Raw genomic sequence first — 144,179 nt, forward strand, 5'->3', positions numbered from 1 at the left:
TGACAGGTTGAGCATTTACCACTGAGGGGGTATTGTGGTAAATCGTATCGGTAATGACAATCTGACTTGAGAATGCTCTATGCTGTTGACACATATTTTCTATGTAGAGGGCTTCAATGCATAGCCTCATTGACTGCGTCCCCGCTTATACATTTCTGGAACACAGGAGGCTGCTGAGGGGAGGACGGCTCATAATAATGGCTGGTATGGCGCGAATGAAACGGCATTTAACACATGGAAACCAGGTGTTTGACGTATTTGACCATTCCACTCATTCCTCTCCAGCCATTACCATGAGCCCGTCCTCTGCAATTAAGGTGCCACCAACCTCCTGTGATCTGGATTGATTAAAAGCTATCTTTCAAAAAGCCTGATGAGTTAAGAAATGAAGAATTCAAATAGGCTTCTCCTATAGGAACAGGTTGTCTTGCGTTAAATATAGCAGAAAACGAATCATTCAGACAACATTCATTCTGGTTACTGACTATGGTGATCAAATCATTTCAAATGTTATTGATCACATACACATATCTAGCAGATGTTATTGCTGGTGTGGCAAAATTCTTGTGTTCCTTACTCCAACAGTGCATTAGTATCTAACAGTTCACAACAATACACACCAATTTCAAAGTAATAGAAAGGAATTAGGTAATATATAAATATTAGGATGAGCAATGTTGGAGTGGCATTGAGTAGAATACAGTATATACATGTGAAATGAGTAAAACAGTATGTAAACATTATTAAAGTGACCAGTGTTCCATTATTAAAGTGACCAGTGATTCCATGTCTATGTATATAGGGCAGCAGCCTTTAAGGTGCAGGTCGAGTAACTGGGTGGTAGTAGGCAAGTGATGGCTATTTAACAGTCTGATGGTCTTGAGATAGAAGCTGTTTTTCAGTCTCTCGGTCCCAGCTTTGATGCACCTGTACTGACCTCATCTTCTGGATGATAGTGGGGTGAACAGGCCATGGTTTGGGTGGTTGATGTCCATGATGATCTTTTTGGCCTTCCTGTGACATCGGGTGCTGTTGGTGTCCTGGAGGGCAGGCAGTGTGCCCCTGGTGATGTGTTGATCTCATCTATATGAATGCAGCTGTATTGAAGAAATTGACATTCAGTTTATCAAAGCGCATTGCGCTTTATTTCAGGTGATAGGTTCAGAACACATCATTGCATCTTGTATCTGAAAGTAGGCAGGCCCTCTTTGAAGTCTCATAGATAGATGCATTGCGCTCTTTTTGTCTATAAAGGCCTCTTGCATAAACTTTCGCCATAACTTACCTCATTGTTAACCTTCAGACGTATAGGTTACCAGACCCGGACTCAGGGATGGCTGACCCTGGAGATCCCTTCAATCACCACCCAGTTAGGTAAATCTGCGTTTTGTTTTTTTGCGCCTCATGTGGAATGATCTCCATAACTCATTAAAGATTGTGGAGTCGGTGCCTTTAGGGCAATTCAGGCAGATGCCTTTCTACTAATGAATGCGTTTGTTTCACATGATTTGGTTTTGCTTTCATGTTTCGCTGTTTGCTTTTCATGTATTGTGTAATTGATGTGTATTGTTAACCCTTGACAGGGAAGTAATGCTGAGACTAGGGTCTCTTTTTCAGATGAGCCCTGCATAAATACATCAAACACATATACAACATACAATATACAAAATTACAAAACATATTAAGACGAACAGACACATTTCTCAACATATTGGTCTCTGATCATTTCTCTGAATTTACCAAGGGGGACCAGATCATCTCCTTTCAGATATCTATGTGAGATCTTCCACATAAAGTCAGAGCAGCTTTATCCAACCATACTGAACAACTCAAAATGCAACAATTTCAAAGATTTTACTGAGTTACAGTTCATAAATCAGTCAATTGAAATAAATTAATTAGGCCCGAATCTATGAATTTCACATAACTGGGAATACAGATATGCATCAAATCAAAGCACATTTATCTATATAGCCCTTCGTACATCAGCTGATATCTCAAAGTGCTGTACAGAAACCCAGCCTAAAACCCCAAACAGCAAGCAATGCAGGTGTAGAAGCACGGTGGCTAGGAAAAACTCCCTAGAAAGGCCAAAACCTAGGAAGAAACCTAGAGAGGAACCAGGCTATGTGGGGTGGCCAGTCCTCTTCTGGCTGTGCTGGGTGGAGATTATAACAGAACATGGCCAAGATGTTCAAATGTTCATAAATGACCAGCATGGTCAAATAATAATAATCACAGGCAGAACAGTTGAAACTGGAGCAGCAGCACGGCCAGGTGGACTGGGGACAGCAAGGAGTCATCATGTCAGGTAGTCCTGAGGCATGGGCCTAGGGCTCAGGTCCTCCGAGAGAGAGAGAGAAAGAAAGAGAGAAAGAGAGAATTAGAGAGCGCATACTTAAATTCACACAGGACACCGGATAGGACAGGAAAAGTACTCCAGAGATAACAAACTGACCCTAGCCCCCCGACACAAACTACTGCAGCATAAATATGGGGCCATGGAGGCTGAGACAGGAGGGAATGATATATGCATCAGATATGCATCTGTTGGTCACAGATACAGTGGGGCAAAAAAGTATTTAGTCAGCCACCAATTGTGCAAGTTCTCCCACTTAAAAAGATGAGAGAGGCCTGTAATTTTCATCATAGGTACACTTCAACTATGACAGACAAAATGAGAAAAAAACATTGTAGGATTTTTAATGAATTTATTTGCAAATTATGGTGGAAAATAAGTATTCGGTCACCTACAAACAAGCAAGATTTCTGGCTCTCACAGACCTGTAACTTCTTCTTTAAGAGGCTCCTCTGTCCTCCACTCGTTACCTGTATTAATGGCACCTGTTTGAACTTGTTATCAGTATAAAAGACACCTGTCCACAACCTCAAACCGTCACACTCCAAACTCCACTATGGCCAAGACCAAAGAGCTGTCAAAGGACACCAGAAACAAAATTGTAGACCTTGTAGACCTGCACCAGGCTGGGAAGACTGAATCTGCAATAGGTAAGCAGCTTGGTTTGAAGAAATCAACTGTGGGAGCAATTATTAGGAAATGGAAATGTCTGGGGCTCCATGCAAGATCTCACCCCGTGGGGTCAAAATGATCACAAGAATGGTGAGCAAAAATCCCAGAACCACACGGGGGGACCAAGTGAATGACCTGCAGAGAGCTGGGACCAAAGTAACAAAGTCTACCATCAGTAACACACTACGCCGCCAGGGACTCAAATCCTGCAGTGCCAGACGTGTCCCCCTGCTTAAGCCAGTACATGTCCAGGCCCATCTGAAGTTGGCTAGAGAGCATTTGGATGATCCAGAAGAAGATTGGGAGAATGTCATAAGGTCAGATGAAACCAAAATAGAAGTTTTTGGTAAAAACTCAACTCATCGTGTTTGGAGGACAAAGAATGCTGAGTTGCATCCAAAGAACACCATACCTACTGTGAAGCATGGGGGTGGAAACATCATGCTTTGGGGCTGTTTTTCTGCCAAGGGAACAGGACGACTGATCCGTGTAAAGGAAAGAATGAATGGGGCCATGTATCGTGAGATTTTGAGTGAAAACCTCCTTCCATCAGCAAGGGCATTGAAGATGAAACGTGGCTGGGTCTTTCAGCATGACAATGATCCCAAACACACCGCCTGGGAAATGAAGAAGTGGCTTCGTAAGAAGCATTTCAAGGTCCTGGAGTGGCCTAGCCAGTCTCCAGATCTCAACCCTATAGATAATCTTTGGAGGGAGTTGAAAGTCCGTGTTGCCCAGCAAATGCCCCAAAACATCACTACTCTAGAGGAGATCTGCATGGAGGAATGGGCCAAGGTGAAAACCTTGTGAAGACTTACAGAAAACGTTTGACCTCTGTCATTGCCAACAAAGGGTATATAACAAAGTATTGAGATAAACTTTTGTTATTTACCAAATACTTATTTTCCACCATAATTTGCAAATAAATTCATTAAAAATCCTACAATGTGATTTTCTGGATTTTTTTTCTCATTTTGTCTGTCATTGTTGAAGTGTACCTATGATGAAAATTACAAGCCTCTCACCTTTTTAAGTGGGAGAACTTGCACAAATGGTGGCTGACTAAATACATTTTTGCCCCACTGTACCTTAAAAAAAAGGTATGGGGGTGGATCAGAAAACCAGTGAGTATCTGGTTGGACCACCATCCTCATACAGCACAACACATCTCCTTCGCATAAAGTTGATTGTGGTCTGTGAGAGGTTGCTGGATATTATCGGGAACTGGAACATGTTGTCGTATACGTCGATCCAGAGCATCCCAAACTTGCTCAATAGATGACATATCTGATGAGTATGCAGGCCATGAAAGAACAGGGACTTTTTCAGATTACAGGAATTGTGTACAGAGACTTGCGACATGGGGCTGTGCATTATCATTTTATTTTATTTTTTTGACCTTTATTTAACTAGGCAAGTCAGTTAAGAACAAATTCTTATTTTCAATGACGGCCTGGGAACAGTGGGTTAACTGCCTGTTCAGGGGCAGAACCACAGATTTTGTACCTTGTCAGCTCGGGGATTTGAACTTGCAACCTTTCAGTTACTAGTCCAATGCTCTAACCACTAGGCTACACTGCCGCCCCTGCTGAAACATGAGGTGATGGTGGTAGCTGAATGGCCTCAGGATCACATCACGTTATCTCTAGGCATTGAAATTGCCTTTGATAAAATGCAGTTGTGTTCATTGTCCGTAGCTTATGCCTGCCCGTACCATAACCCCACCGCCACCATGGGGCACTCTGTTTTCAACGTTGACATCAGCAAACTGCTCGCCCACACGACGCATACACATGGTCTGTGGTTGTGAAGCCAGTTAGATGTATAGCCAAATTCTCTAAAATGATATTGGAGGCGGCTTATGGTAGAAAAATTTACATTAAATTCTCTGGCAACAGCTCTGCTGGACATTCCTGCAGTCAGCATGCCAACTGCACGCTCCCTCAAAACTTAAGACATCTGTGGCATTGTATTGTGTGACAAAATTGCACATTTTAAAGTGGCCTTTTCTTGTTCCGAGCACAAGGTGCACCTGTGTAATAATAATGCTGTTTAATCAGCTTCTTCATATGCCACACCTGTCAGGTGGACGGATTATCTTGGCAAAGGAGAATTTCTCACTAACAGGGATTTAAACAAATGTGTGCACAACATTTTAGAGAAATAAACTTTTTGTGCATATGGAACATTTCTGGGATATTTTATTTCAGCTCATGAAACAAGGGACCAACCCTTTACATGTTGCGTGAATATTTTTGCTCAGTGTAAGGGGAGACCGAAGGGGCCTCCAGTGTTATCCAAACCTGTGACTGTGTTTGGTCATTTGTAAGTGTACATTTAATTAATTATGATTGATACTGTTTCTGCATGAGTGCATTGTAAATAAACATTCAACTGTTCTGCCTTATTATTATTCGACCATGCTGGTCATTTTTGAACATTTGAACATCTTGGCCATGTTCTGTTATAATCTCCACCCGGCACAGCCAGAAGAGGACTGGCCACCCCACATAGCCTGTTTCCTCTCTAGGTTTCTTCCTAGGTTTTGGCCTTTCTAGGGAGTTTTTCCTACACCTGCATTGCTTGCTGTTTGGGGTTTTAGGCTGGGTTTCTGTACAGCACTTTGAGATATCAGCTGATGTACGAAGGGCTATATAAATAAATTTGATTTGATAAAAGAATGCTGCTCTCTCCATACATACAAAGAGGCCCAACCCACTTTTTGATACGTAACACAATTGTGAGTTCTATAACCATCACCAGTAATAAACCTAAGGACACAATTGAAAACAGCATCTAGTTATGTGTAGATTCTGCTGCATCTATATAGATAAAATAGACCTAAATGTGGCCTGGACAATTTCCTTCCTATTAACAAAAGTCAGACACGCCTTGTTTCTGTAAACAAAACCAACCTTGAACTTCAACTTATTCACCAGCTCAGTGACATCAGTGACATGTTTTTTAAATGACAGTTTGTCATCAAGCCAGATACTAAGATATTTGTAGGAAGGAACTATTATTTGAGGCCATTTTTACACAAGGAACAATAACTTTTGTTTACAATTGTAATTTAGGAATTGTAACTTGCCATTGTTCACTGCCAACTTTGTAGTTTGGTCTCACTGAAGGGCCTGTCTTATCACTCACCTCACCCAATTCTATGGGGCAAGAGCGTCCCCAACTGGAGTTCCCTGGAAATGCGACAGTAGGTTATATTCGTCAAGCTGTCCACTCAAAAAAAAGCTTCAGACTGTAACCAGTGCCTGCAACTTGGTTCAGGTTATCAGTCAACCTACCATGGTACATACAAACAGAACAGGAACTAAATCATCCGCTTGTATTGACCCCATCATAACTAATGCTGCAGAAATCTGCTCTAAAGCAGTATCCACGCCCATCGGATGTAATGATCATAATATAATAGACATATCTAGGAAAATTCCAAAGTTCCAAAGACTGGACCTAAAATAGTATATAAGCAATCATACAAGAGGTTTTACAATCAAATCAAGCTTTATTTATACAGCACATTTTAGACATGGAATGCGATGCAATGTGCTTCACAAGAAAAAAACAAATAAAAAATTATTTCCATGTTGAAGATATTAAAAATGTGTTGGTCTGATATCTGTAGTGAGGAACATCCTGACACTGCACTTGAAGCATTTAGGAAATTGCTTCTTCCAGTTACTGACAAGCCTGCGATGGGCCCATAAAGAAACTGACTGTTAAAACCTCCAAATCCCCATGGAGAGATGATGAATTGAAAAACTTTGTCTTATTGGAATGACCAATAAGTCTGGCAACACAGTAAATTGGCAAACATACAGTCAATTGAGAAATCACATAACTAAACTAAACAAAAAGAAGAAGAAACTATACTATGGAACAAAGATAAATTATATAAAGAATTATAGTAAAAAGCTCTGCAGTACCTTAAATGAAATTCTAGGCAGAAAAGCTAACTCAGCTCCATCTTTCACTGAGGCGGATGGCTCATTCATAACAAAACCTTTTGATGATGCCAACCACTTTACTACTTTTTTGTTGACAAGATTAGCAAACTTAGGCATGACATGCAAACAACAAATGCTGAGCCTTCATATTCATGTATAACGGACCAAATAATGAAAGGCAAGCACTGCTTGGAATTCCGCAAAGTTTGTGTGGAAGAGGTGAACTGATTGCTATCTATAAATGAGGACAAACTACCTGAAACCGACAACCTGGATGGTCAATTACTGAGGTTGGTAGGGGAATACATTGCGACTCCTATTTGCCACATCTTCAATCCAAGTCTAGAAGACGGAGTGTGACCTGAGGTCTGGATGGAGGCAAATGGAATTCCACTGCCTAAGAATAGCAGAGCACCTTTTAATGGTTCAAACAGCAGATAAATCAGCCTGTTACCGGAGCTTAATAAACTTTTGGGAAAAATTGTGTTCGACCAAATAAATGTTATTTTACAGAAACATTTTTAACAACAGACTTTCAGCATGCTATAGGGAAGGGCACTCAACATGCTATGCATGCTCAACACTTACACAATGATTGGCAGAAATAAATTGATAATAAGAAGATTGTGGAAGCTGTTTTGGTAGTTTTGGTAGACTTCAGTGCAGCCTTTGATATCATTAATTATAACTTATTGCTGACAAAACGTAGGTCTTATGGATTAACACCCTCATGAATGTACAGTTACCTATCAAATAGAACACAGAGCATTTCCTTTAATGGAAGCCTCTGTAATGCAAATTCGGTTGAGTGTGGTGTACCACAGGGCAGCAGGCTTGGACCATTACTATTGTCTGTGTTTACGAATGACCTTCCACTGACCTTTAATAAAGCCTGTGTGCAACAGTCAAATAAATAACTGATACTCTTAACATAGATCTCTAGTCAGTTTTAGAATGGGAAATTAGCAATAGGTTGGTGCTAAATATCTCAAAAAATAAAAGCATCATTTTTGAAACAAATCACTCGCTGAACCCTAAACCTCATCTGGATCTATTTTTGAATAATGTGGCTATTGAGCAAGTTGAAGACTAAACTGTTGGGTGTCACCCTAGATAGCAAGCTATCATGATCAAAACATATAGACTCAATGGTTACTAAAATGGGAAGAGGTCTGTCAATGATAAGGTGTTGCTCTGCTTTCTTGATATCTCAGTCAGCCATATAGGTGCTACAGGCCATAGTTTTGTCGCAACTGGACTACTGTCCAGTTGTGTTGTCAGGTGCGGCAAAGAAGGACATAGTTGGTCCAAAACAGAGCAGCACGTATTGCATTTAGATGTACATGGAGGGCGAATGTCAATGACATGCATGTCAATGTCTCCGGGCTCAAAGTTGAGGTGCGAGGTGTTGAAGGTACCGAACTGTCTGTTCAAGCATTTAGCACACAGTTCGGACACTCATCGGTATCACACATGACATGCAACCAGAGATCTCTTCACAGTACCCAGGTCCAGAACAGAGGCTGGGAAACACACAGTATTAAATAGAGCCATGACCAAATGGAACTCTGCCACCCCACCCAAGTGGATGAAAAAAATCATACTTCAGTAACATATTGTACATTTAATGTATTTCTGTCAATTTTATTTGTATTTTATTAGCATGAAGTATATTAAATACATTTACAATTATTAAAATGATCTAAATTGGGACACTTTTTATTTACTTAAGTATATTCTTAGTATATATAAAATATATATTTTTATGTATATTTTTCATAAATTAGAAATACTGTATCCTAAAATGGTATTTGAATTAGAATTCCTGTATTTTCTTTACAAAAAAAGTGTATTTCTAATGTGTTTCAAGTATACTTTTAGCTATAAAACAAAGAGTTGCACACTCCATATACACTTATGTATAAACTCCCAGTTTTCACTGAGCAAAAATATAAACAACATGTAAAGTGTTGGTCCCATGTTTCATGAGCTGAAATAAAAGATTCCAGAAATGCTCTATACGCACAATGAGCTTATTTCTCTCCAATTTTGAGCACACATTTGTTTTTATCCCAGTTAGGGAGCATTTCTTCTTTGCCAAGATAATCCATCCACCTGATAAGTGTGGCATACCAAGAAGCTGATTAAACAGCATGATCATTACACAGGTGTACCTTGTGTTGGGGACAAAAAAAGGCTACTCTAAAATGTGCCATTTTGTCACACAACACAATGCCACAGATGTCTCAAGTTTCGAGGGACCGTGCAATTGGCATGCTGACTGCAGGAATGTCCACCAGCGCTGTTGTCAGATAATTGCATGTTAATTTCTCTACAATACGAGAAATGAACCAATGTCATTTTAGAGAATTTGGTAGTATGTCTAACCGGCCTCCCAACCGCAGACCACGTTCATGGCATCGTGTGGGCGAGCAGTTTGCTGATGTCAACGTTGTGAACAGAGTGCCCCAAGGTGGCGGTGAGCTACGGACAACGAACACAATTGCTTTTTATTAATGGCAATTTGAATAAACAGAGATACCGTGACAAGATCCTGAGGCCCATTTTTGTGCCATTCATCCGTCGCCTTCATCTCATGTTTCAGCATGATAGTGCACAGGCCCATGTTGCAAGGACACAATTCCTGGAAATTGAAAATGGCCCAGTTCTGCATACTCGTCAGACATGTCACCTATTGAGCACGTTCGGGGCGCCAGGTAGCCTAGTGGTTAGAGCGTTGTGCCAGTAACTGAAAGGTGGCTGGATTGAATCCCCGAGCTGACAAGGAAAAATGTGTCATTCTGCCCCTGAACAAGGCAGTTAACCCACTATTCCCTGGTAGGCTGTCCTTGTAAATAAGAATTCGTTCTTTAACTGACTTGCCTGCTTAAATAAAAACATTTGGGAATGCTCTGGATCGACGTATGTTCCAGTTCCCGTTAATATCCTTTAACTTCTCACAGCCATGAGTGGGACATGCCACAATCAACAACTCTATGCGAAGGAGATGCGTTGTGCTGCACGAGACAAAATGGTGGTCAAATCAGAGACCGACTGGTTTTCTGATCTATATCCCTACTTTTTATTTTTTAAATCTGTTATCAACAGATGCATATCTGTATTCCCAGTCATGCTAAATCCATTGGGGCCTAATTGATTAATTTCAATCGACTGATTAACTTGTATTTAACTGTAACTCGGTAAAATCTTTAAATTGTTGCATGTTGCATTTATATTATTGTTCAGTATACATTCATGACTAGACTAAGACGCTTCGTGCTTGTGCTCATGTAACGAAACGGAGGTGAATAACTGTATCGTTGGGGGTGTTGCCGTATAATAAATCCATAAAATGCAATGTAAGATAGAAAATAGGGAAGTAATGGTCATAATATGTACATTTACAACCGTCTATCATGTAAAATTATAACACTTCTCAGATTGGTTAAAAGTGGGGGAATAATATAACTCGACAATAAGCAAAAACCCCTCTACTGATCTCTTGTTCCCGACCGTTAGCCTTTGAACCCGTCACGTGGTGCGGATGCCCTTCCATTCCTCGCACTTTAGGTTAAACATGGCTGCGCTCTTGAGATCTGCACGACTTCTGAAATGTTCGCCATCGGGCTTTCTTCAAAGAACAGGGACGAACAGAAATGGACCGCAGCTCAGTCGACTGTACAGTGGAGCGATCGGTGGTAAAGGCTCCGGAGTCTGTTCAAGACAAATCGTCCCAAGCCCATACAGTGTACACAGGTAGCGTAATGCTGGCTAGCCGGTCCATGCTGGATTGGCATCCTACGGTTGTCATTGAGCTTCAATGACAGTCATAGTAATGTACCTAAACATTAATATGACCGGTTATCATGAGAGCAAACGTATTGATGTGTGTGTGTGTATGTATGTTATATACTGGTATTAGCCTGTATTATTTCGTCAACAATCTAGTATGTAATAAAAATATGGCCTCCTTGCATAAGTCCTAATGACGTTCAATTCACATAGCTAATTATAACAAAATCATTTAACGTTTGCTAGCTATCTATGTTGTATGGGACGACTATTAACTAATTGTATTTAAACTAGTAATCCTGATTCTGCTCAATGAATATACAAAGAACTGATGGCTACAATCTGAGGGCTTGACGCCATCTTCTGCTCCATTAAAATAGCGTTAGCTAGCCCGGGAGGGGTTCGATTATGTGATTTGAAGGAGTTGGTGACTACACTTAGGCCCACAGGCCTGTATAGGGTGATGAGTGCCTTTCGGATCAGGCAAGGAAGCAGGGGTGCTCAGGTCAAGGTCATTCTTGTGGCACCGTGGCCTTTAATGGGAGATCCAAAACTTTCTTTGCTGTAAACCTTATAGCCTATTGCAATAAGCCATATATAACCCATTGCCCGGTCTTCCCTCTGCTAGGTGTGTGTGGCCCTATGCAGGGGTACGTCACTACGCCATGGTTACAGAGCAGCGGGGGCTACCCACTGATGAGTCCAGTTTGGGTGTGCGATCTAAGCAGGCCCAGCAGTTTGACTGGGCCCTGGCAAAGCTTGACAGTTCAGTGAGGAGGACGGGACGCATCACCAAGACCTTGCTGCTGCGCATCTTCCACGACATCTGCCGGACAGGTAAATAGTTCTTCTTGATGCACCTATCCCGTTAGCGGGATCATTTTCGTCAACATTCGCTGAATTGCAGAGCGGCAAAATCGAATTAAATTACTAGCAAAACACAGCTGAGCTTAATGTTAATCTGGCTTGTCAGATTTCAAAAAAGCTTTTCGGCGAAAGCATACCAAGCGTTTACGTAAGGACATCTCTCAGTGCAGACAAAACATTACAAACAGCTAGCAGCCACGTAGATAGGTCACGAAAGTCAGAAAAGCAATCAAATTAATTGCTTACCTTTGATCTTCGGATGTTTGCACTCACGAGACTCCCAGTTACACAAATGTTCCTTTTGTTCCATAAAGATAATTTTTATATCCAAAATACCTCCATTTGGTTGCCGCATTATGTTCAGAAATCCGCAGGCTCGAGCTGTCACGACCTGGTAGACGAAAATTCCAAATAGCATCCGTAAAGTTCGTAGAAACATGTCAAACGTTTTTTATAATCAATCCTCAGCTTGTTTTTACAATAAATAATCTATAATATTTCAACAAGACTGTAGCTTTTTCAATAGGAGAGAGAGAGAAAATGTCTGCTCCAAGCTGTCGCGCATGCAAACCGCTGCTGGCACCCAGCCATACAATGACGCAATGTGATCTTTCTCGCTCATTTTTCAAAATAAAAGCCTGAAACTGTCTAAAGACTGTTCACAACATGTGGAAGCAATAGGAAAAGGAATCTGGTTGATATCCCTTTAAATGGAGCGAAGGCAGACAAAGGAACAGAAAGCTTTCAGGAAAAACATCACTTCCCGGTTGGATTTTCCTCACGTTTTCGCCTGCAATATTAGTTCTGTTATACTCACAGACAATATTTTGACCGTTTTGGAAACTTTAGAGTGTTTTCTATCCTAATCGGACAATTATATGCATATTCTAGATTCTGGGCTTGAGAAATAGGCAGTTTCATTTGGGTACCGTAATTGCTGGACTATTAAACTGAATATAAACCGTACCCAGTGAATTATTAAAAAATATGTATTTTGTACATAAATAAGCCGCACATGTCTATAAGCCTCAGGTGCCTACCGGTACATTGAAACAAATGAACTTGGTCACTATCTTCCTCCTCCTGTGGCACTGAAACCACTGAAGTCATCTCCTTCGGTGTCGGAGTTGAATAGCCTCAGAAATGCTTCATCCGATGTTGGATCGTTTTCATTGTCGCTCTCGTCACTTTCATCCGGAGGTAAATACCCCGCTGAGCTCATGCTGCCCCTTCAACACGCAGCAGTCCAGCCTTTCGAAACCCGTTGATGATAGTGGATTTTTTGACAATGCTCCACGCTGTCAGGACCCACTGGCAGACTTGAACATAAGTTGCTCTTCGCATGCGGCCCATTTTAGTGAAGGATTTCTCCCCACTTGTCATCCAAGCCTCCCACTGAACAAGGAGCGCCACCTTAAATGCACGATTTACACTGATGTCGAGTGGCTGCAAATACTTTGGGCCATCTGCTTTTCTTCCCTCTGAAAGCTTTTGTTGTCTTTTTGCACTGAGTCAGTTCCTCACGCTGCTGTTTCCAACGTCTTATCATCGACTCATTAAGGCCAAGCTCCCATGCAGCAGCTCTATTTCCTTTTCCAACAGCCAGATCGATCGCCTTCAACTTGAAAGCTGCATCATATGCATTTCTCCGTGTCTTTGCCATGATGAGGGTGACAAAATGACTACCGTAATCAGAATGATGGGAAGTTTGAGCGCGCTCGATTTACGTCACATTATGTGACGGTGCTCAGTTTTTTGGCGGCATGAATCTTGCGAAAGCGGGAAAAATCCATAAATTAGCCGCGTCATTGTATAAACCGCGAGGTTCAAAGCGTGGGAAAAAGTAGCGGTTTATAGTCCGGAAATTACGGTACGTTTTTCATCCAAACATCAAAATACTGCCCCTTACACTCAACAGGTTAAGCAACTTGGACAACTTTCCTCCATCCTTTGAGAACCTCAGACTAGCACCTCACTCCTTTTTTTTGTGTGATTTTTTTTTTTTCTTCTACGTCTTGACATGCTTACCCTCCAACTAACACATGGCTTGTACTTCTATATTTTTTTCTCTCTTTCTCAAGGCTACCCTAGTGGGAACCAGGCCCTGCTCCTCCTGCGGAGCTGTGGCTCTCTACTGCCTGAGATGCCCCTGGCGGAACGCACTGAGCTGGCGCACCGAATCTGGGACAAGCTACAAGAGCTGGGTATAAGGCTGCGGGCATAGAACCCAAACCCAGAGGGCATTATTGGGACAGGGCACTGGGAAAAAATTATCAGTGGATGTAGGAGGGTCAGAAGACAATGAAAATGGAGGGTGAATGGAGGTCCGACTGAAACTAACAGTGCTGTGGGAAGAAAAATAGGGTATTGAGATGACAAAATTGATTGGCTGACTAGTTTGTGGTCATGTTGGTGATTAGTAAATGTTCCTTTTTTACTGTCAAGGTGCCTCATACGATGCCAGTCATTACAACGCACTGCTCAAGGTATACCTGCAGAACGAGTTCAAGTTCTCCCCCACAGAGTTCCTGGCCAAGATGGAGGCAGCCGGCGTGCAGCCCAACAGAGTGAGTAGATTCACTGCATCTTATCTATCTTGATGTTCTTTATGACGGGGAAAAATGAACTGGAACTTTGTTCTTGCTTTTCTTTTTTAGCTGTCTTTCTTTATATATTGTAACTTAGCACTTACGTCGTGGTAAGATGGTCTTCGATGTAGATGAAAGCTTGAGATGACAGCTCTCCTCCTGTTTAGGTGACCTTTCAGAGACTGATTGCATCCTACTGCCATGATGGGGACATTGAGGGTGCCAGGTAAGACAGACTTTTACCAGTTTATTAAGACAGAGACTTGATTCCGGAGTAATGTGAAGTGAAGGACTGTTTATTGTGTCCTCATCACACTCCCTTTCAGTACAATCCTGGGTTTCATGAAGAGCAAGGACCTGCCAATCACAGAGGCTGTTTTCAACTCCTTAGTGACAGGTCATGCACGTGCAGGGTGAGTGTTACATTTGAATCCTTGCTTGTGTTGTAGGTTATGTATTTATAATGCATGTCAATGATAAGTATAAATGTGCCCCTACCGCCTAATTCTTAATGTGTTTTGGTCTTGTTAGGCTGTAAATATCAGAGTAAGAAGTTGACAGACACAGTTTGAAAGCTCCAACCAAGTTTATTCACCCATTGGGTCAATACAGCTGCATAAGACAAAGACACGGTTCCACCAGTGATAGTATGTATATACCCCAATTTGGGTAGTCTCTCCTCTAAACATTACATCTTTATTGCTAGGCAGGAAGTTAAGTGATACAGGCAGTAAACTGTTCCTTCTCCCTTCATGTGACCTTACCTCGAACCCCCTTCCTCACTAATCCACATCTCTCCACCCTTATCAGTGCCTGCCAACATGTGATCATCTTCCTACTACAGATAACCATTAACTTCTGGTGTAGACCCTAGACCAGGGATTCCCAACTGGTGGGTCGCAACCCCTCTCCATGGGGGTCGTAGGATGATTTTAAGGGGTCATGGGACTTTTGCAAGAATATAAAAATGTAATTCATATTTAGAAAGGTAACCGCCACACTGAAACTTTTATATTGAAAGGATATGGCCTCGCCGCATATTGTTGCTGACTTTCACAACGTTACCGTGACACACCGCTGCACCACTTATTGTTGCTGACTTTCACAACGTTACCGTGACACACCGCTGCACCACTTATTGTTGCTGACTTTACACCTACAGTGTGTCAGCAGTGTAGAAATGACTAGCCCCCCCCCCCCACTTGTGGATAGTTAGCTAGCCTACATGTGTTAAATGACAGCTGTCAGAGTAAAACATTTTAAAACATTCAGCTCCCTCTTCATCTACTTCTGCTTCCAATGTCAACAACAAGGCAGAAAATACGACCCCGACTTCATCAATTATGGTTTTAGAAGACAGACTGTCAGCTAATGAAACCCTCCAAAATGAAAAGGCATCTGGGCACCAAGCATCGAAGTCACGAAGATAAGACAACTGACTTAAAAAACAAGTAAATCTAGCAATGCAGAGGATCTCATACTCCCTGCTGCGATTGATTTGTTCACTGAAATCTTGGAAGAGTCAGCCGCCAACAAACTTAAAACTATACCCCTATCCAATGACACCATGAGGAGGAGAATCCAGGACATGTCTGAGGACATCAGAGCGCTTTAGTGAAAATGGCCATTACACACTGCAGCTTGATGAATCCACAGATGTAGCTAACCATGCAATTCTAATGGTCTATGTCAGACACGTGTGGGATAATAACCTTTGAGGAGCAGTTCCTTTTTAGTGCTGATTTGCATACCACTGCAAAGGCTGTCTTTAACACAATTGATATGCACCTGGGCTCCGAGGGACTGGTCTGGGATGGGTGTGTCGGTGTGACAACTGATAGGGCAGCTGCCATGACGGGATAGCACTTAGGAGTAGTAAAGCAGATCCTGGAGGAAGCACAGAGTGCAACGTGGAAACACTGCTTCCTACACAGGGAGGCATTGGCAGCGAAGGACATGGTGCCTGAGCTCCACGACACTATCCAAGATGTGTGTCAACTATATCAAAAAGAACAGGTGTTTCCAGGCCTTCTGTGGGGAGTGGGCGCCATGCAGAGGTCTGCTGGCTTTCCAGGAGTAAAGTGCCGGGTCGCTTTTATGAGCTTATTTTGGAAAATGCATTTGTTTTTATGCGTTTATTTTGGAAAATAAGTCATCTCTGCCCGAACATTTTGATTGTGAGGAATAGGTTGCCCACCTGGCAGATATTTTTGATCATTTGAATTTGCTCAATGTGTCAATGCAAGGGAGGGGGCACAATCGATTTGTACAGAGAGACAAAGTGGATGCCTTCAAGATGAAGCTTACCGTTTGGGCAAATCATATTTTTAATGGGAGTATTGACATGTTTCCCAACGCCCACAGTCTGATCAACAAAGCACACGGTGTCGCACTGGGGGGGGGGGTTGAACAGCATCTTGTCAGGCTGCAGGGAAAATTGTGTGACTACTTCCCGAAGGAGAACATGAGACGACGTCTGGATACGGGGACCCCTTTCGAGTAGAGATGGGAAGCGTCACATTGCCCAGCAATGAAGAGGATCTGCTGGTGGAGCTGTCATTTGATCGCGGACTGAGCATGTGCATCCCGGAAATGACACTGCCGCAGTTCTGGTGAGGCTTAGTGGGAGAGTATCCTGCTCTCGTCTGCCATGCAATCAGAATCATGCTACAGTTCAGTACTACCTATCTGTTTGAAAGTGTGTTCACTGCTATGGCCATGCTGAAAACTAAAAGCAGAAATAAACTGGACAGCCAGCATGACCTCCGAGCTGCCCTGTCAACCATCACCCCAGACTTCAATAAATGTATCAAACTGAATAAACACCCCCAGCTTTCCCCCTGATAGGCCACACACACACACACACACACACACACACAATAAATAAACTGGTTCATGAGTTATTGTTCACGAGGGTAATTATTATTAACTAATTCTGACATTCATATTACATGTTATTGAACTGGTTAAACTTACACCTTTAAAAAATTTAAAAAAAACTTTAAGGTTGTGAAACTATTCACATGGTAATTGATGATTAAGAATTCCTAATGATTGTTTTTTCTATTTGAACTGGTATGTGATACTCTTCATTAACATTATTGGACTGGTATGTGATACTCTTCATTAACATTATTGGACTGGTTTTAATGTCGTGTTCTGAGTCTGATAATGTATTACACCCCACTCCTGAACAGTTCTCCTAATTAAAATGTCTTATTCTCTTGAATGTATGTTTTCTCAGTTAATATGGCTGTGTAATTACTTTCTTTAATACCATAATAGTAGGCCATTGAGACAGTCTATTTTGCAAGTGAAGAATACAGCTGCAATACATTACAAAATGTAATATTGGGTCGCGACTCAATTGTCATTGTCAAATTTGGGTCCCCAGGCAAAACCTGTTGAGCACCACTGCTCTAGACTATGCCACCCCTCATGTCTCTAGTATAACTAGTGATTAACAAAATTGTCACGTTTACAAATCTGAACCCATCAGTCTTATTGTGTTGACTTGTGTGTCTCTCGTGCCCATACAGTGACATGGAGAGTTCAGAGAGCATCCTGCAAGTCATGAAGGGGGCAGGCATCGAGCCGGGCCCTGACACATATGTGGCACTGCTCAACGCCTATGCAGAGAGAGGGGATATGGACAAGATCAAACAGGTGAGTGGACCATTGGGTTTGTGTGAGTGGATAAGATCTAGTAGGTAAGTGACACCATGTAGTGTGCATGTCGGGGTTTCCATTAGCCAGTAATGGCCAGCTTTTTGTAACAAAAAACAAAACAACAACAAAAAATTGATAGAAAATTGTTGCCTGATAATTATCCAGGAGAAGAAAAAATCATTTTGTAAAATAATGCTTTTTAGCCTATTCATTGATGGAAATAGATTTGACTGATCATGCTTATCGGTCTATAGGTTAATTTTCATAATTTAGTGGAATGAAATTGGCGCGTGTGGAGTATTTTCATTATGTACAGTGCAGTAGGAAAGTATTCAGACCCCTTGACTCGTTTCCACATTTTGTGACGTTGCAGCCTTATTCTAAATTGATAGAAATCTTATTAATCCCATTATGACAAGGAAAAACCTCTTTCTGGTGTTTTTTTTGCAAATGTTTTAAAAATAAATAACAAATACCATATTTACATAATTACTTATCTGGGGAAGGGTACCAAAAACATTCTGCAGCATTGAAGGTCTCCAAGAACACCGTGTCCTCCATCATTCTTAAATGGAAGAAGTTGGGAACCATCAAGACTCATCCTAGAGCTGCCACCCGGCCAAACTGAGCAATCGGGGGAGAAGGGCCCGGTCAGGGAGGTGACTAAGAACCCGATGGTCACTCTGACAGCGCTCCAGAGTCCCTCTGTGGAGAAGGGAGAACCTTCCAGAAGGACAACCATCTCTGCAGCACTCCACCAATCCGGCCTTTATGTTTAGAGTTCCCAGACGGAAGCCGGAAGCCGGAGACTAGTCAGCATTGAGGAAAAGATGAACAGAGCAAAGTACAGAGACCCTTGATGAGAACCTGCTTCAGAGCGCTCATGACCTCAGATTGGGGTGAAGGTTCACCTTCCAACAGGACAATGACCCTAAGCACACAGCAAAGACAACAGAGTGGCTTGGGGACAAGTCTCTGAATGTCCTTGAGTGGGCCAGCTAGAGCCTGGACTTGAACCCGATCGAACAAATCTGGAGAGACCTGACAATAGCTGTGCAGCGACACTGTGCTGCGATACTATCCAACCTGACAGCTTGAGAGGATCTGCAGAAAAGAATGTGAGAACCTCCCCAAATACAGGTGTGCCAAGCTTGTAGCGTCATACCCAAGACGACTTGAGGCTGTAGTCGCTGCCAAAGGTGCTTCAACAAAGTACTGAGTAAAGGGTCTAAATTCTTATGTAAATGTGATATTTCAGTTTTTGCTTTGTCATTATGTGTGTAGATTGATTTGGGGGGGAGAAACGATTCAATCCAATTTAGAATGAGGCTTTCTAGACAACTGGGAACTCTGAAAAATATTAGGTCAATTCATGACGTCAGTGATCATTGTCGGAAAGTCCGAGCTATAGAAAGAGGCCTGAGATCCCGAGTTGGATGACCGTTCAAAATTATTTTCCCCAGGCTATTTCTTTCTTGACAAGCTGACCAATAGAATAATTACCTTTTAAACTTTTCTACTGTAGTAGATTGACAGGCTAGTGATTTTGCTGTTCATTACTCATCTTGTTGACTGAGGAAAAGTCCATGTGGACAGTCTAACATGTCTAAAGTGCACATAAGAATTTGTTTTCATCCTCGACTTGCATGTTCGGTTAATTACCATATTCTAACAGGGATTTGTCATTCTGAGAACCATGGGTCCGTTAATTAAAATGTTGTCGGTCAACAGAAACCCTAGTGTGTGAGTGCGAACTGACCCTCCCGTGTGTCCCATCCCCAGACTCTGGAGGCTGTGGAGAACACAGACACCAGTCTGATGGACAGAGACCTGATGCAGGTGGTATTCAGCCTGTCCAAGGCAGGCCATCAGCAGCACGTACCAGAGATAGTGGAGCGTATGAGACACGAGAGAGGATATGTTCCAGGTATGATCAGCACTTTTTACAGTGATATTTTTTATAAAAAAAAATATATAAAAAAAATTCAGGAACTTGCAATGCAAGTGAAGGTTTAACACTTTATTGTTGAGGAGTCCTGTACTAGACAGTGCAGGGACTGAAACTACCCCTGAACATTCTGGTTATGCATTGTTGAGATAACAAATATTGGATGAGTCAACCCATCTTTCTTGTCCTCTCCCCCCTGTAGATGCGATGAACTTGTGTCTGAGCCTGATCACCCAGGGCCAGGAAGACACAGCCTTCACTGTGCTGAAGACCTTCCCCACCCTGCAGCAAGAGACGCAGAGTGGAGACTCCCCCACCCTGGGCAACTTCTTCCTGCGTCACTGTGTCAACATGGACAAGGTAAGGCTTTAGTGTTTCCACGGCAGAAAATACAACAAAATGTTTTAAATCAATTTCATGATGGTATGACATTTTTAGTGTAAACTTAAACAATTTCAACCATATATGTGCAAAAGATAATGGAGCTATATACTTTGAGAACAATTACCTAAATGAAAACTAGACAGTCGGAGAATCTTTGTTATAATGCTTGAGTTACTCAGATAGCATAACGACAAGGCGTAAGCCATGGCCAAATGTGTAGAATTGTAGGAAATTAGCTTTCAAACTGCAATTTTTGTCTCTGCCCCATGGCTATATGTGTGGAATTGCAGGAAATTAGCTTTAACAACAAAATTGCCTCTGCAATCAAGAGGGGGGCCTCTAAAACCGCACCATTGGCCACGGCTGCCACCACGCCCCCCCGCTAACTCTGCCTGTTGAAAAAAAACCTAGGGGAAACAATGGTTCTAGACCAGGATTGCCCAAACTCACCTCCTGGAGAGCTACCCTTCTGCACACTTTAGTTCCAACCCTTATCTACTACACCACATTCTACAAATGAAATGTCCATCTGTCTGTGTTTTTAGCCAGTGGATAAGGTGGCGCGCTACTGCAAGGAGCTGCAGGACTCCAGCTACCACGCTACTCCCCTGCAGTTCACCCTCTACTGCTGCCTGGAGGCCAAGAAGACTGGTACGCTACATCCTTCTGAGAAATGCACAGGAAGGAGTAGGAGGCAACACAGCCCAGGGAGTTCTTCATCTCTCTAATATTCCCTCCTTTTCTCCAGCTACTGCAGTGGAGGTGATGAAGATGATGAAGGAACAGGGGCAACCCATCAGACCTCACTACTTCTGGCCCCTCCTCACACAACATGCCAAGGACCAGAACACAACAGGTATGGAAATGTGATTAAAACCTACAAACACGGAACCATTTGATATGAAATACTGATAAATAGGGATTGAAGGGGGTAATTTCAGCTCCAGTGTTCTCTCGATACCCTCCATCTCCATTTGTTTAGTCCATTCATGCTTTGTGATTGGAGATTCGGATATGAACCAGTACCACCCTCTGGGCTAGCCATTGTAGTAGATTGACGTTCCAAGTTGACCACCCATGTTCGCTTCACTTGCCAGGATGTCCCTGGGTCACTCTCCCCTCTTCACGGGGCTAACACAGAGAGTGACAGGGTTCAGAATGAGTGAGGAAGCTGTCCGTCACGGCTTTGTGGACGGTGACGCCTCCATGCCACTCCCTGGTGGGCGCCGGGTCTGATCCCTAACCCACCACAGGGCATGATGGGACCTGTCTGATGTCACTGTCTGAGAGGTCACTCACATGACCTACACCCACAGACTTCTCTCTCGCTCCAATACCATAAATATATTTTATGAGAGAGGCACTCCTGGAACTAGATGCTCTGATGCTTGAAATAGTTCTAAAATGTGTGCATTTTTAGAAGGGATTGAAGATAGTTAAGGTATTGGTTTTAAGTCACTATGGTAGAAAGGCATATGTGTATGTGAGAGCCTAATGTGATGCCCTGAGGGCCAATGCTGCTGTGTGTCTGTCTACTCTAGAGATATAGGCTTTATGTAGTACTCTCTGGATAGAGAGACTCTCTGAGCCCACAGCATACTCAAGCCTTGGCCAGGTTATGACTTCTCCAGACCACTCCTTTGTAAGGGGCTTTTAAAGTAGGAGGGCCTGTCAAATATTTATGGGCCAGAGTGGTCCACCCTGGAACGATTTCACTAGTTTGGGGGCAAGTGGGGGGAAAGAGGTCGGATCTGAGCCTGAGATGGAGAGAGGGCACTCCAGGCAGAACGGAATAGATGATGACCCCCCCCCCCCCCGTTTCTCTCAGGGGACCTCTCGGAATAGATCTTAGTGAAGGTCAAGGAAGGTCGCAGGATAACTACTGTACGTTCTTATTCTCCTAGACTAAAACAGGCCCAGGACTGGAAGTTGTTTTGGTTGTCTGACTGTCAAACTGTACTTTCCTTTCTTCCCCTCTTGTTGCTCTGCTGTTCTTCAGCTTTCGTGCTACCTCACTCCTTTTCAACGTCCCTCAGTGAATTAGCATAATGGCAGGTTTATCTAAGCGATGCTCTTCTCTCTCATATGAGGAGCAGGCTGATTTGACCTCTACCCTGCCCTGAGGGGGAAAGGATGGGGTCCCCCTTTTTGGTGGGGATTGGGGGACGGTAGCCTGAGAGGTTTAATCCCCCACCCCCTACCTTCTCCTGTGGGCGTAGGGGTCACAGGTCATTCTGCTACAGTGGCTGTGGAAGCCTGTAGTTTCCTATAGTCCAGTTTCAGCCCTGAAGAAACTACAGGGCCTCATGGGAGAAGGGGGTTTAGGAGCAGTTCATCCTTCCTGTTTTCATATTCTGATATAGAAAACGATTAATTGTGTTGCTACTTTATTTCAGAAAGATAAATGGTCCAAGGCGAGTTCATACTCGTGTCATAATGACCATATTTGGACATTATCATGTCACAAAATGTTCTGCCTTTGAGAAGCGATACATAGTCTTTTTGTTTTTGGAGTCTTAGTTATAGGTGAAAATGGCTGCTTCAGGAGGTTCAGAGTAGCGTGCTAGCAGACTCCACCCTGGTTTGAACATATCGGACATCCATTTAGTTGTCGGACCGCTTAGCGGAAACAAAGAAACTTCTCTTTCTTTTATACTCTGGTTGTCCCTGTGTTGTTAGCGTTAACCCTCATGAATGATGCAGCCGCTGTTTGGCTGCAGGAGGGGCGTGTTTGTGTCCATCCGTGTGTGTGTGTAAAAGCGTTCGGGGTCAGCGTGGTGGAGGTGATGTGACTGATGCGGAGTGACTTGATTTCATGTAAATGCGAGCGCTCTGAGGGAATTCACTTTGGATTACCCGCACCACTGTGCACCGGCATGAAATATTAAGCGCCATGTCACTTTCTGTCCACAGGTGTCACTGGCGGGCAGGAGCGGGGGCTAAAAAACTTAGCATTTTGATGAGGTGTGGATTTGGGCAGGCGAGTTTGAGGAAGCATATGCTCTGCTTTTGTTCCCACCAGCCGTGAGCCACGGCCGGCTTGTCACTCCCGAGCGGGGAGAGCTCGCTTATCACTTGTGACAACGGTGAGAGAGAGAGCGAGAAAGTGGTGCGGCGAGCCGCCTCTGCTTTACGAAGAGGCTTTTATGTTTTGTGAGGTGCAGATTAAAGCCCCCCTGTCTGCCACCAGGCATCCAGTCTACCCCCCCCCCTCCCCCCAACCAACTCTCCTCGACCTCTTCAACAAATGCCCCTTTCCCTCTAACCCAGCTCTCACCACTTCCTCTCCTGCCATCCCTCAGTCCACCCTGTGAGTGTTAGTGTGGTAATTAATGGAACAAGAAGTGATTCCATCTGACATCGTCACAGCCACCTGTACTCCTAGAGACAAAAACCGAGAGCGGAGGGAGGGAGGGAGGGGTAGAGCGAGGCAGAAGGTACAGGTACTCATTTCAAGGACAGAGGAGGAGTGTAAGAAATGGCAACCAGTTAATTCTGGTCCTCTCCTTGCTCTTCTCTTCTTTCCTTTTCCCTTTCTATTTGTCAATCTCTTGACTCAGAGGGCTTCTCATCTAGTCTCCTCTGCCTCAGTGGACATGTAGTTATAGTCTGGCCTGCGCATGTACCAGGATGTCTAAGGTGAGGATTAAGCCTTCAGTCCCAATGAGTCAGTCTTGTCAGTCACTGTGAAGTTCCTCTGCTGTGCTCCAGCCAGCCTCATGCCTCACCTGTTTAATATTAGAGGGCTAGATACACCTGCTTCAATTGTAAGATGAAGTGCACTTGGAAAAAGCTAAAAAGAAAAGTTAGCTAACATTTCTTAACACCTTTTACCTAAATATCAAAAGGATCATTTGTTCTACTTTATGCAGTGAGTTTATGAACCATGTATATGAAGCCTGTTTGAAACCCCGATGTTTAGCGTTCGCCAAGTAACCACTGAACCAGCGCCCACCCTGATGCTTTTAAAAGCAACTCACTCCCTCGCACACTTGCTTTCGTGAAAAAGTGCTGATTCTAGAATCTCATGTGAGAACCAGGTCATATACAGTATATACTGAATATATAAATATCAATGCAACATGCAACAATTTCAACAATTTGACTGAGTTAGTTCATATAAGGAAATCAGTCAATTTAAATAATTTTAATAGGGCCCTAACCTATGGATTTTACATGACTGGCCCACCTACTGGGGAGCCAGGCCCAGCCAATCAGAATGAGTTTTTCCCCACCAAAGGGCTTTATTACAGACAGAGATACTCCTCAGTTTCGTCAGCTGTCCGGGTGGCTGGTCTCAGATGATCCTGCAGGTGAAGAAGCCGGGAGTGGAGGTCCTGGGCTGGCGTGGGTATACGTGAAGCCGGTTGGACGTACTGCCAAATACTTGAAAATGACGGAGGTGGCTTATGGTAGAGATAGTGGACATTCCTGCAGTCAACATGCCAATTGCTACACCTGTCAGGTGGATGTATTATCTTGGCAAATAAAATGCTCACTAACAGGGATGTAAACAAATGTATTCATAACATTTGAGAGCGAGAAGCTTTTTGTGCGTATGGAACATTTCTGGGCTTTTTTAAATTTCAGCTCATAAAACATGGGACCGACACTTACCAGCTCCATTGACATGTTTTCTATCAGTCTGGCTCGCCCAGAAATGGATCATAGATTATTCAACAGGAAAACAGGTGCTCTTCTCCTTTCATAAAAAAATGAAGAAAGGATGAGAGGACACTCACAGGCTCCATTGAGAAGAAAGCATCAGATCTACTTTTTTTCTTTCTTGAAAGCAGTGAGGGCAGTGAGCTGTGAGGGAGAGAGAGGTGAATGAAGGACACATATGATGGAGTGGCCTGAGTGAGCCAGGTGCCTACCTGGTTAATGCTACCCCTCTCCCTCTCTCCTTCTCCACCCCCAGCTGGGGCTCCTAAGTTAGGTTTTAATGGTGGATAAAAGCAGGTCCTTATCTTTTATTCAGGTGTGTTTTGGGGCGGTGGAGGGTATTACCAGGTGAACAGAGACCCTCTCAAGAGGATTGAGATACAGAGCGCTGTGTGGGCCTGAGTGGAGTGTAAACACACACACACACTGAGGGAGCCAGGATGTGTCTGCGCTCACATACAGCACTGAAACACTTAGCCTGCCCTTTTGCTGAAGTCTGCATGGAAACCTACATGAAAACATTGCTAGGTATTTCTCACCCTAAGAAAAGCGTGCACACAGTCACACTGGTTCATTCCACTCTTGGCCTCATATGTCCGTCCAGGCCTAGGCAGCAGGGTGCCTGTTCCATATGCATGTGGGTGTACCTGGGGCGGAGGCTTGCGAGGAGAGCAGGGTGGTGGTAATAGGTTTGGAGCCTGGCCCCTCAACCCCTTGATGGTGCAGGGTTGGGGTCCATTTCTATTTAAATTCCCGTCAACTCCGAAAGTAAACCCAATTCCAAATGTCCTTCACTCAAAAGCATTAAAGGAAATTGTTATTGGAATTTCAGTGTGCTTCCTGAATTGACTGGAATTGGAAATGAGATTGACCCCATTCCTGATGTCCACTGTTGTACTGTGCTGTAGCCGAGCTGGGTATGCTAGTCTGTGCTGTAGCCGAGCTGGGTATGCTAGTCTGTGTTAATGTTCCTCCAGGGATCATGGAGGTGTTGAAGGGCATGCAGGAAGTGGATGTACCAGCTGATGTAGAGACAATGTCCTTCTACGTTCTGCCTGCTTTCCCGAACATAGACGCTGCCCGGGATGCATTCAAGGTACGGTGGGTGCGTGTGTCGGGTGGGTGGGTGGGTGTGTAGGGTGGGTGGGTAGGGTGGGTGGGTGGGTGGGGTGGGTGGGTGGGTAGGGTGGGTGGGTAGGGTGGGTGGGTAGGGTGGGTGGGTAGGGTGGGTGGGTAGGGTGGGTGCGTAGGGTGGGTGCGTAGGGTGGGTGTGTAGGGTGGGTGGGTGGGTGCGTGTGTAGGGTGGGTGCGTAGGGGGGGTGGGTGGGTGTGTAGGGTGGGTGGGTGTGTACGGTTGCATTTTATATATTTTTATGTGTTTATGTGAATGGTATGTATTTGTTGAAGGAAATGGGCTGCTCCTTGGAGTCTGAGGGTTTCTTGTCCTCTGAGATGCGCTCTGAGGCTAGTAGTGGGAACCTGGCAGGACTGTTGGTTATGAGTGAGTATCTACCTGTATTTCAACTCCGTCTTAATGGCTTTCTCTGTGCATTCATCATGTCAAAACACACATCTATTACAGGTCATTATGCCGATAATCATGTCTAATGCACTTCCCTTGTTTTCATCACCATCTTTACTGTATTAGTTGTTATCCTCAATCATGTACACCAACATACATCTATTACAGGTCGTTATGCCCGTAATCATGTCTAATGCACCTTCTTTGTTCACTTATGTACACCAACATACATTCATGATGGCCCCATTCCTAGTCACTCATAGTTCAGAGACGTCCAAGAGGCACTATCTACCGTGCGTAACTCTCTGGGCCCAGGGTTGGGTTCTGGATGATGCACCGGGGAGTTGACTCTCGTCATCAGCATCTGGCCTCTGTTTTGCCTGGAGCCTAATTGCCCCATCAGAGAGCGGTCTCTCGCCCTCTCTTCTCTCTCTTTCGCTCTCTCTATGCTCCGCGTACACTCCTACCTCCATCGGGGCTTTTAAGTGATTAGTGTGTGTGAATATGTTTGGAGGAGCGGGAGATCGAGGGAGCAAAGCGCCTAAACTGGTGGAGGTGAAGAGCGATGGGAGGGGATGAGGTGGAGGGGTGTTTAATAATGGATGCTCGTTCGCTCTACCCGTTTGCTCTCATTCACTTAATCTGTCACACACCTCTTTTTTTTGTCCATCTGGTTGCTTGGATATTTATCTTTAGTCTTATTGGTCTTTCACACTACTTTGACATGTCACTTCTATCTATAAAGGCTTTGGGAAACCAAACATCCTTAGTGTACTCCTCAGAATGTGTCTGTTTTTCACTCCTTCTCCAGTGTCTGCTCCCTCCTTCCCTGCCCTGGACCTGAGTACCTTCAGAGGAAGTCTCATCCAGGGCTTCAGACGGTGAGTTCTCTTACGTGGTAACTGTTTATAGAGTAAGAGTGCTCTGTTTGTTCCCCCCCCCACTGTCAGTGACTGAGTTACACTGCAGTGTTGTTCTCCCTGTAACAGGTCACCCAGTTCCGGGCCCTGGCTGCCTCATGCATATGGACACAGTCAGTCAGTGGTCCTGACCTGCAGCCCTGGCCCAGGAGCACCCTGGGATATATGTTAATGAGGGTACTCTGAGCCCTGCCCCTAAGGCTCTGCCCTGACCCTACCCAGCCTGAGGTCTGTAGGCAGGCTACAGGCAGGCTACAGGCAGGAGGGCAATGATGTAAATTTGTACGCTGTACACCCACTCCTCCTGCCCTCATCTGACTTGACACCCCCCCCCAGGGAGCCCAGAGGTCCTGGCATACTTACTGGTGTTTTTGCACTGTTGTACTGTTCTCCCCTCACACCAATATACACACACTTGTTAGTTATGACCATAAAATCATAGTTCAAGGGGCTGATATTGCACATGTCAGAAACATCATCACCTCCTCAGGAGGAAGATTGATAAGTTTCTAGATGAATGTCATGTGAAATTTCGACTACATCTGCACTCGTTTCTCACTGGTCTCTGGATGTTGTTCCTGGTAGAATGGCCGTCTGCTATAGATTCAGCTGTGAGCCTTGCGGTGTTGTCGTTGCCAGACGGCCTGTTGCGCCCATAATTGGGGTTGACGCCAAAGAAGAGGGGGGTCTCACTGGGGAGGGTGTGCTGTGTCAGAGCCATGTCACTACACTCCACAACCTGCTTCTGTCAGAGCAAGGTCAAGGGATAATTTAATCATTAAAGACTCCCCCTCCACCCTCTTCTCGTCTCTGTGCCTCTCTTAAACCAGCTGACAACGCCACATACGCACGGCTGTGTCATCATAATTTAGGAATCGTTTTGTGTGGGTGCGTGTGTCTGACATGGTTTTCGGGTGACTATTCATCTAAATATTGTGTAGGGTGCCTCTTCTTCCCTTCAGTCAAGTTCCTCTCTTTTCCTCTGATGATTTGTCAAGGCAAAGTGGCAGTCTTCTCTGTGTATCTCTATCTATCTATCTCTGTTGCATTGTTTTCAGTGATCATGTATCTCTGTTAGAGCATTCAGAATTGATAGTTTGCTCCTTCAGAAGGCCCAGGCTCTTGTCATGCCTGTCCGTTTACTGGTGATTTGCCATATGACATTAACAGAGTTGTCATGTTCCATTGGGACTCATATGACAGTAATCTGTCATATTGTTCTTATAGAAGCTTGCTGTATGTCTCTGTGCTGATTCCTGTGTGTATGTAATACCAGTCAAAGGTTTGGAAACCTACTCATTCAAGGGTTTTTCTTTATTTTTACTATGTTCTACTTTGTAGAATAATAGTGAAGACATCAACTATAGAATAACACATATGGAATCACATAGTAACCAAAAAAGTGCAAAAAACAAAACATATTTGAGATTCTTCAAAGTAGCCACACTTTGCCTTGATGATAGCTGTGCACACTCTTGGCATTCTCTCAACCAGTTTCATGAGTCTTGAAGGAGTTCCCACATATGCTGAGCACTTGCTGGATGCTTTTCCTTCACTCTGCGGTCCAACTCATCACAAACCATCTCAATTGGGTTGAGGTCGGGTGATTGTGGAGGCCAGGTCCCCTGATGCAGCACTCCATCACTCTCCTTGGTCAAATAGCCCTTACACAGCCTAGAGGTGTGTTGGATCATTGAAAAACAAATGATAGTCCCACTAAGCTCAAACCAGATGGGATGGCGTATCGCTGCAGAAGGCTGTGGTAGCCATGCTGGTGAAGTGTGCCTTGAATTCTAAATAAATCACTGACAGTGACACCAGCAAAGCACCATCACACCACCACCATGCTTCACGGTGGAAACCACACATACAGAGATCATCCGTTCAGAACAAAGCAACACATGACAACACAGCATGGTAGCAGCACAAAACATGGTACAAACATTATTGGGCACAGACAACAGCACAAAGGGTAAGAAGGTAGAGACAACAATACATCACACAAAGCAGCCACAACTGTCAGTAAGAGGGACCATGAATGAGTCTTAGAATGAAGAGATTAATATTAAACTGTCCAGTTTGAGTGTTTGTTGCAGCTCGTTCCAGTCGCTAGCTGCAGCAAACTGAAAAGAAGAGCGACCCAGGGATGTGTGTGCTTTGGGGACTTTTAACAGAATGTGACTGGCAGAACGGGTGTTGTATGTGGAGGATGAGGGCTGCACTAGATATCTCAGATTGGGGGGAGTGAGGCCTAATAGGGTTTTATAAATAAGCATCAACCAGTGGGTCTTGCGACGGGTATACAGAGATGACCTGTTTACAGAGGAGTATAGAGCGCAGTGATGTGTTCTATAGGAAGCATTGGTGGAAAATCTGAGGGCTGAATGGTAAAGAACATCTAGCCGCTCGAGAGCACCTTTACCTGCTGATCTATAAATTATGTCTCCGTAATCTAGCATGGGTAGGATGGTCATCTGAATCAGGGTTAGTTTGACAGCTGGGGTGAAAGTGGAACGATTACGATAGAGGAAACCAAGTCTAGATTTAACTTTAGCCTGCAGCTTTGATATGTGCTGAGAGAAGGACAGTGCACCGTCTAGCCGTATTCCCAAGTACTTGTATGAGGTGACTACCTCAAGCTCTAAACCCTCAGAGGTAGTAATCATATCTGTGGGGAGAGGGGCATTCTTCTTACCAAACCACATGACCTTAGTTTTGGAGGTGTTCAGAACAAGGTTAAGGGTAGAGAAAGCTTGTTGGACACTAGGAAAGCTTTGTTGTAGAGCATTCAACACAAATTCCAGGGAAGGGCCAGCTGAGTATAAGACTGTCATCTGCATATAAATGGATGAGAGACCATCCTACTGCCTGAGCTATGTTGTTGATGTGAATTGAGAAGAGTGTGGGTCCTAGGTTTGAGCCTTGGGCTACTCCCTTGGTGACAGGCAATGGCTGAGACAGCAGATTTTCTCACTTTATACACTACACTCTTTGAGAGAGGTAGTTTGCAAACCAGGCCAAAGACCCTCAGAGACACCAATACTCCTTAGCCAGACCACAAGAATGGAATGGTCTACCGTATCAAAAGCTTTGGCCATGTCAAGAAAAATAGACATCATTGAGGACCGTTAAGGTTGCGGTGACACATCCATAACCTGAGCAGAGAACAGATTGCATACCAGAGAGAATGCTGAAGACATCAAGAATGCCAGTCTGTTGATTATTTTCAAGTTTTTCCAACACTTATTTGATAAACAGGGCAAATTAGAAATAGGCATATAACAGTTAGGATCAGCTTGATCTCCCCCTTTAAATAAAGGATGAGCTGTGGCTGCCTTCCAAGCAATGGGAACCTCCCCAGAAAGGAGAGACAGGCTTGGCGGTTTATCACATCTGGCCGTGATTGGGAGTCCGGGGTAGGCCGTGATTGGGAGTCCGGGGCAGGCCGTCAATGTAAATACGATTTTTTTTCTTAACTGACTTGCATAGTTAACTCTTGAAACTCCCCATCCCGGATCCGGGATTGTGACTAAGCCTCAGGCTCATTAGCATAACGCAACGTTAACGATTTCTGAAAATCGCAAATAAAATTAAAATAATGCGTTTGCTCTCAAGCTTAGCCTTTTCTTAACAACACTGTCATCTCAGATTTTCAAAATATGCTTTTGAACCATAGAAATTGACTAATTTGTGTAAGAGTATGCAAAGCTAGCATAGCATTTTGTGTAGCATGTAGCACGCAACATTTTCACAAAAGCCAGATAACCAAATAAATAAAATCATTTACCTTTGAAGAGCTTCTGATGTTTTCAATGAGGAGACTCCCAGCCACATACCAAATGCGCAGTGTTTCCTGAAAGCGTCTGTGTGTAGGAGAAATCGTTCCGTTTTCTACATTGCGCCTGGCTACCGAAACGAACCGAAAATGCAGTCACCTACAACGTGAAACTTTTTCCGGATTAACTACATAATATCGACCGAAACATGGCAAACGTTGTTTGGAATCAATCCTCAAGGTGTTTTTTCACATATCTCTTCATTGACATGCAGTTCTTGGAAGCTTGCTTCTCTCTCTGTGCCCCATGGAAAAATACTGGCAGGTGACTTTTGCGCACCAATTTCGGCGCAGGACACCGGGCGGACACGTGGTAAATGTGGTCTCTTATGGTCAATCTTCCAACGATCTGCCTACAAATACGTCACAATGCTGCAGACACCTTGGGGAAACGACAGAAAGGGCAGACTCATTCCTCTTGCGTTCACAGCCATATAAGGAGATCATGAAAGACAGAGCCTCAAAAATCCTTGTCATTTCCTGGATGCCAAGTCATCTTGGTTTTGCCTGAAGCTCACGTTAAAGGGCACGCACAGAGAAGATATTTGTATTTCTGGACACGTCAGAGTGTTTTCTTTCGAACAGTAGCAATTATATGCATAGTCGAGCATCTTTTTGTGACAAAATATCTTGTTTAAAACGGGAACGTTTTTCTTCCAAAAATGAAATAGCGCCACCATAAGTGTAAGAGGTTAAATAAAGGTAAAAATACACTTTTTAAGAAGAAAGGGTCTAAACCATCTGACCCAGATGTTTTTTTTGTGTAAAGTTTAAGGTGCTCCTTTAGCACCTTGGACTCAGTGACTGCCTGCAGGGGTAAACTAAAAGAGGGAGAAGCATCGGGGATTGTCACATTAGAAGGGGTGGGAGATGAGGAAATGTTAGATGGGCAGGGAGGCATGGCTGAGTCAAATTTGAATCCTGACTTAATGAAGTGACGATTTAAAGAGCTCAGCCATGTATTTGTCAATAACAACCACATCATCAACCTTAAGGGCATGGGCAGCTGTGAGCAGGAGGTCTTTAACCGTTCTCCAGAACTTCTTTGGGTTAGACCCACAGAGAGAGAACTGCTCCTTAAAGTAACTAACTTTGGCCTTCCGGATAGCCTGAACAATAGCCAGTCAGCCTGAATATGAGTGTGCCGAGCCTTTTTGCCAAATGCAACTTGAGGTGGAGTAACTCCACAAGATCACGGTCGAACCAGGGGCTGAACCTGTTTTTAATTGTCATTTTCTTGGGGGGGGGGGGGGTGTTTGTTAACAATATCATTGAAAATATCAAAAATGAAGGTCCAAGCGTCTTCAACAGAAGGGATCAAGCTGATTCTATACCAATTTACAGAGGCCAGGTCATGAACGAAGACTTGCTCATTAAAGTTTTTTTAGCAAGCGTCTATGACAAATCAGGACAGGTCTTTTCACTGAGCAGCCATTACGAACACAGGCTGTAAAACAGTGATCACTAAGGTCATTACAGAAAACACCAGACTGATATCTATCAGAATTATTTGTGAGGATAACATCGAGGAGAGTAGCCTTTTCTGGGTTTTTGAAGATGACTACCTTCATGTCTTAAAGTAATGGTGGACTGTCGTTCCTCTTTGCTTTTTTGAACTGTTATTGCCATAATATCGACTTGGTCTTTTACCAAATAGGACTATATTCTGTATACCAACCCTAAAATGTCACAACACAACTGATTTGCTCAAACGCATTAAGAAGGAAAGAAATTCCACAAATGTACTTTTAATAATGCGCACCTGTTAATTGAAATGCATTCAGGTGACTACCTCACGAAGCTGGTTGAGAGGATTCCAAGAGTGTGCAAAGCTGTCAAGGCAAAGGGTGGCTACTTTGAAGAATCTCAAATATAAAATATATTTTGATATGTTAAACACGTTTTTGGATACTACATAATTCCATATTTGTTATTTCATAGTTATGTCCTCACTATTATTCTACAATGTAGAAAATAGTAAAAAATAAAGAAAAACACATGAATGAGTAGGTGTCCAAACTTTTGACTGGTACTGTATGTGGCTGCGTTTACACAGGCAACCTAATTCTGATTTTAAAAATTCCACTAATTGGTCTTTTACCAATCACATCAGATATATGTTTTGAGAATTGGGTAAAGAAAATTCAGAATTGGGCTGCCTCTGAAGTATCCTGATACTGTGTGCCGATTTCTGTCGGTGTCCTTGTATCCTGATGTCTTGTCCTCTGCTGCCCCCTACAGGTCTGACGATTTGGAGAGCATGGCCAAGGTAAGACAATGCACAGCACTCCTTGGTTTCAGCTCTATTCATAATCGGCTGGGTGAAACTGTCAGGGGTTTATTGAGGCGGGTGGAAGGTTCAGAATATTTGCAGGTTGAAATATGACACACAAAATCTTGATTTGTAATTTGGATGACCTATAGACTATTACCAGTTTGCAGAAATAAATATTTATAAATGTTTTTTTTCTTTAAAAGTTCCCGTGTTGATTTGTATTGCTGCATTTTAAAAGGCAACAATATGACTGCTATATAATTCTGGGGCATAAGTTTTCACTATTCGGGTGTGATGCTGTGTGATTTGTATGTAGGCGTGTCTTTGTATGAGATGCATCTCTTAAGGTTATGCTTGTTTTCAGATCACTGAGCTGCTGTACAAAGATGAACGTTTCTCCCAGGGAGCTACAGGATCTGCTGGTAAGATCATTTGTGAATGGATGAAAATGTGGCCATAACACAATCTTTTTTATTTTTTTTATTTTACATTGGAGTCATTTATCATACTCTTATACTCTTATTTATTTGTGCTGGTGCCCCATAACTGGCGTTGCAAGTTCCATTCTCTACCAACTGAGCCACACGGGACAGTCAGGTGTTTGTGTGCATGTCTGTACAGGGCCTTCAGAAAGTATTCACACTCCTTGGCTTTTTCCACATTTTGTTGTTACAAATTGGGATTGAATAGTTTTTCAACGATCTACACAATTCTGTCAGTGGAAGAAAATGTTTTACATTTTTTAAAGATTCATGAAAAATGATAACACTATCTTTATTAGATATTCAACCCCCTGAGTCAATACATGTTAGAATTACCTTTTGGCAACGATTTACAGCTGTGAATCTTTTAGGGTCTGTCTCAGAGCTTTGCACACCTGAATTGTACAATATTTGCCTATTTTTATTCAAGCTCTGTCAAGTTGGTTGTTGATCATTGCTAGACATTTTCAAGTCTTGACATAGATTTTCATCCCAATTTAAGTCAAAACTGTAACTAGGCCACTCAGGAACATTCAATGTCCTCTTGGTAAGCAAGTCCAGTGTAGATTTGGCCTTGTGTTTTTGTTTATTGTCCTGCTGAAAGGTGAATTTGTCTCCCAGTGTCTGTTGGAAAGCAGACTGAACCAGGTTTTCCTCTAGGAGTTTCGCTGTGCGTATCTCGATGACGTTTTTTTGAACAAGTCCTTGCCGATGCCGAGAATATCGCTTAAATGATGCAGCCACCACCATGATTGAACATATGAAGTGTAGTACTCCGTGATGTGTTGGATTTGCCCTAAACATCATGCTTTGTATTTAGAACAAACAGTACATTTCTTTGCCATTTCATGTTGTTTGCAGTATTACTTTAGTGCCTTAATGCAAACAGGATGCATGTTTTTGAATATTTTTTATTCTGTACATACTTCCTTTTCACTGTCATTTTAGGTTAGTATTGTGGACCAACTTCAATGTTGTTCCATCCTCTCTCAGCCATTAAAATCACCATTGGCCTCATGGTGAAAACCCTGCGTGGTGTCCTTCCTCTCAGGTGTCCTTCCTAACTCAGTTGCCTGTGTCTTTGTAGTGACTGGGTGTATTGATGCACCATCCAAAGCGTAATTAATAACTTCACTATGCTCAAAGGGATATTCCATGTCTGCTTTTTACATTTGTTACCCATCTACCAATAGGTGCGCTTCTTTGCGAGACATTGGAAAACCTCCCTTGTGGTTGAATCTGTGCTTGAAATTCACTACTCGACTGAGGAACCTTACATATAATTGAATGTGTGGGGTAGAGATGGAGTACTTCTAAAAATTATGTCAACCACTATTATTGCACACAGTGAGTACATGCAACTTATTATGGGAATTGTTAAGCAAATGTTTACTCCTGAATCTATTTAGGCTTTCTTTAACAAAGGTGTTGAAGGTTATTTACTAAAGACATTTCTGCTTTAAATGTATCATTAATTTGTAATAATTTCTTAAACAAAATTCCACTTTGACATTGTGGAGTATTGTGTGTAGATCAGTAGCACATCTCAATTGAATCCTTTTTAAATTCAGGCTGTAACAAACCAAAGGTGGTGGGTGCCCAAGGGGTATAACTACTTTCTGAAGGCACTGGATCTGTGTCTCTGTCTATGCGTTCACTGTGTATATATCAGCAGTCTCCGTTGCAGGACTCTGCCGATGCGCTCACTCTGCGTTATGAAGACGGTTTGCACGTTCATGTCCTGCCCTAGATATAGGGTGGGTGTGAGACCTGGCCAGAGGGACAGCCTGTCTGTCAGGGAAAATGGGCCCAGGCTGCTGACACAGTGCTGAACAAACAGCCTGCGCCTCAGTCTAGTTTGTCAGGAATGTGTGTCTTTCAGTGTGTGTGGCGCGGCTGTGTCTCTCCGTGTCAGTGTGTGTGTGTGTGTGTGTGTGGTCTGACCGGGCTGTAGTGCTGATGGGAGAGATGGAGACAGTTATCCGTGTCACTTCCCGTTGTGTCCTCCGCACGGCCGCCCAGAGTGCGAGGCTGTCACCCACTGCCACCCGCCCGACACGCATTACTGTTCGCTTCACTCAAAGAATACCGTCAGCACTACTCTCTCTCACACACACACACACACACAGCCATTATCCTGGGACCACGTTCTGTGTGTGTGTGTGTGTGCACGTATAACATCACTCCTCTCTTCCTTCTCTACAGAGGCTGTGTCCTACTTTCTGTATAACCTGATGGACAGCATGACTGAGGCAGAGGTGCAGGCTCAGGAGGACAAGCTCAGGCAGTACTTCAACCAGCTGAAGAGCATGGTACACACACACACAGATATTTGACTCATCCCATTCATAAATACAACCTCTCTGACAGGCTTACACACATTGATCTCAGATTAAGAGTTGTCTATGCGGATAATGAGATTCAGATTAACCATGTCCCAAATTTCAGATTAGCAATCTGCCCCCTCCTAAAATGGACAACCCCAGGTGAAAGAATTTATTTTAATCCTGTTCTCCCGTGTTTGACCTGCAGGGTATCATCATCCCTGGGAACATCTACAGAGGGATCAGAAACCTGCTAGACTCATATCACGTGCCTGAGCTCATCAAGGTATCTGTCCTAAATCACTGACTCACAGCTACTGTATGTGAAGGTATTCTTAATGATGCAGTTTTGGTTTCTTTCTTACGTGATTCTTTTGGTTTCTTTTAGGATGTCATCGCCCTGGTGGACAGCCAAGAACCTCTGAACTTCTCAGACAACAGAGTTGTTGTGAGTGTATTCATTGGGTTTTAGAGATATACAGTGGGGCAAAAAAGTATTTAGTCAGCCACCTATTGTGCAAGTTCTCCCACTCAAAAAGATGAGAGGCCTATAATTTTCATCATAGGTACACTTCAACTATGACAGACAAAATGGGAGAACAAAAATCCTGAAAATCACATTGTAGCATTTTTAATGAATTTATTTGCAAATGATGGTGGAAAATAAGTATTTGGTCAATAACAAAAGTTTCTCAATACTTTGTTATATACCCTTTGTTGGCAATGACAGAGGTTAAATGTTTTCTGTAAGTCTTCACAAGGTTTTCACACACTGTTGCTGGTATTTTGGCCCATTCCTCCATGCAGATCTCCTCTAGAGCAGTGATGTTTTGGGGCTGTTGCTGGGCAACACAGACTCTCACTCCAAAGATTTTCTATGGGGTTTGAGATCTGAAGACTGGTTAGGCCACTCCAGGACCTTGAAATGCTTCTTACGAAGCCACTCCTTTGTTGCCCGGGCGGTGTGTTTGTGATCATTGTCATGCTGAAAGACCCAGCTACGTTTCATCTTCAATGCCCTTGCTGATGGAAGGAGGTTTTCACTCAAAATCTCACGATACATGGCCCCATTCATTCTTTCATTAACACGGATCAGTCGTCCTGGTCCCTTTGCAGAAAAACAGCCCCAAAGCATGATGTTTCCACCCCCATGCTTCACATGAGGTGTATGGCTGTGTTTTTGGATGCAACTCAGCATTCTTTGTCCTCCAAACACGATGAGTTGAGTTTTTACCAAAAAGTTATATTTTGGTTTCATCTGACCATATGACATTCTCCCAATCTTCTTCTGGATCATCCAAATGCTCTCTAGAAAACTTCAGACGGGCCTGGACATGTACTGGCTTAAGCAGGGGGACACGTCTGGCACTGCAGGATTTGAGTCCCTGGCGGCGTAGTGTGTTACTGATGGTAGGCTTTGTTACTTTGGTCCCAGCTCTCTGCAGGTCATTCACTTGGTCCCCCTGTGTGGTTCTGGGATTTTTGCTCACCGTTCTTGTGATCATTTTGACCCCACGGGGTGAGATCTTGCATGGAGCCCCAGATCGAGGGAGATTATCAGTGGTCTTGTATGTCTTCACAGTTGATTTTTTTCAAATCAAGCCGCTTACCTATTGCAGATTCAGTCTTCCCAGCCTGGTGCAGGTCTACAATTTTGTTTCTGGTGTCCTTTGACAGCTCTTTGGTCTTGGCCATAGTGGAGTTTGGAGTGTGACTGTTTGAGGTTGTGGACAGGTGTCTTTTATACTGATAGCAAGTTCAAACAGGTGCCATTAATACAGGTAATGAGTGGAGGACAGAAGAGCCTCTTAAAGAAGAAGTTACAGGTCTGTGAGAGCCAGAAATCTTGCTTGTTTGTAGGTGACCAAATACTTATTTTCCACCATAATTTGCAAATAAATTCATTAAAAATCCTACAATGTGATTTTCTGTATTTTTTTCTCTCATTTTGTCTGTCATAGTTGAAGTGTACCTGTGATGAAAATTACAGGCCTCTCATCTTTTTAAGTGGGAGAACTTGCACAATTAGTGGCTGACTAAATACATTTTTGCCCCACTGTAGGTTATGGTCATTTAGGGAGAGTGCGTGTAACGTTTTCCTGTCTACCTTTCAGATTCTGGATGGCAAGGTTTTGGCGCTGGAGAGCAGGCTGGCTGAGCTGAAGGCTGACAGTAAACCAGTAGGAGCTACCCTGAAACAACTCATCCTCACTCTGTGTGCCGAGGAGGTACAGTCTCACCACACATGCCCTCTCTCTTTTGGGTAATGTTTGCTAAGCTTAAACCTGGTTCAGTTCCAGAGTGATAGTCTGCTGCTCAACAGTAAGAGACAATTAAATGAGGGTTGTTAATGTCGTACTGGGCCGGCTGACTATTGCGGCTCTGCAGTTGTGAGCTATGAGTCCAGCTTTAGGATTAAGCATTTGAGATGAAGGTTGATTTTTAAAGACGTCTTGTCTTTCTGACAGAAACTGGACAGGGCTCTGGAGCTGAAGAAACAACACGAGGCAGACATGGTTGCCGGGAGCTACGCCGCTCTCATCCACCTCTGCTGTCGCCATGACAATGTGGAAGAGGCACTGAACTTGAAAAGAGAGCTGTAAGTGGATTGGGGAAGCACACACACATTCCCCTTTACTCGGTCCAGCTAAGCATTAAAGTTGAACATGAGCTGGATGAGGAGAGACGTTAATGCAATGGCCAGGCCAGAGCAGTGGACAGGGGTGTTCTGATGAATCCGGTGCGTACGTACCCCCATCTCTGCTCCTTGCCCCACACCCCACACCCTGCATCTGTAACCTTTCAGTAACAGAAAGGCATCGGTGCTGCACTCAACTTCAGCTCCAATCTCTGTCTCCCTTTCCCATGCGCTGCTTCATCAGAGGGGGGGGGGGGGGGGTAGAGGAATCTGAATTGTAGGGAGATGGGAGTTACAATTGTGACATGAACTGCATCAGCCATGTTCGAGATCTTTCACACACAAATTACATTTAAAAAAAAAAAATGTATATTTCTCTATGGTCTAACTCTCTCAACCCCTCATGTCTAGGAGCCGTAAGGATTCCTCTGTGTCTCTGGATTCCAGCAAGTATGTGGCTCTGGTCAAGGTCCTGACCAAGCAGGGCAGACTGGAAGGTGAGTGGGCACTAGACACTGTCAGGGCAACATAGTCGAGGCAAGTTGCTTTCTGTTAAAGAAAATCTTTCAGGGTTCCTTGTCCAGACTGATGAGAAACCTTGCCTGAAAAGTCACCATGCTTGAGACCTGAAGACTTTTGTTAGCTCCCGAGCTAATGCTTTGTCTTTAGGTCAGCAGGCTAACACCAGACTTGTTCCTGGTCAGTCATATTTTAGGGATAAATGTGTGGTTTGTTAAGCCTGTACATCTACAGTTGAAGTCAGAAGTTTACATACACCTTATAGCCAAATACATTTAAACTCAGTTTTTAACTATTCCTGACATTTTATCCTAGTAGGATCACCACTTTATTTTAAGAATGTGAAATGTCAGAATAATAGTAGAGTGATTTATTTCAGCTTTTTATTTCTTTCATCACATTCCCAGTGGGTCAGAAGTTTACATGCAACCAAATACTAATTGAATGTATTGCCTTTAAATGGTTTAACTTGGGTCAAACGTTTTGGGTAGCCTTCAACAAGCTTCCCACAATAAGTTGGGTGAATTTCTGCCCATTCCTCCTGACAGAGCGGCCTTTCAGGCTATGTTGATATAGGACTCATTTTACTGTTGATATAGATACTTTTGTACCTGTTTCCTCCAGCATCTTCACAAGGTCTTTGCTGCTGTTCTGGAATTGATTTTCACTTTTCGCACCAAAGTACGTTAATCTCTGAGACAGAACACATCTCCTTCCTGAGCAGTATGACGACTGCGTGGTCCCATGGTGTTTATACTTGCCTACTATTGTTGGTACAGATGAACGTGGTACCTTCAGATGTTTGGAAATTGCTCCCAAGGATGAACCAGACTTGTGGAGGTCTACAATGTTCTTTCTGATGTCTTGGCTGATTTCTTTTGAGTTTCCCATTATGTCAAGCAAAGAGCCACTGAGTTTGAGGGTAGGCCTTGAAATACATCCACAGGTAAACCTCCAATTGACACAAATGATGTCAATTAGCCTATCAGAGGCTTCTAAAGACATGACATCATTTTCTGGAATTTTGGTGTATGTAAACTTCTGACCCACTGGAATTGTGATACAATGAAATAATCTGTCTGTAAACAATTGTTCGGAAAAATTACTTGTCATGCAAAACTCTAGTTTGTTAACAAGAAATTTGTGGAGTGGTTGAAAAAGGAGTTTTAATGACTTCAACCTAAATGTATGTAAACTTCCGACTTCAACTGTATATCTTTCTTTACAAGATGCCTATATCCATACGCCATATGAAAGAACAGCAAAGTTCAACTCCTGAGTGAAGGAAGTGTTTGATGCAGTTAAATGTCTGCTGAAGGAGTAATTATTTTCTCAGAGAGCAGGCTGTATGCATGTGGCAAGGAGCAGGCAGCAGCCGCCTTTTTCTCGCTCTCAGGACGCCCACATTAACCAGCCATTATCTGAATGCCACGGTGGGTTTCTGCCTGCCCATGTAAGACCCAATTACAATAAAAGTGTTTCTTCTTTGCTTTGTGCACACAGTGACAGCGTAAATGTGTGCCCCGTCTCTCTCACGCTACCTCTCTCTCTTTCCTTCAAGATGTGTGTCACTCTCACCCCCCCTTCTGTCCTCCTTGTCTCCCCCCGTCACAGAGAGAGAGCGAGAGAAAATTACAGGACTCTCGCTACTTTAACAGAATTACAGAAATCCGTCCTGATACTAATGGCATATCATGTCCGGGAAAGTGCTTGAACATTTCACACACACAAATTTGCATGTGAATTCAAGCAGAGGTGCTGTGAAGGGAGGGAGGGAGGGGGGTTCGCTGGCCATTAGCCCCAGTGAGTGCGGCGGCGGCTTGTCATCCACATTAGCACACCTCACTGCCCCGGTCTACCGGGCTGCGCTACAGACAGCTAGGCCCGCACTGAAGATCATGACTTGTGGCAGGACCGCTCACTGGCTCCCCGCTTTTAATGGCTTTGTTGTTTTCCTTACTTCCTTCCTTTACCTCCACCTTCACCTCTCCACCTTTCCCTTCATCCCCCTGCATAGGGATAGCTAAAGCCTCTGTGGGGTCCTCCGGTAAACACAGCCCTGGGTGTGCAGGTGCCTAGTGGAACACAAGGCAGGGAAATTAGAGGGATTAATGGCCTGTGTGATATTTGTTTACCTGGCCGTGGCAGTATGTGGCTGGATGAGTTTCAGATCGCTGGCTGGCTGGCTGGCTGATATACATACCACTCCGTCTGCTTGGACGCCTAGCCTCCATTTGGTCATGTTAGCGCCGAGCCACTGGTCGTGGTGATTAGTGGTGCCGTCAGGAAGGAGAGAAGAAGAGATGAGCTGTCTCTCTCCTCTGATGGGTGCTCATACCCTCGCAGGCTAGCTAACATGTTCCTTCCCCCAGTACGACTCTGCTAGTGTGTGTAACGTGCTGATGGACAGTCGGGGAGGGGGTAACCTTTTTTCCCCCTAACCACACACACACACACACACGCTCTCGCTCTCTCGTTAACTTGGGTTTTATCCTAATGTCAGATTACCCCCACCAAATATTCAGAAATTTCCATCCTTAACTACAACATTTTCCGCCCAGATAGAACTGCCAATGGGGGCAGAGTCGCAATCTACTGCAGAGAGAGCCTGCAGAGTTCTGTCATACTATCCAGGGCTGTGCCCAAACAGTTAAAGCTTCTACTTTAAAAAAATCCACCTTTCCAGAAATAAGTCTCACCGTGGCTGCTGTTATAGACCCCCCTCATCCCCCAGCTGTGCCCTGGACACCATATGTGAATTGATTGCCCCCTTCAATCTTCAGAATTTGTACTGTTAGGTGACTTAAACTGGGATATGCTTAACACCCCGGCCGTTCTACAGTCTAAGCTAGATGCCCTCAATCTCACACAAATTATCAAGGAACCAACCAGGTACGACCCTAAATCCGTAAACACGGGTACCCTCATAGATAACATCCTGACAAACCTGCCCTCTAAATACACCTCTACTGTCTTCAACCAGGATCTTAGCGATCACTGCCTCATTGCTTGCGTATGTAATGGGTTCGCCGTCAAACGACCACCACTCATCACTGTCAAACCCTCCCTAAAACACTTCAGCGAGCAGGCCTTATCGAATCAACCTGGCCCGGGTATCCTGGAAGGATATTGATCTCATCCCGTCAGTAGACGATGCCTGGTTATTCTTTCAAAGTGCTTTCCTCAGTCTTAAATAAGCATGCCTCGTTCAAAAAATGGAGAACTAAATACATATAGCCCTTGGTTCACTCCAGACTTGACTGCCCTTGACCAGCACAAAAACATCCTGTGGCGTACTGCATTAGCATAGAATAGCCTCTGCGATATGCAACTTTTCAGGGAAGTTAGGAACCAATATACACAGTCAGTTAGGGAAGCAAAGGCTAGCTTTTTCAAACAAAAAATTGCATCCCAAATTCCCAAAAGTTGTGTGAAACTGTAAAGTCCATGGAGAATAAGAGTACCTCCTCCCAGCTGCCGAGTGCACTGAAACTAGGAAACACTGTCACCACTGATAAAACCATGTTAATCGAGAATTTCAATTAGCATTTTTCTACGGCTGGTCATGCTTTCCACCTGGCCTACCCCCTACCCCGGCCAACAGCTCTGCACCCCCAGCAGCAACTTTCCCAAGTCCCTCCCCCGCTTCTCCTTCACTGAAATCCAGATAGCTGAGGTTCTGAAAGAGCTGCAAAATCTGGACCCCAACAAATCAGCTAGACAATCTGGAACCTCTTTCTAAAATTATCTGCCGAAATTGTTGCAACCCCTATTACTGGCCTATTCAACCTCTTTCGTATCATCTGAGATACCTAAAGATTGGAAAGCTGCTGCGGTCATCCCCCTCTTCAAAGGGGGAGACACTCTAGACCCAAACTGCTGCAGACCTATATCTATCCTACCCTGCCTTTTCTAAAGTCTTTGAAAGCCAAGTTAACAAACAGATCACCGACCATTTCGAATACCACCGTACCTTCTCCGCTATGCAATCTGGTTTCGGAGCTGGTCATGGGTGCACCTCAGCCATGCTCAAGGTACTAAACGATATCATAACAGCCATCGATTTAAAAGACAGTACTGCAGTCTTCTTCGACCTGGCCAAGGCTTTCGACTCTGTCAATCACCGCATTCTTATCGGCAGACTCAATAGCCTTGGTTTCTCAAATGACTGCCTCGTCTGGTTCACCAACTACTTCTCTGATAGAGCTCAGTGTGTCAAATCGGATGGCCTGTTGTCCGGACCTCTGGCAGTCTCTATGGGTTTGCCGCAAGGTTCAATTCTCGGACCGACTCTTTTCTCTGTAAATACAAATTGTCGCTCTTGCTGCTGGTGATTCTCTGATCCACCTCTACGCAGACAACACCATTCTGTATACTTATGGCCCTTCTTTGGACACTGTGTGTTAACAAACCTCCAGACAAGCTTTAATGCCATACAACACTCCTTCCATGGCCTCCAACTGCTCTTAAATGCAAGTAAATTAAATGCATGCTCTTCAACCGATCGCTGCCCACACCCGCCCGCCCGACTAGCATCACTACTCTGGACGGTTCTGACTTAGAATATGTGGACAACTACAAATACCTAGGTGTCTGGTTAGACTGTAAACTCTCCTTCCAGACTCACATTAAGCATCTCCAATCCAAAATTAAATCTAGAATCGTCCTCCTATTTTGCAACAAAGCCTCCTTCACTCATGCTGCTAAACACACCCTCGTAAAACTGACTATCCTACCGATCCTTGACTTTGACTTCCAACACTCTACTCTGCAAATTGGATGTAGTCTATCACAGTGCCATCTGTTTTGTCACCAAAGCTCCATATACTCCCCACCACTGCATCCTGTATGCTCTCGTTGGTTGGCCCTCGCTTCATATTCGTTGTGAAACCCACTGGCTCCAGGTCATCTATAAGTCTTTGCTAGGTAAAGCCCTGCCTTATCTCAGCTCACTGTTCACCGTAGCAACACCCACCCACCCGTAGCACGCGCTCCAGCAGGTATATTTCACTGGTCATCCCCAAAGCCAACTCCTCCTTTGGCTGCCTTTCCTTCCAGTTCTCTGCTGCCAATGACTGGAACGAATTGCAAAGATCACTGCAGTTGGAGACTTATATCTCCCTCACTAACTTTAAGCATCAGCTGTCAGAGCAGCTTACCGATCACTACACCTGTACAGAGCCCATCTGTAAATAGCACACCCAACTACCTCATCCCCATATTGTTATTTATTTTTGCTCTTTTGCACCCCAGTATCACTACTTGCACATCGTCTGCCATCTATCACTCCAGTGTTAATACTAAATTGTAATTATTTTGCCACTATGGGCTATTTATTGCCTTACCTCTCTAATCTTACTGCATTGGAACACTGTATATAGATTTTTATTTTGTGTTATTGACTGTATGTTTGTTTGTCCCATGTGTAACTGTTTTTTTTTGTCGCAATGCTTTGCTTTATCTTGGCCAGGTCGCAGTTGTAAATGAGAACTTGTTCTCAACTGTCCTACCTGGTTAAATAAAGGTGAAATAAAATAAAAAATATCCCTGACCCAGTGAGTTCACACCTACAGCTAATGAATTAAACTCTAGCCTCTTAGTCTAGTTCACAAGGGCTGCAGTGTTTGCTGGTGTCCTACCCCTTGATACTTGGTACTTGATTTATCAATCGATTTCATAGAACCACACAGCTGGTTTTCCATGTTTTCTTTGTCAGTTGTCTGCAGGTTTTCATCCAATACCATTCAATCACAATGAGGCCGTAGCCTGAAGGCAGAAAACCCAACCATTCTGGGGAACAGCATCCAAGGCTTTCTTTGTCGTTAGTCAAGGCTTTGATTCCTCTCCACAGTATCATCCTACAGAGAAATATATTCAGAGATCCAGTGAAGGGGATGTCCACAGGTACATGTAGGGTCACCCCAACCCCAGAGGGACATGGCCCAACTGGGCCCTGTTCAGATCCATATCCACCCCGTCCTGATGCCCCGGAGAGAGAACAGAATGAACCCCAGACACAAAACAAAAGCTGCCTCTTAGAAACTCAGTGTGACCCACATGAACCCCCACCCCTCTTCCCCTTTCCAATTTCCCTTTTTGCTTCATTAAATCTGTGACAGTCACAGACTGTGCTTCATTTGCATAACAACGCATGAAAATGAGGGGGGAGGGAGAGATTGAGAGGCAGACTGGAATTTAGATGCCAAAGCACACACCAGTGTGTGTGTGTGCTGTTGTGTCACTGGAGTGTTCATCCCTGAGAGAACACTCGGGTTGAAGAGGTATAATAGCTAGCCAGAGAACTAGACTGCCAGAACTGAAGGGATGGTGGGACCCGACTGCACTCACCTGTAGTGGTCAACACAGGGTCCTTTCTATTTTGGCTGTTATTGAGTCTGCTAGCCACAGCACTCACACTGTGAGTAGCAATTGAGGTTTGAGCCCAAATGAGGCCAGAACTCACATATGCGTGGTAGTTGAGGGCCAAAGCCAATAAAAGTTAGTTTGTTTGTGTGTGTTTACATGGGGTGGGTACTGGCGAGCTAGATGTTTTCTATCTCTGACCAGGCTGTGATGATTAGTATCACCGGTGTAAACAGACCCTATCGGTATCAGCCCATTAGCACGCCTCTAAACACAGTGTAAACACATCTTAATTGTCTGGCCCTGCCACAGAGCAGCTGACTGCTGCCGGGGGAGAGAGATGAGAAGAGGAGAGTGTTCACTCCGCACGGCCCAGTCAGCCAGATGGGTGCCCGGCCTGCTGAAAAGCCTCCATTATTACCTCTGTAGGACCCGGGGCCAGGGCACGCCGGGCACTCGCCGCACACCTATAATTTAGCCCCATCGCTTTCGGCACAGGGACGGGGAAAAAGCGGCCCGGTAATTGTAGTCTCGTTTAGAAATGCAAGTAGCAATTAGCAGGAAATTGGCATTATACGGGCCGATTTGCATTCCTGCTGGGTGTAAAATGCTGTTTTAATAGCGGTTTGTTTTCCCCACATGAAATTATCTAAGGGGCCTTTTATCACCTTCTCCCCATCTCGCTCTCATTCTCTCTCACATTGTCTCCTCCTTCCCTCCCTCTTTCATTTGGAGTCTTCCCATCAAGTGAGATTGGGCGCTGACTACTTATTTTAACCACCCCATTGTAGTTCCTGGCCCCCTAAGTCTCTCGAGGACAAGGCAGTTAAACCACAAGTAACTGACTGTAATACAAGCTGACATTTATTGAGTAATTGTGTCAGATGTTGGCATTGTAGTTTTATCAACATGCATTTGGCCAGCTCCAATGTTGACTTTATCTCTCCCCACCCCTCTCTCTCTTCTCCCCCTCCCTCCATCCATCTCCCGCCTCTCTCTCTTCTCCATCTCTCCCCCCAAATCACAGAGGCAGTGGACATGCTGAAGGAAATGAAGGAGAAGGAGGTGGTTGTGAGGGACACCACAGTTACCCTGCTCTTCCATGTCCTCAATGCTGCGGCCATGAAGGGGGACGTGGTAGCTGTCCGTAGGCTCCAAGACACCATCTTCACCCTGGGCTTGGCCACGCCCACCGCCAACCTCTGCTCCCCTCTGGTCTCAGCCCACCTGGAGACGTGAGTAGTACTCCCTCCTCCTGTCCTAACAGCTGTCAGGTACTCTATAGGACTTCAGCATCAGACCTGTGTTCAAATACATGTACTTCAAATACATATACTTATAGTGTATTTTCAAATAATGTGGCCATTTTCAAATGATGTCCTTAAAACATGTCCTTCAATTAATAACTCGGGCGTTTATTTGTTTAAATCACTGATTACAACAGGCGCTTGTTAGAGACGGGCTTCTATTTGAGCCAGGTGTCTTTTTCCATAATGCTTTGGCTCATTTGCATAGTTAATTGTTTATTTTCAGTTTTCACTTCCAACATTTTTTATGAATTTCTTCATTTCATGCAATGTATTATTATTTACACAGTAACATTTTTTATTTTTGTCTTAGTATTCCTCATATATATATATATATATATATATGAGGAATACTAAGACAAAAATAAAAAAGTTACTCTATATATATATATTTGTGCATTGTGGCAAAATGTCCCTTTCATAATATTTGTAAATGGTTATATATATATTGCTCAAAAAAATAAAGTGAACACTAAAATAACACATCCTAGATTTACATTTAAGTCATTTAGCAGACGCTCTTATCCAGAGCGACTTACATTAAATATTCTTATTAAATACTTTTTTCTTTACATAGTTGAATGTGCTGACAACAAAATCACACAAATTATCAATGGAAATCAAATTTATCAACCCATGGAGGTCTGGATTTGGAGTCACACTCAAAATTAATGTGGAAAACCACACTACAGGTTGATCCAACTTTGATGTCATGCCCTTAAAACAAGTCACACAAAACACAGTAGTGTGTGTGGCCTCCACGTGCCTGTATGAACTCCCTACAACGCCTGGGCATGCTCCTGATGAGGTGGTGGATGGTCTCCTGAGGGATCTCCTCCCAGACCTGGACTAAAGCATCCGCCAACTCCCGGACAGTCTGTGGTGCAACGTGGCGTTGGTGGATGGAGCGAGACATGATGTCCCAGATGTGCTCAATTGGATTCAGGTCTGGGGAACGGACGGGCCAGTCCATAGCATCAATGCCTTGCTCTTGCAGGAACTGCTGACACACTCCAGCCACATGAGGTCTAGCATTGTCTTGCATTAGGAGGAACCCAGGGCCCAACCGCACCAGCATATGGTCTCACAAGGGTTCTGAGGATCTAATTTCGGTACCTAATGGCAGTCAGGCTACCTCTGGCGAGCACATCAAGGGCTGTGCGCCCCCCCAACGAAATGCCACCCCACACCATGACTGACCCACCGCCAAACCGGTCATGCTGGAGGATGTTGCAAGCAGCAGAACGTTCTCCACGGCGTCTCCAGACTGTCACATCTGTCACATGTGCTCAGTGTGAACCTGCTTTATTCTGTGAAGAGCACAGGGCGCCAGTGGCGAATTTGCCAAACGTCCTGCACAGTGTTTGGCTGTAAGCACAACCCCCACCTGTGGACGTCGGGCCCTCATACCACCCTCATGGAGTCTGTTTCTGACCGTTTGAGCAGACACATGCACATTTGTGGCCTGCTGCTCCTCCTTGCACAAAGGCGGAGGTAGCGGTCCTGCTGCTGGGTTGTTGCCCTCCTACGGCCTCCTCCACGTCTCCTGATGTACTGGCCTGGTAGCGCCTCCATGCTCTGGACACTACGCTGACAGACACAGCAAACCTTCTTGCCACAGCTCGCATTGATGTGCCATCCTGGATGAGCTGCACTACCTGAGCCACTTGTGTGGGTTGTAGACTCGGTCTCATGCTACCACTAGAGTGAAAGCACCGCCAGCATTCAAAAGTGACCAAAACATCAGCCAGGAAGCATAGGAACTGAGAAGTGGTCTGTGGTCACCACCTGCAGAACCACTCCTTTATTGGGGGTGTCTTGCTAATTGCCTATAATTTCCACCTGTTGTCTATTCCATTTGCACAACAGCATGTGGCAATTATTGTCAATCAGTGTTGCTTCTTAAGTGGACAGTTTGATTTCACAGAAGTGTGATTGACTTGGAGTTACATTGTGTTGTTTAAGTGTTCCCTTTATTTTTTTGAGCAGTGTGTGTGTGTATGTATATCTACATTGTAGAATAGTAGTGCAGACTTCAAAACTATGAAATAACTCATGGAATCATTTAGTGACACAAAATGTGTTAAAATATAATTTGATTTATATTTGAGTTTCTTCAAAGTAGCCACCCTTTGCCTTGATGACAGCTCTGCACACTCTTGGTATTCTGTCAACTAGCTTCACCTGGAATTTTTTTCAAACAATCATGAAGGAATTCCCACATATGCTGAGCACTTGTTGGCTGCTTTTCCTTCACTCTGCACTCCAACTCATCCCAAACCACCACATTTGGGTAGAGGTCATGTGATTTGTGGATGCCAGGTCATCTGATACAGCACTCCCATCACTCTCCTTCTTGGTCAAATAGCCCTTACACAGCCTGGAGGTGTGTTGGGTCATTGTCCTGTTGAAAAGAATATATAGTCCCACTAAGTGCAAACCAGATGAGATGGCATATCGCTGCAGAATGCTGTGTTAGCAATGCTGGTTAAGTGTCCCTTCAATTCTAAACAAATCACTGACAGTGCCACCAGCAAAGCACCATCACACCTCCATTCTTCCCAGTGGGAACCACACATGCGGAGATCATCCTTTCACCTACTCTGTGTTTAACAAAGACATGGTTGGAACCCAAAAACTCAAATTTGGACTCAATCAGACCAAAGGACAGATTTCCACCGGTCTCATGTCCATTGCTCGTGTTTCTTGGCCCAAGCAAGTCTCTTCTTCTTATTGGCGTCCTTTAGTAGTGGTTTCTTTCCATGAAGGCCTGATTCACGCAGTCTCCTCTGAACAGTTGATGTTGTTGACATGTGTCTCTTACTTGAACTCTGTGAAGCAGTTATTTGGGCTGCAATCTGAGGCTTGTAACTCTAATGAACTCTGGTCTTCCTTTCCTTTTGTGGTCCTCATGAGAGCCAGTTTCATCATAGCGCTTGATGGTTTTTGCGACTGCACTGACCTTCATGTCTTAAAGTAATGATGGACTGTCATTTCTCTTTGCTTATTTGAGCTGTTCTTGCCATATTATGATCTTTTACCAAATATGACTATATTCTGTATACCACCCCTACCTTGTCACAACACAACTGATTGGCTCAAACATATTAAGAAGGAAAGAAATTCCACACATGTACTTTTAACAAGGCACACATGTTAACTTCTTGGGACTCTCAAACCTGGATCCGGGAGCGTAATCATCGCCTGACACTAATTAGCATAACGCAGGGGACATAAATCTTCCTAGAAAATCTTCCTATTCATGAAAATCACAAATGAAATATATTGAGAGACAGCTTAGCCTTTTGTTAATCACACTGTCATCTCAGATTTTCAAAATATGCTTTACAGCCAACGCTAGACAAGCATTTGTGTAAGTTTATCATGGCATAATGCCATGCTAGGCTCTGCTAGCGGCAGGCAACATTTTCACGAACATAAGAAAAGCAATCAAATTAAATAATTTACCTTTGAAGAACTTCGGATGTTTTCACTCAGGAGACTCCCAGTCAGATAGCAAATGTTCCTTTTTTCCAAAAATATCATTTTTGTAGGCTGAAATAGCTCCCGTTTGTTCTTCACGTTTGGCTGAGAAATCGACTGAAAAACTACAACGCGGAACTTTTTTCCAAATTAGCTCCATAATATCGACAGAAACATGGCAAACGTTGTTTAGTATCAATCCTCAAGGTGTTTTTCACATCTATTCGATAATATATCCGTCGGGACAATTGGTTTCTCATTAGAAGCGATTGGAATAATGGCTACCTCAGTACTTTACGCAATATTTTTTGCGGGAGCCATTATGTGACCACCTGCTCAATATGGTCCCTTACGGTTATTCTTCAACATAAATGCGTAAAAAGACGTCAGTGCTGTAGACACCTTGGGGAATACGTAGAAAGCGTAAGCTCATTTGTAGCCCATTCACAGCCATATAAGGAGTCATTGGCATGAAGCGCTTTCAAAAAATGCGGCACTTCCTGATTGGATTTTTATCTGGGTTTCGCCTGTAACATCAGTTCTGTTGCACTCACAGACAATATCTTTGCAGTTTTGGAAACGTCAGAGTTTTCTATCCAAAGCTGTCAATTATATGCATAGTCGAGCATCTTGTCGTGACAAAATATCTTGTTTTAAAATGGGAACGTTTTTTATCCAAAAATGAAAATACTGCCCCCTAGTCTCAAAAGGTTAATTGAAATGCATTACAGGTGACTACCTCACGAAGCTGGTTGAGAGAATGCTAAGTGTGCAAAGCTGTTATCAAGGCAAAGGGTGGCTACTTTAAAGAATCTCAAATATAAAATATATTTTGATTTGTTTTACCTTTTTTGGTTACGACATGATTCCATATGTGTTATTTCAATGTTTTGATGTCTTCACTATTATTCTTCAATGTAGAGTAGGTTGAATGAGTAGGTGTGTCAACTTTTGACTGCTACTGTATATTATTATTATTCTCCACTTTGACTGTCCATTTTTGGCAGTTCTTACTTTTGTGAATAGATGGCGATTTTCCCAATTGTCTAGGTGTCTGTACTCTGAAGTTGTTGACTGTTTGAACTTGCCAGTAAGCTAGCATTTCTCCGCTGTTAGCAGCCATTGGCTAGTAGATCTTAGTGCTGATTTAAATACTGATAATAGCAAATTTTTTGAGTCATTACTGAATTATTTAATGTAACAATTCATTTAGACCCTGTGTTTTATTTGAAACGGCTGTTTATTTGCTGATATGTGTGCTGTTGCCAGGCACAGGGACAAGCGGCTATTTGAGACTGTTTTATGGTATTTGAAAATATTTTAAATAGTCCTTGGACCTGGGTTCAAATGCATGGGAGTATTTATTTGTATTTGGGTACATCTCAATATTTACTTTTGAAGTAGTATTTGAACCCAGGTTTGATTAGCTAGAATCACTGTCTGGTATGGCAACTGCTCGGCCTCCAACCGCAAGGCACTACAGAGGGTAGTGCGTACAGCCCAGTAGATCACTGGGGCTAAGCTGCCTGCCATCCAGGACCTCAACACCAGGCAGTGTCAGAGAAAGGCCCTAAAAATTGTCAGACCCCAGTCATAGACTGTTCTCTCTGCTACCGCATAGCAAGCGGTACTGGAGCGCCAAGTCTAGGACCAAAAGGCTTCTCGACAGCTTTTACCCCCAAGCCATAAGACTCCTGAACAGGTAATCAAATGGCTACCCGGACTATTTACATTGTGTGTGTGTCCTATAGTAATCCTTCATTCTAAGTGGTGGAATGGAACAGAGCCCAGATGATAACGCCCAACAGGGTACCTGAACATTTTCTCTGGGAAAAGGACTTCCTGTGTCTCACTGCTTCGTTGTTCGTCATTGGCTGTGGTGGGTCATGTGAGCCAGAGTTCCTGATCATGCTTGAAGGAGCATTCTGGGGAACTGGTTCAGTCAGGGAGGGTTTGGATCTGGGGCTGGGCTGTGCATGCATTTTTGTGTTTGTGTGTCTTTCTAACAGAGGTGGGGGGGGGGTAGATTGCGAAGCTTTGTGTGTGTGTGTGTGTGTGTTTGGGGATCGGCCAGCTGCTGTACCCCTAACAACCCTAGCCTCCCCCTCCTGACCCCTATTTACATAACTCTGACTCACGCTCCGCTTCTCTGAGATGGCTATCGATGCCTTCTCGCTAAAAATGTAATATGCAAATCAGTCCGAGGGAAAAACCTGTGTTTCTGGGAGCCGCGGCCCCATGGCCCCACCCCTCAGCCCCTGTTCAGGTCTATTTGTGAGAACAGCTTTTAAGTAGATCAGCTCATTTGCATGTTAATTATGTACAGAGCACTAATTGCTGGATTTGCCACAGCCATGCTGCGCACTGTTTGAAACAACCCCCCTTCGCGCACACACACACACACACACACACCCTTTTCCCCCAACATGCTCTGGGAGAGGGTGTACCAAGGGTGTACCTTTACACACATGGACGTTTGACACACACAACAGTGTGGTGCAAGCTCCCCCCTGGGGCTGTTTGTTTGCTGTCAGTCAGTGCTCAACACAAACACACCGTGGAGGTTCATGCCTTAATTGCTGCCTGCTCTGAGATTAGCTTGGTAATTTCCCCAGGTTCATTAGCAGCAGTGAAAACAAGGGATCTCTCTTCTCCCTGCACAGAGCAGAGCCACGTTCACCACTGAATCACTGGGGTTCACTGGGCTCACAATACAAAACCCAGGGTGAGGAATGCTTTATAGAGGGATTTCTAGACCTGTAAAGGTCTCTCTGTGGCGTAGTATAGCCTAGACCTCTTCTTGGCACAAAGACAAAGTTTAGAGACTTAAGTTAAGGATTTGTCTTATTTTTTGCCATCCCCAGAATAAGGGTTCCCGTTCTCTTCACGTCTCTGCCCTTTATCTTTTCCACATCTATCTCTTTCCCCTTTCTTCTCCATATTTATCCCTTCCCATCTCCTCCACTATTCATCCCTCCTTTTCGCTCTCCATCTCATCCCCTCCTCTTTCTCTTCTCTCTGTTGGTGCCGTCAGTCAGGGAGGCGTTGGCGGCGGAGGACAAAGCGCTACGTGTCATTCTGGCGACGCTGTCTCATCACAGTGTCAGCAGTAATGACTTAATGAACACTTCTCCCCCAGATTAACGCTGACAGCCCGTCAGCCTAGCCAGTTAGCCGCCGAGCACCGCTCCAACACACTGGCTCTCTCTCTGAGACGCTAACCGCTAGCTAACTGCCTTACTGGATCCATATCCTTGATTAGCACCCCTGCAATGCTAATGAGCCTAACAATGGGAGGTGGGAGAGACAAGTCTTGGAGAGGAGTGGGGGGGGGGATTACAGTTGGAGATGAGACGGAGGAGAGCTGTCAGGCGGCTCCAGCCTGAGATGGAGAACTGGATTCACTCCTAGTGTGTGTGCGTGAGCGAGAGAGGGGGTGAGGGACAAATTGGGAGTGGAGTATGTAAGTGCAGCTGTACAACACAAATGTGGAACCGAGACAGACTAGCCATTAAGTTGGACTTGACCACAGATTAATCAATATGTCTGTCACTGTGTGTACAGAGTATACTGTATGTTGTGGCTTTGCAGCCGTGTCCTAATGTAACTCATAACAGCAGGCTAGAGGTGTCACGATCAAACACCACACACACACACACTCTCCCCTACACACACCCTCTTCTGCTCGGCCCTCCCTTCCTTCCAGGGGACAGTGGTGTGATAACGTGAATGCCAATCTCTGTGGAACAAAAGAGTGGGACGGAGGAGAGGAAGGAGAGGCGTGCAAAGAAATAATGAAAGGATGGAAAGAAGTGATCTTTCTTGTCTAATCCTTCAGGTTCTGTGCGTAAAGCACTCGCTGCCACCATCTTTTTTCAGGACTTAATTGGCTGGAAAGTGCTTGACATGCAAAGTTGGTGACATTAACGGGGGAACGTGTTTGAGTAAATCGGAGCACAAGTGACAGCTAAATTGTACCTAGGGAAATTATGAAGCCTTCAACATGGTTAATTCTCTTTTTGGTTGGAGATGGGAGGAGAGGGCGCTGTAATTGCGATGCTGGTCGGGAGTTTCTAAAGACGTTTTTCCTGTGAGAAGGGGTTTGGGGTATTTGGGTGGGCGGAATGGAGGTGTCGTCGAATGGAGGGAGGGTGGTGTAAATGTCTGATCGACCGTCTTGGTATTAAATTATTCTGTAGAATGTGACAGAATACCTTTGGAATGAGGTAACACTGACTGAGTGTATGTATGGCTGTAACTTAACTCCAGTTTGAGGATTCATACACACATGCCTGGCAGGTAGATCACAGGTCACTATATTCCTGTCCAGTAAAAGTTTCTCCCTCACTTTTTTTGGAATAAATTACACCTCTTCTCTCCCTCTCTCTGCTGCTCTCTCATTCTCTGGAGAGTGGCTGTTCAATCAGGAAGCGAGTGGTTGAATTGCCTCTTGACTCCTGCTTGATGAATAATGTTGTCGCTCTTCATTTCAATTAAAACCGATTGCCTGAGCCCAGTTTGTGTTCCAAGCTCAATCACATCCTGTGTTTTGCCCGTACCCACCTCCCCTTCCTCTCCATTCTGCCCATACCAAGGTCAGACTTTTTTTGGGTGGGAGGCACATTTCCTTGTCCGGCGGCTGTATAATCTTCAAGAGTAGAAAACACTACAGAAATTATACCTGTTACTCACTCCCTCCCCGCTCTCTGGCTCGCTATCCCACCCCACCTGACCCCTCCCAACAGTGCCCTATCCTCTGTGACCTCTGTGTGATTGGCATGGTAATTACCCAATCAACAGATTGATGGCGGCGCAGTCACAATAGAAGGGATTGGAGTGGTGTTTTTCTGTCTTCTCCGTCAGCCCTCTGTCAGCCCCACTCCCAGGCTCTTTGTTCAGGGGGAGGAGCGGGAGGAGGGTGGAGATGGCACGGGGAGCGCTCTAATTTTGTTGCCATATTCCTCTAAATTGCGCAGCTGGGGGTGAGGTGAGGGGGGTGAGGGATGCTGAAAGCGTTGGAGAACAGGAGAGAAGGCTAAAGATCACAAAAGAGGTTGTTTCCCGTCTATTCATCCATTCACCCTGGAAAAACCCAATGTTTTTAATCATTTGTTCTACCAGAGAGATTTGTCAAAGGAACGTGGCCAATTGCCTCATCTCCTGGTTGACCTGTCAGGGCTGAAAAGGGCTCCATTGTTGTGAGGTCAGTCATTTGTGACGGAGGTCAAAAGGCCTGGAGTAGTCTTGTTTTCGCTCAGCCATATAGATTTGATTTTAAATGAATGTTCTCTTTCTCTCTCTGTGTGTCTCACCAGTAAGGACCTTGGCGGGGCTCTGGAGGCAGCTATGGAGTGTCAGAAGCAGTATGGACAACTCCCACGTATCCACGACGTCATCTGTGGCCTGGTGGAGAGGGGAGACACGGAGCTCCTACAGAAAGGTGAATGCCACCACCACAAATCAAATTTCTTGATCACATGCGCCAAATACAACTGGTGTAAACGTTACAGTGAAATGCTTGCTTACGTACCTTTCCCAACGAGTCAGTTTCAAAATAATAATACAAAATGAAATAGTAACTAACACGAGGAATACACTAGAATGGAGCTATATGCAGGAGTACCAGGTATTTCAGATAGATATGTAGATGAAGGCAGGGTAAAGTGACTCGGCATCAAGATAGATAATACGAGTAAAATAAAGAACAGAGTAGCCGCAGCAAATGATGCGTTTGTGAATGTGTGAGGGTTTTGTGTAGTTTGTGTGTATCTGTGTCTAGTGAATGTGTACATATTTGTATTTATTATGGATCCCCACTCTTCCTGGGGTCCAGCAAAATGAAGGCAGTTATACAATTTTAAAAACATTACATTCATAACAGATTTCACAACACACTGTGTGTCCTCAGGCCCATACTCCACTACCACATATCTACAACGCAAAATCCATGCGTACGTGTGTGTATAGTGCGTATGTTATCGTGTGTGTGTATAGTGCGTATGTTTGTGTTACTTCACAGTCCCTGCTTATAGTCTAGGTCAGTGCAGATAGTTCAGGTATCATTAGTTGACTATTTAGCTTCTAACCCCAAGCCATAAGACTGCTGGTCTGTGAGTCGATGCTCCGATACCGTTTTCCAGACGGTAGCAGAGGGAACGGTCTATGGTTTGGCTGGCTGGAGTTTGGGCAAATTTTCCATCCTTCCTCAGATATAGAGACCCTGGATGGCAGGGAGCTCGTCCCCAGTGTTGTCCTGGGCTGTCTCAACTCTTCATCCATCCCTCCTCCCTACACCCTCACATTCATGACATGTAGTGTAGTGCAACAATGTGTGTGTGATGTACAATGTGCACTCTCCCAAGACAGCCCGTAGTCACTGTGTAGTGTCTACTAAGAGCCCACCATTGACAACGGGCCCCAGGTCACTGTGGAGGATGCTGGCGATCATGATTTTAATGGCTCCTCCTCTTGACAAATGGGTGGTGAAGGGGTTAAGTCCTTTGTGTGCTGTAGGTGAGTGTGTTTGAGTGCCCCCCCCCTGTTGAGCACCACTCTACACCCCCTGGCCCTATGCCCTCTTCTCTCACCCTGGGAGTGGCACTGCCCCTGCCCAGGGTCAGACGGGGCCTCCCCTTAAACACACACCCCTGTGCTGCTCTGTCCTCTCATCCTGCCTGGAAACCACATATTGTGTCGGTTATCAAAAATTCACTTCATTTCTATCCCTCAGCAAACTTATGAATGGATGGAAATAGTTTTCTGTGTCAGTCCCTTTTTTCAAATGTACAGATTGTTAAAGCGTGTGAGGTTTGCATTGGTATTAGTTTTGAGTGTCTCTATGGATAGACTGTGTGTGTGTGCTGGTGTGTATGCAGATGAGCCCCCACATCTCCACCTGGCCAGTGCCTGATAGAGGGAGATTGGCAGCAGACTGCTGAGAGCAGCTCTTTGAGAAGTTTCAGCTCTGAAAGCCAAGCAGCTTATAGCCATTCTAATGGGACTGGAAGAATGTGGGGAAAAGCTTTCTGCAAGTGTGTGTGTTGTTTTGTTTAGCCTCTCATACCTCGCTCTCCCTCTCCTCTTCCCACAGCGATGGACTTTGTGAGCCAGGAGCGAGGCGAGATGACAATGCTGTACGACCTCTTTTTCGCCTTCATGCAGACTGGCCGCCACCGGGAGGCCCGCAAAATCATTGAGGTGGGACCACCACCCAACCTCCCATTGTGTTTGCATGCAGCACACAGCTATTTTAAAGATACTTAATTAGACGGCAGTAATAAGTTCCCTCTTTTTAAATTAGATTGGGTCTAAATCTGAACTAATGCCATTCCCCAGCAACACAATGGAACAGGTGGGGGAAGCAGAGGAGTGTGTGTTTGTGCGTGTTCCGTGCTGGATGTGGCCAGTGGTTTATATGAAAAGCAGTCACTTATTTCCAATTTCTATTAAGAGATTGGAGCCAATCCTATCTCTGGGAATTTCCTGGGAGCTAACAGGTCAGGGGTTAAGCTACAGTTCTGATTTGAGGGATTGACTGCGTTTTTGTATTTGCATATTAACTGGCTAGAGAGGACAGGCACATTCCTGAACACATTGCTGTATATCGCTGTGGTGTTAAGGGGTAGGTTAATGCCTAAAACTCTGGGGAGGTGTTAAACATCCCAGCAAACACATTACTATGATATAGCCATCTTCTGAGATGGCCAGCAAACACCGTTTCAGGAGAGGGATGCTAATTGGGCTGTAAGGTGGTTACTCGTTAGGTTTGAGGGGGTACATCATTCTGGGGGCAGGGTTCGGGTTCAGCAGAGCTGCATATTGAAGATGTTTTGCGGCTGGAGTGGAGAAGAGCTTCTATTAGATGAAGGTACCTAGGGAAGAAGCGCTCCGTACAAGTCCTGTTTTCTTGATTCGTTTTCTGTGTCTTTTGTTCGTGTCAGTCCATCCGCCGTCTCTGCTTTCAGGCCGATCCCCCGACACACCCTCCAAACGCTTGCAGCTCAGGAGTCTATTCTTCCTCACTGAACATTTATTTAGACAAAACCATTCAGATGTTTAATTATCCAACCATCCTAATCTCCCAGCTCAATTCCCCTGTCTTCTCTGTCCACTTGCATGACTGGATGGATACCAGTTAGTACGGATTAGTGCCATGAGGTGTGTGTCTGTGCGTATTCTTGTTTTAAGTCAAATGGGGGTATTTTTGTACCGTGTGTTGTATGTGGGGCGGAAGCTGGAGCGCAGATGCTATAACCATATGTGTGTGTCTTAATGCAGATATTAATTTGACCATAGACACAATCCATGCCGTTTAGGCTTACACCCTTACCATTTCCAGAACTGTGCCCTCATACGATCCTTATTAAAGTTAGGTAGATGTAGTGGTTGTTATTGTTGTTGTTCTGGGCTGCAGCAGGCTGGCTGGCAGCGCCCATCCTAAGCCTCTTCCTGGTTATTAAAAACTCATCAGATGAGGAGGCTTTGGTCCGGGGGGGATAAGATGAAAATGATGTCGGTGAGGATGGATCGACAGTAGAGGGACGGTCACTTGATAAGGAGGGGAGCAGGCGATTTAGTTATTTGGCCCTGAACGCCTTTTAATATCCTGATTCTTCAGGATGAGAATAATGCTATCTGCTGGAACTGTGTGGCTCTCGCACTCTCTCTCTCAACTTTACCAGATCATCTATGTATCATGGTGTCCTGGCCCTGTGACAGGGCTTGCCAAAAGCTGCTTGTCCCCTCTGAGTTTCTATAAGGAGGATTTAGGACATGAACTATGATTTGCAAACCCTCTTAAATATTGACATGCTATTATTGTGTACTAATACCCCTCTAAGAATGGAACGTACAGTCCCTGTTCCATATCGTCTCAGAAGGGGAGGTTCCGACAAGCTTCAGATGATACCAGACCAACACAAAACATTTAGTGTTTTTCATTTCAACTTCAATATCTTCTTTTGGCTTTTTGTTTTGTCATGAAATGCCCTTCAGTTCTGTATGTTTGCGACAATCTGTTTCAAATGTGGGCAGTTGGATTTAGGCCTAAAGGTGGTCTCCTTTCTGGTCTATTGTGAACTTGTGACTCACTACATGTTGTTGTGTACTGTGCTTAATGTCTCCATATTGTGCAGAACTTTGAGGCTAAACATAGAAGAGAACTCTCTACCTGGTCTGTGTGTATAAATAGCTGCGAAGTGGTCTCATGTCGGACCGGTAGGTCAGAATCAGAAAAAGCTCTCGTTCTCCCAGCCAGATATCCTCTCCATGTGAACTCTGCCCCCTAACTCTGCCCACTAATTAAAATGAGTGATATCTGGGAGGTCAGATGGATGACTGAGATCTATCACAGAGACCTTTCCTCTTCAGTGGAGCTTCAAGTGTCAGAACAGAGAGGTTCGCCGCTGACTCTGTTTTGTATAATTGCAAGGTGTTTAATTGCAGGTAATTAAATGAAATACAATAGAAATGGGTACCACTTTTTGGTTATGGTTAAGGTTAGGTGGTTTTGTTAAGGGGTGGGCACCATTTAGGTAGGTGTGTGTGTGGGGGGGATGTAAGGTGGGTTTTGTGTAAGTGGGGAGTATTAATTATAAGTGTCAAATACAAGAAATTGAGATTGTTGAGCATAATTTGTGAGAGGGTAGTATGAGTATAGAAAGGCTATGTGAGTTTGTGCAACACTACTGCATTGTCTTTGCTGTGGGTGTGTGATGTGAGCTTGTTGTGGCACTCTAGTCCAGACAGCATAGTCAAAGGGGCTGAGTTTCATAAACCACAAAGCAGCAGGCAGGAGATTGTCTTAATAATCTGACCTAGATGTCCTTTTGGGGATTGGGATATGTGCTGGAAGTGAAAAGTACAGAGTGTGTGTGTGAAGCGGGAGGAAGAGGGACTTATCACCATGGATTTTATGCCCGGGAAGATTTGCCCTCGGGGGGCTTAGATCCCTGGCTGGAGGGGTGGGGGGTAGCAAGCTGGGCTGGGGGCGGGGCGGGGGGGATTTCCTGTTTGCTGTAGAAAAAATATGTACCACTTGCGCTCGGCCTTATTTACTAAGCAGATTAGACGCGGTGGCGGAGAACAGAACAAATTGTAATTTGTCCTTTGGCTGGTTGTATAAGACCATAATGCGTAGTCTTTTGATCAAGTAGCCATGGTCCTGCAGCACAGGGGGATTGAGAGATCTTGGTCATAGACAGATTAACATGTCAGGGCAGAGTGGAAGAACCAAGGGACTATCTCACTCTGATTGACTGGAGCACTGATGAAATGCTATCCCATCTCTAACCCCTTCCACCCCACCCTCCCTAGCCTTTATGAACACATATCACTTATGCCACCCTCTCAGTGTGCGTGTCCAAAGGGCATCATACCATAGTATTATCCAGAACCATTATTATATGGCTCTGGTATTATCCATATACACCCTTCATCTTCTATCTTTTTCATGTGATTCTGTTTCTGGTCATTTTGAGCCTGTTGGATATTACTTTCTTGGATAACTCACAGGGGGATTGTTCTAGAGTTGAGATATTCAGATATTCACTTCTGGGAAATTACAGGAATGTATGGGTTTAATGTGTGTTAAATCATATACTCAATCATGAGGTATGAAATGGAGGTCACTATGTTTCAACGTGTTGGATTTTTGATGTACTCTGTACAGTATGCAATACAGAAAGGTTTATCAGGCACTCGTTGATTTAACATAAACCACGCTGTATTTGTTTTAAATAAGTCCTTTCTGTTGGTCCCACAGACTCCAGGTTTAAGGGCTAGACCAGGACGCCTGCAGTGGTACGCTGAGAAGTGCATCAACGGCAACCAGGTGAGAGAGAGACCACACACAGTCGCGCGCACACACATGCACACGCACCACGTCTAAAGTATTGTGTCCCTGTGTAGATGGAGTCTTTGGAGAGCATGGTGGATATGACAGCCAAGCTGTTTGAATGTGACCGGGATGAGCTGTATCACTACGTGTTGCGGCTCTGCAGTAAGTCCCCCTCAACCTCCATCCCTACTCTTCTCTGACTGGGTGGCTTTCCTGTCGACATCCTATTAAGTTACTATTCAATTAGTATTCTAATCGGGGTTGTGCTCAATTCGAATCAAAGGCAGTCAATTCAGGAAGTAAACTGAAATTTCAACTAAATGATTGAAAAAGGGGCATCTATTTTTAATGGCTTCTCGATAAACTGAAAAGGATATGATATTTGTCAAATCACTTCCTAAATGGACTCCCTTCATTTCGAATAGAGCCCAACCCTGATTCTAATTCATAATTCTAAGGTCTTTCCTTGTATCTCACCATCGCTGTATGGATGGACTGACTGGATCTACATTCTCCAAGTTTATGAACCTCACTTTACACATCACTTATGCCACCCTCTCAGTGTGCGTGTCCAAAGGGCATCATACCATAGTATTATCCAGAACCATTATTATATGGCTCTGGTATTATCCATATACACCCTTCATCTATCTTTTTCATGTGATTCTGTTTCTGGTCATTTTGAGCCTGTTGGATATTACTTTCTTGGATAACTCACAGGGGGATTGTTCTAGAGTTGAGATATTCAGATATTCACTTCTGGGAAATTACAGGAATGTATGGGTTTAATGTGTGTTAAATCATATACTGTATGTTTCAACATGTTGGATTTTTGATGTACTCTGTACAGTATGCAATACAGAAAGGTTTATCAGGCACTCGTTGATGACTGGTTATATTAAGCCCCCCCAACTATCCCTAAAGTCACTACTACTTCCCTCCATCTCCTCTTCTCATGTGACCGTTTAACCTTTGCCCCCCCCCCCCCCAATCCCTGGCAGCAATGTGGCGTGAACAGTGGCGTAACCCCAGGGCCATTTTGTGTGTGAGAGAATGGGTTGAGAATTCCAGTATCCACAGATAGTGTATGACTAGATTACATCTCGTGAAGATTGTGCTTTTTTGGAACTGTTTGCCCAGTCCAGCCCGGGGCAGATAAAGCCTGCTCGGATACAAATCAAATCAGCCCAGAGTTAAGTGTCTGGCTGAGGAGGATGAGCAGATTAGGCCTTTTCTACCTTGATTGCTCTCTCAGCATTAAGCAGCATGAGTGTCAACAAGGAATCTTGATGTCTGTGTGCGTATACACGTTCGTGTGCATGTTTTATGTTTTTTATTTAACCTTTTATTTAACCAAGTAGCCTCGTTTTTATAAAAATACATTTTTGAAGAGTTTGTGTGTGTGTGCGTACATGTGATCATGCTCTTTCTCACCCTCAGAGGACACAAACGACTGGCGCAAGGCGGAGGCCACCTGGACCAAGATGCAGGAGGAGAATGTGATACCAAGAGAGAGGACCCTGCGCATACTGGCTGACATCCTCAAGAGTAATGGACAGGAGGTGCCTTTCGAGGTGCCTGAGGTAAAAGAAAGCCTTCTGAAATCACTTCCTGCTCTGCCACCACTAGTAAGCACAGCTCTCCTTTTATTTCTATTCCATCAAATCAGTCATTTTCCCAAATCAGTGTTTGCTTCATTAAAGCTCATCCTCTCTGCTGATGTTCAGTTTGTTGCACAGTGAATCGCGGGCAGGACGCTACCTTTTAGTACCTCAGTTTATTAAAGGCTTCATTATCATTGGCTTGCCATGGTGCCCCCTCTGTCCTGGTTGACTCCTAGTTGGTTGAAATCCCTGAACTAGTCTGATTTCTCCGCACCTCTGGCGACAGTCCGTCTGAAACAACAAATCGTTGTATTTTAGCTACAGCTAGGGTAAATTTGAATTTGGGATGATCATTGGGACAGGAATTAATACTAGCCCCTAATGCCCAAATAATTCAGCCACTCCTAAATAACACCATGTCTTCTGCTGCTTAGTGGACTTTTAGCACAAGTCTCTAGAGGACTCTGGCAGAGGCTACTGGAAAGATGTGACCAAATTACCCAGCATTCCCTCTGCTTGACTGCACCGGTTTCCTCTGTTGATTCAAAATACATTATTTCTCCATTGGAATACATTATTTTCCAGCTTCCTTCCAGTTGTGTCCATGTTTGTTTGGCTTGTTGGGGAGGCCTGGAGGGAGATGAGACTCAAAGTGATGGCTTTAGCCCTTGGAGATGACCCTTGTGACCTGAGGCTCCCTGGAGTTGTCAACCCCCACACCCCCTTTTAGCCTCCCCGGCCCGTATGCGTAGCCTAATTTACCCCAGGCCAGCGTAGCTTAACCCCCTCCCCCGGTCGCTGAACGGGTGACTGAAGATTGAGGGGCCCTACAACAGTCTACTTTAACACACACACACACCTCACTCAAAAAAAGACGCATCGCAATTCTTATACTTAAAGGGACATTTTTCATGACATGCGCAAAATGATCCTGCAACGTGGTTGTAATTAGTGTCATTGAACAGGCCTATACCCGTGCTAGAGAGACTGGATGACAAAGCCTAGTCACTAGCACGAATAGAAACCAGTACAAAACACCCCCAAGTTTGTGTTTTTCCAAGGAGTACAGCCCATGTGCCGGTCGGGTCAAAGGCCCTCCCAATGGAAATTACAAGTGTGGCCACTGTACATTGATAATATGACCGATACTACAACAACAACAAAAATCCCACCCAAGAACAGGTAAAGAATATAAAATCTAAAGCTTCATTAATTGTAGAACCACAAAAGTCCTATACATGTTCAAATGCCCCTGTGCTGTGTTTACATTGGTCAAACTAAGCGAGCATTGAAACATCGCATCGCAGAACTTAAGGCTGCTATTAGAAATAAGAACAGATGATGCTATTGCGTGCCACTGCATCGAAGCCAACCATGGCTCACCTTCCTCCCTGCTCTTTGTAGCCATAGAACACGTCCAAGTTTCACCAAGAAGAGGTGATATCGAACATAACTAAAACATTCTGGCATTGTTTTTTCATTATGTACCGGCTGCACGACCATCCACTCAAGAATAAACAATTGTGCAGCGCACTGATAGAGAATTCATAATTTAAAAAGTAAAAAAATATTGTACAGTCTTATAGAGAGAAGACTATTCACTAGTCGAGGGTGTAATGGTACCATGGAAAGCCTTGCTGACAGCTGTCTGTAGGCATTTAGAAGAAATGTCTGTGGTCTACAACCACTACAAAATAACACAAGGTATTTTTGAATACGAGGTGTTATTTATATGTATAGTAAGTAGTGGCAAGAGAACCGTTGACGCTACATAAGGTTAATAGCAAGTAACAACAAGAGAATAGTTGAAGATGCACATGGGTAATAAGGGAGATTACCGAGTGTGTTTGGGAATGGTACTAAGTGGATGTGAAGTTGTGCGATTGTGAGATATGACATGTAAAGCTGATTTAGAAATTTGGATAATAAGCTGATTGTTATTTGGATAATAAGAGGTTATTTTTTTAAAACCTCTCCAGTGTATGGAGAATTAACAATGATCCATTTAAGATGGACTTTGAGTGTCCCTGTGTAAGAATTTCCGCAACACGTCCGAACGGTTTGGCCTACAAACTAATATGGAAAGATGAGGACTCACACAAACACTGTTCTCCGTTTTGCTCGAAGACCCCCATAAGTCAGTAACGCTGATGTGCCAGCTTCTGTCTGTAGCATCCAAACCGTTTTGGGCTACAAACATGGCATCCAGTTTCTGTCTCTCCGTCAGTGAAAAGCCACTGGTTAACTGAGCTCATACGCTGCTCATAAAGCTCCCTCCTCACTCTCCTGTGAAACTCCACCTTGCGCATCATTTCCATGTGCTTGTGGAACAGATTTCCAGTACCACTCACAATCCCAGATCTCTGAGAAACCCGGGAGGACCTGACCCAAAGCCACATGTTCAATCAGTTCTAGATGTACCATAATGCATTCTAAACATGGAATGTTGAGAAATACACAAATGGCAATAAACCAAATCCTGGTGAGAATACACTATTTCATTCTTACCCATGTCAATATATTTGATGGTCTTGCAAGGAGATATTGATGTGCCATCCATGGTCTGGACTGATGAAATTGCTGGGTGTAAAAGTTCATTTTAGAAAAATGTAGAATCTTCGATGGCAGAAGCAAGTCGTCTAGTCTTGGGGTTGTTGCAACCAAAACTGAGTTGCAAATCAACGCTGTGGCTCTTAGCCAAGCATTCTCAATACAAACATTCTACCTACTTTGTTTTGAGTGATTTTGTGTTTTCATGATTCAGAATTGCCACGACAAAGAAAACTAGTGAAATTAAGTGAAGTACTAAAATCAGTTTTACATTGAACTCGACACAGACATCCACCAATCACCCAGATATGTTGTGAATGGGTTGTGATATGCAATTTGCAACTCTCTGTTTCTATGCTTCATTGTAGAATTCTGAAACACAGATTGACTTGCACACACACACACTATTCTATGGGATAAGCATGCTCTTGTGTGCCATAGGGGCCGTTGTTTTTGTATCGTGTGAATATTGACCCATATTTTACCAGTGACTGTTTTGATAGTAGTTATTCACAGTATGTTGTACTCTACCTTTCCATAGGTGTGGTATGAGCAGGCTGCAGACAGAGAAGCACAGTCAGAGACCAAGCCTGAAGGGTCAAAGGGCAAAGCCACCAAGTTAGCCAGTACCCAGGCTGCTACTGCAGAGAACAACCCTGCTGACTACCAGTTCAGACTGCTCACCCTCTGCAAGAAGGGCAAGGCTAAAGGTATTGTTGCCAGACCTCCATTGGTAATATTGGGGATTTCCTGAGCTTCTCTTAATACAGACTGTCCCATGACCACTGAGACATGTTTTACGAAACATGTTTGGTTGACATGGTGGATTGTTGAATGCTTTTCATATGTTTCCTGATGGTGATCTCTATCAATCCCTCTCTCCTGCTACATTTCTCATCCTCTCTCCCTCCATCTCCCTCTGTTGGTCTGTCCAGAGGCCTATGATATGCTGAAGGATATTGATAGGAAGGGTGTGACCCTGGGCCCAGCCCCCTACGACAGTCTGATCCGGGCTCTGCTGGCCGAGGGTAGTATGGAGAACGCCATGATGGTCAAAGAGATGTGAGTTTGTCTGTGTGTGTTCACCAGTCAGTATGTCCTGTGTCCTCTCCCTCACTCACTCCCCCTCTCTATCTGCCAGTGGTCCTGACCAAGAAACCACACACTTTTACAGTGGGCTACTTCCACACTCGGAGTCAAATTCTGGTTTGTCACAGGTTAAGCTTACAGTATACAGGGCAGCCAGGGTTCTTGAATTAGGTTTGAGATTACCAAGTGATTGTGAATTGACCCTTAACCCTGCTGGATGTGAACAGCAGTGGTCTGGTAAGCCTCGGAAGCGCTTGAGCCCCTTCCTATCGCCACAGATTAATTTGGTTTTCTGGGAAGCGGATGACTTTGCACAAAAATGACAATCTTCTGCTGATTAGTAATGTATCGTGTGTGTTTTTTGGTTGTCCTGGGATCTTAGTAGCAGATCTTAGTTATCCCTTTTTAAAAAACGAGAGCAAAATGAGGTTCTCATCGCTCATAACACATGACTGATGATCTGTCCCCTTCGAGCAGGAGACTCTTTGTATAATCCTCTTCCCTCGCTCACTGGCTCGGGTGGCTGTTCCCTGTGTGTGTCTGTCTGTGTGTTTATGAACAGTTAGTAGAATTACTTTAAGGATTCAACGCATACCTTCCACATTACACACACCACATACCCACCTGTCCCCCTTCGCTCCAGAACTTTAGGTACCCCTACGTCAGGCCAGTACAGGGCATGACTTAACCCAGGGTTTTTTAGTCCTGTGAGGGACCTTGAAATTATCAGAGAAGGGATGCAGTGGGGGTTGGTTTAATCATGTGGGAAGATGATCAAGACGCCAGTACAGTAATAATTCCCCTAGTGTGTATAAAGCCCAGTCTCTTGCGTGTGGATGACTTAGACAGGGCTGGAGCCAGATGGGCCCAAGGCTGGGTTGGGGAGAGGAGGAGGGGCTGCATCATAACTGAGCAGTGGGGCGCTTAGCAGAGATTAAGGGGATTGGGATGGAGAGAAATGTGGGAGGGTCAGAGCGGAAGTTGGGTGGAGGGGGGAGACCCCAGAGAGAGGGTGAAAAGAGTGCAAGAGATGGGGAGGCTAGAGGGCAGCGACAGGGGGGATTTTCTTTCCTTGGGATTGATAAGAATCACTCTGACCAAGGTTTCCGCAGCAATCTGTCCGAGTGTGCAGAGGGCTGGTGGTTGGTCGGCACGGCGATAAGGAGCATGAGGCCAACGCTCAATTGAGCAGCCAGATTAATCCGGTCGGAGACTGTAATAATAAAAGGGAGATTGATTGAGGTATTAGTGGCTCTGAAATGGGAAAAAAAAGATGTCTGAAAGGACAAGGGGATCGACTGAGGGATGGAGGGAAAGGGACATTACCTAGGGTCTCATCACTGCAGCAGCTGTTCTCTCCCTGCCCAGCCCCAGAGGAGACTCACCGCCCCCCACACTCGGAGCTGGAGAGGACCTCCGAGTAGTCTGAACACCCGGTTGTTTTGTAATACTTCTATGGCCAGACTTGATTGTCAGTCGGACTCACTTTCACTCTGTCCCTCTGTTTGTCTTATTTTCTCCCTCTTCTCTCTATTCCCATTTCAGTGGAGTGGAGGGTTGTTCACCTCTGCTGTAAGGTTGAAGATTGTTGACTTATGTCTGTCTGTTCCTCAGTGCCGTAGGCCGTGTCCCAGGGTTCAAGCTGAATGACATAGCCAACAGCCTCCTCATCATTACACAGGTCAAGAGAGGGCTAGCCAAAGGTGGGTTTTTGCGTGATACGTGCTCAAACACACACACTGAGTTTCTTTGTTGCATACATTCTGTTGCCTTCCTCCCACCCTTAGATGGCATGTCCACACTCAAGTCCATGCTGCAGGGAGACCAAGTGCCCTCAAAACTGTCCGTCACACGATTGGTCCAATCCCTCGGTAGCCATGGGGATGTCCAAGGCATCCAGGAAGTGGAGGTTCTGATGAAGGGGTTGGGCACGCCCCTCAACCTGTCAAGCATGGTCTTTCTCAACAACACTGCCATGGGACACATCAAAAAGTAAGGTTCATCTACTCACCTACTTAGCACTCAATCGCGCCCAGCTTTATGAAGGGGTATTGTCTTGCTGTTATCAAGGGTTTCAGTAGCATTGCAATGAACAAATCTGGGCTAATAATGTAAGTAGTAATACATAAAAGAGCTAGAAGCGAGGCAGCCCTCTGTCGGCGCCATTTCTCTGCAGCACTCCACCAATCAGGCCTTTATGATAGAGAGGCCAGATAGATTTCACTCCTCAGTAAAAGGCACCTGACAGCCCCTTGGAGTTTGCCAAAGGGCACCGAAAGGACTCAGACAATGAGAAACAAGATTATCTGGTCTGATGAAACCAAGATTGAACTCTTTGGCTGAATGCCAAGCATCACATCTGGAGAAAACCCGGCACCATCTCTAAGGTGAAGCATATTGGTGGCATCATGCTGTGGGGATATTTTTCAGCGGCAGGGACTGGGAGACTAGTCAGGATCGAGGGAAAGATGAACGGAGAAAAGCACAGAGATTCTTAATGAAAACCTGTTGCAGAGCGTTCAGGACCCTCAGATTGGGGTGACGGTTCACCTTCCAACAGTACAACGACCCTAAGCACACAACCAAGACAACGCAGGAGTGGCTTTGGGACAAGTCTCTGAATGTCCTTGAGTGGCCCAGCCACTCCGCAGAGAAGAATGGGAGAAACTCACCACATACAGGTATGCCAAGCTTGTAGCATCATACCCAAGAAGACTCAAGGATGTAATCATTGCCAAAGGTGTTTCAACAAAGTACTGAGTAAAGGGTCTGAATACTTATGTACATGTGATATTTAAGTTTTCTTTGTTTTAAATACATTTGCAAAAATGTGTAAACCTGTTTTTGCTTTGTCATTTGGGGTATTGTGTGTAGATTGATGAGGGGAAAAAACGGATTAAATCAATTTTAGAATAAGGCTGTAACGTAACAGTGTGGAAAAAGTAAAACAGTCTGAATGCTTTCTGAATGCACTGTATGCCAATTAGGAATGAGGGGGATGATCAGGTAACCATGATGGAATGTGGCCAGGTTGGGAATTTAGCCATGACACCAGGGTGAAAACCCCTAATCTTACGAGTGCCATGGGATTTTGAATAACCCTGGCCTCCAATACCCAGTTGGTTAACAATACCCTGGCCTCCAATACCCAGTTGGTTAACAATACCCTGGCCTCCAATACCCAGTTGGTTAACAATACCCTGGCCTCCAATACCCAGTTGGTTAACAATACCCTGGCCTCCAATACCCAGTTGGTTAACAATACCCTGGCCTCCAATACCCAGTTGGTTAACAATACCCTGGCCTCCAATACCCAGTTGGTTAACAATACCCTGGCCTCCAATACCCAGTGGGTTAACAATACCCTGGCCTCCAATACCCAGTGGGTTAACAATACCCTGGCCTCCAATACCCAGTTGGTTAACAATACCCTGGCCTCCAATACCCAGTGTGTTAACAATACCCTGGCCTCCAATACCCAGTTGGTTAACAATACCCTGGCCTCCAATACCCAGTGTGTTAACAATACCCTGGCCTCCAATACCCAGTGTGTTAACAATACCCTGGCCTCCAATACCCAGTTGGTTAACAATACCCTGGCATCCAATACCCAGTGTGTTAACAATACCCTAGGGGAATACAGCACACACAATGTTACACAGAGGAATGTTTATGAAGAGGTTGCTACTACCAAATAGGCTAAACTCACCAAATATGAACAACCCAACCTGGGACCCCAACAAGCCTTCTCCCTCCTCCCTTCCTCTAGTTCTCCCCCCTCGCTCTACATCCTTTCCTCTCCTTCTCCACCAGCCCACATTAATATTTAATCTGTGTCTGAATCCACTGTGACTGCTCTGACTGAGTCTGAATAATTTACAGAGGTCCATCTCTAAATGTGGCGCTCCTTTCTGGACCCTTCCCTCTTAACCAGTCAGCTCGGCTCAAATCGTGCCGCCCCGCACGTGTCACAGCTGCTTAGGCCAATCGTGGTGGGGGTGCGGTCAGAGTTCTTCCTGACAGGCCCAGGCAGGCGAGAGAGCAGGGAGTGCTGCCCAATCGGGCATGAGCGCCTTTTCATTTCCGCTATCCTATCGTCCTGCGTCTTGGCCCTGGGAGCTAGGTGGGGATGACACCCCCACGCCACTGTTAGCAGAGAGAATGCTAATGCGGCCGATAATAGTTTGATGCACTTTGTTTTTCTCTTTCTGTGTGTGGATGAATGATGAGGGGGACGCTCCTCGCATATTTAGAGAATATTTAATCATACCTCCCTGTATGCCCTCATCGACCTCTCTATCTCTGTTACTATCGTGTTTTACTGGTTATTTCTTTCCCAGAAAGTTCTGCTGCTACTTCCCCCAGCGGATACATTGAGGTCTCAGTGAAGAGATTGGATCCTTTTTTTCCCTTCTGTTTTTAACCCCCAGCGAAATGCCTATATTCTCTCTCTGTCAGTGGAGACCTGGACTCTGCAGTGGAGGGCTTGGAGGCTGTCTACACACAGGGTGATGGGCCTCAGGGTCCGGCTGCCAGCATGGCCTTTGTCTTCAGGAAGGTGTTGGAGGAGAACAATGGCGCTGCTCTGGATAAATGTAAGGAACACCGACACCTGTGTAACCTCACCCGCCCACCTTCAGACAATGTGTCTTTAATCTCCAACATGGTCCCCACTTTCATATAGAATTTACTGCAGTAGTTGATACTCTTGAAACAGACCATCAGCAAGCAGTGTACCAACCTGTATACCCTATAAGATCAATCTTCTCATTAACCTTGTTGAGTGAGATCTATGTTGATTGTGATCCTGTCTGTGTGTCTCTGTGTAGTGAGTGCCATGGCAGAGAGGCTGGCAAATCACTTTTCATCGTACAGAGCTGCTTCGGACCTCTTCATACAGCTGCTGGAGGCTGACATGGTAGAGGACGCCAAGTTCATGCTGGCCGTACGTATCCCACTCACCCAGTGACATCAGCCACTACATTCAATCAGTTTGAGTTATTTGTCTCTGTGTGTAGCTCTCATGGCTGGCTGGCTGGCTGCCTGTCTGTCTGCCTGTCTGTTTCTCTGTCTCTGTGTGTGTGTTCATGTGTGGGTAAACATTAGCAACACCACTTTTTGCCTGGATTTAGCAGTCCCAGACAATTTTTTGAGCTCCTGGACAAAATGCCCATGAAGTTGCCTACTCGGGGTGCGCGGTCGTCACCAACGCTCCTTTTATGTGAGCGGGTCACACTCAATCTGAGCGCTACCGATCTTGTCTTTGAGCAGTCCTAGACATCCCCATATTTTCAAACAGTGCTCTTGTTGTGTGAGATGTGCAATGACAAGTTTTGAGCACGATGATCAGCAATAGCCAATGAGAGCTTGCCAGAGAAGAAGCCAGTGAGATGTTGTTTTTCATCACCCAGAATGTGTAGACTCTTGAGCAGGAGCGATGACTACTACTAGTGTGCGTTTTGTTCTTGCCAAAGTGTCATCGTTACTGCTCTGACGTTTCACAAGCAATGTTATTCCATTCAAAATGTTATATATATATTTGAACTCCGTATGGAAAGCGTGAATATCTGACTGAAAACATTTGCGGCTGATTTGAGCCAGATCTTGTTGTAGCTACGTTAAGTGAGCAACACTACAGGAAAGCTGGTCCTTTAATGTAAGAGGCTCAGCCATTTTTAGCATTTTGAATGTTGTCGTCTACACCCAGCTTTATTGATGTCACTTGTTAAATCCACTTCAATCAGTGTAGATGAATGGGAGGAAGCAGGATAAAGAAGGATTTTGAAACCTTGAGACAATTGAATGGGCAAGACAAAATATTTGAACAGTGCCTTTGAACGGGGTATGGTAGTAGGTGCCAGGTGCACTGGTTTGATTGTGCCAAGAACTGCAACACTGCTGGGTTTTTCATGCTCAACAGTTTCCCATGTGGATCAAGGATGGTCCACCACCCAAAGGACATCCAGCCAACTTGACATAACTGTGGGAAGCGTTGGAGTCAACATGGACCAGCATCTCTGTGGAATGCTTTTGACAACCGACAAATTTAGGTTGTTCTGAAGGCAAAAGGGTTGTACAATAATGTGTTAATAAGTATATTTCTATTTCCGTGCACATATCGATAAATCCACAATCTGGATAAAGGCAAAGGTTATTTAGCATACTTTGACTTCAAATCACCCTCGGTCACTTTGAAATATAGATCACCTTCGCATCACAAAGGTCGATGAGTATAATGTACTTTGAACATATGCAAGATTGATCGGTTTGCTCAGTTATATGTTATTTAAATGGGGCGGCAGGGTAGCCTAGTGGTTAGAGCGTTGGACTAGTAACCGGAAGGTTGCAAGTTCAAACCCCCGAGCTGACATGGTACAAATCTGTCGTTCTGCCCCTGAACAGGCAGTTAACCCACTGTTCCTAGGCCGTCATTGAAAATAAGAATTTGTTCTTAACTGACTTGCCTAGTTAAATAAAAGTAAAATAAATGTAGCTCGAGCCACATGAACATTGAGAGGGAGAAGGATCATAAGACCTTCTGGTGCCCCTCTCCTCCAGATCATGTTCCCCTTGAATTCACATGTAATTATACTGCTGCTCAATGATTAACAAAGATGCTTGATTCCAACGGAGACATGAAAATGAACACAGATACTCTAAGTTCATAAGAAATTAAAGCCAAATTAGAAGAATCCGTGTTTCGTGTAATATGCATCTACTTGAGCATATTTAGCAGCTTGGCTGGTATTTCTGCAGTCCTCTCCCAGATTTATTGTAACGAAGGAACAATTCTATCCTATAAGAAACTGTTAGCTAAACTCTGAAAAGCTTTTAACCAGGCAGATGACAAGTGTGTTGAATGAAGTCATTAAGAAGTGAGTCGGACCAGAAGTCAGTGAGGCAGGGTCCTCCTAGACCTGCTCTGGGAGGTGGGGTTCTAGGGGTAGAGATATTCTGACATTCCCTGCTTATCCAGAGCTTTTAAGCAGCCGTGAGGGAGTATGCTCGTCTGGGATCAGGGATACAGGGGGTTGCGTCACGGCCAGTCTGGCTTCTGGATAAAACGAGTCCTAGCGGAGAGAGCGAGCGACTGGAGAGAAGAGGAGAGTGGAGGAGTGTTGTTCTAATTGCCTGATTGTACTAAAGCCATTCTGCCGCTGAGTGACTCTGGCCCTCTGTTTAATACGCTGCTACTCCGCGCTGCGGTTAAAAGCCTCCGAGGCCGCCGCTTTTAATTCCACCCAAGGAAAGAAACACGGCGTTCACGAATGGCTTGTAATGTGACCTCATTGCCACTGAACCCAGAGAAGACTCAGAGCACGGCAGGGTTTAATGCGGCACTCACACTTTTCATAGTCTTTACTTCTTACCAATTTTTTTTAAGGTTACATCTTTAGCCCAAAGCAAATCCCTCTTAATTGTTTTATATAAAAAAGTATTTCTAAATCGAAGCCCTGAATTTAAAATGGCTGCTTTGTGATAAAGAGCCTGTTTACATACATTCTTTCGTAGGTTTGAACCTTGGTTGGTTTCACTCATTCTCTCCTCGTTATGAGAGCTACTTCCCCTACCTCACTTCCTGCCTCTGGTAATTGACTAATGACAGAAAGTAAAGGTGGTGAAGTAAATTACCCCCTAGAATGCTACAGCGCAGTACAGATTCCAATCAGCCCCTTTATGTTGCTAAGTGTAGATAATTATACTTTAAAGTGAACAGGCACTGTACATTTTTAAATTTGATAAAGAAATAAGTAGTTATCTGGCTGACACCCTGTTGGCGGTGTAATGAACCTAGAACTGCAGAGCGCTGTCTGGAGTGCAGGGCATATAATAAAAGGCCTAAAGCAATTCAAAAACACTTAAGACACACAACGCGCACGGCACAGCAAATAGAGCCCTGTTCACAAGCAGAGATGCTCTCCTACAGTACATGTACCCTTTTTTACAATTCCCTCAATTGCTGTGTGTGGTTGCACATTTGCATGTCTGCATTTGTTTCTGCAGTCATTAGCTAAGTTTCTACCAAATTTGTGAATATTCCTAAATCCTGCATTTTCCAACCAGAGACATGTTTCCATCAAATTTGCTTGTTGTTGAGAAAAGGCTGTGTGTGGCAATGTAGTGCACTTAAAAATAACTTTTGCGGTTAAATTTACCCCACCAAAAAAGCAAGTTACATGGGTTTCCATCGCATTTTCAACTCTACTGATGGTTTTGTCACAAATGTTGCGTTCTAGCGAATGTGCCCACTGGTCTTGGCACTTGTGCTCTATCCAACATATTGCAGACAGTATGGGTAGGCTAACTACATGAGAATATGGATAAGAGCATCAATCATCATGTCACCAGAATAAGACCCTGGATATGTATTGAAAGGAGCATCAAGCTCATCACCGTGCACTTTCACCACCCTGTGAAGTTCATCATAACTTGTTATATGTAGCCTAATAAACTGCATGGTCTCCCAAGTAGTGGGAGGACTATACGCCATATCGCATGACCTGAAGTTTACTTCGATATGATGGCTATTATATCCACCACCATTTCTCGCATAAGTCATTTTACAAACACAAAAAGATCCCACCTTGTCTAGCGTATTCGGTTTTGTTGACCTATGGAAAGTTTACCGGCAAATGATAATTTTCCATCACTCCTGTCGTAACATTATTTTTTTATTCAACATGTACTTTACTCTCATTAAAAGGTTGGATGGAAACCTGGTTAGTCACGACTCTGATCTCTCCTGCCCCTCTTCTCTTTCTCTAGCGCTGTAATGCTGTGGCTGAACAGAAGGAGATTCTGGTCTCTTACATGTCCAGGCTGGCCCAGAAACCAGGCCAGGTACAACCATCTCCTTCAACCACACTATATCATATCTGAACCAAAGGCTTGTTTATTATTAGCCTTCATTTAAAGTGCCTGGAGAAATGCATAATCATTACACTTGAGTCATTTAGCAAACACACTTATCCAGAGCGACTTACAGGAGCAATTAGGATTATGTGCCTTGCTCCAGGGCACATCGACCGATTTTTCACTTAGTCTGCTAAGGGATTCTAACCAGCGACCTTTCGGTTACTGGCCCAACGTTCTTATTCGCTAGTTTACCTGAATCCATATCGTATTATCATTTAAGGAGTGTTATGACTTGGTGGCATCTATCTAACTGTTTATCTGTTATAGGTGGGCAAGATCAAGACCCTGATGACTCTCATCCCTGACTTCACAGAGAAGGAGACGTTGTATCCCTACCTGATGAAGTGCTATGGTAAAACGTTGTTAAAAGCCACGCTCCGAATAGAGTAGAGATCCTCAACTAGATTCAGCTGAGGGACCTTTTTTTTTTCTTGAATGATTGGTCAGGGGGCTGGAACATAATTACAAATAGCTTGTAGAGCACAAATGTAACGCAAGAAGCCCAAACGGATAATAATTGACTTGAACATAATCATTTCAAACCTTGTTTTTGTTTGTATACGATCACATATCACATAGTGTTTAATATATATATATGTATAATCGACCCCTGGACTAGAGCATTTTACATAATGCACTCATACTTAGGAAATACTCTATATAAATGATCCAACTTATGTATTTTACTGTAATTTTGCTTACTGTTTTTGTACGATACAGTCCAATCACACAATTTAGTGACGTTGGGTATAGGTTTTTCAGTTAGGTGCTCGGCTCCCTGGTCTGTCTAGGCTGAAGTGAGGCAACTTAAGCAGGGTGCGTCATTCAGCTTGCTGGCCTGTAGCTAAGTCGTCATTAGCTAGCAAATCAAATATGCATCAGGCGAGAGGGAGCAGACGGCGTCTGCTGGAACCTGAGAGGTGTTTTTGGAGAACAGAAACACATGTTCACTAACTGGTTCTGCTTCAGCCAGTGTGGCGCGCTAAACGAGACATTCTGAAGTACTTCAGGTCTGCTGTTCTGCCTGCCTTACAGGGAACCTGACTATTTCATTAACATTGTTCTCCTCCTGGTCAAGAAGAGGTCAGAGGTACCAGTGGTAATATTAACACTGTTCTCCTCCTGGTCAAGAAGAGGTCAGAGGTACCAGTGGTAATATTAACACTGTTCTCCTCCTGGTCAAGAAGAGGTCAGAGGTACCAGTGGTAATATTAACACTGTTCTCCTCCTGGTCAAGAAGAGGTCAGAGGTACCAGTGGTAATATTAACACTGTTCTCCTGCTGGTCAAGAAGAAGTCAGAGGTACCAGTGGTAATATTAACACTGTTCTCCTCCTGGTCAAGAAGAGGTCAGAGTTACCAGTGGTAATATAACACTGTTTTCATGTTTCTGTCTTCTGCTTTCTTCAACACTTTTTGACTTCATGCATCAACATTGTCTCACTCTTGCAAATGCATCCACACACAAACCCAGGTGTGGACAACGACCTGGTGTCGGCTAAAGCCCTGTACCAGCAGATGCAGACGGAGGGAGTGGAGGCTGATGAGCTGTGTCTGAAGAGACTTGCCGTGCTGTACAGGAACGCAGGAGAGACCGTCCCCTTTACTGAGCCACCTGTGAGCGCACACACACACACACTTTGCTCTGCTTGCCACCTCAGTGGTATAGCAGTGTGTCTGTCATGAGTGTTAGACTAGAAATATCATTTGGTTGTTAGAAAGAAGATCCAAACCTGAGCAATGTCATGCCCACCAGACTGTTCTAGTCCTGAGGGCTTGTGTTGTCTACTGGGCTACAGAACAACAAGTCACACTCTATACAAAAACACACACACATGCAGTGTACCGGGCCCCACACACCCCAGCCCTAACTGGGGTTGGCATCTTTTCCACTGGTGACCCAATGTCTGTCAGGGTGTGTGTGTTGATGGGAGCTCTGGGTGTAATCAGAGCCAACAGTCTGCCTGCTCTGGGAGCCCCCATTCAGAAGGCCTCTGCTCCATGCTCTACATGTTTCTGCTTTTATCTGGGGTTTTTGTGGCTTGTATTGGATTATGCCTGCAGTCATAACCTACACATTACTATGTATTACAGTGATATCTGTTTTGATTGCAGTGGTCTTGTTTGTTTTTTAGGTGTAAGTCTATAGGTTTGTTTGGCACAGAATTATGTCAGTGAGTTGTGTACTATGAGGCTGGTAAGAGAGGTAGAGATTTACAGCACTTGAATCATTGGACAATATAGTACATTAACACAACACCGGCAAATTGGCAATCAGCCAAAGTAGTCACACTGCACTCCAGGAGTTCTCACTAACTAGGTCAACCACTTGAGCTGTTTACATTGCCTTGCAATCACACGCACACACCTGCAGAGCAAACTCTGTCGATGCCGTACCCCCCCACCCCCACCCACAGAGATGCAGAGAGAACTCGCATAACAGGCTCACTGTATTATTCAATACCTGTCGGAAAGGTACAGCCACGTTCCAAAACTGCCACAGTAGAGTAGAGATGGGGGGGGGTCAAACATAACACCCCCCCCCCTGCTCTCCCCTCTCTTTTTTTTTGTTGAGAACAGTCTTCAGAGCTCTCAAATCACCTTTAAAGTTTCAACAAACCAATCTCAGGTAGTGCCCCCCTTCTCTACACCCTCTTCCACCCTTCTGTTTCCAGACTGCTGTTCTAGCTGGAGTACAAAGCAGTCTCCTGAGTGAGCAGATAAGGGGAGATTTGAAGCGCGGCCCGCGTCAGGCCCCTCCCGCCAACACGGCTATTTATCGACTTTAATTACACGGTTAATAGGGGAATATACAATGTTACAGCAACGTTAATCTCCTGAAAGCACTCACCTTCTCTAAAAAGCCCCACTTTTTTCAGCCTGAAAGCAGGGCTTAATTAGGCGGACTAGTGGGAGGGGAGGAAAAGTATAAATCCCTTATTTGTGTATTAATCAGGATTTGGAGATGAAACAAGAGCCCGTGATTGGATGGAGAAGTCTATTAGTTAGACCCAGGGGTGCGGTGGACTTGTTGAAAGGGGAGTGAGCCCTGGCTACGATTTGCGACACACACACACACACACACACACACACACACACACACACACACACACACACACACACACACACACACACACACACACACAGTCCACACCCACACTGTTAATTTGTAGATTGTACCCACTTTGGTTTTGGTTGTTTCCTGTCATATACTGACTATATCTGTTACTATGAACTGTGTCTGCTAAATTGCCATATACAGTTGAAGTCGGAAGTTTACACACCTAGGTTGGAGTCATTGAAACTCGTTTTTCAATCACACAAATTTCTTGTTAGTTTGGCAAGTCGGTTAGGACATCTACTTTGTGCATAAGTCATTTTCCCAACAATTATTTACAAATTATTTCACTTATAATTCACTGTATCACAATTCCAGTGGGTCAGAAGTTTACATACACTAGGTTGACTGTGCATTTAAACAGCTTGGAAAATTCCAGAAAATGTCATGGCTTTAGAAGCTTCTGATAGGCTAATTGACATCATTTGAGTCAACTGGAGGTGTACCTGTGGATGTATTTCAAGGCATACCTTCAGACTCAGTGCCTCTTTGCTTGACATCATGGGAAAATCTAAAGAAATCAGCCAAGACCTCAGAATTTTTTATTTTTTATACCTCCACAAGCCTGGTTCATCCTTGGGAGCAATTTCCAAATGCCTGCAGGTACCACGTTCATCTGTACAAACAATAGGACGCAAGTATAAACACCATGGGACCACTCAGCCGTCATACCACTCAGGAAGGAGACGCGTTCTGTCTCCTATAGATGAACATACTTTGGTGCGAAAAGTGCAAATCAATCCTCGAACAACAGTAAAGGACCTTGTGAAGATACTGGAGGAAACGGGTACAAAAGTATCTATATCCACAGTAAAACGAGTCCTATATCAACATAACCTGAAAGGCCGCTCAGCAAGGAAGAAGCCACTGCTCCAAAACCGCTATAAAAAAGCCAGACTACGGTTTACAACTGCACATGGGGGCAAAGATCTTAGTTTTTGGAGAAATGTCTTCTGGTCTGATGAAAAAAAAATAGAACTGATTGGCCATAATGACCATCGTTATGTTTGGAGGAAAAAGGGGGAGACTTGCAAGCCAAAGAACCCCATCCCAACCGTGAAGCTCAGGGGTGGCAGCATCATGTTGTGGGGGTGCTTTGCTGCACTTCACAAAATAAATGGCATCATGAGGAAGTGGAAATGATGTGGCTGTATTGAAGCAACATCTCAAGACATCAGTCAGGAAGTTAAAGCTTTGTCGCAAATGGGTCTTCCAAATGGACAATGACCCCAAGCATACTTCCAAAGTTGTGTCAAAATGGCTTAAGGACAACAAAGTCAAGGTATTGGAGTGGCCATCACAAAGCCCTGACCTCAATCCTATAGAAAATGTGTAGGCAGAACTGAAAAAGTGTGTGCAAGCAAGGAGGCCTACGAACCTGACTTAGTTACACCAGCTCTGTCAGGAGGAATGGGCCAAAATTCACCCAACTTATTGTGGGAAGCTTGTGGAAGGTTACCTGAAACTTTTGACCCAAGTTAAACCATTTAAAGGCAATGCTACCAAATACTAATTGAGTGAATGTAAACGTCTGACCCACTGGGATTGTGATGAAAGAAATAAAAGCTGAAGTGAATCATTATCTCCACTATTATTCTGACATTTCACATCCTTAAAATAAAGTGGTGATCCTAACTGGCCTAAAACAGGGAATTTTTACCAGGATTAAATGTCAAGATTTGTGATAAACGGAGTTGAAATGTATTTGATTAAGTTGTATGTAAACTTCCGACTTCAACTATGACCTTTCTTCTTTGACTCCCTCTTTCCAGGAGACGTTTAAGTTTTATGCAGAAAAGTTGAAGGAGAAATCCAAGGGATCACAGCCCAGCACCGCAGTGGAGGAATAAGACTGTCGCTACTCTTCTTCATTCTGTCCTTTTTGGGGTTTTTTATTTTATTTTTTATAAGCTGTGAAAACAGATCTTGTGGAAGTATTACTGGATGTTCGTCTGTCCTCTGTTGATTTATGATGATTAAAATTGATGTACAGAAGTATTTAAGCAATAAATGTTAGGAACTAGACTGACTTTTTTTTCTGGAGACACTTTTCAAAGGGAAACGGTGTAGATGTAGGTATCCATCTACAGTTCCTTCAGAAAGTTTTCATACACCTTGACTTATTCCACATTTTGTTGTTAACAGCCTGAATTAAAAAATATAAATCTTTTTTTCTCAAACATCTACACACAATACCCCATAATGACATAGTGAAAACATGTTTTTAGAAATGTTTGCTAATGTATTGAAAAGGAAATATCAAATTTACATAGGTGTTCACAACCCTTTGCTATGACAATCAAAATTGAGCTCGGGTGTATCCAATTTCCCTTGATCATCCTTGATATTTTACTACAACTTGAAGTCCACATGTGGCCAATTAAATTGTTTGGACTTGATTTAGAAACAATGGTCTTCAGGTCCCACAGTTAAAAGTGCATGTAAGAGCCGAGACACTAAATTGTTTTATAATCTATAGTTATCTTTGGAATCTCCATCATTGAAAAAATGTGGAACTACCCAGACTGCCTCAAGCTGGCCGTCTGACCAAACTGGGCAACAAGGACCTTGGTCAAAGAGGTGACCAAGAACCCAGTGCTGTAGAGACTGACACTGTTCCTTGGCTGAAATGGAGTTTGCTAAAAGGCACATGACAGCATGCCTGGAGTTTGCTAAAAGGCACATGACAGCATGCCTGGAGTTTGCTATAAGGCACATGACAGTATGCCTGGAGTTTGCTAAAAGGGACATGACAGCATGCCTGGAGTTTGCTAAAAGACACATGACAGTATGCCTGGAGTTTGCTAAAAGGCACATGACAGCATGCCTGGAGTTTGCTAAAAGGGACATGACAGCATGCCTGGAGTTTGTTAAAAGGCACATGACAGCATGCCTGGAGTTTGTTAAAAGGCACATGACAGCATGCCTGGAGTTTGTTAAAAGGCACATGACAGCATGCCTGGAGTTTGTTAAAAGGCACATGACAGCATGCCTGGAGTTTGTTAAAAGGCACATGACAGCATGCCTGGAGTTTGTTAAAAGGCACATGACAGCATGCCTGGAGTTTGTTAATAGGCATGTAAAAGACTGAGCATAAGGTGAAATATTGTGGTCTGAGAGAAAACCAGGCACAGCTCATCACCCGTCAAATACCTACCGTAAAGCATGGTGTTGGCAGCATCTTGCAATGGAGATGCTTTTCAGTGGCAGGGACTGGGAGACTGGTAAGGATAAAGGCAACATTGAATAGAGGCAAATCCTTGAGCACCTGCTTCAGAGTGCAAACGACCTTAGACTGGAGGGCGAAGATTTAGGTTCCAACATGACAGTAATCCTGAGCATACAGCCAAAGCAATGCTGGAATGGCTTCAGAACAAGAATGTGAAAATCATTGAGTGGCCCAGCCAAAGACCAGACTTGAATACCATTGAAAATCTGTGGAAAGACTTGATTGCAGTTCACTGCCGCTTCCCCATCTAATTTAACAGAGCTTGAGAAAATCCCCAAATCCAGATGTGCAAAGCTTACACACACACACACACACACACACACACAGTTATGACTAGTCTAAGATACTCACTGACCTCTTATCAACTTGCATTAAGAATATTAGTTTTTTCTTATGCCAGGTTTCAATATCCCTCAGATCTCATCTCTTGACCCTTAAATTGCATACATGTATGTAAGGAGGACCGGTTAATTCCATGGCAGTATTAGACTGGGTATGATTACATGGCTGGAATCGTAGTAAGGGGCACAATGTGAACATACCTCAAGCGGATGTACTTCAGTTGATTTAATCCTTCAATCTAGAACATGGCCGCTGTACATTTATCAGGCTTTTGCACCCGTGCAAAATTGACATAATCTACCAAACTACAACACCAACCCCTTTTCAGTGTGACTTTACTAAACCTCTCACTAGCTCTTACTAGACTTTCTACTGGTACACATATTGTTAAGCTTAATAACCTTACATATACAGAAAAGATGAAGCACTGTAAAAACAGAAATGAGAAAGAAATGGAACATGCGAAAGCTTGAGTGGCGTTCCAATCATTTGCCAAGATTTGTTTTTATCCCTCATTGAAACTCATTTACACAGAATGCAGTACTTTGCTGCCATCCAATGGCAGAGGGTGGTACTGAAATGAGCATTGGTTAGTTTTACAGTCCGTTTAGGATGAGGCCAGAGACTGGTTACTGTAACCATGGTTTCACCAGTCCTGGCTGGACTTCTGCTTGATGAATTTGAGTGATAGGTAGTAGAGCAGCATGAAGCCCACTACGACAGCAATGAGAACCAGGTAGCAGGAGTAGAGAGGGTACTGGTTCATATCCATAGCTTCCACCACCTGGACAGAAAAAAAAGGTCAAAGATTTCATTATACTATATGGTTGGTCCTCTGTTGCTCAGGTGGTAGAGCATGTTGTTGCAATTCCAGGATACTGGGTTTGATTCCCAGGGCCACTCATACATAAGTGCATGTACACTTATGGACTCCCGAGTGGTGCAGTGGTCTTAGGCACTGCATCTCAGTGCTAGAGGCATCACTACAACCGGCCCTGATTGGGAGTCCCATAGGGCGGCGCACAATTGGCCCAGCGTCGTTAGGGTTTGGCCGGGTTAGGTCATCATTGTAAATAAGAATTTGTTCTTAACTGACTTGCCTAGTTAAATAAAGATTTTTAAAAAGACTATTAGTCGCTTTGGATGATAGCATCTGCTAAGGCCACCTGAGTGGCACAGTGGTCTAAGGCACTGCGTTGCAGTGTTGCGGCGTCACTACAACCTGGATTCAATCCCAGGCTGTGTCACTCCCGTTGGGGAGTTGTAATGATGACAAAAGATCGTAATCATGAAATTAAGAAGAAGAAGGGGGTCAAAAATCACAATAATTATGTCTGCTAAATGGCAGATATATGTTATTATATTTTTATATATTTACAGTATGATCTATGTATCTACAGTCATGATGGAAGTGTAGTCATCTCACACTGGAGAGCTATATATCTAATGACTCACATGTATGCCATCGATGTTGAAGGTGAAGTTGCCGATGGAGACAGGGTACTTGAGTCCCCTGAACTGGACTTGCAGCATGCCCTCAAAGCCCCAGCGCATGAAGGAGGCATGGGAGAACCAGGACGCCACTGAGGAGAAACACAGGTCAGAGGTCACAGATGTTGCAGAGAACACGTTACACACAAGATAGAGGGTCCCATATGGTCATGCTCATGTAAACTCTAAGGGATTGGGATTGCTGGTATTGCATGTGGCCCTATAGAATCTTCATTAAAAAAAGGCCTAGAATGCGGCAAATGTACGAGGACCAGTGCAGACACTTGTGTCCTCCTCACCTAACCACATGTTCTCCAGGCTAATGACGAAGCCTCCAGTAAGGTAGAACACAGTGAACAGAGAATTGCCCATGAAGGCTGATGTCTGCAGGGTGGGTAAGGCTGCAGCCACAAACAGAGCCATGCTGCGGCTGCAGTACACCATGAGCCACACCAGCAGGAAGTTGAGCAGAAAGCGGTCCGGGGCCTGGTTCAGGCCAGCCAGCCAGTAGATGGGTAGGCCGTAGACCAACGTGAACACACAGTGTTCCGGAAGCTCTCCCAGGACCTGGGCGAGACATACACACACATTTACGTTTCTGCTTCAAATTAACTGATATGCTCACTAACAACTGCTTACACTGGACCACAGTTTACATAGCATGTAAATATTGTGGCTACATTGCTTTTGTCACTGAAAAATGTGTGTCCTGTTTGCAGGGTTTTTACACAACAGTCTGAAATCCTCACTGAGGTCGGGCAAGCATGGTCCTATACTGACCCCTACTGGTTCATGTGTAAACCAATATTTTGAGAACCACTGTAAATTCTTCTTTCTTTCTTTGGCATTTAGCATAAATCTTTTACACGGGAATCTAACCCACTAGCCTGGCGTTGCAAGCACCATGCCCTACCAACTGAGCTACAGAGGACCAGGACAGCCGAAGGCCGATTCTTTTCTTGAGTGGATGGTCAGGGGGCAGGGCATAGTTATAAATCATTTGTAAATTGCAATAAGCCCAAAAAGATAGCGTATTTGACAGAAGCGGAATAATTTCAAACCTTGACTACATTGGGTGGGATACGTTCACATAGGCCTCTCTATTTATGCGTGGGAATACTTGGGAACAGATTCAATCCCAGGGGCAGCAGGGTAGCCTAGTGGTTAGAGCGTTGGAATAATAACTGGAAGGTTGCAGGTTCAAATCCCTGAGCTGACCAGGTACAAATATGTCGTTCTGCCCCTGAACAGGCAGTTAACTCACTGTTCCTAGGCCATCATTGAAAATAAGAATTTGTTCTTAACTGACTTGCCTAGTAAAATAAATTAAAATCACTTTGAATTGAGTTCCTGGTGATTTTACGAAAACTATATCTATATTTTATTAGTATATTTTTTTATGTAATTAGGGGGGGGGCAAATAAAATCTCCCACGGGCACCAATTGGGGAACCCTGACAGTGTGAAGAGGTAGTGGTGTGAACTGTTACCTTGGCAAAGAAGTAGGATGTGACGTTATACATGCCGTCCTCCAGCTCATGGTACAACATGGCTCTCTCTGTGTGACCTGCGGATGTCCAAAATTACACAAGGAACAACACTTATTGGCTCATGATGGATTCTTTCACTCTCAACTGAGCACTTTGATTGGTCACTGTGGCTGCCACTCACACTTTGCTATGACGTCCAGGACCACGGCGAATGGGGTGAGAGCTCCGATCATATAGAGCAGGGCGACTGTGTCCTGGATCGACAGACGCTCCTCCCCCGCCCCGAAGTACAGGAATCCAATCAGCAGAGACATGAGCAGAGCCTCGAAGCCGTGCACCAGCAAAGTGACCAGGTCTCTGAAGTCATTGTGCACCTGCCGCCTGTGAGGAGGAAGCACTTTCACCGTTACTGTAGTGTCTTCTCTCAGATCACTGGGATTAATCCTATCTTAAGATGTATGCGCATAACTCGGCCATTTGCGTAAATCATGCATTCATGTGAATGGAAGATTTCTCAGAAAACTGAGACAGAATGTCCCAAGTGCATCATCGTCTTACCTGATGAGGATGGTGAACTGGTGTAGTCGGCCTGGCAGGCGGTCCTTTTGTTTGGATATAGTGATCACTTCCTCCTGAGTTGCGGACTGAGTGCTGTGTCGGAGACAGACAAACAGAATCACTTGGTTGCTACAATGATGTAAAGCAAAAGAAGATGTTTAATGTAATGCATTAAGAAGAGCACATTAAGAAGGTCTCTGAGAAGGTCTCAGAAGGTTTCATAAGCGAGACTCACGTCGTGATGGCCTCCAGGGTTGTGCTTGGCTCCTCTGGCTTCCACATGAAGTCATCTGTCCCTCTCACCTTCTCCACAAACTGGGCTGACAGCACCCTGGCCCTCTCCAGACACTCAGCCTCTCTCTCTGGGCTGCGCCGGTCTATACTGATCAGATCCACTGAGGGGATGGACACACGCATGATCACAGGTACACACACATATTCAGATGTACTCAACTGACTTCACAATTTCCCCTTTCTAGCTTAGAAGGGAGTGGTGGTGGCTATTCAGCATGATACATGTCCATTGGGCTTCTGGCAGGGTAAACCTCTGTGTCAAAAGGGGGAGGAACATGGGGAACAGATAGCTGACTTCAGCAGCCTGATGGTCTGGGAGTACAAGCTATTGGCCAGTCTGTTAGTTTTTGCTATGACGCTCCAATACTGAGTGATGGAAGCGGGGAGAACAGGACGTGGCTCGGGTGGCTGAGGTCCTTGATGATCTTCTTGGTCTTCCTGCAACACCTGGTGTTGTACGTGTCCTGGAGGACAGGCACCCAATGGTGCGTTGGACTGAGCATAGTGGTCAACGGCGGAGTTGCCATACCAGGCTGTGATGCAGCCCGACAGAACAGTATGCTCTTGATGGTGCTCCTGTACAACACTGTGAGAGCCCTCTGGGACAGGCCAAATTTCTTCAGCCTCCTGAGGTTAAAGAGTCGCTGTCGAGCCTTATTCACCATGGTGTCAGAGTGGTTTGACCATTTCAGATCCTTGGAGATGTGTATGCTGAGGTGTCCACAGCCGCCCCGTTGATACAGTATACCCAACACACAGTATATCCCTTACCTTAACCTACCATAGAAATCGGAGGGGTTGCAGTAGAGGGGGCAGGGGTGTCCCAGGGCTGTGAAGTATGGAACCATGTCTTTAGCGGGCCCACAGTAGACGGCTGAGCCAGAGGAGAGCAGGACCACCAGGTCAAAGAGCTGGAAGATGTCTGAGCGTGGCTGGTGGATGGACAGCAGTACCAGGCGGTTCCCCCGGGCCAACCGGGACAGAGTGATCACCAGGTTATGGGCCGTGAAGCTGTCCAGCCCCGACGTAGGCTCATCTAGGATCAGGATACCTGCACACAGAGAATGAGATAAGATTAGTGCCTTTTACTGTGCTCAATACAGGGATCTGGGTACAATGATACTCTGAAGTAGTTAAAAGTACAAGTACAGTAACATTGCATAAAGGAAATGTACCTATGTTAATTACAGTACTGAGGGGAGCAAACATCTCCATCTGGATTATATCAACGCATATCCACCAATTTCAAAATAAGTCATATTGGTGCATTCTTCATTACTTGCCCTCCCTCATTCTAGATCTCACCAGGGTTCCAGAGCAGCTGCACAGCGATGCTGACCCTCCTCCTCTCTCCCCCAGACACCCCTCTCACCAAGTCATTGCCCACCCGGGTGTGGGCACACTGTCGCAGACGCAGCTCTGCAATGACGTCATCCACCTATACAGGCAGTGCAGCCACAGTCACATGACAAACAGCGCAAGTGTTATTAACATAATTCCTACACAAAGAAAAGTGTTATCCAGAACTTAAAAGGGTTTATTGGCTGTCCCCATAGGAGAACCCTTTGAAGAACCCTTTTTGGTTCCCAGTAGAACCCTTTTGGGACTCTTTCCACAGAGGTTATCCAAAAAGAGTTATCTTATGGGGACAGCTGAAGAACCCTTTTTTCTAAGAGTGTATGGAGCTTGTTTATGATTTTACTTAAGTTCTACACTGAACAAAAATAGAAAAGCAACATGCAACAAGAGTTATCGCTCATATGATGAAATCAGTCATAAAAATAAATAAATTAGGCCCTAATCAATGGATTTCACATGACTGGGAATACAGATATGCATCTGTCGCAGATACCTTTTTTTTTAAAGTTAGAGGCGTGGATCAGAAAACCAGTCAGTATCTGGTGTGACCACCACTTGCCTCGTGCAGATGTCTTTTGCATAGAGTTGATCAGGCTTTTCATTGTGGCCTATGGAATGTTGTCCCACTCCTATTCAATGGCTGTGCGAAGTTGCTGGATATTGGCGGGAACTGGAAAACACTTTTGTACACGTCAACCCAGAGCATCCCAAACATGCTCAATGGGTGACATGTCTAGTGAGTATGCAGCCCATGGAAGAACTGGGGCTGGGGCTGTGCATAATCCTGCTGAGAAATTAGGTGATGGCGGCGGATGAATGGCACGACAATGAACATCAGGATCTCATCACGGTATCTCTGTCCATTCACATTTCCATCGATTAAATGCAATTGTGTTCGTTGTCCATAACTTATGCCTGCCCATACCAACCGCACCGCCACCATGGGGCACTCTGTTCACAACGTTGACATCAGCAAACCGATTGCCCACACGATAGCCATACACTCTGTCTGCTATCTTCCCGGTACAGTTGAAACCAAGATTCATCCTTGAAGAGCACACTTCTCCAGTGTGCCAGTGGCCATCGATGGTGAGCATTTGCCCACTGAAGTCGGTTACGATGCCGAACTGCAGTCAGGTCAAGACCCTGGTGAGGACAACGAGAATGCAGATGAGCTTCCCTGAGATGGTTTCTGACAGTTTGTGTAGAAATTCATTGGTTGTGCAAGCCCACAGTTTCATCAGCTGTCCGGGTGGCTGGTCTCATACAATCCCGAAGGTTAAGAAGCCGGATGTGGAGGTCCTGGGCTGGCGTGGTTACACGTGGTCTGCAGTTGTGAGCACGGTTGCACCTACTGTCAAATTCTCTAAAACAATGTTGACATCTGTGGCATTATGTTATGTGACAAAACGAAACATTTTAGAGTGGCCTTTTATTGTCCCCAGCACAAAGTGCACCTGTGTAATGATCCGGCTGTCTAATCAGCTTCTTCATATGCCACACACCTGTCAAGTGGATAGAATATCTTGGCAAATAAGAAATGCTCACTTACAGGGATGTAAACAAAATTGTGCACAAAATTTGAGATAAATAAGCTCTGTGCGTATTGAACATTTCTGTGATCTTTTATTTCAGGTCATGAAACATGGAACCAACACTTTACATGTTGCGTTTAATTTTGTTCAGTGTACATTGTTGGATAACGTTGATGGTCCTCATGGTGTGCAGGCTTTTGTTCTGGCCCAGCACTTACAGAACATCAGGTATGTTAGTCCTGGACGGGAACAGAACATCAGGTCTGTTAGTCCTGGACTGGAACAGAACTTCAGGTCTGTTAGTCCTGGACTGGAACAGAACATCAGGTCTGTTAGTCCTGGACTGGAATAGAACATCAGGTCTGTTAGTCCTGGACTGGAACAGAACATCAGGTCTGTTAGTCCTGGGCTGGAACAGAACATCAGGTCTGTTAGTCCTGGGCTGGAACAGAACATCAGGTCTGTTAGTCCTGGACTGGAACAGAACATCAGGTCTGTTAGTCCTGGACTGGAACAGAACATCAGGTCTGTTAGTCCTGGACTGGAACAGAACATCAGGTCTGTTAGTCCTGGACTGGAACAGAACATCAGGTCTGTTAGTCCTGGACTGGAACAGAACATCAGGTCTGTTAGTCCTGGACTGGAACAGAACATCAGGTCTGTTAGTCCTGGGCTGGAACAGAACATCAGGTCTATTAGTCCTGGGCTGGAACAGAACATCAGGTCTATTAGTCCTGGACTGGAACAGAACATCAGGTCTGTTAGTCCTGGGCTGGAACAGAACATCAGGTCTATTAGTCCTGGGCTGGAACAGAACATCAGGTCTATTAGTCCTGGGCTGGAACAGAACATCAGGTCTGTTAGTCCTGGACTGGAACAGAACATCAGGTCTGTTAGTCCTGGACTGGAACAGAACATCAGGTCTGTTAGTCCTGGGCTGGAACAGAACATCAGGTCTATTAGTCCTGGGCTGGAACAGAACATCAGGTCTATTAGTCCTGGGCTGGAACAGAACATCAGGTCTGTTAGTCCTGGACTGGAACAGAACATCAGGTCTATTAGTCCTGGGCTGGAACAGAACATCAGGTCTATTAGTCCTGGACTGGAACAGAACATCAGGTCTATTAGTCCTGGGCTGGAACAGAACATCAGGTCTGTTAGTCCTGGGCTGGAACAGAACATCAGGTCTGTTAGTCCTGGGCTGGAACAGAACATCAGGTCTGTTAGTCCTGGGCTGGAACAGAACATCAGGTCTGTTAGTCCTGGACTGGAACAGAACATCAGGTCTATTAGTCCTGGGCTGGAACAGAACATCAGGTCTATTAGTCCTGGACTGGAACAGAACATCAGGTCTATTAGTCCTGGGCTGGAACAGAACATCAGGTCTGTTAATCCTGGGCTGGAACAAAATCCTGTACACCCTCTGAGTCCCTGGGATTGGGAAGAACACTGCTATAACTTCCCATGTGACATGACCTGGGAGGTTTACCAATGCTTACCCTCTGGTCCCTCTGTTTCTGACTGAAGTTTGTGGGTAGCCGTAGCTTAGCCACGAAGGCTAGTGTTTCCCTCACAGTAAGGTGAGGCAGCAGGCGGTCGTCCTGGCGGACATGGGCGATGGTCTTCCTCACCAGCTTTGGGTTGCTAGGTTGCCCGTTGATAAGCACTTGGCCAGACGTCATGGAGCCACCCTCATCACGACACGTTATGACGTCCAGCAGTGAGGTCTTTCCACAACCTATGGAGGGACAGGATATGAAAGAGGCTATAGGGCATATCTTTGCATAGTCATCATCAGACCATAACTGTTTGGGGAATATCCACACTAGATTAAGGTATGTATTGGGAATGCATTCGAAGTGATATGCTAGTTTGGATATTGGAACAAACTGTAACTAGGTGAGACTGGGCACAAAGTAACACAGTGCACAAAGCTGTGCAACTAAATAACTCACATAAGAAACCGCTTAGAAAGCTCTTATTCAATGTGCTTCTGCTTGGTTAGTGTATCTACACGCCTAGGAAGTTTAAATCCATAAATATGTCTGTTGCTTTTCAGGCTGAATTCGAAATATTCTTGCCGCCTCTCTTTTATTGAATATTGACCCGTGGAACATTCCCCATATATCTAATAATATATCATTTTCATCAGTAAGAAGAGGTCTTTTGATTGGTATAGTTGATGACAATAATTATTGTTGTATTTTCTCACAAGATTTGTAGCGGGGGCAAATTGTACTATTTCTAACAATTAACCCCTTACCTAAAACACTTTTTTAGGCCTACTGTGCTGTCTATCATTTGGAGTAAATGATCTTGAATCCTATCTTTCTCATGTAGAAGTACAGCCAGTTGTTGACGAAACAGAGCTAAGATTAGTGCTGCCTCCTGTGGAGAGTAGCTGTGTATGTACCTGAGCTGCCGATGATGGCCAGCATCTGGCCACTGCAGACTCGCAGGTTGAGTTTGTTTATGGCTGTCTGCTTGTCTCCCTTCATCTCCCAGGGCATCTTAAACTCTGAGAGCTTCTCATACCACGGGATCTGAGCAGCTGTGTCCACCTGACACACACACACACACACACACACACACACACACACACACACATTAGACTTTTTGATACTGTGGTGAAGCTGTGGGACTGCTTGTAAGGGAGGACATCACTAAATCATGAACCACTGTAAGCCACTCTGGATAAGAGCGTCCATTAAATTACAAAAATGTAAATGTAAACTAATTGCTCGCAGAGCAGGGCCGGCGTAATGGGCGGGGCCTGGACCGCCTTACTGTACCTCCTTGCCCATCCAAATAAAATATTCATAATTTATTTGGCCGAGACGCACGCGGAAAGAAAGATTGACCAAGACGCACGCCCGACAGAAAGACGTATCAATCTCAGATAAAGCATCCGAGCGAGTGAAACAGCGCCCCTCTGTCTCCGTATGTGTTGAACCTGTGTCTGATGCTGTCTGGACAAAAAGGGTATAGCATGTCATACTTTTTCTGTCCAGACAGCATCAGATACATGGGCTACATATAGTAAGACAAAGGGGCGGCGCTGTTTCGCTCGAGAGTTTCAGCAGAGAGGAAGCGGCGAAGCGAGAGGGCTCACTCGCCAAAATCGGTCCTGAATAAGTCCAATGCTTTTCTATGGATATCATATGCAGACCTAAGCTTATCGCCTGCATTACCGCCTTTGGGACAACTACTTGCATTGTTAGGGTGGAGACATGAGCAACTTGTCATTATATACAGATCTCTGGTTTCAGCCGCTTGTGAATTAGAAAGGAAAGTTGGCGGGTGCACAGTGCACTGTTAGGATGCTGCCTTCCCCTAAAGTAAACTGATGTTTTGCCCAAATTATATAATTACTTCTGTCAAAATAAAATAATTCAAAATACTTTACCAGAGAGCTTGACTTAGCCACAGAGGATCATTAGCTCTTTAAAAAGAATAGCTGTGGATTGTTTCAAATCCCAAGTGTGTAGGCCTATGCCTGGCAATATGCTTCGCTGATTATTGAGTTGCGGTTGTCAGTGAAAAGCATCTACAATGTGTGAATATAATTCAAAATGTTGAGTCAAGAAGAAGAGGAGGAATGCCCTCAGCCCTCTAGAATGTGCTCTGCGGTCTCCCGCCAATTCTAGCACTTTCATTGTGTACATTGTTTGCCCAATTCCCCGTTACATGCTACCAGCAGGCCTTGTAAATGTACTGTTTATCCCCGTCATTTGGTTACATACATTGGTTACACATTTCTGTTCATTTTATAACCATCACTTTAGGAGTTTTGTAAATTTGTCCATTGTCTTTCATTTGGAGTGCTCCATATCAGCATATGTGTGGTTTCTCTGTCCTGATAACGCATTGCACTCACCTTAAAAGGGGAGACGTTGTCATTCGCTGCTGGGTAGGGCAGCAGGTGATGAAGACAGGTAGTGAGGGGGGATTTGGGGAAGCGGATAAAATAGTGGGGTCGGTAGGAGTGCGAGCCACCTCTCCTGCTTTTGAGAACAGTCCACGTTTCGCATTGTAGCGTGTTCTTGGACATGCAAATTAATTAGCTATCCCATCAGCTGGGAGAGCTAGGCATTTTTAAAAGTTACATTTAAATGTTAAATGTTATGTCAATGTTCTCCTTCGTCGGCCCAGTCTTTTTAAATGTATAGTTTTTAAAGTGTGGGTTATGTGGGTCGAACGGAATTGCAGACCATGTAGCTCAATGTGTGTGTGTGTGTGTGTGTGTGTGTGTGTGTGTGTGTGTGTGTGTGTGTGTGTGTGTGGGGGGGGGTCTCTATGTCTTTATTATCAGGTGTGGGTCTCTGGACTGTGATTTAGGTGTGGGTCTCTGGACTGTGACTCTGGGTCTCTGGACTGTGTGTAGGCTATTATGCCCCTGTGTGCTGAGAATTTGCATGTTTGTACAATTACATTTCATTGGGCTTGGCCCAGTTTGCAGTGAAGTAGTACTAAAACCTTGTAACTAAATCAGTTCTCCTTAACGTATATATCTCACTAGTGTGTGTGTAGTGTCACGTTTTAGTGTGTTATCGCACAAATTCTTTCAAAAAAAATTACCTTTATTTAACTAGGCAAGTCAGTTAAGAACAACTTCTTAATTACAATGACGGCCTAGGAACAGTGGGTTAACTGCCTGTTCAGAACGACAGATTTTTATCTTGTCAGCTCGGGGATTCAATCTTGCAACCTTTCAGTTACTCGTCCAACTCTCTAACCACTAGGCTACTTGCCTCCACACTTAATAGCCTGTGTGCCTTACACCTTATTAGGGTCATTGCAGCAATCCTGATTGGGTTACAGAGACTACAGGAATTTAACAGGTAGCCTAGCATTTCATAAAAATATGAAATTGTATATTTAATAAAGATATATATGCTATATCTGTGTTGAGTTTTGTTGTGTCTTATCCTCTGACGACGGACCATACCGGTCAAACTAAGGTGGTGGCAGCTTCACAGCTACTCTGCTCTATCCAGTACTTGCCCCACCTCTCAGGTGGTCTAGCGAGCTTTATTACAATACTGACAGAATGTGAAAGGCAGGCAAAACTGAGACTGATTTTGTCAGTGATAAGGAGCATAGGGAAATTGGGAAGAGTAGAGAGAAAGAATAGAGTGGGAGAAAGGTGTTACCTCATAGTGCAGGTTGCTGACCTCTATCTCATTGCGACCTCCACTATAGGTGAAGTACAGGCTACTGTCCTCTTCAGAAGAGGAGAACAGCTCAGTGTCTCCTCTCTAAGGAAGGAGTAGAGGTTACTGAGTGAGGAAGTGGTATAGAAGTTACTCAGTTTTGTACTGTGTACACATACCATTCACTTATCAGAGGGCCATTCACACATCATAACTATATCTTCACTGGCATCCATTTACCTTATTTACTATGGTAATAAACCCTTGTATTTCTCTTAGTATATTCTGGTGTATGGTGCATCTTTAGAGGCTTCATTTTTTTGGCCACCAATGCATCGTATGATGGATTTAATCGCCACTTTATCGGACGGTTCTGATGACTCCTGTATAAAAGTGATTAGTTATGATTCCAGATAAATGGATCCTAAACTGAGCAGTGTTTGATAAAAGGTTATATAGCATACTGGTAAACCATGTAGGAGACCTCCAGCCTGTCCAGGGCCCACCCAAACAGAGCTACATGTCACCATTATGTCATTTAAAAAGCCTAGAGACAGATAGGCAGATGCTTGCCACCTCTCTAGAGTACCATGAATATTCAAATACTATTTTACTGTGAAATGCTTACTTACAAGCCCTTAACCAACAATGCCGTTTTAAGAAAGAGTTTAGAAAATATATACTAAATAAACTAAACAAAAAAAAGTAACTCAATAAAATAACAATAACAAGGCTATATACAGGGGGTACCGGTACCGTGTCAATGTGCGGGGGCACAGGTTAGTTGAGGTAATTGAGGTAATATGTGCATCTAGGTAAGGGTAAAGTGACTATGCATAGACAATAAACAGCCAGTAGCAGCAGTGTGTGGGCCTCAATGCAAATAGTCCGGGTAGCCATTTGATTAATTGTTCAACTGTCTCATAGCTTGGTGGTAGAAGCTGTTGAGGAACCTTTTGGACCTAGACTTGGCGCTCCGGTACCGCTTTCCGTGCGGTAGCAGAGAGAACAGTCCATGACTTGAGTGGCTGGAGTCTTTGACAATTTGTGGGGCCTTCCTCTGACACTGCCTAGTACAGTATAGAGGTCCTGAATGGCAGAAAGCTTGGCCCTAGTGATGTACTGGGCCGTACAAAACTACCCTCTGTAGCGCCTTACGGTGGGATTCCGAGCAGTTGCCATACCAGGCGGTGATGCAACCAGTCACGATGCTCTCGATGGTGCAGCTGTAGAACTTTTTGAGGAGCCATGACAAATCTTTTCAGTCACCTGAGGGGTAATAGGCGTTGGCGTGCCCTCTTCACGACTGTCTTGGTGTGTTTGGACCATGATAGTTTGTTGGTGATGTGGACACCAAGGAACTTGAAGCTCTCGACTCGCTCCACTACAGCCCAGTCAATGTGAATGGGTATGTGATCAGCCCTCCTTTTCCTTTGTAGCACCATCAGCTCCTTTGTCTTGCTCCCCTTGAGGGAGATGTTGTTGTCCTGTTGCACCACAATGCCAGGTCTCTAACATCCTCCCTGTAGGCTGTCTCATCGTTTTCGGTAATCAGGCCAACAGCAAACTTAACGATGGTGTTGCAATCGTGCTTTGCCACGTAGTCGTGGGTGAACAGGGAGTACAGGAGGGGACTAAGCACGCACCCCTGAGGGGCCCCGTGTAGAGGATCGTTATGGCAGATGTGTTGTTGCCTACCCTTACCAGCTGGGGTCGGCCCGTCATGAAGTCCAGGATCCAGTTGCAGAGGGAGGTGTTCAATCCCAGGGTCCTTAGTTTAATGATGAGCTTTGTGGTCACTATGGTGTTAAACGCTGAGCTGTAGTCAATGAACAGCATTCTCACATAGGTGTTATTTTTGTCCAGGGGGAAATGGCAGTGTAGTGTGCGATTGAGATTGTGTCATCTGTGGATTTGTTGGGGCGGTATGCAAATTGGAGTGGGTCTAGGGTTTCCGGGATGATGGTGTTGATGTAAGCCATGACCAGCCTTCCAAAGCACTTCATGGCTACAGATGTGAGTAATATGGAGCAGTAGTCATTTAGGCAGGTTACCTTGGCATTCTTGTGCACAGTTACTATGGTGGTCTGCTTGAAACATGTAGGTATTACAGACCCAGTCAGGGAGAGGTTGAAAATGTTGTACACATCCTGGTAATCCATCTGGCCCCGCGGCCCTGTGAATGTTGACCTGTTTAAAGGTCTTACTCACATTGGCTACTGAGAGCGTGATCACACAGTCATCTGGAATAGCTGGTGCTCTCGTACATGCTTCAGTGTTGCTAGCCTCGAAGCGAGCATAAAAGGCATTTAGCCCGTCTAGTAGGCTTGCGTCGCTGGGCAGCTCGCGGCTGGGTTTCCCTTTGTAGTCCATAATAGTTTGCAAGCTTTACCACATCCAACGAGCGCCAGAGTCGGTGTAGTGGGATTCAGTCTTAGTCTTGTATTGACGTTTTGCATGTTTGTTGGTTCGTCTGCGGGCATAGCGGGATTTCTTATAAGCGTCCGGATTAGTGTCTGGATGGAAGGCAAGGAAGAGCTTTGTATACATCTCTTTGCGTGGAGTAAAGGTGGTCTAGAGTTTTTTTTTGCTCTGGTTGCACATGTGACATGCTAGTAGAAATGAGGTTTAACTGATTTAAGTTTTCCTGCATTAAAGTCAACGACCACTGGGAACACCACTTCTGGATGAGCATTTTCTTGTTTGCTTATGGCCTTATACAGCTCATTGAGTCAATGACGGAAATCATAGAAACTCAAACTAAACCCAAACATATAGAAAAAAAACAAGGGAATGAACCAAAGAACTAATCTTTTCCCAGTCTGTTTCTCGGCCTCTGTGTGTCCTGTCCCATGTCACTATACCTGTGTTGAAGGTCAGAGCTGATCTGTAGATCGTCATTGACTCACCGTCTGTGGGGGGCCACCGGTAACGATCCCTGTCTCTGGATCTGGCCTGTTGTCTGTCCCTCCAGTATACATGGTTTGTAAAGTTGTAGGCGGTGGTGGAAGTTCTGATATAGGGGTCAGTGCCCCATGTGCCTGGTTGGTTCTGAGTCTGTATGTCTCCCTGGTCTTTCCTCTCCTCTCCTCTCCCAGGCTGACATAGACTGACTGCACAGCATAGGGCAGACCAGTGACTTATTGTTACCTTTCTCTTTATACAGCCCAAGAGCAAAGTTCCACTGATAAGAGCGCTGTGTTAATGGTGCCGGCGCCACTGTCACAACGTAATGCTGAATGGCCACAAACAGATGACTACAGAAAGAAGACGCACATAGAGACAACATATATTTGTGGCTTGGATGAGCAGAGCTGTGAAACCATGATGAATGGGTCCTACTCTATGGAAGTAACACCAGAGGGGACAGAGAGCAGGTCTAAGGAATCTTTTAAGTTTGTGTCGGAGAAGAGCGTGGTGAAGAGGTCTGGACCAGGACCCTCTGACCAACCGCAACCCTCCTGCTGCTTGAGCGTTAGCCACGTCTCCTACAGCGTCAGGTAAGCTAATGCTATTGACAAGATGGAAAGATGTGTTACGAATGTGATGCATGATATCACTGTCCCTTTGTTTGGTACTGTGAATGAACTGTTACAACAATCTTACGAATTGTGCCTTTAAATATTACATTTAGGTCATACTCGACAAAAGATAGGGCTTGTTATACCAGTAATCGCATCAAGCAGCACGAATTTGTACTTGAACATACTATTCTGGTACAGTAACAGGGAGGTAAAAATGGAAACATTGTATCTGCTCATCTAAAGCAGAGCAGCTGCATCTCTGTATCTACTGTGCAGATCATTACATGAATTGGGTCGTTCCACGAAATGGGTGGTGTTAACTTGATTCTTTTTGGGTCGTTTTCACCTAATTTTTACATTCTGTAATGAAGAGCACATGTTCAACCTAATAAAAAACATGTTTTCCCATTTAAAATGACTATATTAAGTGCTTATTAAGTGCCAAATAAAGTAACAGGGTTGAACCTATCAGGGTTGACGATTGCATCTTAAATCAACCATAATTCACCTTTATTAATTTCAAAATCTTATTTCTTAAATGTTCCATGTGGTCTATATTAAAAGGTACTTAATTTAATAATGAAATGATGTTTTAAAATTCAACATTGGTGCACAATTTGTACTTGATATTAAATTGGTCCAAAAGGGACACATTTTGTGGAACGAGCCAATTATACTCATAACACAGATTCAGAAAACTTTGTGTGTGTGCATGCATGCGCCCTTGTCAGTGAGCGCGTGGGGCATTGGTGGGACCTCGCTACCTTCAACAAGAAATGGACCAGACAGATTCTCAATGGCGTCTCCTTCCATGTGAACAGTGGGCAGATCATGGGAATACTGGGGAACTCAGGTGGGCAACACAAACACACCAATGAAGAACCAAATACTCAGTCAATCTGGTCTCAGATCAAAACGTATTATATGCTACTAACATCTGTGCCACTCCGTTTAGTATGGTACAGTGCCTTGCAAAAGTATTGATCCCCATTGGTGTTTTTTTTAAATTACAACCTGTCATTTAAATGGATTTTTATTTGGATTTCAGGTAATGGACATAGACAGAATCGTCCAAATTGGTGAAGTGAAATGAAAGAAATTATTTGTTAAAAAAACAACACAAAAAAACAGATGGTAAAGTGATGTGTGCGTATGTAGTCACCCCTTTGCTATGAAGCCCCTCAATAAGATCTGGTGCAACCAATTACCTTCAGATGTCACATAATTAGTAAAATAAAGTCCACCTGTGTACAATCTAAGTGTCACATGATCTGTCACATGATCTCAGTATATATAAACCTGTTTTGAAAGGCCCCAGAGTCTGCAACACCACTAAGCAAATGCCACCACCAAGAAAGCGGCACCACGAAGACCAAGGAGCTCTCCAAACAGGTCAGGGACAAAGTTGTGGAGAAGTACAGATCAGGGTTGGGTTATAAAAAAATATCAGAAACTTTGAACACCCCACGGAGCACAATTAAATCCATTATTAAAAATTGAAAGTCTATGGCCACACAACAAACCTGCCAAGAGAGGGCCGCCCACCTAAACTTATGGACCAGGCAAGGAGAGCATTAATCAGAGAGGCAACAAAGAGACCAAAGATAACCATGAAGGACCTGTAAAGCTCCACAGCGGAGATTGGAGTCCTGTCCATAGGACCACTTTAAGCCGTACACTCCACAGAGTTGGGCTTTACAGAAGTGTGTCCAGAAAAAAAGCCATTGCTTAAAGAAAAAAATAAGCAAACACGTTTGGTGTTCACCAAAAGACATGTGGGAGACTCCCCAAACATATGGAAGAAGGTACTCTGGTCAGATGAGACTAAAATTGAGCTTTTTGGCCATCAAGGAAAATGCTGTCTGGCACAAACCCAACACCTCTCATCACCCCAAGCACAACATCCCCACAGTGAAGCATGGTGGTGGCAGCATCATGGGGGATGTTTTTGGGAATGTTTTCATCTGCAAGGACTGGGAAACTATTCAGAATTGAAGGAATGATGGATGGTGCTAAATACAGGGAAGTTATTGAGGGATACCTGAGATATGAGACTGGAATGGAGGTTCACCTTCCATCAGGACAATGACCCTAATATTACTGCTAAAGCAACACTTGAGTAGTTTAAAGGGAAACATTTAAATGTCTTGGAATGGACTAGTCAAAGCCCAGACATCAATCCAATTGAGAATCTGTGTTATGACTTAAAGATTGCAGTACACCAGCAGAACCCATCCAACTTGAAGGAGCTGGAGCAGTTTTGCCTTGAAGAATGGGCAAAAATCCCAGTGGCTAGATGTACCAAGATTATAGAGACATACCCCAAGAAACTTGCAGCTGTAATTGCTGCAAAAGGTGGCTCTACAAATTGGTGAATAGTTATGCACGCTCAAGTTTTCCGTTTTTTTTGTTGTTATTTCTTGTTTGTTTCACAATAAAAAATATTTAGCATCTTCAAAGTGGTAGGCATGTTGTGTAAATTAAATAATACAAACCCCCTAAAACATCTATTTTAATTCCAGGTTGTAAGGCAACAAAACAGGAAAGGGGCCAAAGGGGGTGAATACTTTCACAAGCCAATGTATGTTAGGTTATGATACATTGGCCTACCAATGTAATAGCAGTCGTACAATATAATATGAATTGTAAGACATATCATATGTTGCGAATTACAATTCAGATGATTTGTTACAAATTGCAATTTGTGCTAAAATGCTAAAGTTGCCTGTGATAAGATTTGACTCACAACATTTGGGTTGCTAGACGTTTGCGTTGTACACCCACCCATCTACCCCACAACCACCCTCCTCTCATTTTTGCTTTAAGTAACCTACCATCTTATCGTACATAATATATACTGAACAAAAATATAAACATAACATGGAAAAATGTCAATGATTTTACTGAGGTACAGTTCATATCACGAAATCAGTGAATCGAAATACATTCATTAGGCCCTAATCTATGGATTTCACATGACTGGGCAGGGGCGCAGCCATGGGTGGGCCTGGGAGGGCATAGGCCCAGCCAATCAGAATTAGGGCTTTATTACAGACAGAAATACTCCTCAGTTTCATCAGCAGTCCGGGTGGCTGGTCTCAGACAATCCCGCAGGTGAAGAAGCCGGATGTGGAGGTCCTGGGCTTTCGTGGTTACACGTGGTCTGCGGTTGTGAGGCTGGTTGGACATGCTGTCAAATTCTCTAAAACCACTTTGGAGGTGGCTTATGGTAGAGAAATGAACATTGAATTATCTGGCAACAGCTCTGGTGGACATTCCTGCAGTCAGCATGTCAGCACGCTCCCTCAAAATGTAGACATCTGTGGCATTGTGTTGTGTGACAAAATTGCACATTTAAGAGTGGCCTTTTATTTTTCCCAGCACGGTCCACCTATGTAATGATCATGCTGTGGGGAATGATCATGCTGTTTAATCAGCTTCTTGATATGTCACACCTGTCAGGTGGATGGATTATCTTGGAAAAGGAGAAATGCTCACTAATATTTGAGAGAAACAAGCTTTTTGTGCGTATGGACAATTTCTGGGATCTTTTATTTCAGCCCATGAAACATGGGACCAACACTTTACATATTGCGTTTATATTTTTTGTTCAGTAAATCATAATAAACGTGTAAAATAATGTAACATAATGCAACATATATTATAATAAATGAAGTGGCATAGAATTTAGTAACATATAATATGTTTTGCTCTGAGACCAGACTGTCAGAGTAATTTGTTTCTGGGTGCCGAGACCTCTAACATAATCAGTAACATAAAATATTTACCACAGTGGAACATAAATGCACAAATCATACCTGACATAGGCCTATAGTACATTTTATAGTACAATGCCTCCTCTTACCATGCAATCTATGTAAAATACTGTAATTCTACTACCGCACAATCCTATTTGTCTCATCCTGTGCTGCGTTCTGTGTGTGCCAGGCTCAGGGAAGACCACTCTCCTGGATGCTATCTCTGGGAGGATTGGGAACTCAGGGGTTCTTCTGGGAGATGTGTCTGTCAACGGGAGGAAGCTGAAAAGAGAGCAGTACCAGGATTGTTTCTCCTATGTGCTACAGGTAAACACACACAAACAAAGTAATACAGTCTCACCTCTCACTCACTATTCACAGACCGCCATAAATATTGTTCTTAGCTTATCATATTTGCTAGCAGTATAAAGTTCAAGCTGGCTGACATGACGTTGAGCTTTGTCCGTAAACTGCTGCATGAGAAAGTGAGAGAGAGTGGGTGAAATACGTGGCGTTGGGTAAATAAGAGTCCACAAATACACTCTCTCCATCAACTCTACTCACTTCAAGTAGGGGATGGGTGGTCAGCCAGCGTGGAATTAACAGGAGTTACAGATAGTATCTACATACAGCAATATTTCTCTGGGATGTTCATGTGTATCCACAGCTAAATTAAATCACTGAGTTTAGAACCCAGTCCTTTGAAATAATCTCTCCTTTTACTGCAGATAAAATCCTCCCTGCTCACCGGGGCCATAAACTAATCCAGTCATTAAATTTCCCTCCTAAGCCTTGGATGAGATGGTGATATTAAATCGCACAGTAATTAAGAAGAGGAGCAGGAGAGTTCATTCACGCACGCACTCACCCATGCATCCACGCTCATACCCATGGTGCGTGAGCACATCAAAGTTCCATAATCCAGTAGGGCTCTGCTGTCAGTCAATCATTAAAGCTCAGACCATTCAATCTATGTTAGGGGCACACAGTAAACAGAAAGAGAAAAACAGCATTATACAGCTGCCATACATACACACAAAACTCTCAAAGTTCACCTCACCTTTAACACGGATCACTTAGGTAACAGACAGTCCCCTACATCTGTGCAGAGGTAGGTAACAGACAGTCCCCTACATCTGTGCAGAGGTAGGTAACAGACAGTCCCTTATGTCTGTGCAGAGGTAGGTAACAGACAGTCCCCTATGTCTGTGCAGAGGTAGGTAACAGACAGTCCCCTATGTCTGTGCAGAGGTAGGTAACAGACAGTCCCCTACATCTGTGCAGAGGTAGGTAACAGACAGTCCCCTATGTCTGTGCAGAGGTAGGTAACAGACAGTCCCCAATGTCTGTGCAGAGGTAGGTAACAGACAGTCCCCTATGTCTGTGCAGAGGTAGGTAACAGACAGTCCCCTACATCTGTGCAGAGGTAGGTAACAGACAGTCCCCTACATCTGTGCAGAGGTAGGTAACAGACAGTCCCCTATGTCTGTGCAGAGGTAGGTAACAGACAGTCCCCTATGTCTGTGCAGAGGTAGGTAACAGACAGTCCCCTATGTCTGTGCAGAGGTAGGTAACAGACAGTCCCCTACGTCTGTGCAGAGGTAGGTAACAGACAGTCCCCTATGTCTGTGCAGAGGTAGGTAACAGACAGTCCCCTATGTCTGTGCAGAGGTAGGTAACAGACAGTCCCCTATGTCTGTGCAGAGGTAGGTAACAGACAGTCCCCTACGTCTGTGCAGAGGTAGGTAACAGTCCCACTGTGCAGAGGTCCAGTCCCATATGTCTGTGCAGAGGTAGGTAACAGACAGTCCCCTATGTCTGTGCAGAGGTAGGTAACAGACAGTCCCCTACGTCTGTGCAGAGGTAGGTAACAGACAGTCCCCTACGTCTGTGCAGAGGTAGGTAACAGACAGTCCCCTACATCTGTGCAGAGGTAGGTAACAGACAGTCCCCTACGTCTGTGCAGAGGTAGGTAACATACAGTCCCCTATGTCTGTGCAGACAGACAGTCCCCTACATCTGTGCAGAGGTAGGTAACAGACAGTCCCCTACATCTGTGCAGAGGTAGGTAACAGACAGTCCCCTACGTCTGTGCAGAGGTAGGTAACAGACAGTCCCCAACGTCTGTGCAGAGGTAGGTAACAGTCCCCTACATCTGTGCCCAGTCCCCTACATCTGTGCAGAGGTAGGTAACAGACAGTCCCCAACGTCTGTGCAGAGGTAGGTAACAGACAGTCCCCAACGTCTGTGCAGAGGTAGGTAACAGACAGTCCCCTACATCTGTGCAGAGGTAGGTAACAGACAGTCCCCTACGTCTGTGCAGAGGTAGGTAACAGACAGTCCCCATGTCTGTGCAGAGGTAGGTAACAGACAGTCCCCTACGTCTGTGCAGAGGTAGGTAACAGACAGTCCCCAACGTCTGTGCAGAGGTAGGTAACAGACAGTCCCCTACATCTGTGCAGAGGTAGGTAACAGACAGTCCCCTATGTCTGTGCAGAGGTGCAGGTAACAGACAGTCCCCTATGTCTGTGCAGAGGTAGGTAACAGACAGTCCCCTATGTCTGTGCAGAGGTAGTAACAGGTAACAGACAGTCCCCTATGTCTGTGCAGAGGTAGGTAACAGACAGTCCCTTATGTCTGTGCAGAGGTAGGTAACAGACAGTCCCCTATGTCTGTGCAGAGGTAGGTAACAGACAGTCCCTTATGTCTGTGCAGAGGTAGGTAACAGACAGTCCCCTATGTCTGTGCAGAGGTAGGTAACAGACAGTCCCCTATGTCTGTGCAGAGGTAGGTAACAGACAGTCCCCTATGTCTGTGCAGAGGTAGGTAACAGACAGTCCCCACGTCTGTGCAGAGGTAGGTAACAGACAGTCCCCTATGTCTGTGCAGAGGTAGGTAACAGACAGTCCCCATGTCTGTGCAGAGGTAGGTAACAGTCCCCTACAGTCAGAGGTATGTAACAGACAGTCCCCAACATCTGTGCAGAGGTAGGTAACAGACAGTCCCCAACGTCTGTGCAGAGGTAGGTAACAGACAGTCCCCTACGTCTGTGCAGAGGTAGGTAACAGACAGTCCCCTATGTCTGTGCCGAGGTAGGTAACAGACAGTCCCTTATGTCTGTGCAGAGGTAGGTAACAGACAGTCCCCAACGTCTGTGCAGAGGTAGCTAACAGCTACAACTGTTTGACATCAGTTGACCATTTTACAAAGGATACATGGTGGTCTGAATAGAAAACGTAGAGTTCACTATACAGTGCATACACAATACATGGACTACTAATATTTTGATCTCGTGCCTTCGATCTGTCTTTATCCCTGGCTTTCTGTCTTGCCTCTGTAGAGTGACAACCTGCTGAGTTACCTGACAGTGGAGGAGACTCTGACATACACAGCCCAGTTGGCCCTGAGACGAGACTCAGCAGACGTCATCCACAAGAAGGTGTGAATCGTACAGACTATAGATAACCTCTAGACCAGGGCTGGTCTACAACAGATACACATTAAGATATCTTTGATTTTCTCAAGCTATTCTGGTATCAACTGTGATAAGTTGTTGACCCCTGACCACTTGGCCTGGCCTGCAGGTGTTGGCGGTGATGGCGGAGCTGAGTCTAGGTCAAGTGGCCCACAGTGTGATCGGAGGACGCATCTTCCCAGGGATCTCTGGGGGAGAGAGGAGGAGAGTGTCCATTGCCATGCAGTTGCTTCAGGACCCTAGTGAGTACAAAGAAGCTGTCTTTGGTCATTGCCTGTGCAGAATTTCAGGAGACAAGCATGTAAATACCCCTTAAACAAACACATACATACATTACTAAAATATGTGTAGGAAAATACAGGCTATTCTACAAAACCAAGAAAACACATTTTTAATATCATGGATTATACTGTGCCTTGTTAGAATAAGAGTATGTCACCTTGAGAGGAGGAAAAAGTTGATCATCACAAAGTTCAACCACTTCTGAGCAGCTAACAATGAGACCTGTGTCTAATAATAGACAAGAAACAGAGAGGGATGGACAGAGGGGTGATAAGAGAGGGAGAGATGGGGGGGTAATGAAAGACAGGGTTATTACACACTCAGTATTAAGCTGAGTGAATCATGTGGGGGTGTCCCAGGTGGAGTTTATCAGGGCCTGAGGACCCACAGGGGGTGAGGGGGTCTCAGTCCCCATTCGGATTAGAGGGAGCACTCTCCACCCAAACACTAGGCCACATTAATGAAGGGTTCCCATCCGCTGCCTCGCCAATCAACCAGGAAATGAATTAATCATCACACAATTAATGCATCTGTTAATTCCACTCATCCTTTTTAAAAAGGCAATCTTTTAATTGTGCTAATTGGATAAATTAACAGAAAAGAACACACTTATCTCAAAGAGTTGCCCCTTAGAGGGGGACTGTGCCATTTAAAAAAGTTCAACTGTTTTTAAAAGTTAGAATAAAATTGATGTGGAAGTTTTTTCTATGTTAAATATTCCGATGTGTTACTTTGGGACATGTGATGTCGTTTCAGAGGTCATCCTTCTCGACGAGCCAACCACGGGCCTTGACAGCATGACGGCCAATCAGATTGTTGTTTTACTGGCTGAGCTGGCCAGAAGGGACCGCATTGTCATAGTGACCATCCACCAGCCACGCTCTGAACTCTTCAGGGTGAGGGAAAGAGAACCAAGCTGCTTTGTGTTATTCCCTTACGTTCAGTGATTATGTCAATTTTACAGATTATTTTCATCCCTGAGATTTCTGTTGATGCATTATACTCTCTGTTATGTGTGTTTCCTAGGTCTTCAGTAGAATAGCCATAATGAGTAAAGGCGAGCTGGTGTTCTGTGGCCAGCCTGGAGAGATGGTGGACTTTTTCAGCACATGTGGCTACAACTGTCCAGAATACTGCAACCCCTTTGATATCTATGGTACAGTAATATATTAACTTCACACAATGTTTTCATGTACCACCCCTATCTCTCTATTGACCCTCGAACCTGGTCTGCCCAATGGATTGACCAACAGTGGATCTGACGTCAGTGGACACGCGCTGCAGTGAGAGAGAGGCCACCACCTACAGCCGCATGCACAAGATCACCTCGTCCTATCAGGACTCAGAGATCAATCAGAGCATGCTGAGACAGATTGAGCAGAGTTGCCAGCGAACAGACAAACCCAGCATCCCCTTCAAGAGCAAAGAGTCACCGAGCGGCCTGGCCAAGCTGGCTGTACTTCTCAGGTCAGAGGTCAAACTACTGTGCTGCGTTTGATTATGAAGGTAAAATAAGTCTGTTTTTTCCTAAGGGTATAGTAGCCTATGACGTGGTAGTATGATGCCACTACCCCTGATTTACTGTCTGACTCAGTCCTGTCTGACCTCTTATCGTCTCCAGTGCTGTCTGACCTCCATCGTCTCCAGTGCTGTCTGCACTGATCTGGCCTCTGGCAACGCGTGTCGTGTTAGAATGACGCCAACTGAAGGAAGACAATGGTCTAACCTTTCTCTCTTTCTGTAGGAGGACTGTGAGGAACCTGTCTCGAGACAGGATGGGTGTCCTGATGCGTCTGTCACAGAACCTCATCTATGGCCTGTTTGTGGCCTTCTTTGTCATGAGGCTGGATGATGACATCACCAAGGGAGCGGTACAGGACCGGATTGGCATCATCTACCAAGCAATGGGGGCGTCGCCTTACACTGGCATGTTGAACGCTGTAGCTCTGTGTGAGTTAGCTTGTTGTTTCTTACACTGACATGCTGGACGCTGTAGCTCTGTGTGAGTTAGCTTGTTGTTTCTTACACTGACATGCTGGATGCTGTAGCTCTGTGTGAGTTAGCTTGTTGTTTCTTACACTGACATGCTGGATGCTGTAGCTCTGTGTGAGTTAGCTTGTTGTTTCTTACACTGACATGCTGAACGCTGTAGCTCTGTGTGAGTTAGCTTGTTGTTTCTTACACTGACATGCTGGATGCTGTAGCTCTGTGTGAGTTAGCTTGTTGTTTCTTACACTGACATGCTGGATGCTGTAGCTCTGTGTGAGTTAGCTTGTTGTTTCTTACACTGACATGCTGAACGCTGTAGCTCTGTGTGAGTTAGCTTGTTGTTTCTTACACTGACATACTGGACGCTGTAGCTCTGTGTGAGTTAGCTTGTTGTTTCTTACACTGACATACTGGACGCTGTAGCTCTGTGTGAGTTAGCTTGTTGTTTCTTACACTGACATACTGGACGCTGTAGCTCTGTGTGAGTTAGCTTGTTGTTTCTTACACTGACATACTGGACGCTGTAGCTCTGTGTGAGTTAGCTTGTTGTTTCTTACACTGACATACTGGACGCTGTAGCTCTGTGTGAGTCTGAAATGTCTGAAATGGCACCCTATTCCCTGAAATAGTGCACTATGTTTGCTGGCTCTAGAGTAGTAGATAATCACTCAGTAAGTCTCTTGGACCTTATTTGGTGAGAGGACCCTGACTAGGAACTTTTCTCCAGATCTCAATGGAAAGTTCAATGAACCCTCCTATTTTACCCCGTCTCCTTCCATCCCCTATCTCACGGAGTAGCGATAAGGGATATAGAAGGAGATAAGGGACTAGGCCAAGTGACTTAAGGGCAAGCACGAGTCAATAAGCACCGAAACAGCTGTAGATAGCGGCAGTGGGTTTATAACGTTTATCTGTCTTGAACTTTGGGATATTTAGTAGCCCATAGGCAAAGCTACTTTTAGCACACACATCTCTGTGCTGAAATGACATTATACAAGAGAAATAGATTAATGGTAAAACAATTCAAGGTATCCTTGGAATATTTTCCTGGATGCAATAGCAGGGGTTGTGTTCATATCATAATCACCACTGCCCTAATGATGTTGTCATCTCTAGTTCCTGCTCTGAGGGCCATGGCTGACCAGGAGAGTAAGGATGGCCTGTACCAAAAGTGGCAGATGTTCTTGGCCTACATCTTCCACATCCTCCCCTTCAGCATCATCAGCGTGTTCATCTTTTCCTCCTTCCTGTACTGGTGTGTGTGTGTGTGTGTGTGTGTGTGTGTGTGTTTGTGTGGTGTGTGTTTGTGTGGTGTGTGTGTGTTTGTGTGGTGTGTGTGTGTTTGTGTGGTGTGTGTGTGTGTGAGTGAGTGAGAGTGATTCTTCTATCCTTGTGAGGACCTAAAGTAAAACTAGTCAATTTCTCCCTCATGGGGACATTTTCCACATCTCCATGAGGACAAAGGCTATTTTAAGCTTAGGAGTTAAGTTTAGGTTCAGGGGTTATGGAAAATAGTATTTTGAATGTAAATGTATTTTATGTCCTGACGAGGATAGAAGAACATAACGTGTGCGTGTGTTTACCATGTACAGTGGGGAGAACAAGTATTTGATACACTGCCGATTTTGCAGGTTTTCCTACTTACAAAGCATGTAGAGGTCTGTAATGTTTATCATAGGTACACTTCAACTGTGAGAGACGGAATCTAAAACAAAAATCCAGAAAATCAAACAGACTCAATCAAACAGACTCCAACCTCTCCACAATGGCCAAGACCAGAGAGCTGTGTTAGGACATCAGGGATAAAATTGTAGACCTGCACAAGGCTGGGATGGGCTACAGGACAATAGGCAAGCAGCTTGGTGAGAAGGCAACAACTGTTGGCACAATTATTAGAAAATGGAAGAAGTTCAAGATGACGGTCAATCACCCTCGGTCTGGGGCTCCATGCAAGATCTCACCTTGTGGGGCATTAATGATCATGAGGAAGGTGAGGGATCAGCCCAGAACTACACGGCAGGACCTGGACAATGACCTGAAGAAAGCTGGGACCACAGTCTCAAAGAAAACCATTGGTACCACACTACGCCGTCATGGATTAAAATCCTGCAGCTCACGCAAGGTCCCCCTGCTCAAGCCAGCGCATGTCTAGGCCCATATGAAGTTTGCCAATGACCATCTGGATGATCCAGAGGAGGAATGGGAGAAGGTCATGTGGTCTGATGAGACAAAAATAGAGCTTTTTGGTCTAAACTAAACTCGCCGTGTTTGGAGGAAGAAGAAGGATGAGTACAACCCGAAGAACACCATCCCAACCGTGAAGAATGGAGGTGGAAACATCGTTCTTTGGAGAGGCTTTTCTGCAAAGGGGACAGGACGACTGAGGGGAGGATGGATGGGGCCATATATCGCAAGATCTTGGCCAACAACCTCTTTCCCTCAGTAAGAGCATTGAAGATGGGTCGTGGCTGGGTCTTCCAGCATGACAACGACCCGAAACACACAGCCAGGGCAACTAAGGAGTGGCTCCGTAAGAAGCATCTCAAGGTCCTGGAGAGGCCTAGCCAGTCTCCAGACCTGAACCCAATAGTACATCTTTGGTAGGGAGCTGAAAGTCCATATTCCCCAGCGACAGCCCCGAAACCTGAAGGATCTGGAGAAGGTCTGTATGGAGGAGTGGACCAAAATCTCTGCTGCAGTGTGTGCAAACCTGGTCAAGAACTACAAGAAACGTATGATCTCTGTAATTGCAAACAAGTTTTCTGTACCAAATATTTGCTTCTGCTTTTCTGATGTATCAAATACTTATGTCATGCAATAAAATGCAAATGAATGACTTAAAAATCATACAATGTGATTTTCTGGATTTTTGTTTTAGATTCCGTCTCTCACAGTTGAAGTGCACCTATGATAACAAATTACAGACCTCTACATGCTTTGTAAGTGGGAAAACCTGCTAAATCGGCAATGTATCAAATACTTGTTCTCCCCACTGTAGATTTGCATTCATAGTCTTTCACACGTGACCGTGTGTCCATGCATGGGTGTGTCACTCTCTCTCAGGACGGTGGGGATGAACCCAGAAATGTGGAGGTTCCTGTGTTTCTCGGCGGTGATCCTGGTGCCCCATCTGGTGGGTGAGCTGCTGACCCTGGTGCTGATGGGAGTGGTGCAGGACCCCAACATGGTCAACACAGGAGTGGCGCTGCTCAACGTAGCTGGAATCATGGTGGGCTCCGGATTCCTCAGGTCAGACCACTACTAGGAAATATGGACTTGTGTTTTCAGTGTCTAATTGTCATGCTATTGTTTTACATATCCTTTAACAATTCCCTTTAACAATTCATTTAGTAAATGATTGGTACTGGTGAAGTTATGAGTTTGTGCATTGGCTCCCATAACCACTCTCAAAGTTGTAAACTTTGGTCCTGTTCTGTTTTTCTCCCTCCATAGGAGTTACCAGCAGATGCCTGTGGTGTTCCAGTGGCTCAGCTACCTAACCTTTCAGAAGTACGGATGTGAGCTGCTCATCGTCACAGAGTTTCATGGCCTCAACTTCACATGCAGTAAGACTCATACCAAATCTTTCTCCAGTTAACAAAGCTAGTGATACCAGTGTCCAAATGAATCAGGAGATTCTGTGATCAGTGTACTGTAACAGTTTGGAACATCCCTATCAGGTTGCTCTAAAAAGCCAATGTCAAGACTCATGAGTACTGTATATTGGCTGATTTTTACAATCAGTCTGGGGTTGATTACTTCTGTCTATGTTCTATGCAGATACAGGCAGTATACCTTTGCCAGGCGCCTGTCTGATGACAGATGGAGATGACATCATAGACCAGGGTTACCCAGGAGCCCTGGACCGCTACACTCTGGACTTCCTCCTGCTCTACTCCTTCCTGCCTGCCCTGGTGCTGCTGGGAGTCATCAGCTACAAGATCAGAGACTGCCTCGTCCAACACTGAAACAGACACCAACATGGAGACAGAAAGGGGTGTGGGAGTGCTGTAGTTTGGTCTAGTGGTACTGTAAGCAAAACCTGCACAATATACCACATACACTCAGTGGCCAGTTTATTAGGTACACCACCACGTTCACGAAAATGGTTCGCTCTTCCAGAAAGTGAGTCACGTAGCTTGCTATATAAAGCAGGTAGACAGGCCAATGAAGGTACATTCCCCAATAGCAGGGATTCGAACCCTTGGTCCACCACTTTCTATGCAGTTCATCCTCTTCCATCTGTCTTCCATCTGTCTAAATGAATGTAAGAAGCACAAATAAGGAATGGAGTTATATTCCCTGCCCATTTGGGGCATTTCTGCTGTTATTGAATACTGGACTTGTGTGGTAAAGTCTGTCCTGTAAAGACAGCCATGGATGTGGTTCTTCAGTTGGACTATCACATTTACTAGGAGTGTCATGAGCAAAGAAAGTGATTGGTGTGATGTCGGTATGGCAACAAATCTAGTGAATGATTCTCTGACACACTGTAAAGAAGTAATACTACTGTAATACTGTTTTTACTTTAGAAATAAGGTATATTGTTGGATATCTGTGTTTTCTACGCTTGCAGAAAGTGACATGCCAGTATGATGGGATGTGTTGGATCTCCATATTGTTGTAAAAATGCCAAGTAAATGTATTTTTCTAAATAAATGTTTCTAATGAACATACTTACAATACAAACTGTTGTGCTGTGTATGTGAATAGGAAAATCAATGTTTGAATCCAATACAATTGATATGAAACATGTATTAAATAGTAAGTTCTACAGTATATCGTAATCAGAGCATTTCTCTGGGTATATTAAATGACCGTACAGGTGTCTGCCAAGTCTGAAGTAGAGGGTAAAGTCTGTCTAAGCTCCAGAACATTCTGTTGTGATGTTCTCATTGGCTGAGAGGTGATGAGTCTAAGTTAGGTGTCCAGCTCTAAGACTTGGACACGTTCCTCTTGTACTGGTCCAGTTTCTTTAGACAAGAAAGAGGCGACAATGTTATCATTGTTTTGGCTTCATCCTAAATGGTTTTCACACAATTGTATAGATTGTATAGTGTTAAAACCATGTAAGGATACTGTTAGACTCTAGCTTGAAATGTACTAATCCAAATCAACTCAAACTATTTGTCACGTGCTGAATACAACAGGTAGACCTTGCCGTGAAATGGTTACTTATAAGCTCTTAACCAACATTGCAGTTCAATAAATAGTTAAGAAAATATTTACCAAATAAACAAAAAATTATAATTTTTAAAAAGTAACACAAAATAACAACAATGAGGCTAAATACAGGGGGTACTGGTACCGAGTTAATGTGCGGGGGTACAGGTTACTCAAGGTAATTTGTACATGTAGGTATGGGTAAAGTGACTATGCATAGATGTAAAACAGCGAGTAGCAGCATTGTAAAAACAAACGGGGCGGCCCGTCAGGAAGTCCAGGATCCAGTTGCAGAGGGATGTGTTTAGTCCCAGTGTCCTTAGCTTAGTGATGAGCTTTGTGGGCACTATGGTGTTGAACGCTGAGCTGTAATCATGTTACCATACTAGAACGCATTCATGACTGTATAAAGAAAGTATATATGTTGGAATCAATGAAAGATCGATTGGACTAAGAATATGGAAAGTTACTGAGAGTAGAAGCTTCATATTCTGTTCCATGTCTTTAGTATTCACATTCTCTATATTGGCATGGAGTCAGTACCCTAGTCCCTCAACTCCTATTGGCTGACTCCACCCACCATATGATCCCTGTCCAATAGGAGTATTATCTGAGCTGAATCAGGTGAGGGACAATAAATAAAACATCATGTGGACACTTGGCTGGAGCCAGAAACACACCAGAGGTTATTTTAGTTCAAGCGCCACATGTGTATCTGGCTGCAGCCATTCCAAGGGTTATCGTTGCACATTAAAACAGTTATGATCAGACAATTACACATGGATTATTACAGGGCAACCACAATGCAATGTAACTGGGGTTACTAGAAGACAGGTAGAGATGGTTGAGCTAGATTAGAAGAACATGATCATCTTGACAATTACAGCCCGACCGATATGTTTTTTGAGGTCTGATACAATTATTTGGGGGACAAAACGATAATATTGGTGAACCGATATATCGGTTGGCTCTATTGACAATCTTCATGGACCTTGACTGGTCCCATACAGTGTGTGCTGTAGACAACTCTTCTAACCCTAGGGCTGCGTTTACACAGGCTGATCATTTTCTGATCTTTTTCCACTTTAATTGCTCCTTTGACCGATCAGATCAGCTCTTCTGTCAAAAATTGGGCAAAAGATCAGAATTGGGCTGCCTGTGTAAATGCCGCATAACAAACACATAAAGTTGGCTAAAGCACAAACAGACTGGACCACCAGGCTAACAGGGGCCATTGGAGTTGAGACAAGGTTCATACTGTGTCTTTCTGGGCCCTCATGGAGACAAGCTGTAGTTCACTGTACTGTAGGTCCTTGGCTGGGTTCTTCAGCTCTCTGCGGTGCTCACTGGTGCAAGACAGGAGTAATGGATTAGCATCACACACATTGTAACGTGATTGTGTGTGGGTGTGCAGTAGTGAGTGTATGTGTGAATGAGAGGGTGTTTGTCCATAGTGCAGATGTTACCTCAGGAGGAAAAACGACCGTGAACACTTTCTTCCACAGATCTAGAGGGTTTTTAGCATGCAGAGTCCCAATGTCAACATCAGTAATTGGGGGAGAACCTGGGAAGTAGAGTGAGATCAAGTGTATCATATTAAAATAACAGATACAGTAAGACCAAGGAGCTGATCGTGGACTACGTGGGGTGTACACCCCCATCCACGTCAAACAGGGCCGCAATTTGGCATGGTCCCTCAGATCCTCAGGAACGTTTACAGCTGCACCATCGATAGCATCCTGACTGGTTCTATCACCACCTGGTATGTCAACTGCACTGCCCTCAACCGGACGGCCCTACAGTGGGTGATGCAGACGGCCCAGTGCGTCACTGGGGGCGAGCTCCTAGCCATACAGGACGTACATGACAGGCGGTGTGTGAGAAAGGCCCCAAAAAATTGCCAAAGACCCCAGCCACCCCAGACATGGACTGTTCTCCATGCTGCCGTCCAGCAGGCTGTGCTAGTTCATCAAGGCTCAGACCAACTCCTATACAACTCCTATTCCCTGGCCATAAGAGTGTTAAATGGCTGACAACTACTGCTTTCTCTCTCTCACAGACTATCCACACGGACTCTATGCCCATTCACAGGTCTCTACAAACACACACACACACACACACACACACACACACACCACTGACCGCTGCGCCACTCCTGCTACTGTTCACTATTACTCCTGTTTATATGTATATATTACTATATTACCATAAGTATTTATATATTCCTGATACCAGTCACTTTTCAGCCCTGTTTACATGTATATCCTACTACCAGTCACTTTTTATGTATAAACCTACCTCAACCACTCGAGTACCCCTGCACACTGAATAAGGTACTGGCTCCGACCTGTCTATATTCACATTTTTTAAAATGTTTTCCCCTCCTATTATCTCTTATCTACATCATTAACACTATTACTGAATTGTTGGGACAGAGCTCTCAAGGTAAGAATTTCACAGTACTGTTTTACACCCGTTGTATCCCGTGCATGTGGTGAACAAACTTTGAAACTATCATGAACACTGTTGGAGCTAGGAACACAAGCATTTCGCTACACCCGCAATAATATCTGCTAAATATGTGTATGTGCCAAATAAAATTTGATTTGACCAGTACAGCACTAACACTGCAGTACTGAATGTTACCACAAGGGGAGGCAAGACACAACACAGTTCACATATCTGGCTGATGAGTCCATTCCAGCAGGAATGATCAGAGGCTTACTGAGATCGGAGGACATGGATTTCCTGTCAGAATAGCAGGAAACATGTAAATCTGTGTTAATGTTGAATGACAGTTGTAATTCAATATACTGGGTCTAAGTATTGTGCTCTCAAATGTTCTGAAACATTGACCAACTGTGGCATTGATAGACTGAGGTAAAAAAAAAGAAAAAAAATAAGTTATCTTACCCATTTTCTGTCCCAAATGCTAGTTGTGTGAATAAGCTCTTGGTTTTGGACATCAAGCTCTCTGACTCGCTGCTGTTGAACAGCAGGTGGAAGGATGGACAGACGTCGAGGCAAAGAGAATAGACCGATGAACAGTAGATTTAAAGACAGCGTTGTGTGATTAAACTTACTGTACCAAAATACTGATTGCATTTGAGATACTTGTTTGAAATAGCCTACAGTGAAATACTGATATGCAAAGACACATTGGCAATGGTATTGATGACTATTAGGCCTACAGGTCTTACCATCAAAGAAGCTGCGTAGTAATGGGCAATAAACCGAAGGGTCTTGCAGATCGCTTTCCTCTCCTCGGAGTCAAAGTCCTACAAAGAAGATGTATTCATCCATCAATATGATCACTTTTCACAAAACATGAAATCAATAGAAATAGCCGACAATTGAAAACACAAATCTTAACAACTAGATTCTTCAGTGTGAATATTGTTTTCCAATGCCTTTAAACTGAGTGGTAGAAGTATAAAACACATCTCACCTGAAAGATATCAAACTTGCTGCCAAAAATCAGCAGTGGAACAGAGAAGGGGTTGATCAGCTCTCTGTCCTGTGCACCTTGTGCTGGGGACAATAAATGGCTACTTAAAAATGTGCAGTTTTGTCACACAACACAATGCCACAGATGTTTCAAGGGTGCATGCAATTGGCATGCTGACTGCAGGAATGTCCACCAGAGGAATGTCCACCAGAGAATTTAATGTTAATTCCTCTACCATAAGCTGCCTCCAATATCATTTTAGAAAATTTGGCAGTACATCCAACTGGCCTACCAACTGCAGCCTACCTGTAACCACACAAGCCCAGGACCTCCACATTTTACTAGGCAAGTCAGTTAAGAACAAATGCTTATTTACAATGACAGTGTACCGTGGCCAAACCCTGACGACTGGGCCAATTGTGCATCGCTCTATGGGACTCGACCAATCACATCCGGTTGAACTACAGCCTGGAATCGGGTTTGTAGTGATGCCTCTAGCACTGAGATGCAGGGCCTTAGACCGCTGAACCAGGGTTTGTAGTGATGCCTCTAGCACTGAGATGCAGGGCCTTAGACCGAGATGCTGAACCAGGAGATTTGTGAGGGCCTTAGACCGCTGTAGTGATGCCTCTAGCACTGAGATGCAGGGCCTTAGACCGCTGAACCAGGGTTTGTAGTGATGCCTCTAGCACTGAGATGCAGGGCCTTAGACCGCTGATAGGGTTTGTAGTGATGCCTCTAGCACTGAGATGCAGGGCCTTAGACCGCTGAACCAGGGTCTGTAGTGATGCCTCTAGCACTGAGATGCAGGGCCTTAGACCGCTGAACCAGGGTCTGTAGTGATGCCTCTAGCACTGAGATGCCAGGGCCTGTATGCCTCTAGCACTGAGATGCTGAAACCAGGGTTTGTAGTGATGCCTCTAGCACTGAGATGCAGAGCCTTAGACCGCTGAACCAGGGTTTGTAGTGATGCCTCTAGCCCCAAATCTGGTTTCTTCATCTGCAGGATTGACTGAGGGGGGGTTGGAGGGGGTGCTGAGGAGTATTTCTGTCTGTAATAGAGCCCTTTGTGGGGAAAAACTCATTCTTATTGGCTGGGCCTGGCTCCCAGGTCCACCCATGGCTGCACACCTGCCCAGTCATGTGAAATCCATAGATTAGGGCCCAATGAATTCATTTCAATTAACTGATTTCCTTATTTGAACTGTAACTCAGTATTTTCATTTTGACCCACATTTTGCTAATTTTCTCATCTCCGAAGCATTTGATCTCAACACAATTTTCTGTTTCCATAACTAGAATCTGTTATGAACAGAGTTGACTAGGTTTTGTAGACTTTTGCGGTCTTTAAGAGTGTAAGGCTGAACTGAGTTATTGTACACGCGCACCTCACAGAGTAGGCGTTCCCTAATGGAAATATGCAACTTCATGCTGGAACGTATGGGATTAGAATGAAGACAGAACTACTTGAGTTTGTATTTTGAATTTCGTGGTCCACATTGAGATGCGTTGTTGCAAGTACAATTCGCAAATGTGTAATTACATTTTTGCAAGCTTGTGTCATGATGTGTGAAAGATTTAACAACGGTCGCAAACTTGTAACTTGATTTGCAAGTATAATTTATTTTCCAAATCAGAATTATTAAATCCATTTACGAATATAAATATTCTGCTGTGAATCAAAAATACACTTGCAGATTTAGAATCTACGAGCGCTCAGAGTTCTGTCACTGTTGTCACGTTACCAAGAGATATTTAAACTTGTAAAATGTTTTGTAAATTTGTAGACAGATATTTGCAAGTGGAAATGTGATTGGTTCTCTGGATCTTTTACTCCTGACCAATCACTCCCCTCTGCCGAAACCGCCTAACCATTGGCTGGATTGTTCCATCAATCAAATCTCAGGAAGTAGCTCCAAATATGAGCAAGAGTGGATGAGGCAAATTAAACGAAAACTATCTACTTGAAAGTATTGGTCTCTTTTATCTGTGTACATCCATGTTTTTGTGTGAAAAGGCATGGCAGTAGTTTGTTTATCATGTCGAATATAATGGTACATTTCAGATGAACTTCAGACCAGTGTTAACAAGCTGTTCTCTGACATTCGTCCTGGTTTTACTATCAACTGGCTAGCTTTATCAGGCAGCGAGGGTAAAATGAATATACAGTACCAGTCAAAAGTTTGGACACACCTACTCATTCCAGTTTTTCTTTATTTTACAATTTTCTACATTGTAGAAAAAGAGTGAAGACATCAAAACTATGAAATAACACATATGGCATTATCTAGTAACCTCGCTCCTTATTCTACTGAACCGCTTAGGCGTAACAAACACAAGTCCAACATTTATCGGAAACTGTTAAACTACCTGTCCACTACCCTCCTGCTCTCCGGGGATGTACAACTCAATTCTGGGCCCAATATCACCGAGCCAGTGATACGCACCGGAGTGGAGAGCGGTGGATGGCCTCGTCCACTGGTCGTCGCCGCTGTGGAGGTGGGTGAGTGCTATGGTCCTATGGTTTCTCTCGACTCACCCGACTCCAGGATAGATTTTGACTCTTCAAACATACCAGAGTCGCTATATGCGATCCCTGACTCTGCTTCTGGTACGCAAGCTATTTTAATTAGTTCCCCGCATCCAGTGCAGGCGGGAGGGATTGTTAATTGCGCTACCGAACTGCCCCTAATCAAAACGGCCTAAACCCAGCCGTCAGAAAACACAGAACATTTAACTTTTTTCACTGTGTCAATCACTCTCGAGTCATCTGGGACACACGAGCTAAGCCCAAGGGACTACTAGGGGGGCACTTGAACATTCGTAGTGTCATTCCAAAAAGTGATCAAATTCAACATCTACTCACAGACTCCAACCTTGACTTTCTCTGCCTCTCAGAGACATGGCTCCATAAACACTCTCCATATGCTGCTTTGATTGTGCCTGGCTACAATGTTTTCAGGAGAGACAGGATTGAAGGAAGAGGAGGGGGTGTGATGATTTACATTAAAGCACATATCCGATGTAAACAAATTGAGTGGTCATGTGATAATGAACTAGAATGTATCGGCCTGGAAGTTACACTGTCTCCCCAAATGTCTTTTACCCTCATTGGAATGTATAGGCCACCTTCCACCAAAAGTGTGTTTTTTGATCAGTTTAATACCATGCTTAGGGAATGTGATTTTGGGAAAGAGGTCATCTTAATGGGAGATTTTAACATTAATTATGAAGACAAGTGTTGTAGGAAAACCCTCAAACGGATCACTAATACCTTTGACCTTACACAGCTAGTTAAAGGGCCAACCAGGGTGACTTGTTGCTCTAAAACACAGATTGATTTGGTGTTCAGTAATAAACCAGAGAGAGTGACTAAATCATTCAATATGGTTACTGGGCTGTCTGATCATAATCTGACACTTATAGCCAGAAAGCTGTCTAAGAGCAGGTTTAACCTCTCTACTGTTAGAAAGCCGGATCAACTCAGAATACCTAAGAGTGAATTAAACTATTTTGAAAAAGCAATTAAGGGAAAAAACTGGAATGATCTCTTGTCCTATACAGACGTGGAAGCTGATAGTCAGGTTTTTCTATCCACAATCCAGACTACAATAAATGGCTTCCTAAAGAAAATCAAATCCAAACCTGGCCAAAAGAGCACTCTTCCTTGGCTAAATGGAGAAATCTGGAAATTGATGAAAGAACGAGATTATGCTCTAAAAATAGCCCTAAAATCTAAATTAGAGCATGACAGACGTAGGTTTACCATGTTGAGAAATAAGGTGATGAAAGAAATCAGACAGGCCAAGGCAAACTTTATTAACATAATTGGTGAAGCAAAGGGAAATTCTAAATTGATATGGGAGAATCTAAAAAAGTTAACAGGGAAAGACCATAGTAACACTGCAAAAAGACTAGAAATCATGGTGAATAACAATCTAACACAGGATGCAGTCGAAATAGCAATAGCCTTCAATTCCTACTTTATTGACTCTGTCAGGGCACTGACACAGAACCCCTCCACCGGTTTCTTGGGCTCAGTGCTAGTGAATGACACTCATCCTGTCTTCATCATAAGGGAGGTTTCTGAGTCAAAGGTGAACAAGGTGATTAGCTCACTAAAGAACTCTAAAGCCAAAGATGTGTTTGGGATGGACTCTACCTTTCTTAAAAACTACAAAGAGTCACTCATTGGCCCCATTACTAAGGTCACCAACACATCTATTGGTCTCGGTGTGTTTCCAAGGGTATGGAAGTCGGCCATAATAACGGCCATCTTTAAATCAGGCGACCCTGCTGACGTGAGTAACTACAGGCCCATTAGTATACTACCTGTGGTGTCAAAGGTTGTTGAAAAGTGTGTAGCAGAACAACTGATTGCCCACCTCAACAACAGCCCCTTCACATTACACTCCATGCAGTTTGGCTTCAGAGCGAAACACTCCACAGAAACGGCCAACTGCTTTCTTCTGGAAAATGTGAAGTCCAAGATGGACAAAGGGGGTGCTGTTGGGGCTGTGTTTCTGGACCTAAGGAAGGCTTTTGATACTGTTACCCATGAGATTCTCATCACAAAATTGTCAAAGTTCAACTTTTCCCCTGATGCCTTGAGATGGATGAAATCATACCTTGAAGGCAGAACTCAGTGTGTCAGAGTGAGCAATGAGCTGTCGCCCTATCGTAGCTATGATGTGGGCGTGCCCCAAGGGTCAATACTGGGGCCCCTCCTGTTCAGCCTGTACATTAATGATCTGCCTTCTGTCTGTACTGGGTCTGAAGTTCAAATGTATGCAGATGATACAGTGATATATGTGCATGCAAAGAGCAAACAACAAGCTGCACAAGAACTCACTACTGTAATGGTCCAGGTTACAAAGTGGCTCAGTGACTCGTGTTTGCATCTCAATGTGAAAAAAACTGTTTGCATGTTCTTCACAAAGAGGGCAACAGATGCTACTGAGCCAGATGCCTATGTGTCAGGGGAGAAGCTCCAGGTGGTATCCGATTTTAAGTACCTTGGCATCATACTTGATTCCAACCTCTCTTTTAAAAAGCATGTGAAAAAGGTAATTCAAATAACTAAATTCAACCTAGCTAATTTCCGATTTATACGAAATTGTTTGACTACAGAGGTAGCAAAACTGTACTTCAACTCTATGATACTCCCCCACTTAACATACTGCTTGACTAGTTGGGCCCAAGCTTGCTGTACAACATTAAGACCTATTCAGTCTGTCTACAAACAGGCTCTCAAAGTGCTTGATAGGAAGCCCAATAGCCATCATCATTGTCACATCCTTAGAAAGCATGAGCTCTTGAGTTGGGAAAATCTTGTGCAATACACCGACGCATGTCTTGTATTCAAGATCCTTAATGGCCTGGCTCCCCCTCCACTCAATATTTTTGTTAAACAGAAAACCCAGACATATGGCAGCAGATCCACAAGGTCTGCCATGAGAGGTGACTGTATAGTTCCCCTAAGGAAAAGCACCTTTAGTAAATCTGCATTCTCTGTGAGAGCTTCCCACGTCTGGAATACACTGCCATCAGACACACATAACTGCACCACATATCACACTTTCACAAAATGCTTGAAGACATGGCTAAAGGTCAATCAGATTTGTGAACATGGTCCCTAGCTGTGTGTTGCCGCTTTCCATGTTGTCTGTTGTCTGTAGCTTGTGAGGTGTGGAAACACTTTGTTGCTTTTATGAATTTTGTCTTGCTGCTTTTTGCTCTATGTTGCTCTGTCTGTATGCTACGTCTTGCTTGTCCTATGTTGCTATGTCTTGCTTGTTCTATGTTGCTATTGTCTATATTGTAATTGTTTTTAATAACCTGCCCAGGGACTGCGGTTGAAAATGAGCCGGCTGGCTAAAACCGGCACTTTTACTGAAACGTTGATTAATGTGCACTGTCCCTGTAAAAATAAAAATAAACTCAAACTCAAAAAAGTGTTAAACGCATCAAAATACATTTTATATTTGAGATGATTCTAAGTAGCTGCCTTAATGACAGTTCAAAATGCAGAAATACAAATTGTTGAAACTGTTTGCTCCCCTTTCTACCAGATGTGATATATAGGTCACATTGCATAACTATTGCTAGGTGTGTTTATTTATTTATTTTACAAATATGTTATTTGGGGTCCCCTTGGCCAGTCCTAGTCACTGCTTAATTTTCATTCAAGGAAAACTGGGTCCATGGAATAAAATGGTTATAGTTCAATAAGTAAAAACAGTATCAAAAATCTTTTGACAAACAATCTATATTCAAGTATTCCAGACCGGTGTGCCTGTTTTCAACTTTGAATGGTATTTCTATCCTAACTAATTGGATACCAACCTGTTTTGTTTCTCCAGCTAAAAGAAATGTCAATCGGGGAAGGATCAACACTTTTTATTTTATTGAAAATAAGTAACATATGTAAAATAACAAAAAAACATAAAACACATGAATTGCAACAACAAAATACATTGAATGAACAACAAAATAAATAAAGTTGTGGTTTATACAAAACATGAAACAGAAAAATAAAACACTGATAAGATAACAAATGTGTAAACTTTAAAAATAACCCCCCAAAAAGTGTACTGAGCACTTAATTCTTACCATTGCTTTCTTTAAAAAAAATTCATATACTGACAAACATGAAGGTTATGGTTAAGATAGTGTACTGAGAATAGCTACACAGAGGCAAGGCATCTACTTCTGATATCTGTTGTTGAATTTGGGTTTTTGGTCTTGTCCTTTTGTATCCAAAAACCACTCATTGTGACACTTGAAGAGCCTTTGACACATTTCATATTTTCTCACACTGCGATGTGCAAAATGATATAATTTCAGCCCACTACTTGATGATTACTCATAATTTAAAAAGAATGCCATTCTACTATTCAAACTGGGCACTTAGTGACATCAAAAGTCTGTATACAAAGCAGAAAAGATGGAGAGCATGTCTTCTGGTACCTAACTTCACTATTGCTTAAGTGTCTAAATACTGTTGCACTATCTTGAATTATTTTATACTACAACACATAACTTTACATGGAAAGGCTTGTACAATGGTCAGGCTAACCCTCCAAAAAGGAACTACAGAGAAGAACAAACTCAACGAGGAGGTCTAGGTCTATACACACATACCATATGAGTACATAAAAACATCCTCCCTTATTGAAATGTAGAAGAGTGAGCGATTCAATGTCAGTAAAAGGCTTGCGAAAGAAATCAAATGACTTTATGATCATCATTCATACGTGAAGTAATGACAGTGGCCACAGCGAATGACGCTTTGACAGTAAAGCTCTTTGCAGTCATGTTGTCTGATACAATTTCAAAAAGTCCTTGTAAATAAACACTAAACAGACAGAGGCCCCTTTGAAAGAAGCCCCACCAGCTTTCTCCAACCAAGGCCATTCAGGGTGGACATCTTGGAAACTATTATGGGGTCCAGAAAAAGAGCATGTTACTGTATGAAGTGTTACAGTAAATAAGGCTGACTCAAAACAGCCCAAGCTGAAACAAATAGGGTCATAGTCAGATTTTTGTTTCCACTTCCAGTTTGCAAAGACACCACATATCAAGTAATGTAAATCATATGAAATATGTCACTCAGGTCAAGGACCAGGCTTAGGCTACATACAAGCAGCACTGTACTGTAACATAGTTTAAAATTGTACTGTAATATAGTCTAAAACCGTTTCAAACAGTATCAAAATGGTTTTGTGTGAATTGCATATCACCATAACAATCTATTTGATTCGCTGGGTACATAATTGCTCAGAAAAGTTGAAATTCAGTATTTTAGTCAAATGTGTGCAGAAAACAGATAGAAAACATATTACCAGCAAAACAGATAAATTGCCATTCAAAATACAATTACGTAACATTTCTTGAGTTTGCTCCACAGTACACTTATTTCACTTCAGGAAACTTGGCTCACATAAAAAAAATCTGTACTGTTAGCTTTGGTAAGTTTTAATTACTATAGTAAAAGAAGAACATTTGTTTCCTGAAAGCAAATGTTTTCATACAATCGACAACTCCTGCTAAATTAGTATGATTAATTACGATAACACAAACAAGTTTTCCGAAAGAGAACGCTCTACTCAGTCGATCTTGTTCCTAAATGTCAATGCTACTTGTTGCGACACAAATACAAAGTGTTCACTGTTTAGCTGGTGCCAGTACGAAGGGTAAGAAGAAAGATGGGGAGGCACTCTAGAAGTTGTCTTTACCACAGGGTGTGTCTGTGGCCAGTTTGCATGGAGGAGGATGGTAACCAAACTCCAGAATGCAAATATGCCTGGCTAGAGTTCGATCACACACATTGCTGACTGCCACTCCTCTGTGTGTATCGATTGATGCGAGCTGCTTGACTTAGTGGTGTTGTTCATGTCCATTGACATTAATAAATAATATGCCATTTAGCAGACACTTAGTCATGCGTGCATGACTGTAGGTCTAGAGAGAAGAGAAGAAATCCTGCTTAAGGCCTGTCCTGTTGGGTTCTGACATACAGTAAACTATAGGGTGGTGGATCTTCATTCAGAAAAATTCAGAAAGAGGGGAAATTGTTCTTTGAGGCGGGTGTTCTACATATGAAGCTGCGCAGAGGGTGTGAATGTCACTTCTGGGGGATGGCACTCTCTTCTCCACTGGGGTGGATGCGGTTGAATTGCAGGCCTCCCAGGTCTCTGGCTGACCCAGACCCTGACCCCTCAGTGGGGGCTGAGGAGGCGGTGTTGCCCCTGGCTGAGGCTGTGGGGCCTGGGAGGGCCTCCTGGGGCCCCTGAGAACCAGGAGTGGGCTTGGGTGTAAGGGGGCTGGTCAGGCCAAGGCTGCTCAGGGCATCCAGGGTGCCGTCAGGATCCACCATTACATTTATCACTGAATGAGAAATACAGGAGATTGGTTCAAATGGGTGAGCTTGTGTTTGATTGGGATCATACAGTATATGATAAAGCAAGTGGAATGTATGTAGTGAAACCTAATGTGTTTATAAGTCTGAATCTATTTGCAATACTACTGCCCACAGAGTCTTCTTAGTGGTGGTCTACCATGCTATCTTACCTTGTAGCTGCTTCTCCACTCTCTTCAGCTCCACGAGGATAGAGGAGATCTGCTGTTCCAGGAGAGAAAATGGGAAGGCAGGGACACGAGAGAGGAATAAAAGGTTGCTTCGTTATGACAATTTATTTATAAAAATAAATAAGGAAAAAATACATTTATAACCCGTTTCTTCCTTACCTTGTTAGAGGTTTTGAGAAGTGGTATGTCGCTCTCAGATCGGAGTTTGCTCTCAATCTCATCCCAATTCCTGTCCTTGTCTTTGAACAATATTCTGGAAAAATCATAGACCATAAAGTTGCTTTGCTTAATATCTCCTTGATCTCTTGTGAATGTCAGATATACAGATATAAACAACTTAAAGAGCTTGATTGTTACCGTATTTTTCCTGCTGTTTTGTCAACAGACTGCCTGATTTTAGCTGACAGCTGAGAGACAGATGTGAGCAGCAGACTGTCCACCACCGCCTCATCCCTGTTCCATGTGCGTCTGCGGAGGGCAGAGTGGGAGTCCAGGCTGTCTGGGGCACGGGGACGGAGCTCCACAGGGCGTCCGTTTATCTCAGGGGCCTTGTTCTGCACCATGGGAGGGATCTTCCTGAAGTTGAGGCTCTCGTCAAACACACGGTCAACCAGCTGTGAGGGGCAGAGGAAGACCTTGTTAGTTATATGGGGCAGCTATATGATTGTTAACCATGAATGGAACATTTATACTGTATCTTCTCTGTATGAATGTATGTATGCTATGGCCATGCTACAGATTAACTAGGTTATCATAGTTATGAGTTACTTAGTTATGAATTAGGTATTAAAGAAGTTCGCAGGGAAAGATCAATGAAAGCTTGTTAAGAAAATGCAAATACACCTTTTAGTCATATCTGATCAGCAGATCGGCAGCAGATCAAAGACAAAGCGACGCTGAAGCAGAAGCCATTGAGCGTTAGTAGTTTAGAAAAGGAAGGAAGGAAGGAAGGTAGGAGAGAATAAAGTAAATGTCAAGCACCTTTTGCTTGCCCTCCTGCGTGCGGCCTACCTCTTCGCGGGTATCGATGGCGGAGCCGGGCGTCGTGGCGGCGGTGCTGACCGTGGTGCTGGGAGCCGTTCCAGAGGAGCTGACCGAGTCGATCTCTCCGGCCACGTCGTGGATCTCCCGGGCGAGGATGGCCAGGTCCTTGGCCAGGTCTTGACTGATCCTGCGCACACAGGGAAATAACCTATGATACATCAGACAGGCTGCTGGAACTGGGCAGAGAGTGACACTTCAATAAATCAGTACACACAAACAGATGTCTCACAATGATATAAACCAAGACTACTCATTAGACATTGAGAAACATCTGCATGTCAGGCTTAACAAAAAGCAATTTGTTTAATGTATAATTAACTGACACAGCACAACTCATAGAACCATTCTACATACTGTCCACTAGATGGAGGTAGGACCATTTTCAATGTGAATTAACAATATTCACTTGTAAATGATCATATCCTTTACAAGTATTTTATGCAAGGAACCTGAACTTCAAAAATGCTTCACTAAGAGCTGCTTACGATAACCTAATATTGTCCTCCATTACTTTAAATGTCCTTGTCTGATGCGTAAGAAAGTCCTTGTGCTTGCTCTATGAGGCTGGTTGAATCAATCCTTTTCTCACTGCTGTCTGCTCAGTTCAGTCTCCCTGTGACTACTAGGTCAAGTGGAAGATATGCAGGAAGAGGAGGGGTGCAGGGAAGAGGAGAGAGACAGTGACCGATGATAAACCAACCTTTCCATGTAGGAGAACACAGGAGCTCTATGTCTAAGATGGTATGGTTCTATCTCATGACCACCATACTGTGTGAAAGTCCCTGCTGAGTCGGGAACAATTTATTACAGCTTCACAGAACAGAGTCAGTGAGAGTGGACTTACTAAAGATGACCGTTGTTCAGAGACAAAACACTAAGCCATTCATTGGGCAGCCCTATCTACAGATAGTATCTTATTTACCAATTGTGCCATGTCCATGAGGCATATAAACTGAACTGAACTTCCTTGTGGATTCAAATAACAAATATTTGTAGATGGATTCTTGTGTGTGTGTTTGTGTGTCCCCCAGCTAGCATATTTGGTTCCATGGAAGTTGTGGGAACTTGTGTTTTTTGTTTCCCATTAGTTCTGGGAATGAAGCCATAAGTTTCCAGACCGGTAAAACTGAACATTTTTTAAATGAACATTTTTCCTGTTCTGGGAGTGTACATGTTTAGGTTGCAGGAAGGTTCTGACAACTATTTACTATGGTTCCCTGAAAGTTTACGTTCTGAGAACGGAAATGAAAAAGGTAATTAAATAATGTTCTGAAAACATGTTTCAATAATGCTTTTAATAATGCTGCTAGCTTAGTTTGGGTTAACTGTTTTGAACTCCATGTACAGATAGGGCACATGGAAATGAATTTGCTTAGGCATCAGTCATTTTGATTTTTTATTGTGGCACTGTGTCGGTGAGATTCAAACCTATGATCTTCTATTATCTATCCATGGAATTAGTCCACTGCACCACCAGGATGGAGCTCACATGTCATGTTTTTTTAATTCATACAAAGCTGTTCATTTTAGTCTATTCAAACAGACCTCATTTTAAAGGAAACAATCACTCATTGAGATCAGGCGTGGCCAATTAGTGGGGGCAGCCAACTCACCTGAACACACTTAACAACATAGATGGGAATTTCAGTACTTCAGCATAACGTTTTCTACAGGTTTCCTTATGGTTCTATTTAAAGTCATGTTCTCAAATTGTTCTGAGAATGTTAAGAAGCACCTTTCTTCTGTGGGAATTTCAGTACTTCAGCATAACGTTTTCTACAGGTTTCCTTATGGTTCTATTTAAAGTCATGTTCTCAAATTGTTCTGAGAATGTTAAGAAGCACCTTTCTTCTGTGGGAATTTCAGTTCTTCAGCATAATGTTTTCTGCAAGTTTCTCAGAACACAAAAAACACAAGTAACGTTCAAAGAACGTTCTAAGAATGCTATTTAAACATATGCATTCCGTTCTCAGCTTCAACAAAACTATTTCTATCTTCTAAGAAACATATGGTTCTCAGAATATTATGTACAAGCTGGGTAACCTGCACCATCCCCAGAATGTTGTGGGAAGGTTGTATGCAAAATAACCATAGGACAGCAACGCTGTCACCAAGCTCTAAGAAACATATGGCTCCTAGAACATTATGCGCTAGCTGAGGTGTGTGTATATATGTTTGTGTATGGACCCGTGCAGTCTTGTGTATGCATGTGTGAGTATGTGTAAGTCGGAGAAGATGAGTACCTGGCAATCTCCTCGCTGTGAGCAGTCCAGTCCTTGATGTACTCCTCCTGCTCTCTCATGCGGTGTTTGAGGACCATGCCTCCAGGGCCAACCTGACCAGAGTTAAGGCTGCTGGTGGAGCCCCCTAGTCTGGTACCCCTCAGGACCGAGTGGGGGCGCAGGGTGCGCCCGGGTTTGGGAGAGTTCCTGTTGGAGCCAAACTCCTCCTCTGAGGTGGATCCGTATTCTGGGGGCAGCCGTCTCCACCTGTTAGAGGCTTAGGTCAGGGAGAAAGATATAGTTATGAAGAGATCATTTGTGTTTTGTTTGAAGTTATTTCACTCACTCAGAAAGCACCGGATGCTCACAGTGTCTAAAGCATTCTATCTTAAAGTTAAAGCCAAGCAGATTTCTGTAACTCTGACCTCTAGACAAATCATAGACAAGATATTCTGTAGGCTGATAGCCTGACATGAGGCTGCTGGAATGTAGGCTGATAGCCTGACATGAGGCTGCTGGAATGTAGGCTGATAGCCTGACATGAGGCTGCTGGAATATAGGCTGATAGCCTGACATAAGGCTGATGGAATGTAGGCTGATAGCCTGACATGAGGCTGCTGGAATGTAGGCTGATAGCCTGACATGAGGCTGCTGGAATGTAGGCTGATAGCCTGACATGAGGCTGCTGGAATGTAGGCTGATAGCCTGACATGAGGCTGCTGGAATGTAGGCTGATAGCCTGACATGAGGCTGCTGGGATGTAGGCTGATAGCCTGACATGAGGCTGCTGGGATGTAGGCTGATAGCCTGACATGAGGCTGCTGGAATGTAGGCTGATAGCCTGACATGAGGCTGCTGGGATGTAGGCTGATAGCCTGACATGAGGCTGCTGGGATGTAGGCTGATAGCCTGACATGAGGCTGCTGGGATGTAGGCTGATAGCCTGACATGAGGCTGCTGGGATGTAGGCTGATAGCCTGACATGAGGCTGCTGGGATGTAGGCTGATAGCCTGACATGAGGCTGGTGGAATGTAGGCTGATAGCCTGACATGAGGCTGCTGGGATGTAGGCTGATAGCCTGACATGAGGCTGCTGGGATGTAGGCTGATAGCCTGACATGAGGCTGCTGGGATGTAGGCTGATAGCCTGACATGAGGCTGCTGGGATGTAGGCTGATAGCCTGACATGAGGCTGCTGGAATGTAGGCTGATAGTGGAAATTTATATGGTTTTAACTGTGGCACATAATCAGTGAAGGTATACTACTTGCTCTCTCCCTCTAGCTAGACAATATTAATTAACATATATTATTATAGTAAGTTGTAGTATTGTCGGAAGTGGCCACAGTGTCCCCCGACCCCCTTGACTCAGCCTCCAGTATCTAGGCTGTAATAGTCTATGTGCCAGGGGGCTAGGGGCAGTAATTCTCCTGTTTTATCTGGTGTCCTGTGTGAATTTAAGTATACTTCATCTAATTATCTCTTTGTTTCTCTCTCCCTCTCTCCCTCCCCTCCCAGAGGACCTGAGCCCTAGGACCATGCCTCAGGACAACTCATGTCAGTCCCCAGTCCACCTGGTCGTGCTGCTGCTCTAGTTTCAACTGCTCTGCCTGCGGCTATGGAACCAACCCTGACCTGTTCACCGGACATGCTACCTTGTCCCGGTCCAGCTGTTTTTGACTCTCCCTCTCCCTCTCTCTACCACACCTGCTGTCTCGACCTCTGAATGCTTGGCTATGAGGTGCTGATCTGTTGCACCCTGTACAGTCACTGTGATTATTATTTGACCCTGCTGGTCATCTATGAACGTTTGAACATCTTGAAGAACAATCCGGCCTTAATGGCCAGGTAATCTTATAATCTCCACCTGCATAGCCAGAAGAGGACTGGCCATCCCTCAGAGCCTGGTTAGTCTCTAGGTTTCTTCCTAGGTTCCTGTCTTTCTAGGGGAGTTTTTCCTAGCCACCGTGGTTCTACATCTGCATTACTTGTTGTTCTGGGTTTTAGGCTGGGTTTCTGTATAAGCACTTTGTGAAATCTGCTGATGTAAAAAGGGCTTTATAAATACATTTGATTGATTGTAATGTATCTTCCTAGGTAGGCCTGAATCCAGTGCTTGACTGTCTCAGTTTCCTGTTTCCAGTGACGACACTCTTTAAAAAAAAGTTGCTGTCTAGAACCTAAAAGGGTTATTCAGCTGTCCCCATAGGAGAACCCTTTGAAGAGCCATTTTTGGTTCCAGGTAGAACCATTCTGGGTTCCATGTAGAAACTTTTCCACAGAGGGTTATATTGTACATGGAACCCAAAAGGGTTCTACCTGGAACCAAAAAGAGTTCTACCTGGAACCAAAAAGGGTTCTCCTAAGAATGTACTGCTCTTAGGAGAAGAGTGTACTGCTCTGTTAGAAGGTGAGGTTACTGCCACACTCATGGTGGATTAGTTACTCATTTTAGGGAATGTGTTAAGCCATCCCACTGGGCAAAAACTGGTTGAATCAACGTTGTTTCCTTGTCATTTCAACAACAAATAATGATAATGTTGAATCAACATGGAAAACTGATTAGATTTGCAAAAAGTCTTTTTCCCCCCAACTTTGAACCTAAATCCAATAACACAGTGATTTTTTGTTTGTTTGTTGATTTCACATTGAATTCACGTTAGCTGACAACTCAACCAAAGGTAAAATTAAAAATAGACGTTGAACTGATGTCTGTACCCAGTGGGATCACAATGTCACATCTGTGCCTAATGGCCTAATGTAGCCTGTACACAGATGACCTAATGCTCTCTCTAGATTTCAAATATATCAATATGATTCACTGCAATAACATTTTACTTAACTACAAGTTCTAATATGCTATGACAATGTCTTAAATTAATATTTCCACTAGGCGGAGTACAGCCACTAAATAACACAATCCAGCGCTGCCCACAACATTTGCTCGTCTTGCATCAGCAATGATGTTAGGTTGGCTCAGTAACACTTGATGTAATCATTTTGGCTCTGTAACTCTTAGCTTATTGGCAATTAAGACTGAATAAAAGATTGGGCAGCTTTTGGCCAATAAGAGGGTTTGGGCAAATAACAATTCACTTCTATCCAATTTGAAACTTGTGTCCATAGTAATTTAGGGTACATCTACATCTAACAGACATAAACAGTTCCAATAAGATATAAGGTTGGAGTAGAGCATTAGGGTTATCATTGTAGTGGCAGGTTGAAGAGAGGGACACATCACACACTTAACACACCACACTAAACACACCACACTAAACACACACACACACAGAGCTCTCTCTGGTACAGTACCCATGAGCTCCTCCTCTGAAGGCTCAGGCTCAGGCTCAGGCTGAGGTCTCTCTGAACAGGACAGACAGCCAGACAATGAGAGTGATTTACACTGATCACAACACACACATGGACAAGGACAAACAATGACCAAGAAAGGACAAGAAGCTACCCAAAAACTGCAATGATGTAATAGTGGAAAAATCCTAAACATTCCTTTACACCAGAATGGGGGGGGGGGGGACAAAGGGCTGTGAAAAGAACACACATAGCATTTGACTTGCTCCTTTAACCCTTAACTGTTTTTTACATTAAATAATAGAATACTGAATGTTTCAAGCTGTACCTTATATCAGAGGGAATGTATCGGAGATGAGAGCAGGATCTCACCTGAGGGAGTGCTGTGGATGGAGGGGCTGATTCTGGACTTGGCCTCGGTCAGCTTGGACACACTGTTGGCCCTCATGCGAGGAGCCATTTTGTTGTCGGTGGGGGTGGAGGAGCGGAGTCCCAGACGCAAGGCGGTCTCTGCAGACAGGCGAGGGGAGGAGGTGCTGCTCCGGCCCACAGTACACTCTGAGTCACTACGGGCCGAGATGGAGCCCAGCCGCGTCCTCCTGGGCTGGGCCAGCATGTCCAGCCGTGAGGGCCCTTTACGACCAGATGGAGGCTTGGATGTGGAACTGGTGGTGGACACCTCGGAGGCCACAGACATCCTGTCTGCGTCAGGCAGGTCCGTGTCGGACGTGTCCCCCAGTCGGGCCCGGCGGAGCAGGGACGTTCTGGTAGGCCGTGGCTGGGGCAGAGAGGCCTGTTTCCCCAGAGAGGAAGCTGTGGCGGCCTGGAGGGTCTTACTGGACTTACTGGAGCTGGTCTTGCTGCTGGATTTGGCCTCCAGTTTTGAATGTAGCAGGTCATCCATAGAGGTGAAATGGCTGCGGCCGTACGAGCGACTATACAAGCTCTCCTGGTCAGAGGAGAGGATGTCGGAGATGGGGAAAGACGAGGTCTGATCGTCATCCGTGAGGTCCTGGGATGGTTGGCGTGCCCGCGAGGAGGCAGGCTGGACGGAGCGGCGGACATCTGGCCGGCTGGGATCAGTTCTGGTCTTGGTCTTTCTCTCCAGGCGCTCGCGGGCGTTGGTGCTGGCAGCGGTTTTGGAGGTTGAGCTCAGGTTGCTCTTCTCTTTGTGCAGGCTGCTTAGGGAGCGGCGTTTCTGGTGGGCTGCTTTCTTCTCTCCCTCCCCTGCCACCTGGCTATAGGTGCTGGCCGTGTCCACGTCTGACTCGGGGGAGATAGAACCTGCCCGGTTGGCTCTGTCCAGCTTGTTCTCGTCCCTCAGCTTGGCCTCCAGGAAGGCCATGACAGCCTCTGTGTCCTTCAGCAGGGTGGCTGTGTCCATGCTGCCCACAGAGTCGCTGCGCTCGCGGCCCAGGACACCAGCACCACATTTGATCCGGGGGATCAGCTCAATGGGCACCACACCACTGGGCTTCTCGATGGTGAAACTGCCCTGGCGAACCAAAGGTTTGCCCCCTGACTTCTCCCCCCCGTCCACTCCTTCTTTGATGTGGTGCTGAATCCTGTCCTCCGCCCGCCTCCTTCTCTCCTCGGACCTCTTCTCACTGCTGCTCATAGGTCTAAGAGGGGGCTTGGAGGAGGCCTGTAGCGGGCCTTGGTCTGTTTCTGTTTGCCCTTCATCATATCCCCCTCCTCTATGGAGGTAAAGCACGCCCCGTCTCCTTTATGCTCCACCTGGCTCTTCTCCTGGGGCTCCGTGTCCTGTTTCTCTCCGATCTCTGAGCGATGCAGGCCTAGGCCGGACAAGCTCTTCCCTGGCTTAGCCCGGGGGTCGTCGATAGGGAGCTGGGGGAGGGTCCTGCGTTTGCGCTCTGTGAGACTGGAGGTGGCAGAGCTGGCGCTTCGGATGGACACGCCCGACTCAAAGGCATCCGCTTCTGGCAGAAATAAACAAAAAATAGTAAAGCTACATTTCTAGTTTTCTGCTATTATGTGAAGAAAATACACCTTCACAAATACAGATGCAGATCCACATGATCCTGGTTTTGATAAATATAGGAGCCCTACTGTACCTCTCTGCTGATGGACGAAGGCAGGTGACTCAGCCCCAGACCCTTCTGGGTCAGTCCTGGTGTGGTTAGCAGACAGACTGGCCCACTGAGACACCCAGCGACTACTGCCCACTGCCACCGGGTTCTCAGACACACTCTGACGAGAGAGATTGCGAGAGATTGCGAGAGAGAGAGAGAGAGAGGAGGGAGAGAGAGAGAGAGAGTTATCCTAGTCTCTCTTGACAGACTCATGGCACTTCACCCCATTCAGAGATACAGCGGCTATGGGAAGAGACAGTTAACCTAGCAAATCAACACATCCCTGCTACTGGCCACATAGAGCTGGAGGGAGTATCCACATGTAGCAGGGAGGTCACAGAACACAACTCTGCTGCCATTCATTCACCTCTGAATGGTCTTATGTTTCAGTGATGAGCCTGAAGAGTTAAATCATATTCATTATGTATTAGCTGATTCATATTTTAAACTAAGCATGGGAATGTCAAATGATCGGTCTCTGGCTATATTCGTTTTTATTTGTACACTCTAGTGCTACTGAGGAGAATATATTGTTTTCACAAAGCCAAAGTGTATTCCTTTGCATGGCGTCCTATCAGAAAGTCACAAACTAAAGTAGAAATAGTACTGAACAGAATATTGAGATCAGGGATCCACATAGACTATTGTAGCCTACTGTATATACAGTCAGTCTGCTTGAATGGAACTTGCCTGGAGGGGGAAAAGTGTCATTTCTCATCGCTCTATGTACTAGGTCAGGCCCTGAGTGGCCTACTCTGTCAATAACAAGGAAGTGGTCAAGTCAGGGAGTGCCTGGCTGACACAACTAGTCCACTACTCCCCTTCCAACCGAGTCATCTTAATGCAATCAGGACCTCCTGCTTTCCTCCATTTAGAGTAAATAGATATGCCACTTTAGACAGGCCTCTGTCACTCATTTCTGGTTTGTGCATCATTCCCCTCAGAAGACATAAAAAAGGGAGTTCCACTGGAAAATAATAATATTTTGGCATATTAACACTCAACAGTCTTCAGAGGCTGTCCCGTCCCTGAGAAGGAATCTGAGGGTCACAGAAAAAGACAGCGAGCGACTCCACCCAAGTACGTCAGGGTCATAGTAATGAATCTCAGTAATGTTTACATTTCTCAAGCATCACATCACTGAATGAGATACAGTTGAAGTTTACATACACCTTAGACAAATACATTTACTCAGTTTTTCACAATTCCTGACATTTAATCCTTGTAAAAATTCCCTGTTTTAGGTCAGTTAGGATCACCACTTTATATTAAGAATGTGAAATGTTAGAATAATAGTAGAGAGAATGATTCATTTCAGCTTTTATTTCTTTCATCACATTCCCAGTGGGTCAGAAGTTCACATACACTCAATTAGTATTTGGCAGCATTGCCTTTAAATTGTTTAACTTGGGTCAAACGTTTTGGGTAGCCTTCCACAAGCTTCCCACAATAATTTTGTGAATTTTGGCCCATTCCTCCGGACAGAGCTGATGTAACTGAGTCAGGTTAGTAGGCCTCCGTGCTCGCACATGCTTTTTCAGTTCTGCCCACAAATTTTCTATAGGATTGAGGTCAGGGCTTTGTGATGGCCACTCCAATACCTAGACTTTGCTGTCCTTCAATATATCCACATAATTTTCCTCCCTGTTGATGTCATCTATTTTGTGAAGTGCACCAGTCCCTCCTGCAGCAAAGCACCCCCAGAACATGATGCTGCCACCCCAATGCTTCACGGTTGGGATGGTGTTCTTCGGCTTGCAAGCCTCCTCCTTTTTCCTCCAAACATAACGATGGTCATTATGGCCAAACAGTTCTATTCTTGTTTCATCAGACCAGAGGACATTTCTCCAAAAGGTACAATCTTTGTCCCCATGTGCAGTTGCAAACCGTAGTCTGGCTTTTTTATGGTGGTTTTGGAGCAGTGGCTTCTTCCTTGCTGAGCGGCCTTTCAGGTTATGTCGATATAGGACTCGTTTTACTGTGGATATAGATACATTTGTACCTGTTTCCTCCAGCATCTTCACAAGGTCCTTTGCTGTTGTTCTGGGATTGATTTGCACTTTTCGCACCAAAGTACATTCATCTCTAGGAGACAGAACACATCTCCTTCCTAAGCGGTATGACGGCTGCGTGGTCCCATGGTGTTTATACTTGCGTACTATTGTTTGTACAGAGTAACGTGGTACCTTCAGGTGTTTGGAAATTGCTCCCAAGGATGAACCAGAATTTTTTTCTGAGGTCTTGGCTGATTTCTTTTGATTTTCCCATGATGTCAAGCAAAGAGGCACTGAGTTTGAAGGAAGGCCTTGAAATACAACCACAGGTACACCTCCAATTGACTCAAATTATGTCAATTAGCCTATCAGAAGACATGACATAATTTTCTGGAATTTTCCAAGCTGTTTAAAGGCATAGTCAATTTATTGTATGTAAACTTCTGATCCACTGGAATTGTGATACAGTGAATTATAAGTGAAATAATCTGTCTGTAAACAATTGTTGGAAAAATTACTTGTGTCATGCACAAAGTAGATGTCCTAACCGACTTGCCAAAACTATAGTTTGTTAACAAGAAATTTGTGGAGTGGTTGAAAAACGAGTTTTAATGACTCCAACTAAAGTGTATGTAAACTTCTGACTTCAACTGTAGATGCTATGATGACTATGATGACTAAAAGCTGTGAGAGATTGGGTATAATAATTTGTGTCTCCATGGAAGAGGTGTTTTACCTCAGATGGAAGGCAGCTTGGCTTTTCAGTTTCTCCCGTCTCTGTGGTCTTCTTCCTCTCCTTCTTCTCCTTCCCTGCTTCTCGCTGTTGGTGTTCTACTGGTCCTGAGACAGACGGATCCTGGTTCTGCTCCACCCCAAACACCTGAGCATCAAGAAAATAAAGAGCTTGATGACTCATCACTGCCACTCACTGTAGTCTACTACATAGACAAAGGTGGCTGATATTGGACCAACATGAGGGCCAGTTGGATCAAAGCACTGCCCCCACACACTTCACACATCCATAAAGGCCATGTAAAAAGACAGGGAGCAGTGTGCCAATTACTGTGTCAGCTAATTATAGGAATTACCATCATCACACTTCTAGTTTAGAGAAGACTTCCCAGCCTATGCTCTAAATAAATCTGACAACCAATGCCCCACCCCCTCTCTACTTACTCCATGCCCCAATTGCCATCTTTTAAGTACCATATAAATATTTAATGAGTCAAAAATGACATCTCAGGGCTACATGTTTAAGAGTTTAAACAGCTTTTTGGGGGGAATCTTAAACTGGCAGTAAACCCTTACTTCTGTACCTTTGAGACTCACCCTTTGAGAAATCTTTTCATTCAGCATGAGAAAGCACACAGGCAGCTGTCACAGAAGCAAACCGGTGGATTTCTAAACTCCCTGGAGGACGATGGAATAATGGAGAGAGCTCGATGGTGAGCCCCATTAGATTCGCTCTACAGCGGTATGTAACATGTGGAATGCTGTGTTCAGAGTGAGCGCTAGCTAGAGGCTAACCTTGTTTTGCAGCAAAGGTATTATGATCATAAACTAGTCCCTAGGTGTCAATAGAACAGTTCATTTGGAAGAAGGCGAGGATGGATGATGACACTTCTGCCCATCTTTTCTAAATTGTGTATGCTTAAGGGAGTTACTCATGAGTCTTATGAATGGGTCTTGTGCGTGAGTCACATCACTGAGTCTTGTGCGTGAGTCTTATGAATGAGTCTTGTGCGTGAGTCATATGAGTGAGTCTTGTGGGTGAGTCTTATCACTGAGTCTTGTGCGTGAGTCTTATGAATGAGACTTGTGCGTGAGTCTTATGAATGAGTCTTGTGCGTGAGTCTTATGAATGAGTCTTGTGCGTGAGTCTTATGAATGAGTCTTGTGCGTGAGTCTTATGAATGAGTCTTGTGCGTGAGTCTTATCACTGAGTCTTGTGCATGAGTCTTATGAATGAGTCTTGTGCGTGAGTCTTATGAATGAGTCTTGTGCGTGAGTCTTATGAATGAGACTTGTGCGTGAGTCTTATGAATGAGTCTTGTAAGTCTTATGAATGAATGCTTGTGAGTCTTATGAATGAGTCTTGTGCGTGAGTCTTATGATGAGTCTTGTGCGTGAGTCTTATGAATGAGTCTTGTGCGTGAGTCTTATGAATGAGTCTTGTGCGTGAGTCTTATGATTGAGTCTTGTGCGTGAGTCTTATGAATGAGTCTTGTGCGTGAGTCTTATGAATGAGTCTTGTGCGTGAGTCTTATGATTGAGTCTTGTGCGTGAGTCTTATGAATGAGTCTTGTGCGTGAGTCTTATGAATGAGTCTTGTGCGTGAGTCTTATGAGTGATTCTTGTGTGTGAGTCTTGTGTGTGAGTCTTATGAGTAAGTCTTGTGCGTGAGTCTTATATGAATGAGTCTTGTGCGTGAGTCTTATGATTGAGTCTTGAATGAGTCTTGTGAGTCTTATGAATGAGTCTTGTGCGTGAGTCTTATGAATTGAGTCTTGTGCGTGAGTCTTATGATTGAGTCTTGTGCGTGAGTCTTATGAATGAGTCTTGTGCGTGAGTCTTATGATTGAGTCTTGTGCGTGAGTCTTATGATTGAGTCTTGTGCGTGAGTCTTATGAATTTGAGTCTTGTGCGTGAGTCTTATGATGAATGAGAGTCTTGTGCGTGAGTCTTATGAATGAGTCTTGATGAGTCTTGTGAGTCTTATGAATGAGTGAGTCTTGTGCGTGAGTCTAATGAATGAGTCTTGTGCGTGAGTCTTATGAATGAGTCTTGTGCGTGAGTCTTATGAGTGATTCTTGTGTGTGAGTCTTGTGTGTGAGTCTTATGAATATCTTGAGTCTTATGAATGAGTCTTGTGCGTGAGTCTTATGTGAGTCTTGTGTGTGAGTCTTATGAGTAAGTCTTGTGCGTGAGTCTTATATGAATGAGTCTTGTGCGTGAGTCTAATGAATGAGTCTTGTGCGTGAGTCTTATGAATGAGTCTTGTGCGTGAGTCTTATGAATGAGTCTTGTGCGTGAGTCTAATGAATGAGACTTGTGCGTGAGTCTTATGAATGAGTCTTGTGCGTGAGTCTTATGAGTGAGTCTTGTGTGTGAGTCTTATGAGTAAGTCTTGTGCGTGAGTCTTATGAATGAGTCTTGTGCGTGAGTCTTATGATTGAGTCTTGTGCGTGAGTCTTATGATTGAGTCTTGTGCGTGAGTCTTATGATTGAGTCTTGTGCGTGAGTCTTATGATTGAGTCTTGTGCGTGAGTCTTATGATTGAGTCTTGTGCGTGAGTCTTATGATTGAGTCTTGTGCGTGAGTCTTATGAATGAGTCTTGTGCGTGAGTCTTATGAATGAGTCTTGTGTGAGTCTTGAATGAGTCTTGTGAGTCTTATGATTGAGTCTTGTGCGTGAGTCTTATGAATAAGTCTTGTGCGTGAGTCTTATGATTGAGTCTTATGATTGAGTCTTGTGCGTGAGTCTTATGAATGAGTCTTATGAATGAGTCTTGTGCGTGAGTCTTATGAATGAGTCTTGTGCGTGAGTCTTATGAATGAGTCTTGTGCGTGAGTCTTATGATTGAGTCTTGTGAGTCTTATGATTGAGTGGTTTTTATTATGGCAGCTGTTGCACTGGATTGTGACAGCCAGGTCATGCAGCAGGTTATATAGCTCACTCTCTCATTGTGTGTGGCTGTTTATATGAGCTAATTAGAACAGAGAGACTTAAGGGAAATTGACCGCCACATCAGGGCAAAGACCTATGCTGCTGGGTGTACCATTTCCTGACAGTAACAATTCTTTGTTAATATACCATTGAAAATGTGTATATTAGTGAGTGCCTGATCAAGACCTTCAGTGTATAAAAGCTTTAGACTACATATTGTACAATGTAAATATTTTAAATTGGTCTCGCAACGACCACATTCAGTTGAAAATAAAATACATTACAAAATGAAATCTAATGTACTTTTACCCATAGGTCACAGAGCATCAGAGGACATAGTAAAATGCTTTTCATTCGGAAAATGGCGATGTAATAATTCATTATGACAGGTCATTACAGCTTCAAAAGCTCAGCATGCTTAGTGGATGTTATTTATGGCGGACATTTTAGAAAACTGAAGAAAAACAACATGACCTTTTATACAGTGAATTCAAGAGGCATAGAACTTGGCCATTCTTACATTCAAACCAGGTCAGTTTTCCTACCTGCAATTCAGAAAATATATTTTTCAAATAAAAATTGTATTCACAGCAACCCAACCCATAAAGATACATCCTTGAGGTGTGTGAAAATACTTCAGAAAGCTGACCATACCTTGTCTATCATGCGCCTGGCCTCCTCCTCCTCAGGGTTGCGGTTCTCCAGCTCAATGGTGTAGGTTCCCTTATCGCTCTGGTCATCCTCCTGCTCCCTGTCCCTGTCCCCCTGAGACCGAGGGGTCCTCAGACCCTCCTCACTGGGGCTGGGCTCAATTGTCTGGTGACCTGTACTGACCGAGCTCCTCCCTATGCTCTGGTCCTCAGACCTCTGCTTCATCAGGACCCGGGCGGCCGTGGGGGCACCCGCTATCAGGGCCGCTGATAACGGGGCCTTGCTGAAGTCTGTGGCTGTGGTTGTGGTAGAGGGGGACTTAGGGTGGGAGGGCGGCGTGGGGCACAGAGCCTCCCCGGCCGCGCCCCCAAGCAGCGGTGCAGTCTGCGAGAAGGAGTAGGATCGTCGCTTGCGGGAGTTGTCATCATCGTAGAACTCGATCATGAAGGCGGTCCTGTTGCTGGTGGTCCGGCCCCCCTGACCCCCCTGACCCCCTGTCCTCCCTGCGCCACCCTCAGCCTCTCCTCCAAAGCCAGCCTCCGGTTGCCGAAGCGCAGACCAATTCCGTTCTCGGAGTCGCTCTGGGTGCCATCCTCATGCTTGCTGCCTGGGAGGGCCAAAAGAGAAGAGCACATACCTGAGTTACTGTGCATACAGGAAACACTAAACATCTAACCTCTGACCATTCAACTACTAATTATGACTTAGAGTGAGAAAGCGAGAAGGACAGGCTCCATAGCCATCTATGATGCAATCCAATATGCGGCAGCACACCAGACTTCACCCAGCCACAGTAATACCAGCCCTGCCTCTTCAGTGGGCAGAGGGGGAGAGAGGGGGGGTTGGAGGAAGAAGCAGGAGCAGGAAGGGTGGAGGGAGGAGGGAAAGTGGGTATTCTTTAGCGGGGGCTCAGGAAATAGCATGAAATCAGACCTGACAGTGGTGGGTTCAGAGGCAGAAATCACCAGGCCGCTCTGGAGACAGAGGCCTTTCATGCAGCAGCCCCAGACAAAGGAACTGTTAGGAGCCTCACAGCGCTGCCTGTCTCTGAGTGACTAGAGCTGGCTGGCCCCGGCCACACATGAGTCAGACTGCAATCCTCCACCTCATCACACACAGCACATAAACACATCTAGCAAAGACAACACAGTTAACCCTACTACACAATACAGAACAAACAACACAGTTAACCCTACTACACAATACAGAACAAACAACACAGTTAACCCTACTACACAATACAGAACAAACAACACAGTTAACCCTACTACACAATACAGAACAAACAACACAGTTAACCCTACTACACAATACAGAACAAACAACACAGTTAACCCTACTACACAGTACAGAACAAACAACACAGTTAACCCTACTACACAATACAGAACAAACAACACATTTAACCCTACTACACAATACAGAACAAACAACACAGTTAACCCTACTACACAGTACAGAACAAACAACACAGTTAACCCTACTACACAATACAGAACAAACAACACAGTTAACCCTACTACACAATACAGAACAAACAACACAGTTAACCCTACTACACAATACAGAACAAAAAACACAGTTAACCCTACTACACAATACAGAACAAACAACACAGTTAACCCTACTACACAATACAGAAGAAACAACACAGTTAACCCTACTACACAGTACAGAACAAACAACACAGTTAACCCTACTACACAATACAGAACAAACAACACATTTAACCCTACTACACAATACAGAACAAACAACACAGTTAACCCTACTACACAGTACAGAACAAACAACACAGTTAACCCTACTACACAATACAGAACAAACAACACAGTTAACCCTACTACACAATACAGAACAAACAACACAGTTAACCCTACTACACAATACAGAACAAACAACACAGTTAACCCTACTACACAATACAGAACAAACAACACAGTTAACCCTACTACACAGTACAGAACAAACAACACAGTTAACCCTACTACACAGAACAAACAACACAGTTAACCCTACTACACAGAACAGAACAAACAACACAGTTAACCCTACTACACAGAACAAACAACACAGTTAACCCTACTACACAATACAGAACAAACAACACAGTTAACCCTACTACACAATACAGAACAAACAACACAGTTAACCCTACTACACAATACAGAACAAACAACACAGTTAACCCTACTACACAATACAGAACAAACAACACAGTTAACCCTACTACACAGTACAGAACAAACAACACACTTAACCCTACTACACAGTACAGAACAAACAACACAGTTAACTCTACAAAGTACAGAGGCACATCCAATCAAATAATGTTATTAACCGTAATATACAACATTAGGAGACAGCCAACAAAACAACAGTTTATCCTACTACACAGTACAGCAGCGTTAACCCTACTATACAGTACAGCAGCGTTAACCCTACTACACAGCACAGCAGCGTTAACCCTACTATACAGTACAGCAGCGTTAACCCTACTACACAGCACAGCAGCGTTAACCCTACTATACAGTACAGCAGCGTTAACCCTACTACACAGTACAGCAGCGTTAACCCTACTATACAGTACAGCAGCGTTAACCCTACTACACAGCACAGCAGCGTTAACCCTACTACAGAGCACAGCAGCGTTAACCCTACTACACAGCACAGCAGCGTTAACCCTACTATACAGTACAGCAGCGTTAACCCTACTACACAGCACAGCAGCGTTAACCCTACTACAGAGCACAGCAGCGTTAACCCTACTACAGAGCACAGCAGCGTTAACCCTACTACACAGCACAGCAGCGTTAACCCAACTATACAGCACAGCAGCGTTAACCCTACTACAGAGCACAGCAGCGTTAACCCTACTACACAGCACAGCAGCGTTAACCCTACTACACAGCACAGCAGCGTTAACCCTACGACAGAGCACAGCAGCGTTAACCCTACGACAGAGCACAGCAGCGTTAACCCTATGACAGAGCACAGCAGCGTTAACCCTACTACACAGCACAGCAGCGTTAACCCTACTATACAGTACAGAACAAACAGCATAGTTAACCCTACTACACAGCACAGCAGCGTTAACCCTACGACAGAGCACAGCAGCGTTAACCCTACTACACAGCACAGCAGCGTTAACCCTACTACACAGCACAGCAGCGTTAACCCTACTACACAGCAGCGTTAACCCTACTACAGAGCACAGTAGCGTTAACCCTACTACACAGCACAGCAGTGTTAACCCTACTACACAGCAGCGTTAACCATACTACACAGCAGCGTTAACCCTACTACACAGCAGCGTTAACCCTACTACACAGCAGCGTTAACCCTACTACACAGCAGCGTTAACCCTACTACACAGCAGCGTTAACCCTACTACACAGCAGCGTTAACCCTACTACACACCAGCGTTAACCCTACTACACAGCAGCGTTAACCCTACTACACAGCAGCGTTAACCCTACTACACAGCAGCGTTAACCCTACTACACAGCAGCGTTAACCCTACTCCACAGCAGCGTTAACCCTACTCCACAGCAGCGTTAACCCTACTACACCACAACAAATGTCAAATCTCCAAACCTCACACAGTGTAAAAACACACAAGAGCATTCACAACCTTCTACAGTAAGTGAGGAAAACCACCAAAACGTAACATAATTATTAAACTGTTGGTTAATTTACATCACAAACAACAAAGTTAACCCTTACTCTGCAGTGTAAAAGCTACACATTATCTCCAGGCGATCCCCATGCACCCCGTGCACCGCCTGCCTCTCCATCCATTGTGTTTCAGAGACCCACCTGAGAACATGAATATTAACACAGCAGCCTCTGGCTCGTCTCGCTTTCCCGTCCTCACGCTTGACGGCACACACACAGCTCTCTGTCCCTGGGGCTGACGGCAGCACTGAGCACCATTGAGCACGACTCAGACACACATGTACGGTTTATACACACACCAGGCTGCTAAGCTCCCAGTCCTGACCGCCTGCAGCATGACAACTCCAACCTCAACACCGACCCCTGTTCCTCCCTCCTCTCGGTCCCACAGCTAGACTCTCACCACAGCCTCTGGAAGGTACAGCTTCAGAATAAACCCCAGAAACCGAGTACAGGAGCCACACCTAAAACTGGAAAGACTGCATTGTCCAGCAGCATTGTATGTACTGTAGCACTCAGCAGCTCAGCCTCTGACTTCACCTTCATACCTGCTATGTGCTTCATAAATCTCTATTCATACCATCCTGTCTGCGCCCCACCCCCAGACACAGCTATCGCACACCATAAATTAGCAGCCATTTAATTAGCCAGCTCCAAAG

General features: G+C 44.4%; 4 protein-coding genes across 4 annotated transcripts in view; 2 read left to right on the plus strand and 2 right to left on the minus strand.

The window, feature by feature from the left end:
* The first annotated feature begins 10,534 nt into the window (after positions 1-10,534).
* On the plus strand, positions 10,535-80,709 carry lrpprc (leucine-rich pentatricopeptide repeat containing). The gene is made up of 38 exons (XM_064950281.1): positions 10,535-10,746; positions 11,411-11,619; positions 13,731-13,853; positions 14,095-14,216; positions 14,405-14,463; positions 14,564-14,650; positions 17,777-17,903; positions 19,689-19,833; positions 20,057-20,214; positions 20,784-20,889; positions 20,987-21,094; positions 25,881-25,999; positions 26,311-26,404; positions 27,237-27,306; positions 33,422-33,449; positions 33,820-33,877; positions 36,143-36,249; positions 36,470-36,547; positions 36,650-36,709; positions 38,376-38,489; positions 38,730-38,860; positions 39,311-39,396; positions 46,809-47,016; positions 55,887-56,011; positions 57,662-57,768; positions 61,334-61,402; positions 61,480-61,570; positions 62,849-62,991; positions 66,104-66,272; positions 66,498-66,624; positions 68,266-68,354; positions 68,439-68,643; positions 71,110-71,246; positions 71,481-71,596; positions 75,418-75,492; positions 75,835-75,919; positions 77,041-77,183; positions 80,457-80,709. Exons 1-38 carry the CDS (start codon positions 10,535-10,537, stop codon positions 80,532-80,534), a joined length of 4,368 nt encoding a protein of 1,455 aa, XP_064806353.1. The 3' UTR covers positions 80,535-80,709.
* Positions 80,710-82,465: 1,756 nt separating this feature from the next.
* Positions 82,466-97,264, minus strand: abcg8 (ATP-binding cassette, sub-family G (WHITE), member 8). The gene is made up of 13 exons (XM_064950282.1): positions 97,044-97,264; positions 94,135-94,239; positions 91,395-91,542; positions 90,481-90,719; positions 87,393-87,525; positions 86,869-87,138; positions 86,029-86,188; positions 85,794-85,886; positions 85,417-85,616; positions 85,236-85,312; positions 84,046-84,313; positions 83,711-83,838; positions 82,466-83,039 (listed from the first exon to the last, which is right to left on the minus strand). Exons 1-13 carry the CDS (start codon positions 97,113-97,115, stop codon positions 82,902-82,904), a joined length of 2,031 nt encoding a protein of 676 aa, XP_064806354.1. The 5' UTR covers positions 97,116-97,264; the 3' UTR covers positions 82,466-82,901.
* An 86-nt stretch (positions 97,265-97,350) lies between these two features.
* abcg5 (ATP-binding cassette, sub-family G (WHITE), member 5) lies at positions 97,351-111,851 on the plus strand. Its single transcript, XM_064950283.1, has 13 exons — positions 97,351-97,634; positions 98,390-98,511; positions 101,607-101,743; positions 104,757-104,855; positions 105,001-105,133; positions 105,930-106,069; positions 106,200-106,329; positions 106,427-106,640; positions 106,918-107,123; positions 108,279-108,417; positions 110,226-110,411; positions 110,616-110,728; positions 110,943-111,851. The coding sequence occupies exons 1-13, from the start codon at positions 97,459-97,461 to the stop codon at positions 111,128-111,130; spliced, it is 1,983 nt and encodes a 660-aa protein (XP_064806355.1). The 5' UTR covers positions 97,351-97,458; the 3' UTR covers positions 111,131-111,851.
* Positions 111,852-122,157: 10,306 nt separating this feature from the next.
* The window catches only part of cep170aa (centrosomal protein 170Aa), a 73,674-nt gene continuing 51,652 nt past the window's right edge, over positions 122,158-144,179 (minus strand). Inside the window, 13 exon segments of the mRNA XM_064950284.1 lie at positions 122,158-124,662; positions 124,846-124,897; positions 125,023-125,116; positions 125,221-125,477; positions 125,875-126,055; positions 128,151-128,406; positions 131,441-131,491; positions 131,810-133,096; positions 133,099-133,377; positions 133,513-133,648; positions 136,261-136,404; positions 139,846-140,342; positions 140,345-140,449. Coding sequence (XP_064806356.1) covers positions 124,400-124,662; positions 124,846-124,897; positions 125,023-125,116; positions 125,221-125,477; positions 125,875-126,055; positions 128,151-128,406; positions 131,441-131,491; positions 131,810-133,096; positions 133,099-133,377; positions 133,513-133,648; positions 136,261-136,404; positions 139,846-140,342; positions 140,345-140,449 — 3,602 coding nt within the window. The 3' untranslated portion in view covers positions 122,158-124,399.

Source organism: Oncorhynchus masou, chromosome 31 (assembly GCF_036934945.1).
Source record: "Oncorhynchus masou masou isolate Uvic2021 chromosome 31, UVic_Omas_1.1, whole genome shotgun sequence".
Taxonomy (NCBI): domain Eukaryota; kingdom Metazoa; phylum Chordata; class Actinopteri; order Salmoniformes; family Salmonidae; genus Oncorhynchus; species Oncorhynchus masou.

Excerpts from the sequence above, each read along its gene's own strand:
- lrpprc (XM_064950281.1), top strand. The coding sequence starts at position 10,535 with ATGCCCTTCCATTCCTCGCACTTTAGGTTAAACATGGCTGCGCTCTTG. Across the intron at positions 36,250-36,469 it reads TCAACCAGCTGAAGAGCATG|GGTATCATCATCCCTGGGAA; the intron begins GTACACACACAC and ends TTTGACCTGCAG. Across the intron at positions 38,861-39,310 it reads CTGAACTTGAAAAGAGAGCT|GAGCCGTAAGGATTCCTCTG; the intron begins GTAAGTGGATTG and ends CCTCATGTCTAG.
- abcg8 (XM_064950282.1), bottom strand. The coding sequence starts at position 97,115 with ATGTATACTGGAGGGACAGACAACAGGCCAGATCCAGAGACAGGGATC. Across the intron at positions 87,139-87,392 it reads GCAGCTGCTCTGGAACCCTG|GTATCCTGATCCTAGATGAG; the intron begins GTGAGATCTAGA and ends CTCTGTGTGCAG. Across the intron at positions 83,839-84,045 it reads CCTGGAGAACATGTGGTTAG|TGGCGTCCTGGTTCTCCCAT; the intron begins GTGAGGAGGACA and ends GTTTCTCCTCAG.
- abcg5 (XM_064950283.1), top strand. The coding sequence starts at position 97,459 with ATGATGAATGGGTCCTACTCTATGGAAGTAACACCAGAGGGGACAGAG. Across the intron at positions 106,330-106,426 it reads CAACCCCTTTGATATCTATG|TGGATCTGACGTCAGTGGAC; the intron begins GTACAGTAATAT and ends ATTGACCAACAG. Across the intron at positions 110,412-110,615 it reads GTGGGCTCCGGATTCCTCAG|GAGTTACCAGCAGATGCCTG; the intron begins GTCAGACCACTA and ends CTCCCTCCATAG.